Source organism: Nerophis lumbriciformis, linkage group LG09 (genome assembly GCF_033978685.3).
Source record: "Nerophis lumbriciformis linkage group LG09, RoL_Nlum_v2.1, whole genome shotgun sequence".
Taxonomy (NCBI): Eukaryota; Metazoa; Chordata; class Actinopteri; order Syngnathiformes; family Syngnathidae; genus Nerophis; species Nerophis lumbriciformis.
In genome coordinates, this window is record NC_084556.2 from 20,962,874 (window position 1) to 21,084,769 (window position 121,896).

Consider the following 121,896-nt stretch of genomic DNA (forward strand, 5'->3'; position numbering starts at 1 on the left):
TATTTTTGGTCCAATATGGCTCTTTCAACATTTTGGGTTGCCGACCCCTGTCCTAAGGGTAGTCTAATAATGTATGCACAGATGAGATGTGTCAATTTTAAAATATTTCTTTGAGTCCTTTTTTGGTAGGCAAGAATACATTGATTTAATGAATACATCCAAACACTTGATTAATATTTGTGTTTGAACAAAGAACAGTCAATATAGTATTTAGCTTTTAAACAAGAAAGGTTTTAAGCATATCAACATTAAATCAATAACAGTCTTTTACAATCTTATTAATACCATAAAAATGGCCAAATCTTTCAATTTTTTGGACATGATAAAGGCTTGAATAATTTCAAACACATATCGTTTCAATAATCACAATTATAAAGTGTTTGTCTTACATGCAGCTTCAGCATGTGGCGGGTTTTAATTTTGGCAGGTGCCCCCCTGAAAATATTGAATGCCCCCTCCGCCCCTCGCGGGTCTGAGGATAGCTTTCCCCCTTTAACTTCCGGTGCCACGCGTGGCCCCTGTAACTTGTAGATTGAAATACCAGGCAGAAGGTCTTGGGTTCAAACCCATGTCGTAGTTGAAATAAAATAATGTCTTTGTTTTAATGATGTTAAAATAATACGATGAACTTCAATCAATCAATCAATGTTTATTGATATAGCCCTAAATCACAAGTGTCTCAAAGGGCTGCACAAGCCACAACGACATCCTCGGTTCAGATCCCACATAAGGGCAAGGAAAAACTCACAACTCAGTGGGATGTCAATGTGAATGACTATGAGCATACTTGCCAACCTTGAGACCTCCGATTTCGGGAGGTGGGGGGTGGGGGCGTGGTCGGGGGTAGGGCGGGGCGTGGTTGGGGTCGTGGTTAAGAGGGGAGGAGTATATTGACAGCTAGAATTCACCAAGTCAAGTATTTCATACACATATATATATATATATATATATATCTACATCCTGAAAATATGCAAACAAACTGTGTTTAGATGATTGATACCTCAAACTTGCATAAATAAATATTAAGGAATATAACATAACTTGGCTTCTGAGAGTTTCAAAATGTAATGAATAAAATGCTAAAGTTGTTGATAAACAAGCAATTATTTTAATAATTAAATATGGTCATTTTCAATGAATTATTATGATCATTTAAAATCAATTATTTCAAATATGTTTATTTTAATGTATAATTCTATGGCTGGATGTAATAAGGAGTCACGAAAAAATACAATTAAAAATACAATTAATTTTGATGTTTTTAGCAAAATATAGTAAAAATGTATTTAGTTTTTTTTTGTTTTAATTAATAAATATATTTATTTTTAGGTAAAATAAACATAATAATACAATTTATCTCCAGTCTGGATGATTTAGTTCTTGTCACCCTGTTGTCCTCCCGTCATGAAAAAAGGCTGTCCTCACTCAGGTCGCATGGAGCTGGAGGGGGCGTGGCTTCCAGCTCCGGCTGAAAATCGGGAGATTTTCGGGAGAATATTTGTCCCGGGAGGTTTTCGGGAGAGGCGCTGAATTTCGGGAGTCTCCCGGAAAATTCGGGAGGATTGGCAAGTATGACTATGAGAAACCTTGGAGAGGACCGCAGATGTGGGTGACCCCCCCCCCCAGCATATTATTTAAACAAGTGGATTGTTAATTATGTTGCTCAAGGTAATATAATATATATATGGTGCTGGCATACCCATGATGTCAGCCTTTCAAAGCTCCTTTTGGACCACCAATTTTTGACCTCATTTGTCAAATCCTGGTTACAGCCATGTTACACACTATAGGTTTCAACGTATGCAATGCCTATGAAACGGAAATCAAGTGTAAATGAATATGCAATGTATGCTAACTGTTAACAGACATCTCATATCTGCTCAGGTACATTTGTGCTATTACTTTTGGAATTCATATAGTTTATACAATTTACAGGCAGGTATGTAGTAGTTATGCTCTTTATGACCCACAATCTGGCCTGATGAATCAGATATGTGCCTGGGTGGTCTGGTATGACATGGACTTCATTTTGCAGTATTTCCATCCCTATGCTAAATCACTCAAGTAAAATAATATTAGTCACAGATGATGTTCCATTATTCTCCAATTTAAATATTTACCGTATGTTCCTTCTCTGTGCAGGTGGCTGATGTTAATCATTAGTTTCATAAGGTCAGGGGTCGTCACAAGCTAAACATTTATCAGCTTAAGCTGCGCTGAGCGTGACCCCAGCTTGAGGACGGCCGCTGCACTCGGTCCACTCACTCGGCAGATGAGACTTGTTTGTTATTAAAGAGGAAAATAAGTTTGAAGGCTGTTGCTGTTAGAATAAATCAGCATTTTTGTTTACTATTTGTGTGCTTGAGTGAGATTATAAAATATGTTTGTACAGTGGTGTGTGAGCTCAAAACAACAGCTTTGGTCCAGAAGGCCCCAGTGACACTCATGGTGCCAACAACACACACACACACACACACACACACACACATGCACACAAACACATACACACACACACACACACTCACTCACTCAGCTGTGAGGAGTGGGCTGACATCGCTTCACCAATCACTGAGTGACTCATTCACGGACAATCCGAATTTCCCATCTCATTTTTCTACTCCAGCGAGCCTCAAGCTATGGGTTACATCTTACACGTGTTCTGCAACACCAGTTTTAAAGCCAACAGCGTAGAATACACTCAAGTGACACACAGTTAATCCATCTTGCCTTAACACTATTCTGCAAAAGCAAAAAAAAAAAAATGCACGTACCGTAATAAATAAAGGGCTAATAGACAATGCCGTGTTGCAGGCAACAACACCAAGCACATGTGAAAGACATTAGCTCACAAAAAAAAAAGTTCCACATGTAAAGATGCACTCGCACTAAATAGTGTCACATAAAATGTAAATCTGGCAATGAAGTTTAGTGGTAAGAGCAAAAAGCCACAAACAAACAAGTGTAAAATTGTGTAAGAAACAGACTCAACGGAAGTTTCACACGCTGCCCGTCTTCCACTTTACTCTCACTTCAACATATTTTGGGATGCAATTGGATCAACTCGTTTTCCCAAAATTTGGTAGGACTTGCTGCAAAAAGTGCATTTTGAGCGTTACCTGTAATAATAATGGATTAGATTTATATAGCGCTTTTCTAGACCCTCAAAGTGAGAGACACATTTATCAATCGATTAATCAAAGTTTATTTATACAGCCCTTAATCACAAGTATCTCAAAGGGCTGCACAAGACACAACGACATCCTCGGCTCAGATCCCACATCAGGGCAAGAAAAAAATCAACCCAATGGGATACAATGAGAAACCTTGGAGGGGACCGCAGATGTGGGGACCCCCCCTGGACGACCGGTGCAATGGACGTCGAGTGGATCTAGTTAATAGTGTGAGAGTCCTGTCCATAGTGGATCTAGTTAATAGTGTGAGACTCCAGACCATAGTGGGGCCAGCATGGGATCATCTTGAGTGGAGACAAGTCAGCAGCGCAGAGACGTCCCCAACTGATGCACAGATGAGTGGTCCACCCCGAGTCCCAACTTTGAACAGCTAGCGCGTCATCTGTGGTCACCTAATAACCTCTCCACGCAGGAGAGGTGGGCAGAGCAGAAAAGAGACGGCAGATCAACTGGAAAGGGGGGTCTATTTAAAGGCTAGCGTATACAAATGAGTTTTAAGATGGGACTTAAATGCTTCTACTGAGGTAGCATCTCTGTTACCGGGAGGGCATTTCAGAGTCCTGGAGCCCGAATAGAAAACGCTCTATGGTGGCGGTAAGCTACATTTGTAGCCACAGCCCCCCCAATCACCACCAAACATTCCTTCATAATAGCTTCAAATACACCTGTGTGAGTGGCACTGGGAGAAAGGTGGGTGAAGTCTCTTGCTCAAGGACCCAACTGCTGGCGACAACTAGGATGGTGGAAACTGAAATCAAACCTGGTACCCTCAAGTTTGTGTCACAGCATCTCTACCATCTGAGCGACGCTGTCCCAAAAAGCGTAATTGATTTATTATCAGTGAATAATAATATTAGTCTACGAGTCATTGCACCGAATCGGTGACATTTTTTGTCCCCGGGAAATAAAACTTAGAAATACATGATAAAATAATCAGTAAAATATTTTACTCGGCAAAGTGCAGCTGCCCATTCATCGTATTGCATATTTAATATATACAATTTAAAAGATTAAATAAAAATATCTTGAACACTGAAAATAATTAATTTGTTGCCTGTCTTTACTTCATAAAATACAATTGTACATATTCTAACTTATATGTCTTACTTCCTATCCCAACTATACTTAAAACAAACTATACTTAAAATGAATACAAATCATGTAAAATGTTTAACATTTCCCGATTTTTACCCAGTCCTGTTACACCAACACATTACATAACCTTTTGTGGTTGAATAACTGTATAATGATTAGTTTCAACACACTATTAGCACAATTGCTATGTAGCTATAGTTCATGTATTTGCTAATTGTATGCTGAAAACTCTTGTTACTTTTAGTCCTGATACTCAAAAGAGTCATTTTCAGCTAATGATCTTTGTACAGAAATGAAATAAAGTTGCCTGTGATGAGCCAACACATGCTTTGAGTAGTTCAGTATGTGTATTGTCATATTTAAAGTTGAAATATAAGAGTTACAACAAGCAAATGGTAGAAATTCAGTGGAATGGCACCTATGCAATTCTTGCAAAATATTATATATTGTGTGTATATATATATATATATATATATATATATAATTTTACATATATACACACACACAAACACACACACATATATATACACACACATATATACATATACAAACATACATACATATATATATATATATATATATATATACATACATACATACACAAACATACATATATATACATACATACATACATACATACATACATACATACATACATACATATAATATTACAGCATGTCAGCAGAGTTCCAGTCCAATAAAAAAAGTAAATATAGTGAAGATTTAGTGTAACTTATAGAGATAAAGCAACTAATATAATTGTATGTTATTATTAAATGACAGGAATAATGTGTTGTCATATGAACAGAATGAGAATAAAGTTTTAAAAAAATTTAATTGAGCGTGATTATCAATTACATTGATGAATCACCAAAGTGCTTGGTGTTTATGGAAAACAGAGCTTATAGTTAGCACGTGTAGATTCCTCTGCACATATAGTTGCAGGTGCAGCCACTTGTCCTTTTTTTTTTTTTACCCTTGCGCAAACCTTCAATTAACTCTAATAAAGATACAACTTTCGAAAGCTCAGATCTTCTCCCTACTCGTGATTCCACATGACGGCTTCAATTACAGTTATAGACTCTTAAGTGTTTGGGAAATTTCACCCCGCAACAGGTGTGAAGCCACACACTTGCCTCATGGCTGTAATTTAAAAAGTTATACCTGTGTACACACACACGCTCTGTAATGTCTTCCTACACCACTTCAACTGTACACACTTACCCAAACCTGGGCATTCAGCGGCCCGCGGGCCCTTTGTGTGTCCCTGTCTGGCCCGCGTGAGACCAATCATAAATTACAAAATACATTTTAAAAAGTATCTATGTCGAGTGTGCAATACAACGGTGCTGCTTTTGTTTTGAAAGGCGTTATTTGTATTACTTCCGTGTGGACGTATGCTCGTGCGCGATTGCGAGTGAATGTGAACAGCGGCAATCACAAATTACAAAATACATTTAAAAAAACATCTATGTCGTGCGTGCAATACAACTGTGCTGCTTTTATTTTGAAAAGTGTTATTTATGGGCGTATGTCCGTGTGTAACCTGTGAGTGAAGGTGCACAGCGACAAATGATGCCCGGTTATCCCCAAGACGCTAAAAAGAGAAAAGTTGATGGCGAATGCCGTGTTTCCAACAAGACATGGACTGACAAGTATTTCTTTACAGAGATGAAAGGTAAAGCCGTGTGCTTAATTTGTGGTACACAGGTTGCTGTGTTTAAAGAATATAATTAAAAATTAAATTAAAAATTAAATTAATTTAAAAAAAGTCGCTGACCAAGAGTTAATAAACAAAAGTAGTACAGAAAGAGTCAAGCGTTCACTAACCGTGCTGGTGACTCCTCACATCCATACACAATGATCCCACACCGACAAAGAACTATGACTGGCTTATAATGCCCAGATGATGATTAGCAGCAGGTAAAAAACTTGATTACTAATCACCGTCAGGCGATGAAGAATGCAAAAAGAACAGGAATTTGAAACAATATAAGAACACAAGAAAGGAAGTGAACCAAAAACACAGGAAAAAAAAAAACACCCAAAAACTAAACAAAGAATGGCCTTACAGATTGTAACATTGTCATTATGGTGTATTGTCTGTAGAATTTTGAGGACAAAAATTAATGTATTCTATCTTGGAATAAGGCTGTAACATGATACAATGCGCGCTGTGAATACTTTCCGATGCACTGTTTTTTATACAACGCTGCAAGAACAAGCGTTGTAAATGTAAGGCATATCCAATCCAATCCAATCCAATCCACTTTATTTATATAGCACATTTAAACAACAAAATGTTTCCAAAGTGCTGCACAACAATATTAAACACAATTAAAAACAATATAAAATAAATGTGATTAAAAACAATTTCAAAGGGTAAAACCAATTAAAACAGTAAATAGAAAGCAAAAGCAAAATTTTAAAAACACAGAGGACAACAGAGGACCACACAACTCACGTAGTGTTAAAAGCCAGAGAATAAAAGTGGGTCTTAAGACGAGACTTAAAACACTCCACTGTGGGAGCAGTTCGAACATGGAGGGGCAGAGTGTTCCAGAGCTTAGGGCCGACCACAGAGAAGGCCCTGTCTCCCCTGGTTTTAAGTCTCGTCTTGGACACCACGAGCTGGAGCTGGCTCTCGGACCTCAGAGCGCGCGCAGGATTGTAAGTTTGGATGAGGTCCGAGATATACTGAGGTGCCAGTCCATGTAAAGCTTTAAAAACAAACAGCAAGGTTTTAAAATCAATTCTAAAATGAACAGGGAGCCAGTGCAAACTCTCAAGGATTGGGGTTATATGCTGGCGTCTCCTGGCCCCTGTTAAAAGTCGTGCTGCCGCATTCTGGACTAACTGCAACCGGGAGAGAGCTTTTTGGCTAATGCCAGCATAAAGTGCATTGCAGTAGTCCAGGCGACTTGAAATAAAAGCATGCACGACTTGTTCAAAAAGGTTAAAAGATAAAAACGGTTTTACCTTTGCTAAAAGACGAAGATGATAAAAACACGATTTTAAAACGCCATTGACTTGTTTGTCAAGTTTAAAATCGCTGTCTATAGTGACGCCAAGGCTGGTGACTTTGGGACGCACATAATTTTGCAATGGTCCCAAGTCAGTGAGGGCCGGACCAAACACTAAAATTTCCGTTTTTCCCTCATTCATTATTAAAAAATTCTGGGCTAACCAAGCCTTGACGTCGCATAGACAGTTGAGAAGGAGTGTCAGGGGGCCGTGGCCTTTTGAAATAGGCATATAAATTTGGCAGTCGTCTGCATAAAAGTGATAAAACACTCCATGCCTCTTAAAAATCTCTCCAAGAGGAAGAAGGTACAGTGCAAACAGGATGGGGCCTAGAATAGATCCCTGGGGGACACCACAGTAAAGCGGAGCAGAAGAAGAAGTGGCGTCCCCCAGCCTGACAGAGAAAGACCTTTCTGACAGGTAGGATCTAAACCACTCTAATGCAGTCCCCCTGACACCCACACATATGGAACTCGCAAGACAAATGTTCTTATTTCTTGACACTGTCCATCAAGTACATGAAAAAACTAAAAAGTAATGTTGCCGTTTCTTTTAGCTCGGCTCTTTAAAAAGAGCCGAATCCCTCCTCAAATGTTTTTCTTGTTTATTTTGACTTAATACAGAAAAGTGTAGAATAAATTGCCAAAGCAAAATCATGATTGTATCAATATAGTTTCATTCATATGAAACAATGATACAAAAAACAAATATATATATATAAAAAAAAACAACTAAGATCCATTTCAATGAGACAAAAAAGTGCAATGAGATTTGTAGATTTCCAAGTACTTGGAGTGAAACGATACAACATCAACTCAAAGTAACACAACAAAATACAATTTAAAATCTGCAAAACTAAAAGAAAAAAACAACAATCAACAGTTTTTGCTCGTCTTTTGTTTCTCGTTGCTCATTTTCCTCACCTTTCCCCCCATAGTCTCTAGTTATGTAGCAACATTCTCTCATTCTCTTGTCCCCCTCCATCCTGCCTGTGTGCTCAGGGCAGTGCTGTGTGTAATCCTCCTTTTGCTCAGTGTCCACACATGTTGACCAATCACTTGGGGTAAGTAGAATAACAAGCAAGAAAAATAGCGGTGGGTGGCTCCTGAGTGGGAATCTTTTTGTCAACTATAGGGTTTCGGTATTATGGTTATGGTATTAGTTTATTTCGAACATGCATATTGTTACAATATGACACATCCCATTACAGCCTGTTCGCTAAAGGATTAAGAAGAACGAGAGCTTATTTAATCCTATCCCTTTGTTTCATAGCAATATTTAACACATTTGTTAGCACTCAATCTTCAACACAAACAGTGGATAAACAAATAAATACATGACTAAGTAAATAAATACATTAATTCCATCCATCCATTTTCTACCGCTTGTGCCTTTCAGGGTAGCGGGGGGTGCTGGAGCCTATCTCAGATGCATTAATTATTTAATTAAAAAAAAAAAGTAAAAAAAAAAACTTACAAAAAATTAAATAGGGTTTTTATAAGTTAATAGTTAAGTTGTGAGTTATGATATCATGAATAAGGTTTGAAAAAAAAAAGATAATGTTGCTCATAAATACACGTGTGTGACACAGCTGTGATTGACAGTCAGTTGGGAAAGCCAATCAAAGCCAACATTTCCTCTGTTTTATGGGAAATGTTTTACAAAGTTTTACATGTAATTATCGACTTATTTGAAAATAGATTTAATTTTGTTTCCATATCACCCAGCTCCACAGTCTGTTGAAAACAATAAATGACCTTATAAAGCTACCTTTTTGGGTTATGTATCAATAATTAATATTCTGCCACAATAATGTAATGAATTAAAAAATAAAAATACCTAAAGTTTTCTCAGCAGTTTAGCAAAGAATAAAGAAGATTAATTAGATTAATTAATTACAAATCACAATTAATCACTTTATAGCATTAGGTATTGCCGTATTTGACGGACCAAAGGGCGCATCGGATTATAAGACGCACCGCCAATGAGCCAGTTTATTTTCATAAAACCGCGCACCGGATTATAAGGCATATTCAAGGGGTCATATTATGATTTTTTTAAATATTTAAAACACTTCCTTGTGGTCTACATAACATGTAATGGTGCTTCTTTGGTCAAAATGTTGCACAGATTATGTTTTACCGACCAACTTCAAGCCGCTTAGTGACCATCTCTTCAGAAAGCGACATATTGCAGGCAATCTTATTTACGTGCCTCCACTTCGACTGCATTTTCCCCCGTCATCTTTGTTGTACCGATAGTTTTTAGTGCTTCCATAGCGAGTCTACTGACGAATATAAGTTCAAACAATAGGCTACTTTATATTAAAAATGGCAACAGTGGAGGATGAATGCTCCACAACAAGAGGATAGAGAAAAAGAAGGGCTACAGAGTGGACTACAATGGCGGACGTGCGCAAATATTCGGTACTTATGCAGATCCCAAATACACATCAGCAGGTACCAATAGGTAAGAAAAGTTGTTTTTACATAATGTGAAACAAAACGCCAGATAATATGTCTTCGAATAGGAGCCATTTTGGGGTCCTTATATACACACCATAATAATACCCATATGTTGAAGCACAGAACGTCTGACTACGATAGCCGTAATTCGCTGACAATCCATCAAGAGCTGCAGCTTCGTAGCTTCCCAAAGTCGTACTAAAACATTTTGACAGATTTTTGAGCACCGTGTGTAATGTTCTATATTCTCAAAGAAACATAAAAGTTTTGGGCTTGCTTGCTTACAGGTGTTGCTATCGTCATTAATTGAAAAGGCGTCAGTCAACCTGCAGTCCATACATATCTCTTATGTGTGACTGTCATCTACTGGTCACACTAATTACAGTATGTACTAGGGGTGTGGGAAAAAATCGATTCAAATTCGAATCGCGATTCTCACGTTGTGCGATTCAGAATCGATTCTCATTTTTTAAAAATCGATTTTTAAATTTTTTTATATTTAAATTTTGTATTTATTTATTTTTATTTTTTTTTAAATTAATCAATCCAACAAAACAATACACAGCAATACCATAACAATGCAATCCAATTCCAAAACCAAACCAGACGCAGCAACACTCAGAACTGCAATAAACAGAGCAATTGAGAGGAGACACAAACACGACACAGAACAAACCAAAAGTAGTGAAACAAAAATTAATATTATCAACAACAGTATCAATATTAGTTACAATTTCAACATAGCAGTGATTAAAAATCCCTCTTTGACATTATCATTAGACATTTATAAAAAAAAACAAAAAAACAATAGTGTCACAGTGGCTACAACACAGTCCAATATTTTCACAAAGATAAAATAAGTCATATTTTTGGTTCATTTAATAGCTAAAACAAATTTACATTATTGCAATCAGTTGATAAAACTTTGTCCTTTACAATTATAAAAGCTTTTTACAAAAATCTACTACTCTGCTTGCATGTCAGCAGACTGGGGTAGATCCTGCTGAAATCCTATGTATTGAATAAATAGAGAATCGTTTTGAATCAGGAAAATATCGTTTTTGAATCGAGAATCGTGTTGAATTGAAAAGAAAAATCGATTTTGAATCTAATCGTGACGCCAAGAATCGATATTGAATCGAATCGTGGGACACCGAAAGATTCACAGCCCTAGTATGTACCAAATAAAATTGATTCGAGGTCGCTAAGCACAACCAGAATTAAAACGCACATTAAGCGCACCGAGTTTTGAGAAAAAGTGTGCCTTATAGTCCGAAAAAAGCGGTAAATATGAAATAAATGCAATAATAATGATGGTTATAATGATGACTGGAACTGTAACAACTGTTTGAGATTGAATACAACAAATTATACGATTTTATGATGATAACCTTTGACCACTTGAAAAAAACGAAGTAGGGATGGGCTGTGATAGCGCCCCCTGTAGCTTTGGCATGCACTTGACAGTCTACAAATGCATGTTTTCATGAATGAACATCATTCAATTGAAGTGTGTTGCATTGTTTTTAGAAAGTAGACATGTATTTGTGGCTAAGAGCCTTGATGGGGAATTGCACTGTTTTGGGAAATTTTGCCTATCGTTCACAATAATTACGAGAGACGTTTGAAATTGTTTTAATTTTAATTCCAGCATATAAAAATCAACTCGTTCTTGGTGGCTAGCAATGCAGCTAATGAGAACAATCAATTCCACCTGTAAATCACTTTAAAAATGTATTCAAAAACCGCCAACAATACTTCATTTAAGTTCCGTAACCTCTATAATAACCGGTATAATAACACAGTAGCGACATTGTTATGATAAGAGCAAACACCGAGGAACTCTTTCTAACGTAGTGACACATTGGCGTGCTCCGCTATTAGCCGTAGAAGCTAACTATGGCAAAAGATAAGTGTGGAGAGGGCCGTGGTTCACGCGTTCCCTGCGGGCGGGGTGTGTGAGGAGGCCGGCCATGAAGCAGCAGACAGGTGAGTGGATGACTCAGCTGGAACGAGTTATCTAATCACCTGTTCCTTTATTAAGCAGCGTCGGAGACCATGAAAGGAGAGCGGACCTGGAAAGCTGAGTAAAAGCCAAGGAAGAGAGCTGAAAAGCCAAAGGAGAGACATTGTGATGAGGAGAAGAGCTGAAAAGCCAAAAGAGACTTGTGTGAGAATATAATTAAAAGAATTGTAAAACGCCGAAGCAGAGTGTTGTGCCCTTTCCTGTGGTCCCAGAAGAACCCGAGACAGAGACGTCTTCACAGTGGCACCCAACAAGACGGACCACAGAAATGTCGACAACATCCCCGCTGGAGGCGTTGGGCCAAGTGTTGGCCGAGGTGTCAACGGCAAGCCGGCAGCAGACACAGGTGCTTCAGGCACAAATGGACAGAGCAGAGGCGGCGGGAGGAATGTCCGCCATGAAACGCATGGTGGAGGGGGAGGACCCCCAGACATTCCTCGCTGTCTTCGAGGCCACGGCGACATCATGCAGGTGGCCAGAGGAGGAATGGGGCGCGAAGCTGCTGCCGCTCCTGGTGGGGGAGGCGCAGCGGGCGGCGTTGAGTCTCCCGGCGACCGCCCGCATGCAGTATGCAAACTTGCGCTGCGCCATACTGGACCGGGTCGGCAGCAGCCCCGAAGACCATCGCCGGAAGTTCCGGGCCATGATGTTGGGGCCAGGGGACCGGCCCTTCGTACTGGCGTTCCAGCTACGAGACGCAGCAACCCGTTGGCTCCAGCCCAACGGACTGGATCCAAAAATGCTGGAAGCCATCATTCTGGAGCGATTCGTGGAGGCCATCCCGGCCAGGACAGCCCCCCAGACGTCAAATCTGCGGTGAAACTGGCGGAGGAACACCTGGCGGTACAGCGGGAGACAGCAACCAAAACGGCCAAGGGACCCACCCCAGCACCCCGCCGGCGACTCGCCCCACTCTGGGGGGGGTGGAGGGAGAGCCTCTGCAGTGGCAACCACGCCAGCCTGAGCCACGCGGAGCCAGCGAACAGGTTCACCACACGGACATAAAAAAAGAACACGCACCCACACACACCCAGAGACAGACGACAAGGGGGGAACACGGGGTCATAATATGTCTTCGATTTGTGCATTTCAGGGTACCGACGCTGCGGGGAGAAGGCTTCCCTCGCAGATGGCACCTCAAACCCCAGGGCCGGTGTGCTGGAGGTGCGGACGGCCCGGGCACGTGCGCCGGGAGTGCTCCATGATGGAGGTGGGGCAGGTGTTGCGGGTTGTCGGGCCTCCAGCACCCGCCCCCGATCTGGGGGAGACATACTGTGTCCCGGTAATGGTACAAGGGGGTACATATCGGGCGATGGTGGATTCGGGCTGAAAACAGTCCATGATCCACCAAAACCTGGTTTGGCCCGGGGCGTTGAGGCAGGCGACACGGGTGAAAATTAGGTGTATTCATGGGGATGTGCACGAGTACCCTATGGTGCCAGTGGAAATTGTATATAAGGAACAAAAGCATAAGGTTAAGGTTGCCGTAAGCGCGCAACTTACGCACCCCGTAATTCTAGAGACGAATTGGCCGGGATTTAACCATTTGGTGACACAATGTGTGGGGGTGCGTTCACGGACAGTCGGCGAGGGGAGTATCCGCGTGGTTCTCAGCGGCGACGTGGCTTCATCCGGTGCTGCCGAGCGGGAACCGGTGGGGGCTTCGCGGGAGGCCCCCCGGGCCCCCCGGTGGCAACCTACTGAGGACTTTCCCCTCGAGCAGTCCCGTGATGAAACCTTGCGCGAGGCCTGGGACCAGGTGGATTATATTGACGGTCAGCTGGTGCGCCCAAGGAAAGCGCGGGTATTCCCCCATTTTTCAATTATTCGGGATAGATTATACAGAGTGGGCCGTGACACTCAAACCGGGGAGGAACACACCCAGTTGTTGGTGCCAAAACACCGCCGGGAAATGGTTTTCCAGGCGGCGCATTTTAATCCCATGTCTGGCCACTTAAGGTATGATAAAACACTTAATCGGGTAATGGTCCGATTCTATTGGCCAGGCCTCCGGGCAGACGTGCGCCGTTGGTGCGCTGCCTGCCCGGACTGCCAGCTGGTGAACCCAGCGGCCACCCCAAAGGCGCCCTTGCGCCCATTACCGCTCATGGAGGTCCCGTTCGAAAGAATTGGGATGGACCTCATCGGACCATTTCACCCGAGGACCCGGGGATACCGCTTTGTGTTAGTCCTGGTGGATTACGCAACGCGTTATCCCGAAGCAGTACCTTTGCGCTCCATCTCTGCCAAGAGTGTTGCGCAAGCGCTGTTTCAGGTCATCTCCCGAGTTGGAATCCCGAAAGAGATTTTGACTGACCAAGGCACGTCCTTTATGTCGCGCACGATAAAGGAACTCTACGGGTTACTGGGAATTAAAGCGATCCGCACCCGTGTATACCATCCGCAAACGGATGGGCTGGTGGAGATATTAAATAAAACGCTGAAAACCATGATCCGTAAGTTTATGCCCGAGGACAAACATAATTGGGATAAATGGTTGGACCCCCTAATGTTTGCGATGCGGGAGGTACCCCAGGCCTCCGTTGGTTTTGCACCTTTTGAGTTATTGTACGGCCGGAGGCCTCGCGGAGTGCTGGACGTCATTAAAGAAAGCTGGGAGGAGGGTCCAAGCTCCACTTGGGAGGGGGACAGGTGCGGCCGCAGGTAGACAAAACAGCGGCAATCGCGGCCTGTCCACCCCCCAAGACAAAAAAAGAGGTGAGGCAGTTTTTGGGACTGGCGGGCTATTACCGGCGGTTCATTCCCCGGTTCGCGGACTTGACCGGCCCACTGACTGACCTCACCCGAAAGGGTGCTCCAGAACTGGTCCAGTGGACGGAGCAGTGCCAGCGGGGGTTTGAGAAGGTAAAAACAGCACTCTGCGAGGAGCCGGTGCTGCACATGCCTAATTTTGACATCCCTTTCTGTCTGCAGGCGGACGCGTCGGGCCGGGGACTGGGGGCGGTGCTGTCTCAGCGGGTGGGGGACGTCGACCGCCCCGTGCTGTATATCAGCCGGAAACTCTCGGACCGGGAGGCAAGGTACAGCACGGTGGAGAGGGAGTGCCTTGCCATCCGGTGGGCGGTCGGGGCCCTCCGCTACCACCTGTTGGGGCGTGCCTTCAGTCTCTGCTCAGACCACAAACCGCTCCAGTGGCTCCACCGCATGAAGGACGCCAACGCACGGATCACCCGGTGGTATCTGGCATTACAGCCCTACAACTTCCGGGTGGTCCACAGGCCGGGCGCGCAGATGGCCGTGGCCGATTTTCTCTCTCGGCCCGCTATAGGGGGTGGGGAGGAGTGGGCGCGGCCGGACGGCTGCCCGGCCTGAATCTGGCGGTGGAGGCATGTGAAGAGGGGCGTGGTTCACGCGTTCCCTGCGGGCGGGGTGTGTGCGGAGGCCGGCCATGAAGCAGCAGACAGGTGAGTGGATGACTCAGCTGGAACGAGTTATCTAATCACATGTTCCTTTATTAAGCAGCGTCAGAGACCATGAAAGGAGAGCGGACCTGGAAAGCAGAGGAAAAGCCAAGGAAGAGAGCTGAAAAGCCAAAGGAGAGACATTGTGATGAGGAGAAGAGCTGAAAAGCCAAAAGAGACTTGTGTGAGAATATAATTAAAAGAATTGTAAAACACCGAAGCAGAGTGTTGTGCCCTTTCCTGTGGTCCCAGAAGAACCCGAGACAGAGACGTCTTCACAATAAGCTTGCTTTTACTTCAGCACAAAACGCGTTTGAGTTTGTAATGCACAACACTGTGATAGGACAACAATTTGTACTGACTGAAAAACATGAACAATCATATTACAGTATCTGTAAAGTATTTGCCCACATTTAATGTTGCGTTTGTACACAACTAGCCAGACAGCGTATGTTATGTAGTTTTAATGACACACATGACGTGCTGCGTGTATCAAGATCAATATCAAGTGTGACTCACTTGGTGGACAGTTGTCTGTTTGGTCCAGCTGGCCAGGGACGTTTTTTTCTGATTTGGGTAAGCACTCCATTTATGTCGAAATAGCATGGCCTAAAATTCTACATTTTGCAGCTTCGACTCACTTTCACCTCACTCTCTCGACTTCCGTCTGTTCCAACGTCTCACTCTTCCTTCGCGCTGGCTTTTATAAGCAACAGTTCATCCTCCGTATATTCAGATTCAAAAAGATAAGGTTGTGAATCCTCATTCGTCCAAAAATAGTCTTACTCGTTGTTACCGAATCTGCCTTGATTAGAACACACAGTTGTTGCCAGAAGTCGGAAGTGCGCTGCTATGGAAACGCAAATCCATGTGCTGAAAAAAATCATCAAAATACGGGAAATATTTGACATATTACATATTGTTATGAAGGGGTCTGTTACTACATTATATATACACTTGCAGTGTGTATATAAAACATTGATGGAGGGTTTTGAAGTTGTTTTAGAGGGCTTTAAAGGCTACAACGTTGACTCCCATTGACTGCATCTTCCAAGCGTTTTTTTATCATCTTTAAAAAAAATATATTTTTTTTCGAAGACATGTGTGTCCTTTTCTCTCATGATTGTGAACGATAGGCAAAATTCCAAAAAACATGCAGTTCCCCTTTAGGATTTATGTTGCTGTTGATCCCCTGAAGAATATTGTTTTGCCAAGTATATGTAGAGACAAACAGCTGCACGAGGAAGAATAATGAAACAAACCATATTTAGGAACACAGTCAAATATGTAGATCCAAGAAACAGTTTCAGATAAGATACAAATGAGGATATCGTCACTGTCATCATGTTCACAGGGTCTGGGTGGGGTGTAATTATCCTTTGTGGCTTTTTTTCCTCCAAACAAGATGAAAGATTGGGATTTCAAAAGCCATGTGTAAAAACAAACAGTTTTTTGGTGCCTTTTCTCCAGAACTGTGTGAAGGAATATTTTGGCATCATATTTGACAAGTACTCACACTCGAAATTGAGACATTAATTTTTGTCCCACTACATTTCTGCACGCTAACTTTTTTATAACAATTGTATTGTATTATAGGTTACAGTTGTAAATGTTCAGGCTGAAAAGTGTGAAAGCACAAGGTTGTAGGGAAGGAAAAGGTTGTCTCGGTCTAAATGTAAGACAGCATATTCAGAGGAATGCCAAGGAACAGAGCCACCTACATTTGGGTCTCTAAGCACATTTGGATACAAACTTTTTTCTTTGTGAAATTATTTTGATACTTTTTACATTCAACCTAGATGTAATTCCTGGAAAATTAATTGTTCTTTTTTTGGGGGGAGGGGTCCAAAATAGACATGTTAACATAGTTAAAACATAATTTTATGAACTTTCCTATTTTTTGTGATTAGGATTCAAATCCAGTACCACTTCCTTTAAAGACAACACTGTGTGGGGCCAATACGATTATTTGGGGCATCCGCCATAAGATTCTTATCTGTGACAGAGCAGGAAGCAGCTAGGAATATATTTGCAGTAATATTTCATATGAAGCACCTTGTCATTCATTAATTGTTTTTCATATGACATACGTATCACGTAATCTGCGTATAGAGAGGGTCGGCACATTTTGAGAGCAACCATGGAGCGACAAGATGTCTCCCTTTTCGAGGAGGCTGTTCAAGATTGTCAATTTTTCCTTCAATCACCTACATTGTGAAATACATCTAAGCAGTCAGGTGAGTTTTTATTTGACATTTGGTGATTCTGGCCTTCTAGGATCTTTATCTTCCTTTTCTTGAACTTGTCCCACAGACTTAATTACATAAGATGCCACTCAATGTGCAACTAGCTCATCACATGCAATTATAGTTTCTATATTTTGCCCCAAGACACTGCGAAAAAAACGTTCTGTAGGGCCGAGAAAGTAGACTTTTAATGACACAAGTATTGCATAACGTTAGAGACATAACCAAAGTCAAAGACATGAGCAGAATCAGACTTGTGTATGAATTCCTGTGTCAGAATCTCAAAAGAAACACGCTTTTCAGCCCTGACTCCACTTTAATTATCACCATTAAAACGAAGCAATGTAACTCCTCATGTGTTGTTTGCCGACTTAAGCAACTTTTGAGACACTTTTACCAGTGTTTTCTTTTAGTTTCAATAAAACTAAAAGAAAGCAAAACCAACACACACAAAAATATTGATGCTTACAATCAGAGCGATACTATTACTTTGTACGGTACTATGTGTTAGGTAGTATTAGAAATGAAGTATTGGTTACCAGGGCTGCCCATGGCTAACTTGGGGCCCTAAGCAGAATTAATTTTGAGGCCCCCTGTTAGTCTGGTTTATGGGTTGTTTTTCTGGACCACAGTATGCAGAGAAAGCAGGCAAAATTCAGTTTTTTATTTATTTATTTTTTTTAAATTAAAATAAATAGCGCAGCAGGGTAGTGCACAGGAAGCATAGGAAAAGCTATTCAGCATGAAATCCAAAAACAAAACAAATGATGCAGCCCAGTCCAGAAGACAGGCTAGGTATAACAAAGCACCCTGATTGCCAATCAGAGACAGATGAGGGAGCCAGCGCTCAGACAAGTGAAGTGGTGAAGGCAAACAGGAAGTGGAAAACAAAAATAAGAACGCTGGACAAAAAAATAAATACAGAAACTAATAATAAAGTGCAAACTGTGATGGCAGATCATGACATTACAAAAAATACTCACCATTTTTTTTTTTTTTTTTTTTTACAGGAATCAAGTTTTAGACTTTTTAATCGAACTTAAATACAATTTAATGCCTGTTTTGACATACCGGTAAAACAAATTCATGGTTGAAAAAAAAAAGTTTGATGATTTTTTTAAAACATAATTAAAACATGATAATGCGAAAGTACCTGGCACATCTCCTGCTGAGACTTCTGTGCAACAGCCTATCAATGACACCGTGTGTCACGTGGTACAATGAGGGTGGATCGGGAAATTGTCAATCATATTATTATCAATGACAGAGCAGGAAGAGGCTAAGATAACATTTTCTGTTAAACTTCATATGAAGTGCACTGTCATTCATTAACTGACATTGTGCTTACTAATGCCAAACGGGGGCCCCTGTGGCTAATGGGGTCCTGCAGTACGCACACCACCCTGTTGATTACAGTTTAAGCTCCAAGTTGTTAATATTTTGCCAATGAACTTTGCTTGAGCACCAACTGTACAACATTTGAGTGCGCTCTTAAAATTTTGGGTCTTTGTAGAAGCAGTAGGGCAGCACGGTGGCAGAGGGGTTAGGGCGTCTGCCTCACAAAACGAAGGACCTGAGTAGTGTTGGGTTCAATCCCAGGCTCGGGATCTTTCTGTGTGGAGTTTGCATGTCCTCCCCGTGACTGGGTGGGTTCCCTCCGGGTACTCCAGCTTCCTCCCACCTCCAAAGACATGCACCTGGGGATAAGTTGATTGGCAACACTAAATTGGCCCTAGTGTGTGAATGTGAGTGTGAATGTTGTCTGTCTATCTGTGTTGGCCTTGCGATGAGGTGGCGACTTGTCCAGGGTATACCCCGCCTTCCGCCCGATTGTAGCTGAGATAGGCTCCAGCGCCCCCCGCGACCCCAAAGGGAATAAGCGGTAGAAAATGGATGGATGTAGAAGCAGTCTTTTTGTCAAAATGCTGTGCAGTGAAACTGTTCCCACTTTACTATACGTTTCATCACATGTTGCGAGAATCAAGCAATTAGGATTGTGTGAACATCAGCAAAAAACAAACAAAACAAAAAAACATTTTCAACAAGGCCAAATTGACGAGGGAAATATTATTTTTTATTCCTCTGTGCTCAATGACCTTGACGTCTATTCACAATGTTTTGGCCAAATATACAAAGCTGAACTGTGCGTGCAGATAGACAGATATTCAACTTCTAAATAATTCCACTAAATCCCATAAACAACTTCCTTTGCAGGCAGATCTGCAGCAGCTGCAATCATTGTAGTTAAACTGGTTAGTTTACTTAAGACAAAGTGGGAGTAAATTCTGTCCGGGTTGCAGAATAGCAATGGTCCAAACAGGAAGTAGTACTTATAGCATATGTTGTCAATAACCACAATTGAATAAATGTGTCTAGCAGTGGTTCTCAAACTTCTTTTTTTACCAAGTATCATCTCATAAAAAACTTGGCTCTCCAAGTACCACCAGAGTGACCAATATTAAAATACGGTAACATAGTAGGTTTAAATATTCATTAAAAGCAGGGCAGAGGTTTTATTTAACAAGTATATTTAATATTTCAGGCCACTGTGATATTACACGCAGTTTGAACGCAAACCACAGTTTGAGAATCCCTGGTCTAACGAAACAGTTATCTATCTGATGGCTCTTTTATAATATATCTTGAATATGATCCCTTTATATTGAGCAGAGGTATACCTAATTTTATGGCTCTAAAGCTGCGCTTGCAACAATCTAGTGACTTTGTTTGTTGCTAATAAAGGAATATAAAGCACACAATATAGAAATATATTTAAAAGTGGCACACTGATCGTATTATTGTAGGTCACAACAAATTAATTAATTCCATTGCAACATCCTGACTATCAGGCTACGCAGTATATCAGATGTATGTTGGGAATTAGTACACTTCAATTTAGCCAGGCTTGAGCCGCATGATTTACATGCATCTGCTCCAAAGTCCGTTTGATGTAAAAGGATGGGGTGTCCATAAACCGTAGTTTGTGGCTATAATTGGAACCAAAAGTCTCCAGCGCAGCCTGCAATTTGTGCTTCAGCAGAACAAGATGATAAATCACAAAACTGCACATACATGTTATGTAAAGAAGTGAAACATGAGAAGCTGCTGTTTTTAAAAAAAAAAAATCAGTTTCACAATTTTCAGTATGAAAATTACATAAATGAACACATGTGTTTGCTCGGTATTGTCCAGTTTTGTCGCTTTACTGTATGTACATGCTACTAATATTACTTACAATGGAGAACTGCAATCTATTTGTGGTGGTGGGTTGGGGCTTCTACAGTATACAATAGAATTTATTTTAAAATCTTGCTGTTTGCTTTTAAAGCATTGCATGGACTGGCACCTCATTATATCTCGGACCTCATCCAAATTTACACTCCTGCGCGCGCTCTGAGGTCCGAGAGCCAGCTCCAGCTCGTGGTGCCCAAGACGAGACTTAAAACCAGGGGAGACAGGGTCTTCTCTGTGGTTGGCTCTAAGCTCTGGAACACTCTGCCCCTCCATGTTCGAACTGCTCCCACAGTTCAGTGTTTTAAGCCTCGTCTTAAGACCCACTTTTATTCTTTGGCTTTTAACACTACGTGAGTTGTGTGGTCCTCTGTGTTTTTAAATTTAGATTTGTATTTATTGTTTTAATTGGTTTTACCCTTTAAAATCGTTTTTAATCATATTTATTTCTATATTGTTTTTATATTGTTTTATATTTATTTATTTTTTGTTTTTATTCAGTCATTGGTGGAGCTAAGGATAATATTTGAATATTGTTTTTAATATTGTTGTGCAGCACTTTGGAAACATTTTTGTTGTTTAAATGTGCTATACAAATAAAGTGGATTAAAAGTGGATACAGTATGATGCCATTGTCTGATTTGCATAATTGGTCATGTTGCATGCATCATTTTAAAAAGGTTAAAGGGGAACTGCACTTCTTATTTTTTAAATTTAGCCTATGGTCCACAATCATTATGAGAGACAAATCTATTCTACCTCTAAATCACTTTAAAAATGCATTAAAAAACCGTCAACAATACTTAATTTACGTTCCGTAACCTGTATAATAACCAAACTGTAACGACATTGTTATCATAAGAGCGAACACTAAGAAACGTTTTTCATACTAATCAGAATCAGAATCAGAATCAGAATCAGCTTTATTGTCATTACGCAAGGTAACGAGATTGAGGCCATTCCATACAGTGCGATGTGTGCATGCTAGAAAAACAATGTGCAAATATATAAAAATATAAAAAATGTAGAAGTGCAATGAATATGGTGTGAAATGAATATATACATGAAAAAAAACAAAAACAGGGTGCTTCGGTATTAACCATAAAACCATAAAAGCCAACTACGGCAAGAGACAAGCTTGCTTATACGTCAGCAAAAAACGCTTTTGAGTTTGTAATGCACACCACTGCAATAGGACACCAATTTGTACTGACTGAAACACATGAACAATCATATTACAGTATCTGTAAAGTATGAGCCCACATTTCATGTTTTGTTTGTACACAGCTAGCCAGACAGCATATGTACTGTAATTGTACTAATTAACACACATGACGTACTGCGTGTATCATGATCGATGTTAAAGTGACTCACTCGATGGACAGTTGTCTGTTTGGTCCAGCTGGCCAGGGAAGGTTTTTCCGCTTAATTATGGTTAAGCACTCCATTTATGTCAAAATAGCTTGGCTTCAAGTTCCGCATTTTGCAGCTTCAATTCACTTTCACCTCACTCTCTCGGCTTCTGTCTGCGCCAACGTCTCACTCTTCCTTCGTGCTGGCTTCTACAAGCAGCAGTTCATTCTTCATAAATTCAGGTTTAACAAGATACGGTTGTGAATCCTCTTTGCCCATTGCCCAGACTGGAGAAGTGGTGGCAAAATGAAACAAACAGGAAGTGGAAAGGCAAATGAGAACGGTCGGCAGGAAACAATAGGAAGGAACAGAAACATAAATAAACGACAGAAGTAAAGGTTCCGTAATGAATGCTGAATATAATCCAAATACAGACACATGTAGCGTTAAAGCCTAAGTATCTACAGCAGGTTTTTTTTTTTGTTTTTTTATTGGCTCTCGATATGCATTTGTTTTGTTTCAAATAGCTTAGCATATTGACTTGGTTTTAGCGTCTTTGATTGATAAAATGTATCAAAGTGGACCCTCATATTTAAACATTTTTTTGTATGCTACCCCCGGTGGAAAAAAGTTTGGACACCTCTGTATAAATAAATAAATACTTGCTTATAGCCCCAAATACGATAAGTTGCCAACACTGATTCTTCCTGCTACGTCTTCTTACTCTCTGACAGACCAGGTGTGAAAGAGGTGTGTTAAACTTGCTTAATCGCATATTTATTCAACCAAAAAATACAACAAGAACAACTCCTGAGAGCTTATCTTACTTTTATCTGTTTAACAGAACACATAGTATAAATGTTTACATTTGTCCCAATCACTACTTGTATTGAGCAGTACTAGGAAAATGTCTGGCTTTATGCTTGTCACGCCGCGCTGTCTCGTACACACGTACACGCAGCAAACAAATGTTTGCAGCTAAACTTTGCTAAATCGCTATCAATATGACCACACACAAAGCTAATGAAGTAAAAGTTGCAAACAAGCCCATTAAGAAGCGACAATATGATGCATACACAGTTAGGCCACAACAAATAAATGAAAGTGAAAACTCTGGCCTGCCACATCTATACAATTTGCATATTAATTTAAGTGGACCCCGACTTAAACAAGTTGAAAAACTTATTCGGGTGTTACCATTTAGTGGTCAATTGTACGGAATATGTACTTCACAGTGCAATCTACTAATAAAAGTTTAAATTAATCAATCAATGACTAAACTTACATGTAAGCATGAGCCTGTTATACTTTAATGTATTTTTGACAGACTGACACACTTTTTGCATTTTAGTTTGTCTAATTTTACTGAACCCCAATCCCTCACGAAGACTGCTATGAGAAACATTAGAACTGCAAGCACATGTTGCCTAATTTCCCCCAAGGACATGTATTTAAAGGGGTGCCCTTGTTAGTTTTAGTGTTTGTGACAGGAAGCCCCTGGGGACACATCTTGTCCTGTGGATAACCTGAAGAGGCAGGTAGACTTCTGCTGGATTGTGTCAAGCTATTTTGACCAAATGGTGACTTTTGGTGGCGTTTTTGTCATCGTGTGAACGCATATTAATAAAAACACAGATCTGGGAAGTTCTCGTAGTGAACTTTACATGACACGTGACTTGATACTTTTGACCTAAAGGAGGTAATGAAATATATAATATACCTGACTCTCCTTTCTCTTCCCTGACTTTATTAGTTATTTTCATGTTAAAATAAAATTGTTTAAAAGGTAGTAACAGGCTGATGATATATATTTCACTCATTTATGACCTCACATAAGCTTCCTCAGTCCATCTTTCATTACTTCACCTGTTTCACTATTCTATGTACCATCATTCCACTGTTAGACATCAATGCACATCATGTCTAATACAATTGTATACATATTGATAAATCCTTGAGTATAATCCAGTGTTGTCCTCGTCTTGTAGTTTAATAGTTACTTACAGTGCATTCAAAGCTTCAATAAAAAATTTTAAAAAACGCCATACGACTGTAGCAAGGCAAAATATTGTATTTTTGTTGCAGATTTCGGTAACACTTTAGTATGGGGAACATATTCTAGGTAACCGAGACTTAATTTAGAGTTATTTGGACACTAGGGGAACGTATAAGGGTTAGGGTTAGGGTTACTAATAAGCAATAATTCAGAGGTTATTGAGGGAAGACTCTTAGTTAATGGCTTACTGGTTGTATAATAAGGCCATGCAGAATAAGGCATTAATAAGTACTTAATAATGACTAATTAAGAGCCAATATGTTACTAATTTGCATGGTAATAAGCAACTAATTAATGGTGAATATGTTCCCCATACTAAAGTATTACCCAGATTTCTTATTAGTGTCACTTTATGTTAATGTGCATGTAACATGCAACTAACCACATGTTAGCACAATGCCTTTGTCACTCAGAGTGTGTTACTGTCACATACTGTATTGGCCAGTCTGTTCCTGGTTTCCTTATCTCCCCAGTGCCTTTGTTTGCTTCGGTTTTTGGAAGTTTTACCCGAGTCTTCCCAAAGTGAGGGGAAGATTAGCTGCAAAAGCCAAAGCTGGATAAATCCAACACCAAAATGTGGAAACAATTTGAGCTCATTTGTTACTTGTCAATCCCTACGAAACGCCTCGCTTTCGTATCTTTTTGCTGACAATAAATCAGTCGATTGTCCAATTTGACAACAATATGCAGCTGCAGGAATCAGCCAACAAACGATGCCAGTTTTCCTTCCAAACACATCCCTGCTTTTGCCTGCCATTTCCTGCTGACTTCATGTAAAATGTGTTGCCAGTCTTTAGTCAGTCAGTTAGTCGTGAGGCTCCAGCGTGTGACATCAAGTTGATGTATTGGCAGATATTTGTTCGGATTCGGGTTGTTTGCAGATGATGTCGTCTGTTTGGCAACAAACCTGCTCAAAATGTGTTATGAAGAACAGGACAGAAGTAGTCATTTTCCAACAATTATCTATATTTTGCTGCGTTGCAGCCAAGGGGAGAATCCTTGTAGATGATCATGAAAATGTAAATCTTCTACAGCGCTTTTAATTTGGTGAATGCACTTACTGAGTGATGTTATATAACCTGGCACCAGCTAGACAGTACACTTGTAAAAGGAAAATGTTTGACTCAAAATAGATTTGTTTATTAGAAAGGTAAACCTCACATCTGCTGCCAGCCTTGTAAAGTCTCCACGTGCCCGGGAAGAGTTTATTTATTTCCATTTATTCACAGCTCAAAGTATAGAGCCTTGAAAGAATGACGTTGTCGGCAACAATTGTGAACTGGGATGATGTGCTCATTAAACGTGCAAGCCAGTTTCCATTAACTCAGAACCCTGCTGATAAAAAGTGCTTTATTTCGCTAGTTATGAAGAAATAAATGGCACAATAGTAATCTTTGGACTAAACACCATGTATGGACATGTTATCTTGTGGGGAAGCAGATTGAAAGCACCTGGTGGTGCGTGCACCAGACAGACCTTCTCCAGGCACATGGTGTTCTCATTGCACTTGTTTCTTACAGCAAGGTTTCCCAACTGGGTCACAATTTCGCCATTTTTTGTTGATCCTCAAGCAAAATGACATGTGTGTAAGAGTTGGTAATATACATATACACACAATGGGCCTAATCCACAAAAATCCGAATTGCAAGTGCTAAACAGTGTGTGCAAAATCTAACATGATGGTAAAATTAGTGGGCGTATTGCGCGTGTTCTACTAAGACTGTGTGTACAATTAATAACAAGTACAAAAGTGGTGCAAATCTCCCTATTTAAATTAGGTTTTTGCATGTAAACCGTTTGTCACTATGGATACACTCATTTCCCTCCACATATATGGCATCATATAGTCTAACTATATATATATATATATATATATATATATATATATATATATATATATATATATATATCTACCCTGGTATTGAGCATATATATATATATATATATATATATATATATATATATATATATATATATATATATATATATATATATATATATATGTATGTGTGGGGGAAAAAATCACAAGACTATTTCATCTCTACAGGCCTGTTTCATGAGGGGGGGTACCCTCAATCATCAGGAGATTTTAATGGGAGCATTCACATACCATGGTTTATATAGGGCACAGAGTGGGTGGGTACAGGCTGGCCTAGGGGCGTGGTGATTGGCTCATGTGTTACCTAGGAGGTGTTTCCGTCTATGGCGGCATGTTGTTACAATTTCGCTGCGCTTGTTGAGGGATGACAGGTCTGGACGGTAAATAATAAACGGTTTCTCTTTCAAGCATAGGTTGCATCTTTTATTACCACTATTGTAAGGTGTGCTGGATGCAAGAATTTGCCATGTTATTGAATATTCAACATTATTGTCTTTGAGGTCCCAAATGTGTTTGCTGAGTTCTGTGGTATTTCGCAGGTTTTTGTTCCTGAAAGAAGCCTTGTGATTGTTCCATCTGGTTTTGAATTCTCCCTCGGTTAATCCTACATATGTGTCGGATGTGTTAATGTCCTTGCGTATTACCTTAGATTGGTAGAGAACTGATGCTTGTAAGCACCCCCCGTTGAGAGGGCAATCAGGTTTCTATCGACAGTTACAGTCTTTGTTGGTTTTGGAGTCGCTCTGTCTGGGGGCCGACGGCTCATTTGCAATTGTTTTGTTGTGGTTTGAGATGATTTGTCGTATATTGTTCATGCAGCTGTAGCTCAATTTAATGTTGTTCTTGTTGAATACTTTTCTTAGGGTGTTGTCTTTGAGAAAGTGTTTGTCAATCAGATTGAGGAATTTGTGTCCAATGTTAGTTGAGACGTTTTTGCTGTATGGGGGGTTGTACCAGATGATGTCGTTTCGTTTTCTGTTCTTTTTTGGCTGGTTTCCTGGCGTGGGTTCATAGGTGAGGGTGAAATTGTATCCGCTTTCATCAAGGGCTTTTTGGTATGGGGGGGTTGCTTGGTCAAATTCAGCTTTGCTAGATGACAGCATCGATAGCCTTTTATTGATTCCGGTAGGTATTCTTTTCGTGGTGGTGGGTGGGTGGTTGCTGTCATGGTGCACGTATTGGAGTGTTGTGTTGGGTTTCGTGAATGGTTGGTAGCTGTTATTTCTCAGGTTGAAAGTGACGTCAAGGTAGTTGTGATGCTTGCTCAAGCTTTTCATTTAATCAACTAACTGTAGTCATTGGGAAAAGATGGAAACAAATAATTAATTATGGAACTACTAAATTATTAGTTTGTAAACCTCTAATAAGAAATTCGAGTTGGCAAAAAGGAACTAAAATAAATAGAAAAATATATAAGTTTTATTTAATAAAGAAATCTTTGAAGGCTGCCCCATACAACACATTTGGAAAATGGGAGGACTTTTTTGACTGCCCGTTGCCGTGGGATGCCATATTCAAACTAATCTATAAAACTACTATTGATGTGCAAAATCGTTATTTTCAAATTAAAATTATTTATAACTTCTTACCCACGGGGAAAATGTTAAAATTATGGAATATGACAGAGTCAGATGACTGCCGATTTTGTTGTCAGGTGTCTGAATCCACCCTGCATTTGTTTTGGTATTGTCATATTGTGTCTTCTTTTTGGGTGGAAGTTGAAAAAATGTGTTTAAGGATTGGTTTGTTTATGAAGCTTGATGTGGTTTCTGTTATTTTGGGAGAGTTCATTGACAATCATGATTTAATCAATTTAATTATAGTACTCGGTAAAAGGTTTATTTTTAAGGCCAAAAACAGATATTCACTTAGTATTACTTTCTTTAAAACATTTATTCAGTATTTTTTAACTTTAGAAAGTTACATGGTTGAAAACGATAATGATGCCAAAAAACATAAAAAAAGATGGGAAGTCCTCAAAGGCTTATGTTGAAAGTGTAATTATTTATAGATTATATGCTATCTGTTGTTGTATTCCCTAACTTTTAGTGACCTGAACATAAGCTGGACTGTAAATACTTTTTTTGTTTTTGTTTTTAAAATGTAATTTTGTTTATAGATTATATGCAATCTATTGTGTTCCAAAATTTTCTGTTTTTTTTTTGTTTGTTTGTTTGTTTGTTTGTTTTCTCAGTGTACATGAATGAAGGTGTGTGTTGCTGGACCCGACTTGGACATTGTCTGGACTGGACCTGGTTTAAAAAAAAAAAAAACAGCCTTTAAACAAAGCTAATTTCGTTTGCAGCCAGGTCTGGTGAAGATAAGGTCCTTTCTTTCTTTTTTTATTTATTTATTTTATTTTTATTTTTTTATAGATAGGATAAATAAATATTTTCTTGGATAAAGAGGAAAGTAAACAATATAAAAATAATTACATAAGGGAGAAAAGGGAAAGAAAAAATAGTAATTAAATGAAAATGTTAGTGGACAAGCAGCACAAACAATCAAGTGTGCTTCAGGGACTGTGTTGTGTCCCTTGCAGAAGTGTTGTCCATGTTGTGGAAACCAGAATATTGTTGGCAGAAAGAAACAACCCCTTTTGTGTGAGTGGGTGTGTGTGAGTGTGAATAGGGGAGGGAGGTTTTTTTTTCTGGGTTGATGCACTAGTTGAAAGTGTATCGTGTGTTTTTTTCTATGTTGATTTAATAAAAAAAAAAAAAAAAAAAAAAAAAAGTTGCTGCCACGGCCACTCTACCAGCCGAGCCACACCGCCCCAAAGTGGCGATGCACTTTACAAATTAACACAGTATGAGTAAAATAAAACAAATACTGCAATGTAAGTTATTGAACAAGTGCCATAAAATAAATGACTCAAAGAAAAACAATATGACAATTTAATACAATATGTAGAGTGGAATTTCCGAACTTAATTGCTTTTCAACAAGGTTCGAAAAACGAAAAGTTTGCATAGTGAAGAAGAATTCTCCATAAGAATCAATTTGGTTCTAGCCTCGACAAAAGTGCATATTTTAGAAAAAAACAGTTTACTTTGAAGACACTACATTGTGTATATACCTGTATATATATATAATATATATATATATATATATATATATATGTATATATATATATATATATATATATATATATATATACACACACATACATATATATAAGCTTAAATATCAACACACACACACACACACACACACACACACACACACACACACACACACTCACACGTCTCATTGGTGCACTCCAAGACCAAAACACAAAAAAAGGAAAATCCTTTTATCATGTGTCTGGGAATATCTGTAGCATCGTTGAACACTCTGGGAGTTCCGCAGTGATAAAAGAGCAGTGGCTTCACGTAGTCACCGCTAGCGTAAGCACAAACTAGCAGTGTGAGGCAATCTGTCACCGGCGTGTGTCTCAGTTAGGGTTGCCAACCGTCCCTTGAAAAACAGAATTTTCCTGTACTTAGAGACAAAAGTACACCTTCCGTATGGAGCTGTCAAGGGATGCCCTTTGTCCTGTATTTTATTACCGTGAGAATAAAAAAATGTCCTCAAATCAAAAGATTTCAAGGAGTGACAACAGCTTTACAACAGTCTTCCACAGACTAAGCTAATCGATGCCAGAGTGCCTGATCGCTCTCCTGTCAAACTCATTGCAAATCAACTTTTCTGCCATCTGGGAATTAGCTTTGCCTTGACTCTCTGTCACTTTGACTCACATCTACAGCAACTAGCTAACTACAGTTAACTGCCAAGTTTCTGGAAACCAGCACTCCAAATGTAACTTTCCAAATGTGAGAAATGAGGAAAGTTCAGTGATCGCTTTTGTCTGACGGGGAAGCTAAAAAACCCAAAACCAGTGAAGTTGGCATGTTGTGTAAATCGTAAATAAAAACAGAATACAATGATTTGCAAATCTTTTTCAACTTATATTCAATTGAATAGACTGCAAAGACAAGATATTTAATGTTCGAACTGAGAAACAATTTTTTTTTTTGCTAAAAATCGTTAACTTAGAATTTAATGGCAACAACACATTGCAAAAAAGTTGTCTCAAGGGTATTTTTTTACCACTGTGTTACATGGCCTTTCCTTTTAACAACACTCAGTAAACGTTTGAGAACTGAGGTGACACATTTTTTAAGCTTTTCAGGTGGAATTATTTCCTATTCTTGCTTGATGTACAGCTTAAGTTGTTCAACAGTCCGAGATCTCCGTTGTGGTATTTTAGGCTTCATAATGCGCCACACATTTTCAATGGGAAACAAGTCTGGACTACAGGCAGGCCAGTCTAGTACCCGCATTCTTTTACTACGAAGCCTGGCTGTTGTAACACGTGCAGAATGTGGCTTGGCATTGTCTTGCTGAAATAAGCAGGGGCGTCCATGAAAAAGACGTTGCTTGGATGGCAACATATGTTGCTCCAAAACCTGTATGTACCTTTCAGCATTAATGGCGCCTTCACAGATGCGTAAGTTACCCATGCCTTGGGCACTAATACACCCCCATACCATCACAGATGCTGGCTTTTGAACTTTGCGCCGAAAACAGTCCGGTTTCCTCTTTGGTCCGGAGGACACGATGTCCACAGTTTCCAAAAACAATTTGAAATGTGGACTCGTCAGACCACAAAACACTTTTCCACTTTGCATCAGTCTGGGTGTTGTTGATAAATGGCTTTTGCTTTGCATAGTAGAGTTTTAACTTGTACTTATAGATGTAGCGACGAACTGTAGTTACTGACAGTAGCTTTCTGAAGTGTTCCTGGTGATATCCTTTACACACTGATGTCGCTTTTTGATGCAGTACCGCCTGAGGGACCGAATGGCATTCAATGTTGTTTTTCAGCCTTGCCGATAACGTGCACTCGGAACCTTTTGATGATATTACGGACCGTAGATGGTGAAATCCCTAAATTCCTTGAAATAGCTCGTTGAGAAATGTTGTTCTTTAACTGTTCGACAATTTGCTCACGCATTTGTTCACAAAATGGTGACCCTCGCCCCATCCTTGTTTGTGAATGGCTGAACATTTCATGGAAGCTGCTTTTATACCCAATCATGGCACCAACCTGTTCCCAATTAGCCTGTTCACCTGTGGGATGTTCCAAATAAGTGTTTGATGAGCATTCTTCAACTTTCTCAGTCTTTTTTGCCACTTGTGCCAGCTTTTTTGAAACATGTTGCAGGCATCAAATTTCAAATGACCTAATATTTGCAAAAATTAACGAAGTTTACCATTTCGAACGTCAAGTATCTTGAATTTGCAGTGTATTCAATTGAATATAAGTTGAAAAGGATTTGCAAATCATTGTATTCTGTTTATATTTACGATTTACACAACCTGCCAACTTCACTGGTTTTGGGGTTTGTAAAATCGTCCAACTCAAGGGTTCGCAAGCCGGAATCTGACTAGCTAAAATGGTAACTGTATAGCTTGTCTAGCAACCCGGAGCTACAAAGCAAGACTGTGAGAGTTTGGACACATTTCAAGCATTTCTGATCACACAAAGTGATCTCTAAGACAAGCTGACACAGCTCTGACCGGTGCAACGCACGACAATTGTGGAAATAAACTTGTCAGAAGTGCCGCCAGCCTCGAATCTCTTCGAAATGGCCGCGCCCGTGTGTACAGGGTGTAAACAGGATGTGACGCAGGGGCCCCAACTCTTCGAAATGGCCATGCTCGCCTGTACAGAAAGTGATGTCATCAAAAAAGCAGCTCCTGATGGCCTTAAGCAGCATGCAAAATAGGTAGGTCGGTAACAAAACTTTGTTTTCAGCACAAACCCGTTCAAGATTAGACAAACAGTGTACAGCTGAGATAGGCTCCAGCGACCCCCTGCGACCCAAGCGGTAGAAAATGGATGGCAGGATGGGTGTACAAGGTTACAGAACAGGAACGCTGATGGGTCGCCACAAGGCGCCCCGTAAAAGATGGGAAAAAGGTAAAGGCTTGGGGAGGATGAGTAAAAAATACAATCTAGGCTGGGCTCCTAAGGGGGCCCAGTCTGGAGGGGGGGAACAACTCCATAGCAAAGCACATATACTGTACATATTACAACATACAACTTGAGACTTGCAACAGAGGGGAGGGAGTGGGGGCTACGGTGGCAAATGAATGAATGAATGAAGCATTCATTTGCAATGTCAACGTTCGTAAACCAAAAACAACGCAAGTAGAGAAGTTGGTGAATCGAGGGTCTACTGTACATGCTCTCCAAAGTCAACATTGAAGTAGGCATCTCTGTGCTACTTCGCTTTAAAAGAAACAGGCAGTGTTGTAAGTCAAGAGGATACAGAGTGTGTTTGTGTAAACGCGTATGTTTGCATGCGCACGTCTCTCACACATGTAAAAGGTGTCTCAGTGCAGCCCAGACAGGACGTCTGCTCTTTTAGTTGAAAGCACAGAGTCTCTCAGCATTAAGTGTTCTGTGCATGGACAGACAAGAGGACTCATAAAACAACATCCAGCAGAGCGTGTTACTCAAGTTCTCTTCATTAAGCAGCATTTTCCGGCTGTGCGCGCCTCTTAGTGGGCCACAATGACACTGGGAACATGGCACCAGGGCAAAATGTTCATTTATTTTATGGACATCAACTTTCAGCACTTGGGGATTTATCTCCTGTTGAAAGACAATTCAAAGACTGAGGGCGGTTTGTCATAAAACTCAGTAGCATGTAAACATATCACACACAGGTTAGATCAAAAGGACTTTTATGGAGCACAGAAGTCTGTCAGCAACCTCGCAGCATACAGTAGTAATAATAGCATGATGTACTGTACCACAGCAGGTAATGTATTATATAACCTTTTTCCGGTTTTCAGGGCACACTTGCTCTTGTTATTGACGCTATTGAGCCTCTGGCACTAAAAGAATACCTAAAACCTTCTTTTTAAGAATGTACATGGAGTAACCCCCATATTGCGTCACCACTGACTTAACAAAGCTCTCAAGATAAAAGTTATAAATCCTGATGTAGCCTCTAAAGGACATATAATTATACTGTGCTTTCCTTCCTTCAATCAACTATTACTGTATCTAAATCTTGTGGAATCGTTGAAGGCATTTACTATGATGAGCACATGGGAGCACATAAAAGATGATAGACGACAGCGAGCGAGCTGAACATTATTAAAAACAGATGCATTCAAATGAGTACAGTGTGACATCATCGTTTGGAAGTTTGACTGTAAAAAAGTCTCGATTTATTGTTGTTATTGTCTTAAATTCCTTTGCCCGCACCTTTGTCCAAATCCTCATCGAAATAGACTTCTTTCTCGGCTCATGCATCGTTTTTCTTCAGTTACAAGAAAATTGTTTTGTTTTTTGATATCCTTTTTGTGTAATCCTGCAAACTGTATCCGTCCTATCGTATATTTTACTATTTTAACCCTTTCATGCATGGCGGTTGGGTATTGGCTGCCGAATGTAAATATTCCATTACACTTTTCTAGCTGATATATTTTAAGTATTCAGCTAATTTCTTTCACATTTGGCTCATTTTCTTTTCTTCAGGTAGAAACTAAATGGTAAATTTAAATGTTAAATGTTGAATCTATATCTAAATGTTATAGCTAAATCTAAATGTTAAGTATAAATACAAGTGTTACATTTAAACATAAATATTAAACATTACATATAAATGTTAAATCTATATGTAAATGTAAAATTTTGAATATAAATCTTATATCTAAACTTTATGTTTAATATAAGATTTAAATGTTAAATCTAAATCTAAATATTAAAACCAAATGCTGAACATAAATGTAACATTTATATTCAACATTTATATTTAAAACGCTTAACATTTAGATTTCAAATTTAGATTTAGCATTTATATTTAACCTTTATTTTTAAGCTTTAGGTTTATATTTAACATTTAGATATAGATTTAATATTTAGATTTAACATGTAGAGTATATTCAGTATTTAATTTCTACCTCAAATGTGAGAGAAATTAGCTACATGTGAGAATATTAAAATAATATCAGCTTGAAAATTGTGAGTAGATTTTTACACACTGCACCCCATAATCAGATTGCTACAGTGGACAGCAATTCCAAATGTTTTTGCTCCAGTATACATGGATATATGCAATATTGGTCGCTAAAGTGGATGCTGTTGTGTCTTGCCGTACACTTCCACTAGTTGGTCAGCTGTTCTAAGGGTAAAAAAAAACTCTCCTCAAAAGCAAGAAAGCACAGATATGCAGTGCAGGGGACGTATTTCAGTCCATTCTTTCAATTGTTGGAGACCCTTGCTAGAGTAAAAGAATGTGGCCGTTAAACAATGTAATTGTGACTAATCATGTGGCCACTAAATTGGACAGAATGCATGACTGGCTGCATTTTGATTGACATGTATATCTACTATTGCTGTGACGCAGATTAATCTTCAGTGTTTTTTTAGGCTGCAAATCAATACATTCCTGTTAATACAATATAACAAAGTGTTTTAAAAAATGTTTTAATGAGTTTTAAAAGTCTGGAGATGTTTTATTTTGATTCGCGATATATTTGGCTGTATTAAAATACATGTATGTGAATACATTGTTAAAGATCATTAGAAATTATACAGATTACAATGAAACATTATTTTATAAAATTTTTCTTAAAAATGTGCGCTGTTGTGGACATTTCCCCAACTCCTTGAAAATGTATGTTTAAAAACCCTTTTTTTCATGCTTTTAGAGTAATAATAAAACATGTGGGGGCTAAAATCCCAAAATATGTATAAATCCATGGGTTAAAAACATTTTTGTGGAAAAGGTCATTAAAATAAAACAATTTCTACAGAAAATTGTATGCAGGAAATCTATTGCATATCTTTACCTACCAGTATTGTAGGGTTCAAATAAAACCCAAATACTGTAAGAAAAAGCCCCTCACACAGGAAGGTGTTTGCAGAGTGATACATATTTGACCACTTATTTTTTTTTTTTTTACATTTTAAGGAAAGCTGAGCTTTCCTTGCAGTCTTAGAGAAATAGCCACTGCACATATTGTATGGAGCAGCCTGACACATTTATAAGTACTTTATGGTTCTATGGTGTGACCTTGTGGCAGCATGGTACAGTAGCGATGGTTGTCGTGATGCCAATATGCAGAAGGCAGCATGGAGACAGTGCGCATGTAAAAATTATTTACAAACCCCGTTTCCATATGAGTTGGGAAATTGTGTTAGATGTAAACATAAACGGAATACAATGATTTGCAAATCATTTTCAACCCATAATCAGTTGAATATGCTACAAAGACAACATATTTAAAGTTCAAACTGATAAACATTTTTTTTGTTTGCAAATAATCATTAACTTTAGAATTTGATGCCAGCGACACGTGACAAAGAAGTTGGGAAAGGTGGCAATAAATACTGATAAAGTTGAGGAATGCTCATCAAACACTTATTTGGAACACCCCACAGGTGAACAGGCTAATTGGAAACAGGTGGGTGCCATGATTGGGTATAAAAACAGCTTCCCAAAAAATGCTCAGTCTTTCACAAGAAAGGATGGGGCGAGGTACACCCCTTTGTCCACAACTGCGTGAGCAAATAGTCAAACAGTTTAATAACAACGTTTCTCAAAGTGCAATTGCAAGAAATTTAGGAATTTCAACATCTACGGTCCATAATATCATCAAAAGGTTCAGAGAATCTGGAGAAATCAGTCCACCAAAGCGGCATGGCCGGAAACCAACATTGAATGACCGTGACCTTCGATCCCTCAGACGGCTCTGTATCAAAAACCGACATCAATCTCTAAAGGATATCACCACATGGGCTCAGTAACACTTCAGAAAACCACTGTCACTAAATACAGTTCATCGCTACATTTGTAAGTGCAAGTTAAAGCTCTACTATGCAAAGCGATAGCCATTTATCAACAACATCCAGAAACGTTGCAGGATTCTCTGGGCCCGAGATCATCTAAGATGGACTCATGCAAAGTGGAAAAGTGTTCTGTGGTCTGACGAGTCCACATTTCAAATTGTTTTTGGAAATATTTGACATCGTGTCATCCAGACCAAAGGGGAAGCAAACCATCCAGACTGTTATCGACGTAAAGTTCAAAAGCCAGCATCTGTGATGGTATGGGGGTGCATTAGTGCCCAAGGCATGGGTAACTTACACATCTGTGAAGGCACCATTAATGCTGAAAGGTACATAAAGGTTTTGGAACAACATATGCTGCCATCTAAGCGCCGTGTTTTTCATGGACGCCCCTGCTTATTTCAGCAAGACAATGCCAAGCTACATTCAACACGTATTACAACAGCGTGGCTTCGTAAAAAAAGAGTGCGGGTACTTTCCAGGCCCGCCTGTAGTCCAGACCTGTCTCCCATCGAAAATGTGTGGCGCATTATGAAGCGTAAAATACGACAGCGGAGACCCCGGACTGTTGAACGACTGAAGCTCTACATAAAACAAGAATGGGAAAGAATTCCACTTTCAAAGCTTCAACAATTAGTTTCCTCAGTTCCCAATCGTTTATTGAGTGTTGTTAAAAGAAAAGGTGATGTAACACAGTTGTGAACATGCCCTTTTCCAACTACTTTGGCACGTGTTGCAGCCATGAAATTCTAAGTTAATTATTATTTGCAGAAAATAAATAAAGTTTATGAGTTTGAACATCAAATATCTTGTCTTTGTAGTGCATTCAATTGAATATGGGTTGAAAAGGATTTGCAAATCATTGTATTCCGTTTATATTTACATCTAACACAATTTTCCAACTCATATGGAAACGGGGTTTGTAATATGCGAAAGAACAAAGGATGAGTGCAGGTAGGAAGTGCACCAGAAGCATTGGGGAAGCCATGCAATTACAAAAGCTAAACATGCTACAACGTAAACTAACAGAATGCTTGATGACAGCAACAGTTTACAAACGTGAAGCCCCAAGAGCTTTTCTTTGAGCTTGAAAGTATTGACCAGTGTACAGAAGAGCTGCCATATGGTGGCCATCATGTTCCAATATAGTTCACTTTACACCTCCAGTATACTTGAGTCTCTTCAACATTTCCACTGGTGTCTTTCAGGGGAATGCCAGTTCATCAGTTGACTCATGTTGTGTAGCTCGGCCATGTTTTTAGGGCCCCAAGTTTCAACCTCAGTGTTCTTGGAGGCTGACTCTGAGCCAAGCTGTAATGGAGTCACATCACAGCGGCACATTTCCACATCTTGGCAGTAAAAAGAACTATCAAAGCAGAAAACACACAGAGTTCCAGCATCTCTGATAAACCCCAAATGGCTCTTTGCCGTCCAGCTTGCACCCCTGGAAAGCAAAACCAAATGTTCTAAGGGGACAGAACATTTTGGACGCGAGGCATCTTTGCGGTATGATTCATCTGGTCCTCACATTTGTAATCTGCAACCTGAACAGTTTCACCATGTCAATAAGCAGCAGTGATCACTTTTATTGACAAGACTAGAGCAAGTTATTGAATCCAAATATTTAAAAAATGATTCGCTAAAATAATAAAGATGACTTTTGATTGACACCCAACATATGATTGTATTGTGTGGTTGCTGAAAAGTATTCAAAGACATCTTCAAGACACACGGGCTATCCATCAACATTTTCTGCAACATTTTCCCTATTAAAAATGAATGGACATTTTTCTCCCAAAAGGATAATAAAGGAGTATAGGAGCTGAATTTAGTGTTTTAAATCAGGCATTAGCAGGACAGCTCAACATAAACCCTAAGGAATTACCGTCAAGACGGCTGATGTACAGCAAGCAATCTGAGTACACAAGGGGCCTAGATCTTCCTACAAAAAGCAGATATGAGCAAAAAAAATCACTTTGCAATGGAATAGATTCCTATTATTTATCAGAAAATAAAGGATAAAGGATTATTTGTTGTTGGAGTTCCCAAACATATCAAACTATCGTGTGCTCCAGACATCACTCTACACCACAAAACAGATGAAAACTTGTGTGTGGCTGAGTAAAGGACTTTGGAATCAAGACTTTCCTGGATAAATATGCATAGTTTTTGCTCGGGTCAGGTTGCATTCCATGATTCAACTTTGCGTCCACTGCCATGTTTGTTGTTGCAAGCGCCGTTTACGAGTACGCGTGTTTCCCCCCGTCTTTATCAATATATAACTATAGACTATCAACATTGTGTATGTGCTGAAAGCTTCATTTATGATTGCCCCCTTTGGTAAAAGTTTAACTCTTTTAGGTTTTGCTCACACTTGCTTTCTTGTTTTTAGACATGCTGAGTTGGTGCTTTTTAAAACACTCATTGCAAAAATGTGTTATAGAAATAAAAATAGTATCATTATAATACTTAAATGGGAAACACTAAATGTTAAAAGTATGTAAAACAAACCTTCAATAGAGTGTTGTATTTTTGTCCTATTTTTTCATAAAATCTTGTACTCTTACGTCATTCTTGATTACTTCTCAAGTCATTTTTTTATTTTTTATTTTTTTCTCAAGTCATTTTGAATTCAAGCAACATAAGCTGCACACAATAAATCTTAGTAGAAAAAAATATGTTTCCATATATTAGCCGCAGATATAGAAGTTGTGAAATTAGTTGTTTGCGCAGAAAGATTGTGTAAATGTTTATTTTACTCTATTGTCATTATATAAACAAACACTAATGATATTTGACCAAAAACCAATGAAGCATCATCACTGCCATACTACCCAAAAATATAACATAATGAGTTTTGATAATCTTATACATTTCTAATTTTTAATAGCTATTTTTAAGTGTCTTAATTGATTAGCCTCTGGTGTAATGTGTAAATAAATACAAAGATACAATAGTGAAGGTGTGCTGCAGTCTGTGGGATCTGCAGAGTGAAGAGGTCTGAGACCCTGGGTCAGTCTGCGTTCTCAGTGAAGGCCTCACATCTGTGGGACTCTGTGCCACTGGAGTTAAAGTCACAGTCGAACATTAAACTTTTCTCCACAAAACTGAAACAGTAGCTTAAGGAGAAATCCGAATTGTGAGCACTACAACTGCATGTTGCTGAGAAGTTAAATGCTCAATTAGACAAAATAGCATCTTGGCTGGCATCATCCTGTTTAACCTTAAACACTAAAAAGACTAACTCTGTCTGCTTCTCCATAAAAAATCTACCTCAAACAAACCTGAATATAAAAATTAATGAGGAGCTCATTGAACAAGTACCTGAAGTCAAATATTTAGGCATAATCATAGACTATCAGCTGAATTTTAAAAGTCACATTAACAAAATGTGTAAAACCCTGAAGGCAAACCTAGGCTGTTTTAAGATTATAAAACACTGCTTAACTCTTAGCTGTGCTTTTACTTTTATGAATGCAATGATTCTTTCACACATATATTATGGCTTAACTACATGGTCCCAGGCACACCAGTCATCAATCAAGACCATTGAGTGTCTTTATAACCGCACCTTGAAAGTTCTAAACAAGAAGAGTATACGATATCATCATTGCCAAATTTGAACCAAATACAATATTTTAAGTTTTACCAATTTTATTTTGTTACACACAGTCAAACTGTTTTTTAAATGCTTGGATAACTCTGCTCCCCAATTGCTCTGCAAGGCAATTACAAGACTGCAAAGTGGTACCAGGTCTACCACCCGAGCAATGTCAAAAGGCAACTGTTGTGTTCCATTTCGTAGGACATCTTTTGCCCAAACTGCCTTTTCAATAAAAGGACCACAACTATGGAACTCTTTACCTGACACTTTGAAAAGTATACCTGCACTTGTCACTTTCAAAAAACAAACAAAATTATGGCTAGTTGAGCAACAATCGTGTTCCCATGTTTAGTTTTTACTCATTTTTACTAATTGGTTTTTATCTAGTCTGCACTTTGTCTGTGTTATTATTATTATTGGCTTTTAACTCTAGTTTGCACTTTGTCTATATTATTACTATTATCATTATTATCGACTCATTCTATTTTTTATTTTCCTATTTTAATGATGTTGGATCTGTGTTGTTGTTGTTGTTGGGGACAAGTGTTGTAAATTAGCTTTGGCTACAAACACTATGATGCATACATTGGATAACTGTTTCAGATGTCTATGTTTTTGTATCTGTCCCTATTTCAAATAAACCTCTATAATAATAATGGACAAATGGGGCCAATTATTTTTAATGTATTTTTATTTTGTACTTGCCTTAATACTTTTTGTGTTTTTCACTTTTCTCAACTTTTCTTTGAAAGCCTAACCAGGGACGAGGGTTGCAAATTAGCCTGTGGCTAGAAGTCCTTTGTACTTTGACATCGGTTACCTATGGGTAGCAATGTTTAATTGTACTGTCCCTGCCAAATAAATAAATCAATACCTTAATTGTTTACTAACGGTGCCTGTAACAAGGCAGTAAAAGGGATAATCAAACAAAACAGAAGTCATCGTCATGGAGCCAGTAGCTGTGGAACCTAGCTCTCCAATCAGCTAAACAGACTCAACAACTCCACAGTGACGTTTTGGTGAATTTACTGAGGAATTTGTGAAACTGAAACAATACAGAAAGAATGCAGTTGTATGTTAATAACACTAACACAGACATTTGTAAACGTGTTAGCATATTAGCTCATGCTCATGACGGTAGTTTGATTAATAGCGCCCCAGCTATACCGCTGCGGCGGTATAGCTCGGTTGGTAGAGGTTCGATCCCCGCATCCGCCATCCTAGTTACTGCCGTTGTGTCCTTGGGCAAGACACTTTACCCACCTGCTCCCAGTGCCACCCACACTGGTTTAAATGTAACTTAGATATTGGGTTTCACTATGTAAAGCGCTTTGAGTCACTAGAGAAAAGCGCTATATAAATATAATTCACTTCACTTCATTACATTACGAAAGCACGTACAAATATGCATGAAAACGCTCATACGGACATCACACACGGGACAATTTAGTAAGTATGAATAGGTTTAGTTATATTGTAAAACTTACAAACGCTGCTTTAATGAAGAATACAGTACATACAAGTGGAAACGCTATGGACGACTACAAGACGGAACAGGAGTTGTACTTCCGGTTCAACGCACTAAACAGGAAAAAATACTGTAGACGTTCAATCCCCAGCATCTGCAAAGAGCAAATTTGTCCAAAGGATGGCGCCAAACCACAAACAATAACACAACTTTTCAGTGTCTCTGCTTAAGTTTTATGAAAATTAATTGTTAAATACAAAATATTATGGCCGTTAGCGAGGAAAAATCCATACATTAGTCGCACCGTTTTATAAGCGGCAGGGTTTAACTGCTCAATGGCCTTGTGGTTAGAGTGTCCGCCCTAAGACTGGAAGGTCGTGAGTTCAAACCCAGGCCGAGTCATACCAAAGACTATAAAAATGGGACCCATAGCACTCAGGAATTGGGGGTTAAATCACCAAATGATTCCCGAGCGGGGCACAGCTGCTGCTCACTGCTCCCCTCACCTCCCAGGGGGTGAACAAGGGTGATGGGTCAAATGCAGAGAATAATTTCGCCACACCAAGTGGCGAAATTATGTGTGTGACAATCATTGGTATTTTAACTTTAACTTTTACTTTGCAATTAAGTAAACACAGTCTCAAAGGAATCTAACCTGTGCAGGCACTTTCTGAGGAAACATCCATATTTCGATGTCCGGCCTCTGAGCCCTATGGCTCTTGAAACTGCGGCCGTCTTCATTATGTAGTTGAATAACGCTGTCTTACCTGCTTCACGAGCAGTCACGTTCTGCTGACAAACACACGCTTCCGCCAGCGTGCGTAACTAACAACAGTCCTCCTTGTAACAACTGGATGAGACCAAAAAAATAGACTTACCGGTATGTATTTTTTTGCCAAAGCAAAACAAGCAGGCTTTGAGGAGGTTCACTCACAAACAAACAAAAATAAAATTTTGAAAAGCACACTTTTACTCAGCTACACTAGCTAGTAGCTAACATCAGTTGGTCGCTAGCATTACCGTATTTTTCTAACCATAGGGCGCACCAAATTATAAGGTGCACCGTCGAGGAGCGGGTCTATTCAGGTCTATTTTCATTTAAAAGGCGCATTAAAGGGGTCATATTATGATTTTCCCCCCCCAAAATTTAAAACACTTCCTTGTGTCATAAAGTTGTGGTTCTTTGGTCAAAATGTTGCATAGATGATGTTTTACAGACCATATTCAAGACGTCTTCTGACCATCGCTTCCGGATGTGCCGTTTTGTGGCCGGTCTTATTTACATGGCTCCACTTCACAGCGTCTTCTCCCCGTCATCTTTGTTGTAGCGGTGTAGCGTGCAAGGAGTTGAAGAATTGTCAAAAGATAGAGCTAACTGTTTAATGACATTCAGACTTTACTTAAATCAATAACGGAGCAGCATCTCCTCATCCGTGGCTCACTAGTGCAACAACACGGGACACATTTGCGAAATGTGTCCCGTGAAAAAATGTCTAACTGGAACTCTTTAATAACCCACTACACCGGTATGTTTTTAGTGCTTCCATAGCGAGATATAAGTTAGAACTTTACGCTACTTTATATTAGAAATTGCAACAGCGGAGGATAAATGCCTCATAACAAGAAGATAGAGAAAAAGAAGAACCTTATCGACTATGACGTTGGCACGGACTACAATGGCGAACGGGCGCACATTTTCAGGACTTATGCAGATCTCAAATACACATTAGCAGGTACCAGAAGGTAAGAAAAGTTGGTTTTGCATAATTTTGCGAAACAAAACGCCAGGTAATATGTGTGCAAATAGGTGCCATTTTGCGTTTCTTATACACACACCATAATAAAACCTGTATGTTGAATTACAATATGTCTCACTACGGTAGCCGTAATGCTCCGACAATCCAGCAAGCGGTGCGGCTTCTTAGTTTACCAAAGTCGTACTAAAACATTTTGACAGATTTTTGAGCGCTGTGTGTAATGTTCTATATTCTCAATGGAACATTTAAAGTTTTGGTGTTGTTTACTGGCGTCATCTTGCAGTCCACACGTATCTCTTATGTGTGACTGCCATCTCCTGGTCACACTTATCATTACACCATGTACCAAATAAAATAGCTTTAAGGTCGGTAAGCACAACCAGAATTATTCCGTACGTTAGGCGCACCGGGTTATAAGGCGCAGTGTTGATTTTTGAGAATACAAATAAAATGAAAGTATTTTAAGTGCGCCTTATAGCCCCGAAAATACGATAGTTAGTAACTATCCATAGACAGACAAAAAAGGGCTTTTCAAACCAAGGGTCAAAAGAGCGTGACAGACATGTGCTAAGAAGAAGAATAACTCTTAAATTCATTGAATTAAAGAAGGAAATCTTTGAAAAAACATGGCTGAGACTGCTACAATCTGCACCATACCAAAGCAAAATGCATTGATAACGCCAGCCAAGGATGTTAAAATGTTTTCTAACAAACATTTATCCATGAAAATATGAAGAAGCTGTTGATGGTGTGTTTGATGGAGAAGCAGCTTGCTTTCACACTGCACTGTCAATAAACTCATTGTTCTGCCCCCGTTACTCGATCCAGCATGTGCAGCTAGTTAAGAAAAAGAAGCTCTAGTTTTTGTTGGATTGATGCTCCTTCTTTTGAATTATTTTCCTTCATTTAGATTCTTAAGACTGAGAATTTAAACATAAAAGTATACCATCCATTGTTTATCTTGCATAAATAGTATCCACTGCGTATTTTACATAAATCAAATCGAAGGTTTAGTGTTAATATATGCACACATGAAACTACAAATGTTTACACAAAAATAAATTACACAACATTCACACACCAAACCTTGTATGTGACTTATCACTATTAGCGCTGTCGCCCTCTACTGGTCAAATTTAGCACTACATGTATTAAACGAGGTATGAACTTTACTCTCAGACAATAAACACGACCACGAGTACAAAAGACATCACAAAGTCAGCAATTTCAATAGAAAACAAACTAAATATATTCATGCACAAACTATATTTACTTACAAAGGTTTGGCCAAGTTTCGTGATGAAGCTTATATGCTGGGATTTCTACCATTGTTGCTGCTTGTCTGGATCAAAGCGTCCGTCGCTTAAAAGGTCCGCCAGGAAACAATGACCTAAGCACTTGGTAAGGGCAGAACATTCATACTTTGTTGTCCAGTCGTTGTTAAAAGTCCAATTTTTGCCATATATTTACTGCTTCACTGTGACACATATGCCTCGCTGTTACTCCCTGTAGGATGGCAGGAGTACTGCCATCCCTGCGGGAAACTAGGGTTTTAAACCAATAAAACCCTCGTTTTTTGGTTTCATCAAGCCTATTTGGGTGATCTTCATGAAAAAGCTCGATGCTTTAGCGTGCCGGATGTCGCCCGTATGAAAGTTATTTTGTTAAGTTTGGTTGGGGAAAAAAATTGCTATTATCCTACCTTTTGAAATTGATGTTCTCCGTCTTGTGTGGTTTGCTGCGGGGGCAAAGAGTGGAACTGCTGCTGCTGATGTGTGTGCGCGTATTGACCTTGCCACTTTCTCAACCATAGGAAGAATTAAATGTAAAGAACTTCAGAACTGGAGTGTCGAGAAGTTTTTCGTCAGGGAGACCATTGAAAGTCTGCTACATAAAACTGGTGCCGTGACCCGGATCATTTGGTCAGAGGCCGCCGATTGCCAAAGTCCCTCTCCAAAAAATTTTGTAAAGTGGGGCTTTTGTAAGATGAGGTACTGTACTATACTATCACCAAAAGCATTTTTGTGGGTACTGCTGGAATAAATAAATGCTGTGTTGCCATTAAACAAATACAAATGCCATCAAATTATTAAAACTGTCTTTAAATCTAAAAATTGGTCATAAAATAAATATTGATACGATAAATATGGTAAAGGGTAAATACTTGTATAGCGCTTTTCTACATTCAAGGTACTCAAAGCGCTTTGACACCATTTCCACATTCACCCATTCACACACACACATTCACACACAGTTGGCGGGAGCGGCCATGCAAGGCCCTAACCACGACCCATCAGGAGCAAGGGTGAAGTGTCTTTCTCAAGGACACAACGGATGTGACGAGGTTGGTAGAAGGTGGGGATTGAACCAGGAACCCTCAGGTTGCTGGCACGGCCACTCCGTCACGCCGTCCCCATATATATTTCAGATTATATTCCAGCCATTCATTCATTTTTTATATCCTCATTAGCGTAAGGAGTAAACTGGCGCCAGCCAATCGCAATGTACAAATAATCAACAATTTAAATATTTCATGGACTATTAGAGATATGGACACAAATGTACAGTAATTGCCTTTATATGTACGTGGAACTCCATGAAATCAGCATTTAAATTAACATCTGCATTGTGATATTATTGTGTGTTTTTCACAGACCCTCTCCTACTTTATGTCGCAATCAATTTCTGGTTCTAAGGTTCTCGTCACACTTATGATCTTTATTATAATAGTTATTAATGAGCAATATCTTCATAAAATGCTTAACATAATAAAGTATATAACAACTCTCATTACTCAACATCCATTCATCATTATTATTTTTTCTATTGCATGTCAGCACCAGAGATGGAGCTGCTTTTAATCTCATTGTACAAAACCCAAAACCAGTGAAGTTGGCACGTTGTGTAATTCGTAAATAAAAACAGAATGCAATGATTTGCAAATCATTTTCAACTTCTATTCAATTGAATAAACTGTAAATTCAAGATATTTAATGTTCGAACTGAGAAACCAATTTTTTTTTTTTTTGCAAATAATCATTAACTTAGAATTTAATGGCAGCAACACATTGCAAAAAGTTGGCACAGGGGCATTTTCCCCAGTGTGTTACATGGCCTTTCCTTTTAACAACACTTTTGGGAACTGAGGAGACCAACTTTTGAAGCTTTTCAGGTGGAATTCTTTCCCATTCTTGCTTGATGTACAGCTTAAGTTGTTCAACAGTCCGGGGTGTCTGCTGTCGTATTTTAGGCTTCATAATGCCTAACACATTTTCAATGGGAGACAGGTCTGGACTACAGGCAGGCCAGTCTAGTACCCGCACTCTTTTACTATGAAGCCACGCTGTTATAACACGTGACTTGGCATTGTCTTGCTGAAATAAGCAGGGGCGTCCATGATAACGTTGCTTGGAAGGCAACATATGTTGCTCCAAAACATGTATGTACCTTTCAGCATTAATTTTTGGGTTATACTTGTATAGCGCTTTTCTACCTTCAAGGTACTCAAAGCGCTTTGACAGTATTTCCACATTTACCCATTCACACACACATTCACACACTGATGGCGGGAGCTGCCATGCAAGGCGCTAACCAGCAGCCATCAGGAGCAAGGGGTGTAGTGTCTTGCCCAAGGACACAACGGACGTGACTAGGATGGTAGAAGGTGGGGATTGAACCCCAGTATCCAGTAACCCTCCGATTGCTGGCACGGCCACTCTACCAACTTGGTGCCTTCACAGATATGTAAGTTACCCATGCCTTGGCCACTAATACACTCCCATAACATCACAGATGCTGGCATTTGAACTTCGCGCCTATGACAATCCGGACGGGTCTTTTCCTCTTTGTTCCAAAGGACACAACGTCCAATGTTTCCAAAAACAATTTGAAATGTGGACTCGTCAGACCACAGAACACTTTTCCACTTTGCATCAGTCCATCTTAGATAAGCTCAGGCCCAGCAAAGCCGGCATCGTTTCTGGGTGTTGTTGATAAATGGCTTTCGCTTTGCATAGTAGAGTTTTAACTTGCACTTGCAGATGTTGCGACGAACTGTAGTTACTGACAGTGGTTTTCTGAAGTGTTCCTGAGCCCACGTGGTGATACCCTTTACACACTGTTGTTGCTTTTTGATGCAGTACCACGTGAGGGATTCAAGGTCACGGGCATTCAATGTTGGTTTTCAGCCTTGCCGCTTACGTGCAGTGATTTCTCCAGATTCTCTGAACCTTTTGATAATATTACAGACCTTAGATGGTGAAATTCCTAAATTCCTTGCAATAGCTCGTTGAGAAATGTTGTTCTTTAACTGTTCGACAATTTGCTCACACATTTGTTCACAAAATAATGACCCTCGCCCCATCCTTGTTTGTGAATGGCTAAACATTTCATGGAAGCTGTTTTTATACCCAATCATGGCACCAACCAGTTCCCAAATAGCCTGTTCACCTGTTGGATGTCCCAAATAAGTGTTTGATGAGCATTCCTCAACTTTCTCAGTCTTTATTGCCACTTGTGCCAGCTTTTTTGAAACATGTTGCAGGCATCAAATTCCAAATTAGCTAATATTTGCAAAAAATGACAAAGTTTTCCAGTTCAAACCTTAAGTATCTTGTCTTTGCAGTCTATTCAATTGAATATAGGTTGAAAAGGATTTGCAAATCATTGTATTCTGTTTTTATTTACAATTTACACAACGTGCCAACTTCACTGGCTTTGGGGTTTGTATATAAAGCCTTAATGGAGGTGTTTGGATGTTTTATAAGGGCTTAACAGGCAGAATAAAGCGGCTCCCTATAGGATCCATTGTGAGCTGACTTTTGATCGCATTTATTTACTATATAGAATGCATACAAAATAAATTCATATGTCTTCTTGTCTTTCATAAGGAATGTGTATGATATTGAAAAATAAAAGTGAAGTTCCCCTTTAAAACCCTCCTTTTCACTTTTGACATTTATGCATATTTGTATTGCTCACACAGACTTTGTAACCTTTGTAAGTAAGTCCCACCTTACAAAGTTACATCAGTCTTCATAAGAGGAGTTATGAGTTCTTTTCAAGGCTAAAATCCCCTTGAGCTCAGGTCATATTTTGTACGTCCTCATCTGCATCTTATCTGGCCATACCTTCAAGTTCAAAAGGTCACCTCTGACCTGGAGCTTCACCACCCTCTCATGCAGGTGAGGAAAATTCCTGTGTGTGTGTTTGTGTGATATGACAGCCAGGAGTCCTAACGTGTGAAAAAGGAGGAGCTTTGCTTCTCATACATGCAACAAACATTCTATCATCCAAGGATTACTGCTGAGTGGTCGAAGTCGGAGCTGGACCATCTGTCATTCCAAAGTCTTAACTTTTAGGCATGGGAAATAAAAGTCCAGGCTTAAGTAACCACCAGAGCGAACAACATGAAACGAGGGGATCTCTCGATGACAGCAAATAGATGATCTTTGTGCAATTGAACGCTGACGGACACAGGACAACATTGGAATTGGCGTAATGTTTTGTACCGCAGCCCGATTAAAGAAGCAATGTTCCCATGAAACTGAATGCTTCTTAAATGTCCTGTGACAATAAACTGCAGGATTTTGCAACTCTAGTGTAGTGGTAGTGTTGATAGTGCAACATTCCAAAATCACCGCACACTTCATTGGAGGGATGTACTGTACTCTATCAAACATGCTGCCATTGCAAAAACAAACAATACTTTGTTTTTATTGACACATTCTCCTTTACTTAACAGCAGAGAGTAGCAGGCGTCCCATCGCACATGGTGGTATCAGTCATAGAGAAGACACTTCGACGGGCACCACTTTTTTTCGAAGGGGAAAAACAGGAGCATCTGCTTGAGGTGCAGCGTTTATTTGTCCATCTGGATGACGCATCTGCAATTACAGTAAGTGAGGCATAGAGGCCACTATTTGAGGAAATGTGGTATTCATTCAATATGTTTGCCAGTGTGGTTGTAGTTTGCCGTGATGAGGAACTTCAGTGCGTCATAGTGGGTGGTGTCTCTAATACCTACAGTATACTTCTGCAACCACAATAATAAACACGTTGTGGCAAACAAAACTCAACATTATTGTCTTTTTAAGTGCAGAATGGTTTTAATCTTTTGCTCCAGATGATATTATATTGTGCAGGTGTACTTAATGAAATGTCCAGTAAATGTATGTACAGTGAAACCTCGATCTAAGAATTTAATTGGTTCCTGAACATGATTCGTTAACCAAAAAGTCTGTATAGTGAGACAGAGTTCCCCATAAGATGAATAATTGGCTCTATCCTTGACAAAAGTCCTATATTAGTAATAAAACTGCACACTTTGAAGACACATTATATATATATATATATATATATATATATATGTATATGTATGTGTATATATATGTATATATATATATGTATATTTATATATATATATATATATATATATATATATATATATGTATATATATATATATATATATATATATATATATATACACACACACCGTATTTTTCGGAGTATAAGTCGCTCCGGAGTATAAGTCGCACCGGCCGAAAATGCATAATAAAGTAGGGAAAAAACATATATAAGTCGCACTGGAGTATAAGTCGCATTTTTTGGGGAAATGTATTTGATAAAACCCAACACCAAAAATAGACATTTGAAAGGCAATTTAAAATAAATAAAGAATAGTGAACAACAGGCTGAATAAGTGTACGTTATATGACGCATAAATAACCAACTGAGAACGTGCCTGGTATGTTAACGTAACATATTATGGTAAGAGTCATTCAAATAACTACAACATATAGAACATGCTATACATTTACCAAACAATCTGCCACTCCTAATCGCTAAATCCCATGAAATCTTATACGTCTAGTCTCTTACGTGAATGAGCTAAATAATATTATTTGATATTTTACGGTAATGTGTTAATAATTTCACACATAAGTCGCTCCTCAGTACAAGCTTCAAGAGGTAGTTACCTGAAATGGTTTTTACTTCACAGGAGTGCTTGAAGCTCAACGAGAGAATGCCAAAAGTGTGCAAAGCAGTAATCAGAGCAAAGGGTGGCTATTTTGAAGAAACTAGAATATAAAACATGTTTTCAGTTATTTCACCTTTTTTTGTTAAGTACATAACTTCACATGTTTTCATTCATAGTTTTGATGCCTTCAGTGAAAATCTACAATGTAAAAAGTCATGAAAATAAAGAAAACGCATTGAATGAGGAGGTGTGTCTAAACTTTTGGCCTGTACTGTATATGTATATATATATATATATATATATACATACATACATACATACACACATACATAGGTAAAGGTCCATATAAAGTGATGTTCTATAAAACACGGTCATGCCATTAACAACACCTGTGGCCACATTTCCTCCAGCTAGCCTTTAAAATGAACATTATGTTGCATGATGTCATCTTCACAGGTAATAAAAAAAAGACCCCACAAAGGTCCCAGATCTCCCCAAGGCTTAGACACAGCTCAAATCAACATTTTAATAAAAACAAAAATGTTGTCCAAAAACAATGCTTTTTTATATTTACAGAAATCTGTGCCATGCATTGTGAACAGAATAAAAATGTAAATACTTCAGTAATATACATTAAATTATAACTGAGTAATACATTCAGAAATATGAAGTGAAAATAAATTGTGTGCAAAATGTGCAAAAAAAACTAACATTCCACACAACTCAAGCAGAAATTGATCATTGATACACAATTATGTTCGTTAAACTTACTGTTCATGCAAGATTTGTGTCTTTATTGGGCAAAATGTAGTTCTAGTTGCCTGTGTTGTAATGTTGATGTTCAAAAGTGCAGCGTTTACGAATTGTGATTGGTGGATAATAAAGAAGAGTTGTATTGCTGGTGTGGAGAGCACATCTAAATACAATGTTGGAACTGTGCGGTGCTCTTGGCGTGTCATGGTTGTCAATGACAAAGAAACAAATTGCCTTTTCATTTTTCTGTCACTTTTCTTTTCATGTTTGCCTCATTTGAAATGAGGCATTGAATGCTACTTAGTTTTTTGGTCTAGTTACTACTGTTTTATTTTTACTCCAAATGTGGCCTGGATATGAATAATTTGGGGCTTAACTGTACGCAATTGTGTCCACAGTGCAAACTAACTGTGGACATTTTTACAGCCAAAGGCTGAGCTTATCGCCCTCATCTGTTCAAGATGACGTGTCTTCACTCGACCCTGTGAAGATGTACGCTTGTGTGAGGTGGGTGTCGTCTTGTGACAGCTCCTCCAATGATCAAAGGCCTTGACGTTGCTCACTGAGAGATCAGAGTGCCTTGGAAAAAAAGGAAAACTTTGAGAAACACTTGACTTTCACAGCAGATGCCGTGGATTCCTTTCGGCACCCACTTGAGGGTTCAAACTTTCTGTATGCAAGCTTTGACTGCTACTTCTTCCTTTTGTTACACTGAATTACACATGGGAATACAGTATGTGGTTCCGTGTTGCATTCACTGACACTGGGAGAGGCCCAAATTGTGCGAATCTCCATTCAAAACATACTTGCCAACCTTGAGACCTCCAAATTCGGGAGATTTGAGGTGGGCGGGGTTGCCGTGGGCGGGGCCGGGGGGCGGGGTTAAGGGGGGAGGAGTATATTTATAGCTAGAATTCACTGAAATTCAAGTATTTCTTATATATATATATATATATATATATATATATATGGGTTATACTTGTATAGCGCCTTTCTACCTTCAAGGTACTCAAAGCGCTTTGACACTATTTCCACATTCACACACTGATGGCGTATATATATAATAAAATAAATACTTGGTGAATTCTAGCTATATATATATATACATGTATTTTATTATATATATATATATACATATAAATTAAATAAATACTTGAATTTCAGTGTTCATTTATTTACACATATACACACATAACACTCCTCTCTACTCATTGTTGTATTTGAAAGTGCAATGCTTTGTAGCCAGTAGCACAGCCTTTGAAGGAGCATAGGTATGGGCAGTGTCATATTCTGGGTTGGAGTCAATAACCAGGCGAGGTGACGAAGTTACGTCTCTTTACTTCATACTTCAGAACCGACTCCCACACTTGCCGTCAGGGTGCGCAATACAACGTAAACCGTTGGCCAGCCAAAAAGTAACCACAGAACACTATAGTGTTCTGTGGTTACTTTTTGGTTGGCCAAGCGGACGTGACGACAGGCTGTCCTCACTCCGGTCCGCACGGACCTGGAGGGGGCGTGCCTTAAGTCCGGCTGGAAATCGGGAGAAATTCGGGAGAATGGTTGTCCCGGGAGATTTTCGGGAGAGGCACTGAAATTCGGGAGTCTCCCGGAAAATTCGGGAGGGTTTGCAAGTATGATTCAAAACAACCCCACGGTGGTCGTAGCAACCTCCAAATTAAACATTGTTTTATATATAAAATAGTGTCATCTAAGGCAGTGATTCTCAAACTGTGGTACTCGGGCTCCATCTAGTGGTACGCCAAAAAATCACTGGATTAAAGTACAGTGTTTTATTTTCCTATAATCAAACAACGTGTTACTGTTCAAACTGTGTGTAATGTTACAGTGGCCAAAAATGTTAAATATGCTTGTTAAATAAAACCTCTGCCTTGTTTTTAATGAATACTTAGGCTTACTGTGCTACTGTATTTAATTGTTGGTCACATGGACAGCCAAGTTTTTTCTGAGGTGGTACTTGGTGGAAAACCTTTGAGAACCACTGCTCTAAAGACTTAACAAATTAATTCATTAACAGATGAAATTTCAAACATTTTACTTGTGTGTTTATTTGAATGTTCTGTAATTGTCAAAGCATTGTCACTGCAAATATATTTCTTCACTGTCTCACACTTTGTAGTCGTGTTTGGAAGCCAGGATAATTATTTTCATCAACTGGAAAGTTGCTTACATGTGTCCATAAAAGTTTCAAACATGATGTTACATGTGAAAAGTAAAAGTCATAAACTCATACTTTCCAAACTCTGAGAAGAAGTCAGTCTTGTTAGAAGATGGAAAATTGAATCAATAAAATCAAATCAGTACAGTACATGCAGTTCCAGTCACAGTTTATTAAAGCAGACGTCCTTATATGTTCATGTATTGCTATTTGTTGAAAGTGTAAGAAAGATTTTTTAAGATTTCCATCCAAGATGCTTGCTGCTACAGTATATACTGTATGGTGGCACCAGAAGTATCAACAACAGCGTCTGGATGACTGAATTTTCAGTAACGAAGTTATTTTTATGTATTGTTGCTGCTGAAAAAGGAATCTGGCTAACTGTAGATTACTTCGAATACCCCCTTAATTTCCATCGCCAGACTCTATCTCTCCTGGAGTGATGTCATCTACAGAACTGGAACCCATTACCCCGCACAGACAGTGTGGATAAATGCATGTAAAACTATTCTTGATCACTTAATTGCATGTTTTTGTCGCCCTCGTCTATAATTACTTCAAAACTGATATGGTTAATATTATTAGAAAAAAATAAATCTTAAATAATCGCCATTTGTGGACTTCCATAGACACCAAAGCCTGTGTTTCCTCGTGCTCTTTCAGCAACCCCTCACAAGCATCTTAAGGAAAACATCAGTAGAAGAGGACGCAAAAATAGAATACTGGCGGCTTACCTTTTTCTCTTGTTTCTGCTTATCTTTCTTCGTTTTCTTGCAGATTCTGACTCAGACTTCTCTCGAAGGTGCTCCTGAATTTTAGGATCGCCTTTGACTCAAGTCTTTTGAATTTTGTACATCCAAGACTGACCCCTTCTTTCGTTGTATTGATACAACCTGCAACATATTTGATCATTACTTTAAATTCTGCACAAAATTAACATGTAGCAAAACACAAACTACACAATATGAAATTGCCTCAAGTCAGCAGGCTAATGCAGGCCCGCCCACATTTTGGAGCTAAAAGTGGCCACTCCAAATTGTGTTGAAACTCGTTAGGAAAAAAAAGCATAAAATCACTGCGGTGTCTATTTTGGGGGGGATTTTACTTTTAGACATAATTTTTAGGTCCAGAACTATGAAATAAGTGCCAATGTTGTCAGCATTAGAGGGGCCCTTTAACAAAAATGATCAACGTTGCCAGACGTACAATAATTATTGTATTTGTTTGACTATTGCACCCTCTGTACAATTAATGCTAAAATTCCGAAAACCCCATCACCTTCAATACATGGACATTAACAAACAGAATACATCCTGCACTGCGCCTGATGTCGTGCAGGTGTGTCCCATGTCTTTTAACAACCAGGTGAAGGTGCTGTTCTACAAACGTACTAGTGGCAACATTGAAAGACTCGTTTTAATGTGGTATGTATCAAAAACTTCCTCAAAATTAGATAGATACAGTAGATAGATAGTTTCCGTCAGGGTTTTATGCGACTGATACCAATCACATGTATTAATTGTAAATTCTTCAGTTTATTTATGGTGAATACTATTGACAGTTAAACAATTTCAGCACAATATTTAAACTAGTTCCTTGTTCCATTTATTAAATATATTTTTTAGAGAAAACCAAAGACAATAGTACACAATAATTAAACAAATGTAAAAACTACTATTTACTACTCATTTAAATCATTTGTTTTTTGCCTTCAAAGTCCTCCTGTGTCCAGGGAATTGTCCCCTGATTTTGTAAAAATTTTTAACAAAAACAACAAAAACATTTTTTTTTAAATAAAAAAAATATCGACCTAATCACTCTAGTATCAACTACATACTGATACTCCCCTTGGTATCAACCAACTTATGGCTTCTTAGAGTTTACTAAGCACCTATTTATTGGTGTTGTTTTAAGCTAACTTAGCCATTAGCTAAGCTATTAGCATGCTTGCTCCTGGCCTGCTCTCAGAGTGCTCTTATCTTCCAGTGATTAATAGTACTTGATACTTAAAGGGGCTGTTTGCAACTTACTCACGGTTACATTTTTCAAAGCAAAAGTTATTACAAAAACACCATTGGCTAGCCTGTGTTACCATTAGTGTTTTAACAGAACACATTTGTGTTAAAACTGTCTATATTTTTCACAATTACAAAGTTTGTGTAATAAAAATTTTACTAGCCCTAATAAAATGATTGGTGTTTAAGTCGGTCACTCACCCAGTCTCGTCAGCCTGTACACGTGCACACATACAAAAGTAGTCCAAGAGAAGCAACGAACAATTTGCAGTCATGTTATGATAGAATATACATTTAATGGCAGCTAACGCTAGCTATCCAAATTGCTATTATTAGCTAACAACACCCAAAGGTAATGTGTTACATACGTACATACATACTTCATTACGTCCTAGAAGCTGTAAGAGGGCGGACTATAATGCAGGGCTGCAAAGTTTCAGAAAATTACAAAAGTAAGACTTTGTCTTGTCATGATGTGTTCGACCTTTTTTACCGTTGTTTTGGCATGTTGTAACTTCGATTTATACCTTAAAAGGAGAACTGCACTATTTTTGGAATTTTGCCTATTGTTCACAATGATGAGAGACAAGAACACACTTTTTTTTTTAGGATTTTGAAGATAAAAAAAAAATCGCTTAAAAGATGCAGCTAATGGGAGTCTCCATTGAAGCCTTCAAAGCACTCTAAGACAACTTCAAAAGCCTCAAGCATCCACCCATCCATTTTCCTATCGCTTGTCCCGTTCAGGGTCGCGGGGGTGCTGGAGCCTATCTCAGCAACGTTTTATCAATACACTGCAAGTCTATATATAATGTAGTAACAGACACGTTCATAGCAATATGAAATATGTTCAATATTTACCTTATTTTAATCATTTCTGAGACTGATTTATTTACTACGCAATTATTTTGTGGAGGATCTGGTGAGCGTTGCGCGCAGCGTGACCCCAAGGATGCAGAGGTAGCAGGTGGAATGCAAGTAAAACTAATTTAATAACCCAGGAAGCAGGAAACAAACAAAAGCAGCACACTAAGCATCAGTCTCGAAAGTACAATGATCCAGCACTATTAGAGGGACCCAGGTGGAACTAAATAGAACTAATTCATGAGAATCAGGTGTGCTGACAGGACATGGAATAGAAAGTAAAGGTGCTTCAAAACACAGAGACCAAACAGGAAATACTGACAAAACAAGAGCACCAGAACAGGAAGTGATTCTAAACACAGGAAGTAGAAACTAGAAATAACGCTGAACACCATAACACATATTTCTGTTTCCATAGCGGCACACGTCTGACTTCTGGCAACGTGTGCGTTCCTACCTCCGGAATCAAACACGCGTGTGTGTTCTAATCATGGCAGACTTGGTAACAGACAACAAAGACGACTATTTTTAGTCAAATGAGGACTCACAGCGTTATCTTTTTGAAGCTAAACATACTGAGGATGAACTATAGAAGCGAGCACGAAGGAAGCGTGACACGTTGGAGCAGACAGAAGCCATGGAGTGAGGTGAAAGCAATGACGCTATAAATGTGGAACTTGGAGACAAGCTATTTCAACAGAAATGGATTGCTTACCCAAAATCAACAGGAAACGTCCCACGGCCAGCTGGACCAAACAGACAACTGTCCATCAAGTGAGTCATTGTTTATATTGATCATGATATACGCAGCACGTCATGTGTGTTAGTACAACTACAGTACATTCACTGTCTGGCCAGCTGTGTACAAACAAAACATGAAATGTGGGCTTATACTTTACAGATTGTCCCGATCCGAGCGCGCGTCAGTGCACTGCACCGAGCGCAGCTCCGAGAGCGCGCTTGGCGCGCCCCAGACCGGCGGCAGCGAACAGCTGCAATCAATTGCCGGCAATCTGCACACCTGGAGCTGATGATCAGACCTGCCTTCAAAAGCCTGCACAACCTGCCATCCCTCGCCAGAACATAACCTTCTGTTGGCGTACAGTAAGCGATCATCGTGCTTTATGCAATCTTGCTCTCTCTCTCTCTCTCTGTTTTTCTTCCCCGTCATTTTTGATTGTCTCGTGTCCTCTCTGTCATCCTACTGCAGACCTCCATTCCCGCGTTGACGTTGCTGAGTGTCTCGTCATTCCTTCCCCCCCGTTTCTCGGACTGCCTCTTGGATCTCGACCCCTCGCTTTGGACACGGACCTGTTGACGCCCTGCTTAGTCCCCGACTTCCTGCCCGCCTCATGGACCTCCGAGCTCTACCTTTTCCTCCTGATCTTCCGCCTCTCGCTCATCACTTCTGGTAACACTCAGCAATGAATTCCTACACAAAGTCATACACCATACACACTCTTGGATTTTGTCACACACCATTCTCTAGTTAATTTATTAGTATTGTTTCGTTATTAAAAAAATTATATTTTGTGTATATATATATAAATAAAATACGATATATATATATACCTTATTTTTCGGAGTATAAGTCGCTCCGGAGTATAAGTCGCACCGGCCGAAAATGCATAATAAAGAAGGAAAAAAACATATATAAATCACACTGGAGTATAAGTTGCATATGTTGGGGGGATTTATTTGATAAAACCCAACACCAAGAATAGACATTTGAAAGGCAATTTAAAATAAATAAAGAATAGTGAACAACAGGCTGAATAAGTGTATGGTATATGACGCATAAATAACCAACTGAGAACGTGCCTGGTATGTTAACGTAACATATTATGGTAAGAGTCATTCAAATAACTATAACATATAGAACATGCTATACATTTACCAAACAATCTGTCACTCCTAATCGCTAAATCCCATGAAATCTTATACGTCTAGTCTCTTACGTGAATGAGCTAAATAATATTATTTGATATTTTACGGTAATGTGTTAATAATTTCACACATAAGTCGCTCCTGAGTATAAGTCGCACCCCCGGTGAACTATCAAAAAAACTGCGACTTATAGTCCGAAAAATACGGTATATATAATACATCATAGAGCAACATCGCCTCCTCTCCCTCCTACATACATAACACAGATACTGTAATATGATTGTTCATGTTTTTCAGTCAGTACAAATTGGTGTTCTATGCATTACAAACTCAAACGCGTTTTGTGTCGAAGTTGAAGCTAGCTTATCTCTTGCCATAGTTAGCTTTTACGGTTAATAATGTAGCATGGGATGTGTTAGTACGATAGAAAAAGAGTTCCTCAGTGTTCGCTCTTACAATAACAATGTTGCTACAGTTTGGTTATTATATTGGTTACAAAACGTAAACAAAGTACTGTTGACGGTTTTTAAATACATTTTTAAAGTCATTTAGAGGTAGCACTATTAGCTACATTGCTAGCTACCTAGAGTGAGACATTTGTTACATGTTTCAAAAACCTTTTGTCTTCTTGTCTCTCATAATGATTGTGATTGATAGGCAAAATTCCAAAAAAAGTGCAGTTCCCCTTTAAAACTGATTTTCTCACCTCAAGCGGCTCTCCCTGCACTGTGAACACTGTTTGATTGAATGGGCGAGGGCGGACCTACGTCACTTCCGCCCTCCAATCCCCTAGCAACGCGGTCGCCATATTGAATTCGTTGAAAACAAACCAGCTCACAACGAACACAGCATTGACAGAAAAGGCATTTAACGAGGTTTCACGGCATTTTAAACTGTTCTAAATGGCGTATGATTATGTAAATAGTTTTTCCAGTGAGGCTAGGTTAAAATACGAGTGAAAATGTTCTGTTATTGGATTAAACGACTGCCCTTACCGCCTTCCAGCAGATGCGTGGACTGATAATCACACATACACACAATGGCCGGACATGGAATTTGGAAATCTTTATGTCTACCTCACAAGCGCACCAGGTCGGTTGTTAGCTTCGGTTGTTATTTAACGAATAAATCACATAAAAATTGTTAAATCACCCAAGGTATGTTGATAAATGATAATAAGGATGACACGGTGGCTACAAGTATCTGTATATTTATTATATCTGTAGAGAGCTCATTCAAATTCAGTTCAGTATTATGATTTATTATTTGCTGAATTACTGGAAATAGCCTTTATACCGTATGTTATTGTTGTGCAACAACAACAACTTCAGCTGTCGAACGTTATTCAGTAAAAATTCAACGGGTTCAACATTAGCATGGACCAAGTTGTGGTTAAGAAGGTGGATTTTTGTTCCTTATATTTACCAGAAACGAAGTGATCCGAACACACGACCCGGGATTTTGGGGGACTCCAGTGAGAACCGTCCTCGTTTTCCCGGTGTAAAGCTGCGAGCCATTTGTCTCGTCTCTGTGGGCTTTTAGCACGCTTTGGCAGAACAAAATACGACCTTTGTTTTCCCTGTTTCCAGTTGTGGTTTGCACAACCAAAAACAACACAGTTTTTTGGCATTTTGGAGGCAGAATGACGGGTTTAATCAGCGCAGGTCGACAGGTTAAAGAGTCATGGCGACGGTTTGTTTTCAACGCCAGTCAGGTTGCTATGGCTCGAAGAACCCGTATGTAGCTCAGTTGCCCGGATGTCGGCCCTGCCCCATACTGTTTTAGGTTGTCAAGGTGGATTCCATTGACTCTGGGTTCCTTTAGGGTGGTCTAAATTGACCTTTGTAAGGTCTGTCTGAGAGTGTTTGGTCCATTTGGTTGCATGTATACACTGTGAGAGTTAAGGATATACCTTGAAATATAACGTTTTGAGAAACACTGCTGGGTCTAAATGTATATTTACAAGTCTGTAACTGACACACACACATATTGAGACTAACATTAGAGTCCCTTATTCAAGTGTGAACTGGCCAAGAGAAGGAGCAAATAAACGTTAAACAGCTTTGCAACACATACAGGTCAATGATAGACGTATAGCAGCCATAAAACAGAACATATCAACCAGGAAACCTAAGGAGAAACAGCGAATCAAAATTGGGTAGTTACCTTCTTTTAGCAAGCAGGAGAATGTTAAGTGGGTTTTAAATGTTGGCACTATCGTGTGTGAAAGATAGTTTGAAACGCCAATAGCTCCCGCCTTCTTCTTCTTCTTCTTCTTCTTCTTCTTCTTCTTCTTCTTCTTCTTCTTCTTCTTCTTCTTCTTCTTCTTCTTCTTCTTCTTCTTCTTCTTTTAATGGTGGTTGGCAAGCAACTTTATGGTGTGCATTATCGCCACCTTCTGAAATGGAGTGTGAACCGAGACGGTACCTTACTCTAAATTACTTTATTTAACCCTGTCCTTTTAAAAATGTATGTAAGCTGAGTACCCTACATGCTCCAAATGCAATTTTAAAATATCCTCCACTGCTATACTAACCTTCTCTTTCACTAACTTATTTTTCATTATTTTCCTATCTCTCTTATATTTTCTACACTGTATTACTACATGCTCTACATTTTCTATTTGATTACAATAATCACACATCCCTTTGTTATATTTCCTTATTAATGTTAGTGAAATATTTAGATATGTATGTCATAAAACGTCATTCTAGTAATAATGTCTTCTTTTTTTCTAGTTGTATTACCTCTTATTACTCTTACACTTCTCCAGACTTTGTAATACTGCCTGCCTTTTGTTTCTTTATACCAATTATCCTGCCATTTTTTATTGACGTTTCTCTTAACTACACTCTTCACTTCTGCTTTACTGTGATTAATTTATATGTTTGTTTCAGTTTTAGTTGTTACCTGTTTTGCATACTGATTTGCGAGTTCAGTGGTTCTACTCCATCTGGTGGTATGCCAAAGAATCACTTGATTAGAGTGCAGTGTTTTATTTTCCTAAATTCAAACAGTGTTACTGTTCAAACCGTGTGTAATGTTACAGTGACCAAAAATATCAAATATACATGTTAAAACCTCTGCCTTGTTTTTAATGAACACTCAGGCCTACTACGCTACTGTATTTTAATGTCGGTCGTTATAGTGGTACTTGGAGAGACACATTTTTTCTGAGGTGGTACTTGGTGAAGAAAGTTTAAGAACCAGTGAGCTAGTTTGTTCCCATCAACTCCGACATGAGCATGCAGGGACCCAGAGAAATGTTACCACACTTCCAGCTTTCTTTATTCCAAAGATTGTCTGAACTATCTCATATTTTGTAACGTGTCTGGTTTCTGAAGCTATATTTGTATGCTTAATATTGCACTGTTGCAGCCCAAACACACAACTTCACTTATGTTCCTCTGTTTAATTAACTGCCATGTTAATTGTTATTAATCCCCTAACAAAAAAACAATAATTTGTCACTAATTATTTTATTCAAACTTTCTTGTAAAATAATATTTGATTTTTTTAAAGCTTTATATGCATCTGTATATATTATGACACATTCTGAATAGTTTTATTTAATACATCTATCTATCAGATAATGATTTAAATGTATATTCTTTAATAATTGCACATGCACGTCTGCGATGTCGTACATTCCCTGCGGTATGGCAAGAATTGGTGTATTATCAATTTGATCTTTTTTTTTTACATATATCTCCTATTATCCATCCAAAACTCTTAATCTTTTTTTCTTTCTCTTGCCAATTTTGTAGTATTTAATGATATATATCTCGCCACAATCCCCTTATATCTCGATCCAGTCACAAATCAGATTATGCTTTATTGCGTGAGGCTTGGCAGCTCTGGTTTAACGCTTAAAATACGTCTTTGTAAATGTTGATACTAAGATTCTAAGAAATGCAGTTTACTTGCCGTAATGGAGGTGATTTTTATGAACTTAGGACACATGCAGGGGGGGACTAAAAAACAAATACAGTATCTGCGTTTCTATTACCCTCAGAAATCTGCACAAACATGCAGGACACCCAGGGCAGACGGGTTGTCTTGGTCTCGCTTGCGATCGGCCGGCCAGGGTCGAACGAGGCAGGACTGCCGCACCTGGCCCGCAGGCCTGAAGAGACCAGAGACCCACATGCCTGAACAATGTTAACGGGGCTTTAAGTCTCCGATCAGTCGGCCCGGGGGGCGGCGAGTTAGGCGGCATCGCTGCACCAAGCCCTCCTGCAAGTCCCTTCCCCGCAATATGGGCCGACCCACATGCCCAGACAAGTGTCAAGGGGACCGTAAGGAAGTTGCCTTTGAGCAATCACCCGCTGCCTTCGTCTTCTGTTGATATCACGGAACAGTGGCTGCAATATCTTCCTTAAAGCGAAGTCTCGCGAGATGACATTTTATGAGAATTACGGCTCATGACGCAAAACACCCTTTAATGGAAACACCAATATGTACTTTATCAACATTTTAGAAATATCGCTTTTATTTTGCGAAAAACTGCAATGGCAACGCAGCTACTGTCAGCCAGATAGGGTCTGCTTTTTTGATCAGCTTTCTAAAGGCATTAATCGGCAATGGCGATCACATACATTTTCACAAAATCGTCCGATACTGACCGGTGACTGATCCATCGGGCACATCCTTGCTCAAAATACTGGAATTTCAAGTTTCAGGCACCCTAATTTGTCATTTCCAATCCGGCAACGCTGATGTTAACGGCATTTAGTTTGGACTAGGGTTGTACAGTATACCGGTACTGGTAGTATAGTATCGCGGTACCAATGAATCAAAAACGGTACTATACTCTGTTTGAAAAGTACCGGTTCCCTGGCATGACGGCGCGTCGTCACGTCATGACATTGCTGGTTTTGCGAGCAGAGGAGCATGTTCGGCAGCACACAATCACAGAGTACTTACAAGCAGACACAGTGTGTAGACAGAAAAGGGAGAACGGATGCATTTTGGCCTAAAAACTGTTAAGTTTATAGTTATAACACTGAAACACCCTCAGGAAGAGGTGCTTTAAGACATGGCTAGCTAGCGAGCGGCGAACGTCCGTTCACAGTCGGCAATGTTTTAGCTACTTCTAAATCACTAATCCTGGCCTCCATGGCGACAAATAAAGTGAGTTTTTTACAAGTATCATCCATGCAGGACGAAAAATATCTAAACATGCTTCACTACACACCGTAGGAGGATACGATAGCTAACCGATAACAGCACCCTGAATGTAAACAAATGCCATGGGTAGATCTACACCTGACAACCACTGTAATGATACCAAGTAGTCGATAATACTATGATTACATCGATATTTTTTATCGTCACAAAATCTTTTTTCCTTTTTTTTTAAATTCATATTCTGTTCATAAACTCAGGCAATACGTCCCTGGACACATGAGGACTTTGAATATGACCAATGTATGATCCTGTAACTACTTGGTATCGGATCGATACCTATACCTGTGGTATCATCCAAAACTGATGTAAAGCATCCAAACAACAGAAGAATAAGTGATTATTACATTTTAACAGAAGTGTAGATAGAACATGTTGAAAGAGAAAGTAAGCAGATATTAACAGTAAATGAACAAGTGGATTAATGATCCATTTTTACAGCTTGTCCCTCATAATTTTGACAAAATAATAGAATGATAAATGACACAATATGTTACTGCTTACGTCATACTTACCAATTTCGGGGGGGGGGGGGGGGGGGAGAGGGGCGGCGTGTTCGGGGGGCGTGCTTGGGGGCGTGGTTAAGAGGGGAGGAGTATATTTACAGCTAGAATTCACCAAGTCAAGTATTTCATATATATATATATGAAATACTTGACTTTCAGTGAATTCTATTTATATATATGTATTTATTATATATATATTTATATATATATATATATATATATATATATATATATATATATATATATAAAAATAAGAGAAATACTTGAATTTCAGTGTTCATTTATTTACACATATACACACACACATAACACTCATCTACTCATTGTTGAGTTAAGGGTTGAATTGTCCATCCTTGTTCTATTCTCTGTCACTATTTTTCTAACCATGCTGAACAATCTCTCTGATGATGCATTCTGCTTCATCTCCTTGTTGTGTGCGCAGTTGTGCACTGCACTCTCTAAAAGCCCTAGATGTTATTGTCACATATGCATGTACAGTAGATGGCAGTATTGTCCTTTTTAAGAGTGTCACAACATTGCTGTTTACGGCAGACGAACTGCTTTACGGTAGACGAAAACGTGACTGCTGTTGTGTGTTGTTGCCGCGCTGGGAGGACGTTAATGAAACTGCCTAACAATAAACCCACATAAGAAACTAAGAACTCGCCCTCGATCATTCTACAGTTATAACGTCATTGGGCAGGCGCGCTGTTTATATTGTGGGAAAGCGGACGTGAAAACAGGTTGTCGACACGTCACTCAGGTCCGCCTGAATATCGGGAGATTTTCGGGAGAAAATTTGTCCTGGGAGGTTTTCGGGAGAAGCACTGAATTTCGGGAGTCTCCCGGAAAATCCGTGAGGGTTGGCAAGTATGGCTTACGTCAGCAGCTAAATTAGAAGCCTTTGTTTCTTTACTTACTACTAAAAGACAAGTTGCCTAGTATGTTCACTATTTTATTTAAGGACAAACTTGTAGTTTGATTGCAATAAAAAACATATGTTTAATGTACTGTAGGATTTTTTCTTAAAATAAAGCCAATAATGCCATTTTTTTGAGGTCCCCCTTATTTAGAAAAGTACCGAAAAGTATCGAAATACATTTTGGTACCGGTACCAGTACTAAAATATTGGTATCGGGACAACACTAGTTTGGACTGACATTGCCATCAATTAATCTTCTACTACGCTTGGCCTCATTAACGTCACGGGTGAGCTGGAGCCTATCCCAGCTGACTTCAGGTGAGAGGCGGGGTCCAACATGGACTGGTCACCATGCAGTCGACCAGGACACGTGTAAAAGACTAACAACCATTTACACAAACATGCACGGCAATGTTACGACCAAAGACGCAACTTCCTGGTTTGCGTGGTCAGTGGACCACACAGTCACATGTTGTTGTGTGCGCCCGCGGCCCTGCAAGTGGATGTTAGCGCACACGGCCTGAGAAGACTTCTGTTCTTGACGTAAAAGTGCACGAAAAGTGTGTCCCTGAGCAGGAGCCAGATGAAAGCAAAGTGTGTTTCCACCTGACCACATGTGCTTCTTGACCCGGCTCGTCAGCGTGCATACGTGCACGCCGCCGGCGCTCTTTTACGACAGAGACTCCATAACACCTGTACTATAAATCACCTGCCCTCTCCTTTAAGCGTTACATAACCCGACAGTGCTCTATTTGACACCCAACACACAAAAGTGGAGGCCCGATAGGAGGGTCGTCACGGGTCCACGCCTCATCGCCACGCGTAGGTGGCGCTGTGTTATTACAGGTGTGCCACAGAGGAGAAAAAGAAAAGCCGTCTAACTTTATTACAGTTCAGTTACAACAAGCTGTGCACTACTAGAATATATTTCTTTGGTATTTCTGAGTGGTTTTAATGTAACATAACTGTTTTGAGTATTTTCGTGAAGAGGAAACACTTACCCAATTACACTTTCATTCCAATCACTATACATTTAATTATATGATCATATTTATTTAAATATTGTTTACTTCTTGCAAAGACGTATTTATTTGGCTCATTGTTAGAAAGACTTCTTTCAGCAGCCGCGGTCACATGACTTTGTTGCACCAATCCAACGTAAGCACTAATGACGTTTGACTCCATCTCACCAATCAAACAGAGCCTGGCAGTCACATGACCGCACATAAAGAAGGGACATGACATCAGACGTATTTACCTTACAAATTAGGAAAAATAACATTTATATCATTCGCTGTCATCTGCGTCAGTAGAATCCACATTTCAGTCTACAAGAATACCGCTTCCAACTACAGTAAACATGTAAGTTGTAGATGTTTTTTTTAAATGTGCATCTTGTGTAGTACATGCTGTTGTAGGATCTCTATGTGTCACACACACACACCAAATTATGCTGTAGTTCAAGTACCATTAAAGAAATTGCTACTAAATAAATCAGAAGTTACTCACCAGTTACTCAGTACTTGAGTATTTTTTTCACTGAATACTCATTCTTACTCAAGTAATTATTTTAGTGGATACTTTTACACTTTTACTTGAGTTGTTACTCTAAAGCAGGTAGGTATGGTCTTTATTGTCATTGCACGAGTACAACGAAACTTTGTTTTCAGCACAAACCCGTTCAAGATTAGACAAACAAACAGTGTACAGGGTTATAGAACAGGAACGCTGATGGGTCGCCACAAGGCGCCCTGTAAAAGATGGGAAAAATGTCAATGCTGGGGAAGGATGAGTAAAAAAATACAATCTAGACTGGGCTCCTAAGGGGGCCCAGTCTGGAGTGGGAAAAAACCTCCATAGCAAAGCACATATACATATTACAACATACATCTTGCAACAGAGGGGAGGGAGTGGGGGCTATGGTGGGAGGCTGCAGCTCTTCAGGCGCTGCCCAGCCGTCCATCACTCTGAAGTGATTCGCGGCAAGGGCGTTGGATGGGGTGGGGTATGTGTGTGTGGCGTATATTTTTTGGCGTATATGTGTGTGTGTAAGCCTGCCGCATGTCTGTGTTCCGCGGCTTGGTGTCGTGCAGTCGCTAGTCAGTCCAAAGTCAATAACAACAGGACAAGAAGGGAGTTTGTTATGTCTTCGTCGCACTGTCCTTTTGCGTGCAAAGTGCGTACCAAAGCTAATTGTTTAACGGCCCGCGGCACATTCTACAACAGCTGTTAAAAAAATACAAATAAAAAACATAAAAAAAGTGAATTAAATGAGCAAACAGGTGAAATGTAATAAGACAAAGTTGCAATGTTGAACCTATGAACACAAAGCTGTCATGCAGGTTGTTTTTTTTCTTTAAAACTGTCATTGCTCCAGAAAATAATAATGAATCAAAATCAATGTTCTTATGAATTATTGACCTATCCAAGGCTCCAATTACTCCATATCCAATATTCCACTTTGAAATATTTTGGGAGGGGTGTAAAATTGCATGTTTTTTGTGTTGGCCATATTAAAAACAAAGTTTTCTTTAACAAAAAGGTCATAAACCGAACAAAAAAAAACAAAAAACATAAACAACTTAAATCTTATAATCGACGGATAAACACAAAGTTGTTCTCAAGACTTAAGTGTTAAAAGTAAAAGTAAGTGGGGTCCTTTTGCATTCCCCAACATTTTAGTGATAGCTCAAAAAGTAATATTTATTCAAATCCAAGTTATTAATTATTGACCTATTTAAGGCTCCAATTACTTTACATCAAATATTCCACTTTTTTGGGGGGTGGATAGTATTGTATATTTTGCGTTTTTGCCTCAATAAACAGGGTTTTGACACAAAAAAAGCACAAAACATTAAAAAAAACTTTTAAAAAAAACTATCGACAGACGTTGATTAAGAGATTTAAAAGTTGAATAAAAAATGAGAACAATTTAAAAATCCATATATTGTATTGGGTTTGAAAATGAAATATCAAAATCACCTATGTTAAGATTTTTCAATGTGCAGCCCTCAGTGGAATACGTTTGGGCCCCCTGCTCTAAAGTAACAGCACTCTTCCTTGAGTAAAATTTCTGGATACTCTACCCACCTCTGAATAAATGTTTCTGCAAGCTTTATTTTGGCAACACGCTGACAAACAAGGAGATGAGAGGAGATGTTTTGGTTCAGGTTTCTGACGTGTATTTGATTAAGCAATTTCTACTGAGGAAACTTAAGACAGATTGGAATCAAACAGAAAATAAGGGGGTTTATATAGCCCCATTCATCGCGGTTTACCTGACACATGAAACATGACGAATTGGGTGGTGCACTATCCACTTTAGGTGCTAGAGTGTTGAATATCTTAAAAATGTGTTTTGTGGCAATTCCAACTTCGACCAAATCGTCAGTTGCTATGTAGTGTGGCACTTTCCATCATTTTCAGCAGACTGCATTGCAAAATGATTAATCCCCCCCCCCCCCCCCTTCAATCCTCTCACGCAAGATCCACCCAGGATTGGGGCCATGTGAATCCCTTCCCTATGGTAACGGACAAATACTTACATTAATGTTATTTTATCAGTATTTGTGTTTGATTTCTTCCATCACTGCATCATAGCAGGTAGTACAAATTAAGAGTGGTGATGATGGCGCCACATGATCCATGGAAGTCAATGTGTGAGAACATAAACTGAGGTTTCTGTTGTTTTTGCTGAGATGTGCGCTGCAGAGAACAAGACGTGTTCCAGAAAACCCCTCCATGCAAAGCCAAGACTTGATGCAATGCTTTAGGAACCAGAGAGAGGACTTGGACGCATCTCTTCTTTCGTCATCTTTCTTTTTTGCTTAGAAGCTTGTAAGCAGGCTCTTTTTCAGGATACACTAAAAAATTCAGGACACGTGGCCATTACATACAGGAGGTGGAAATCCCCTCCTTTTTGCAGCTTCAACAGATTCCACCCTTCTGGGAAGACTTTGTGTAAATTGTTGGAGTGTGGCTGTGGGAGTTTTTGTCCATTCATGGAGAAGAGAACATTCGTGAGTTCACAGGTCACTGATGTTGGCTCATAATCTCTGTTCGAGTTGGGGGATGGGGTTTGAGGTCATGGCTCAGAGGTTCCCAACCTGATTGATGAATAGTAATTAATAAATAGCTGACAACTGGTAAAAGGGTCATGGATCGACCTTGGAAAAGATGGAAGGTTTTTTTAGGGCCATCTGGAATGATTTGGGACCGTGGAATACCAGCAGTAAAGCCTTTTTCACAGCAAGATTTGAACAATTGGCCATCTTTGCACTAGAAGGTCAATGTCAGCTTTGTGAAAAAATATGATTAAAAAAAAAATCTTACCCAAAAAATGTATTTTAGGAGTCTGTTATTCTGACACCCAAATCTGTTATTGAGAACTCAACGTTTACAATTCAGCCTCCTGCAAAATGACTAGTGTCACTTAAAAGGCATACATACCCACTTAGCTTGTGACACAATTAAGAGAATAAAGATGGCATTACCTGCAGTTACCTCTTCAACTTGATTCACACCAGCTGCAAGAGTACTATGACTGACTATACTGCCAACAGTACTGCCAACTATACTGGAATTGTGATGTATTGTATTGTAACTGTATGCATGTTCGAAATAAACTGTGTAATGACGCAGCAGCACAGTGCATATGTGCCTTGTAGCCAGGGATGGGTACGATACAGTACCAGTTACCCTGGTTGATACCGGTACTCAACGGTACCAATTTTCTGTACTTTTGTGTGTGTTTATGCGTTACAACAGCCTATGTTAATTTGTTTAATAATACAATTTAGTTGTTTATATAACATTTAAACATGAGCAAAAATAATGATAACTGTCTAGTTGTTTTCTTATTACACTTCTGAGTCTCATTTGCAAGTATTATATAATAATATTTGTATACAAATCCCAGATGTTAGATATCAGTAGTGTATAAGCTATCGAGTGCTACCTCGGTCAGGGAGTAGTCTTTTGCCATTAAGCTGAATTTGGTATTTTGTTGCGGCCTAAAAAGTGTTTTTACTGTAAGTGTTGCACTTATTACACATCAGCTGTTTAATTGTAACGTACATTTTAGATGTAGCTTTCATTATCAAATTTGGATGTGTTGGAATCGGCATGTAAAAACGCTAATGCTAATCAGTAGCGTGTCTCTGGCAAATCCAATTTAAATGAGCATCAAGCGTGCACATTTTCAAAGGTGGAGCCTTACTTTACTTCCGAGTGTCTTCCTCTTGCTTTGTGGCATGGAAAATTGCAACATTACCCAAGGGCACTCTGGCTGAGTCCACTATGAGTGCTGCTTGAGAGATTGTTTGCCCACCAAGTTGTTTAAGCCGGTCGAGTCTGCAACCAGTATTGATGTCACTTGCAACAAAGGTATCGAAATATGGCACAGTTTGATTTAATGTGAATTGGTTCACAGTAGTACCAACAGAATTTGGTCGGTGCCTATAAAAGTACAAAATTCAGTACCCATCCCTACTTGTATTATCAGCAAAGTGTTATGGTTGTCATTTATTCATTAGAGACATTTTTAACAAGGCCTATAGGGAATGGTTATATTTGCCCAATTCAACATATCCGAAAAGGAGTAGGAAGAAGCAAAGTGTGTTTTTAGTAACTTACCAGTTGGAATATATAGTATTGCGCTTAAAATGAAAATGCTTTACAAGCTAACGAATGATGTCACAGCTTGTAACACCACGCCGCGCCTTTTTATGAGTTTCTTGGCAATTTTCTGAGTGTAGTTTTAGTTCCTGTCTTGCGCTCTTATTTTGTGGTTTTTCACTTCTTGTTTTTCCCCTCTCCTGCAGCAGCTTTACGCCTGCCTTTTGAGCACTTTTCCCCCCACCTGTTTTCTGTTTTTAATTAGCACTAAATAAGTTAAAGCTTGCGACACCATTTGGTTGTTGAGACATTATTCACTGGTCATGGTTGACGATTCTTCCCATGCTGAGCCCAAGTACGCACGTACTTTGTGGACACCGTCCGCTCCACATTCCTTGTAAGTGTTTTTGCTGTGTTCCAGCATTTCCCTGTTGCTCTCGCTTTTTGTTTGTTTAATGAATAAATACCCTTTTTACAGCACGCTGCCTCCTCGTCTGTCTGCATTTTAAAATCACGGCAACATTCGCCGTCTCACACGACGCATCCCCTTTGACGAATGAGCCTGAGCTTTTCTACCTGACACTCACACAAACACCAGTGACCTGGAGAGATGCAACAGTTTTAATACAATGATGCTGTGTTCCTTTCTTTTTATTCAAAATGGGTCTTGACAAAGAGGAGTCGCCTTATATTCAGTTTAACACATTAAAAAATAAAAGTAATTATAAATATTACTTACAATAATGATACTTTTAGAGTTGATTTGATGAATTTAAAGTGAGTACTTAAATATGAATAGTCAACTACACTTGTAAAGACCATAATGTCATGGCTGTCTTGAGTTTCCAATAATTTCTACAACTCTTATTTTTTTGTGATAGAGTGATTGGAGCACATACTTGTTGGTCACAAAAAACATTCATGAAGTTTGGTTCTTATATGAATTTATTATGGGTCTACTGAAAATGTGACCTATTTTAGCTGGGTCAAAAGTATACTAACAGCATTATTAATATTTGGTAACATGTCCCTTGGCAAGTTTCACTGCAATAAGGCGCTTTTGGTAGCCATCCACAAGCTTCTGGCAAGCTTCTGTAGAGTTTTAGACCACTCCTCATGTCAAAGGGTTGGTTTTCCGACATGGACTTGTTTCTTCAGCATTATCCACACATTTAAGTCAGGACTTTGGGAAGGCCATTCTGAAACCTTAATACTAGCCAGATTTGGCCATTCCTTTACCACTTTTGACATGTGTTTGGGGTCATTGTCCTGTTGGAACACCCAACTGCGCTCAAGACCCAGCCTCTGGGCTGATAATTTTAGGTTGAACTTTCCTCCAGAAGGTCTTATCTTTGTCCATATGATGTCAGATGAATCAAAAATTGAGCTGTTTGGCCACAATACCCAGCTATATTTTTGGAGGAGAAAAGGTGAGGCCTTTAATCCCAGGAACACCATTCCTACCGTCAAGCATGGTGGTGGTAGTATTATGCTCTGGGCCTATTTTGCTGCCAATGGAACTGGTGCTTTACAGAGAGTAAATGGGACAATAAAAAAAGGAGGATTACCTCCAAATTCTTCAGGACAACCTAAAATCATCAGCCCGGAGGTTGGGTCTTGGGCGCAGTTGGGTGTTCCAACAGGACAATGACCCCAAACACACGTCAAAAGTGGTAAAGGAATGGCTTAGTCAGGCTAGAATTAAGGTTTTACAATGGCCTTCCAAATTTCCTGACTTAAACCTGTGGACAATGCTGAAGAAACAAGCCCATGTCAGAAAACCAACACATTTAGCTGAACTACACCATTTTTTTTCCAAGAGGAGTGGTCAAAAATTCAACCAGAAGCTTGTGGATGGCTACCAAAAGCGCCTTATTACAGTGAAACTTGCCAAGGGACATGTAACCAAATATTAACATTGCTGTATGTATACTTTGACCCAGCAGATTTGGTCACATTTTCAGTAGACCCATAATAAACTCATAAAAGAACCAAACTTCATGAATGTTTTTTGTGACCAACAAGTATGTGCTCCAATCACTCTATCACAAAAAAATAAGAGTTCTAGAAATTATTGGAAACTCAAGACAGCCATGACATTATGTTCTTTACAAGTGTATGTAAACTTTTGACCACGACTGTATGTTTCTGTTGTCTGTCCATGATTGCAGACCCGCATTATTGATTTAGTGTCAGAAAGAACTTGTTTCCCTTTCTTTTTACTTTCTTCATATTTTGTGGTAAGGAGAAATCTCCCAAAAGTGATTTATGTTGCCATATGCAAACACTTCATATATGCTGGTTGTTCTGTTCCTCGTTTCGTTTGAAATAACCATTCAAGTCAGATATAAAAGGCACATTTGTATACAGTTTCAGGCTTCAGTAGATAATTAAATACTGTGGGTGCCAAAGTAAAGTTTTAATATTTCACACTATTAGAGCTGCATCAAAGAGATCATCTGGCAAGAAAAGATCAAACGCTAATAGGAAGATGACCACACTGTTGGCTTTATTGACAAATGTGAACGCTGGGCTCCCACATCATAACATTATTACATTATTCACTATTCACTTGTTTCTCTATTTGTTTGTAAATGCAAATGTTAGTGAAAACATGTCCAGAAATTGGACTCTTTGAGAAAATGTCAATCAGACATTGACACAAAGCTGTTCACCAACATTTAAAACAAACTGAAAATAACCAATAAGCAACACAAATGATCAAACATGATGGTCCAGTACTGTCACTTATACATATGTATGATATATACAACACGCAATACCTATGTAGGTAACTTCACTCTTTCTCAGAACTATCTAATATTTTATCATCTTCATGTGTCTTTTGTTGATACATGCCTAAGTGTTTCTTATCCCAGGTTATGTTATTATTGAAGAAATATTTCATGACAAATACTGAGCCTTATTATCTTTGCAAGGCAGCATTTTGAATGAGGACATCATTAGATAGTGGATCTGGGCGATACAATTGAGCAAGAAACTTCGCGGCTGTTGCGCCATTGTTTTCAAACCGACAGCCCAGGTTATGAGCCCATCATGTTGGCCGTCAACGTCCAGCTGTGAGACAGCTGCGGTGTAGTGTGGCCCTCACGTGGGATTATCTTTGGACAGACTCTGCATAAGAGACCTCTGGAAGGAATCATCGCTCCACTCGGGTATCAGAAAGTCAAGAAGCAGCTCACAGAGGCAGTAAAGGAGATGCCTGCATGCAGCCATACAAACATGCATCATAATGCGTACATTTGAAGTTATGATGTACTCTAGATCGGTGATATGAGAGCTCTGTAGTTCCTAGCAGAGGTGGGGGTAAGACAGGGTTTTGCAAGTCTCAGGGCTTTAATCCTGAGTCTGGATTCAAGTCTCAAGTAAGGATGTACACGTCTCAAGTCATCGGCGTGATATTTTCGAGTCCTTTCAAGACTTAGGCAGTGTCAAGGATTAATATGCATTGAAATATCTGCCATCTAAAAAGGTAACAATGTGTTATATTTGTGTGTCTATTGTGTTTTGAATTGTATTGCAATCTTATTTACAATAAAACCCAGTGTGATATTAGTTTGTATGACTCTTATTGTCATTGTTCATGCTTTAACCTGAACATTACTACAAAGACACGGAAGTGACAGTCACTACGCACAAAACTACCCATACTGACGATTTAACATAAATGAAAAAACAGCTAAGTAAGAATACTTTGGGATATTTTTAATGTAATGTTTTTTGGTTTAAATCGGTTGAAAAATGTGCAGTTCATTAATTTATTTTAATTTTACATGCATCGCATTTAGGGGACGTTGCCCTAACCAAGATGGCCGCCACATAGACACGCCTACGCTGACTTATATATGGGGAGTTCCAGTTTCCCGTCAATCTTTGAAGACCTAGTTTTACAACATATAGTTTTGTTGTATGATGTGTTTATTTCTAGTTATTGTTCATTATTCCCCCCACAGGATTGCAGTAACTAGTGTTTTTGTTTTTACTTACCTTTGTTTTGTGGGTAATGTTCTAATTTTGGGCTGTAGGTTTTTTCGCCTGTTTTCATTTGAGTGCACACTGGTAATGTCAAAATTGTCAGTAAAAGTTTATCTTGATAAAGAGAATAAATGCAAATAGTACAGTGAGCAATGTCTTCACTCCAGTGTCACTATTGTCGGCGGTTGTTGCTGTGACATGATCTTACGTTTCTGATAACATGCTAATTATTATGTGCCCAAAAATTAGGTTCTTCGACTTGATTTCTCGTCAGACCACATTTCTTAATTATTTTAAAGTCATTGGACTAAAGTCAGAGTCAAGTCCAGAGTCATTGATGTCAAAGTCCAAGCCAGATCGCAAGTCTTAGATTATATTGTCAAATTGAGTCCAAAGTCATCAAAATTGCAACTCAAGTCCAAATCGTAGTTGAAGCTCCACTATTCTTTTGACCTAACTGGGTGGCGTTAAAGAGAAGGGAAACAATTGCTTGATGACTCACTTGTTAATGTGGTGGTCCTGTAAAGACTCCAGCGTGGTCTCTAAGCTCAGTCTGTACTTCTCACTGCCTAATAAGTCAGTGATGAGCTCTGTGCAGCCACAAACATCAACACAAACCAGACAGAACCAGTCAAACCCAAAACGACTTTGACTATTCAGTGAGCTGCGATGTGAAAGCTGTAGCAAACCTGGAAGTAGCTGCGTTAGACATTCCAGGCATCGCTCCTTGGTTTCTCCTCGTTCTGCGGCGCTGCGCTCAGGCTGCGGTTGAGCGGGCAGTGTGCCTCCGGGCCACACGGCCTCCTGCAGCACCTGGAGGTAAATGACCCAGCAGGGGGCGCTGGTGAGGTGGGCCACCCCTACGTCCAACCATCTGGGACAACAATCATGACACTTAGGTCACATTTGCAGAGATATGTGACATCTTGGAGCCATGCATGTGACGTTAAAACATAACAGCAGCTTGGATCACTTAGTGACATGCTCCCTTAAAGCTCCACAAACACATAAGCCCAAAGCGGCAGTGAGGTTAACGATAGCGCAACACTGGAGCCTGAACACGCAAACTTACCGCAGACTTTGTGCTAGAACAATCCCAGTGTTAATCATAAACAAGCCCCTGTTTGAAATTTCAAGTTGGAAAACAATCCCTGAGAGGGGATTTTGAGGTTAAGCCATGCAGAATTCACAAGTAAAGTACCTCCTTTAACTCGTCCTTGAAGTAGACACGTCCAGAATAAGGGATCTGCTGTTGGGAACCAATGATTGATTATGTACTCCGAAAAGCAAATACACATTTAGGCAAACAAATAATACACTACTCACAAAAGTTAGGAATATTGGGCTCGGAGGCAAGATTTTGGGATGAATCGAAAATAAACTACAGTGGGTATTCACAAATTATTATTCACACCATTTAATTTTTGGTCTAAAAAGTATTATTATTACTTTTTAAATGTCTCTGAAAATAGGCAGTCAGGGTTCGTACACCTTGTCAGCAATGATTTTCTATGAATTTCCCCCCAAAATAATGTATTTTATCTCAACGGGACCACCGAAAACTACCGTATTTTCCGCACTATAAGGCGCACCGGATTATAAGGCGCACCTTCAATGAATGGCCTATTTTAAAACTTTGTTCATATATAAGGCACACACAATTATAAGGCGCATAGAATAGACGCTACAGTAGAGGCTGGGGTTATGTTATGCATCCGTTGGATGGAGCTGCACTAAAGGGAATGTCAACAAAACAAATACTGATTGTACTGACACTTCTACTTGCTGCTCTCTGTTCAACAACCCACTGTTCGAGTTTGTCCTCCAACTGTAGCCATCTCGCTTTGTTCCCTCGGAAACTCTGTTTAGTCTTCTTTACTTGGCGCAGGTCATCATGTTGCTTCCTCCACTTCCGCACCATTGATAGGTTAATGTTAAATTCTCTCGCTGCTGCTCTATTCCCGTGTTCAACTGCGTGACTGATAGCCTTGAGTTTAAACTCTGCGTCGTAAGCGTGTCTCTTAATAGGAGCCATTTTTGGGTCTTTACATAAAGTTTAGGTCTCGCAACTAGGGTAAGCAGCCGTCAACTTCATTTTCCCCCGTAGAAGAAGAAGCACGGAGGATAATGAAGTCGACGGCTGCTTACCGTAGTTGCGAGACCTGTTGTGGCTCAATATTGGTCCATATATAAGGCGCACCAGATTATAAGGCGCACTGTCAGCTTTTGAGGAAATTGGAGGTTTTTAGGTGCGCCTTGTAGTGCGGAAAATACGGTAATTATCCTAACACTAATACTGCATTATTACATGCATATTGTACAATTGTTCTTGTGGTATTCATTGGGCTAAACTGCTAAATGTCATGTTGTGTGCCTATGACAATAAAGTTGTTTGAAGCCAACAGTCAGTAAAAAAAATCTGAAATCTGAAATGTATGGTGCCTCTCTGAAACAAAAAAAACCCACCAGACAGCCACACTTGGATACATTTTGTCATATTTCAGTTCCAACATATTTAGTCCTTAGTTCCACATGACCATTGCTGGAGAAATACTATACAGAAACACATTTACGCACTACTGGGAATTGGATCACATCAACAGTTTAATTATTGTCCGCTCATTTAGTATGCACAAAACTGAAATATTTGCTGCCCAAGAACCTCCGAAGTGGCAGGCGGCCACGAGGTAGCTATTTTGTTTACCACTTTATTTGCCTGTGACTGAACTATGTCTAAAGCATTGTACAGTATTTCATGTCTTGTCCTGTAGTTTTCACGGCATAAAGCCAAGTAAAGAGCCCGTCTTTAAGAAGCCGTGCCTGTGTTGTCATTTCGGAGCCACAATATCTTATGTAGTACTGTCAAAATTAAAATTGCAAAAAACATTTTAAACTAATAAAGAAATAAAATATCTGAACTCACAATCTGTAGAACCCATTCGAGCTTCCATGGTCTCACAAGATGTAGTTTCTCTCGAAATATTCTTCCTGAAAATGGCCTTGCAAATATATGTGCTGTCTTGTCTAATCATAAAAGATGCAGACGAGGCGTAAAGGCTGAGTTCTTAAAGTTTACTCCACAGCGTGCTCATCAAAAACATGGCTACATTTAGCAACTTAAACGGGGCTATTGCGCATGCTCTTCACAACTGTGGCATGCTGGGCAATGGAGTCCTTGTGTTACCTAGCTCATAACATCACAATATATATCTGCCTTAGGCCAGCTAGAAGGCCTTACTGACAACAACTCGTGAGCTGATTGGCTATCGCAACTGTCTGTCAAAGCTAGCGAACTTCTGATTGGATAAAAACTCTATAACCTAAAAACAACAGCGCTAGAATGAGCATATGACATGAAGAAAGAAAAAAAAAAAAAAAAAAAATATGACATGAAGAGAATATGAATACTTTTACATATTTAGGGAAAGTAAATTTAAAAAATACTTTTATCTTTAATTATGATCATGATTTCTGGTTATGTTAGGCCAGTAGAGAAGGCCTTGCTGGCAGCTGACGGCACGCCACTGCTTAATTTCTTTTTGGTCATTTGCATGTGAAATAGTTCGAATCCCATATCTCTTTTTTTTGTGAGTAGTGTAAAAAGTGTGATGACTCTGCTACTGGTTAATACATAACAAGTTTCAATATTCATAGTATGTGCTTTGATCTTCTAAGAAGGGCATTACATCATTATCCCATCTTCTATTGAGATAGACGATAGAACAAACAGCTTTAAAAAGGGCAAACATGTTATTTGTGATATAATAAAATGTGTGGCACACATTTCAATCCACACAATTACCCGTGCGATATATCATTTTTCCAGGAAAGACACTGGTGAAAAGTCTGAAAAGAATCTATGAAGGCTGCTATTAATTATGGAAAAAATGCATCTCATGTTATTAAACAAGGAACAAAACAGTTACGAAAGGCGAGACACAAAAAGCAGAAAAAAACTCCAACCTCTCAATAAAAGTGCCAAAGAGGAGTCTGATGGTCTTCTGGATGTTTTCAGTGCACAGCCAACTCCACTGGTCCTTCATCAACAAACACAAGATGTTCAGAGCAACATCCGCCACAGCTGTGTCTGAAAATTAAAATAGAAAACAATATAGCGGTGCAATAACAGAGGAACTCCTCAACGCCGTTTAAGAGAGCTAGATAAAAATGCGTGGTGTTGCTGCCACCAAGTGGCACAATACTGTCACTACATGATGGCTGTGGAGAAAAATGCTCACTTCAAGCAGCAAGCCATTATTTGTTCATTAAAATAAACATTTCAAAACAACATTTGTGGTTTAAAAACTGTTAGAAAGTGTAGTGTGAAGGTGAGGACTACAAACCTGTAGTTTTCCCGGGTGTCTTCTTGTCCGCAGTGGAGGCGTCACTCTGCTTGGCTGTCCCTCGGCCTTGTGGCTCGTTCAGAAGTCTTTCCTGCTCCTGCACAAAGCTCTCCAATCTGGACAAGGACATGCCATTGAGCACCTGGAAAGGAGTGGACAAATGCAGAAAAAAATGGTGTTCTTTACTTATCAATAAATGGGATATGAAATGATATTTGACAACTTACAGGGCTGCCGTCACTAAAGCTGTAAGTCACTTTAGGATGTAAGTCGGGTGTATTGAGAGACGGGGACACTTTACTTGGGAACATGAGCCTCCTGATGCAGGGAAATACTAAATCAAGCAGCTGCGTATTTCAACATTTATTGTGAGCCTGATCTACTAAGATCCAAAGAACAAGTGCTAAATAGCGTGTGCAAAGTAAAACATCAAATCTACAATTAGTGGGTGTGTTGTGTGTGATCTACTAAGACTGTGTGTACAATTCATAAAGTGCAAACCGCTCTATTTAAATGAGAGTTTTGCATGTCTACCAGCTTTTGCCGTGGATACACTCATTCCCTTCCACATTTATGGCATCATATGGTCCAACCTGTGGTGTTTCGCATGTTGTTGACATGCAGCAAACAAATATAATATTTAACACCTTTTCTGGGCTGTACTGAGACGCGATCTAGACAACAGACCCTAGTTTTAGCATGCTGAAGGTGCGGTCTATAGAAGGCGCTGCGCTGTTGTGATGGTGCGTTTGGAATGATACAGACCATAAAAATGCATATTGCAAAAATGTTTTTTTAATATAGGATATATATTAAAATAATATATCCTTTATATGAAAGAACGAATGCCATAACAAATATCAAAACGAATCAATTGAGTTTGTTTTAATCAGCCCCTTAAGCAATCCAACAACTATAAAATTATAAAATTATATTTCTGAATACGTCTAATATTTTTATTTCTGACATATGGTGACACATACAGAATATTCTCTCTCTCATTTGTCTTTGATTGCCTCCTTTCTTACAGCCATTGTTGTGGTAGTTTGCGAGAAATTTTCAAACATGCTACAAATATATGCGCAAAACAGCGGCCGCAGAGTAGTTTTAGTCTTGATAAATCACATTGAGAGCGCAAAATGATTATATTTGCATTCCCTCCTCTCAGTGTTGTGAGCATTCAGATAATCAGCATATATTCTGCATATACATAAACACAGACACGCTAAATGGATTGCGATCACTATAGTTTCCTCATTTAAGGGACGCAACTCTCTACGCACAAGCTTTAGTAGATCAGTTTTGCGTCCGCTATGAAAATTGCATGTGTTTAAATACACGCAAAATGTTAGTAGATCAGGCCCTTGCTGTATAAGCCCATTAAAAATGTGAACGGTAACAAAGAGTTTCAGAAGTCTTACATGTACTTTCTGCTGTCCATTGTTCTGCCATCAGAGTCTCCTTCAGGGTCCTCTGTAGGACTTAAGACCTCTGGGTGAGGAAAGGCAGTCTTCAGTGTGTCTAAAGCATTTTCCATCATCTAAAATGGACAAATAAGATTACTTTTTAGGCAGCTGCGTTTTCAAAATTAACAAAGAATAAGATCCATACTGTTCTTCTCACCTTATCGATTCTTGACTTGCCAAATGGCTTTCTTTCAAAATATGTGCAAACCTCCGAGTTTAGAGCCAGGAACTCCTGCATGTCCTCACTCATGGCCGTCTCAGGAATGCTGCTGAGTTGCTGTGAAACAAAGAACTGATACGATTTCAAGGCCAAAATATACTTAATGATGGTGTTTCCCGAGCATATTGTATAGCGTCTCAGGTGAATTGCTATTGGGGGAACAATTTTATTGATTATCAAAATAGGCCACAGTTTCTTGGTTTAGCCTTAGATTTGTTGTAATACATTCATATATGCTGTGTTCTGTTTCGTTAGTTTAATATAAATATATTATGGCGATACATTTTACAATGGAAACTTCAGTTTTAGTAGAACATTCAAAAAAAAATATGGCTCGGTTTTCATACCCCGCTCAGTTTTGGTACTATTAAACATTTGTTAGCGACTTTGACTGTCTCTGGGCTTTTACAGTATATTGAGAAAGGCTGCAAAATAACCCAACCTAGAGTAAAATCAAGTTGTAGCATACAGTAACAGTCTACTCAAAGTCAGCAAGAGCCAGAAGCAGTGTCCTGAGTGTCATTGAATGCACCACACTGTTACCTTAAATCTAGCCAAACATCCATCCATCCATTTTCTACCGCTTATTCCCTTCGGGGTCGCGGGGGGCGCTGGAGCCTATCTCAGCTAGAATCGGGCGGAAGGCGGTGTACACCCTGGACAAGTCGCCACCTCATCGCAGGGCCAACACAGATAGACAGACAACATTCACACTCACATTCACACACTAGGGCCAATTTAGTGTTGCCAATCAACCTATCCCCAGGTGCATGTCTTTAATCAATTGTACTATATCGCTAGGTGACCTACAAGCGGCACTTTGAATGTACCCAGCTGCGGAGTCATGACAGCGTCATGTGTTGTGCCGCAAATCTGTCTTTTTTTTTTTTACTTTTTTTTTTTCTTTTTTCCTGCAGGTAGAACTATAATAATTCTCGATTAAAAGTGGTTTGTGTTTACATATCAGGCTGCCTGAAACTGATAATTAAATTCACATAATTTGTTGTGGCAACACGGTGCCACAGGGGTTAGTGCATGTGCCTCACAATACAAATGTCCTGAGTAGTCCTGGGTTCAATCCCGGGCTCGGGATCTTTCTGTGTGGAGTTTGTATGTCCTCCCAGTGACTGCCTGGGTTCCCTCCGGGTACTCCGGCTTCCTCCCACCTCCAAAGACATGCACCTGGGGATAGGTTGATTGGCAACACTAAATTGGCCCTAGTGTGTGAATGTGAGTGTGAATGTTGTCTGACTATCTGTGTTGGCCCTGTGATGACGTGGCGACTTGTCCAGGGTGTACCCCGCCTTCCGCCCGAATGCAGCTGAGATAGGCTCCAGCGCCCCCCGCGACCCCAAAAGGGACAAGCGGTAGAAAATGGATGGATGGATGGATAATTTGCTGTTTCAGTTTTCATACAATTCGGTGTTAAACGGTCCCTTTGGAATGGATGATTGGTAAAACACGACTACCACGGTACCACCAGGGCCACCTCAGGACAAATTGAGTCCCTAAGCCAAATTGTATTTTACAAAAATACAATTACAATTACCATCACAAAAATTGTTCACACTTTTATTTTTGTGAAACGACTTTTAATATGTTTTTTAACCAAACTTGAATTTAATTTGATGCATGTTTCGTAATAAAACAAAATCAAGGGAAATAAATTGTTCAACTCTTTTTTGTGTGCAAAAATAACAATTTTACCATCACTAAAACATAACTTTATAAAACATGCTGTACATCTTCAACTCCAACCGGGATTTGAGCCCAGTACTTCCTGCTATGCAAGAGAAGTACTAATGTTGCGCACCACAGCAGTGCAGCATGTGAATGGGCGCTTGCTTTGCAGCAAGAAATGTAATATGTTTGTGGTAACATTTCATATGAATCGTCCAGTCATTCATCAATAGACATTTTACATGCGCTGATCAAGGGCCCCTAAGCACAGCGTGTGTTCTGCGTTTAGGGAGCGGTGGCCCTGGGTACCACTAAACCTGTGTATTTAGTAAGGGTCTTGAGCTGAAAATGTTTGATAAATCCTAGTGTAGAGTTGTCATGATTACCCTAAGGAACGTATCCAATTGACCTTTACGGGCTTCCACCTTCTCACCATCTGTGTTCCCAAACGGAAGGTCAGGGAACATTTTCTTTGGGCCTTTTACATCTGCAAAACAAAACAATTCTTGGAAGTAGTTCTTTGGTTTACTCAGGCAGATTTAAATTGTTTCCTCACTCTTGATGAACTTCTTCACTTCAGGGTTCTCCTCTAAACGAGTCTGCAAGTTGAGGAACTCGCTGTATCTCCGGTTGACCGAGTGACAGGCCAAAGACTGCAGGAGGTCGGCGCGTTCAAGGCATGGCGCTGTCTCAAACTACAGGAAAGAACGTTTTTTGAATGAAAAAGATAAGAGTCAGAGATAACGGGATGTTTAATGTTACCGTGATTGTGTAGAGAGGATGTGCTCCAATTCCACGCTGATCCTTTGCACTGACTATTCCAGCGATGTGCACATTCTGGATGTTCACTGACGAGGCTGGTTTGTTTGGAACATCAGAGTTCAAGGGGCCCAGGGAAAGTCTTCTTGAAGAACCGACTGGGGATTTTTCTTGAGCAATCCCTGCAGGCCAGTGGGCGTCCACAGGCCCAGTCATCTTAGGCCCGAGATTTTTCAGTGGAGCAAAGCAGCCAAAATCGTCCACGTCATCCTTTACATTCACAGAGTTGCAGAAGTTGGGTGAGGGGCCGCATTCACACAAACGTCTAGTCATGTCGTCTTCTGAGTCGGACTGCATCAGAGAGTCCACTGAGAGTACTTGGAGGTGAGAGTACTGTCCCGATGTGAGGGAGCAGCAGTTGACCTTACACGGTGTGAGCAGACCCGCGTGGCAAGTATCAGCCTTCCCAGAACAAATCAGACTGCTGCATTCTGATGAGTCCTCCTCACTGATCGGGCTGGACAGCTCACGGAAATCAGAGCTGCTCTCACTTGCCAGGCTTGCTTGGTCGGAAAATGACTGGCAGGTGGTCCAGGAATCTTGGTGGAACTGACATTGGTACAGGGCGCCCTCTTGTGGTTTTCTTGACCTGTTGAAGATGTCTACAATGGTTTGGTTGAGCCAGTCGGGGTCAGACACCCTGCTTATGAGCGGAATAAGTACATTGCAGGTGATGAGTTCAGTAACCATGTAACCTCCCGTCCTGGTTTCCATCTGAGGGTACGGAACAAGCACATGCAAGACCAGGTTCACCAGAGCTCTTGCATAGCTGAGCTCAGCAGCTGCATCGCTCACAGCTGGATGGGGTCTCTCTATTTCCTGGTAGATCTGCCAAAGGCTAACATTCTTTCCACGTGTCTGCTGCACGTGTCTGGCTGTCATGTAGCTCTGCAGGTGGCAGCCATACAACTCTAGAAGACGTTGGACCAGAGCCTTTCTGTCCACTTGCCTCGCACGTTCCTTCAGCTCCATCACGGACTCCAGCATGGAGTTACGCACCGCACGCTCAAACTCGCCCTCCACCTCTGGCAGCAGAGTGCGATACCAGGAGGAGACAAAGTCACGCACTGCTTTGTGGACGGCGTTGTGGATCTCATGGTTGAGCCTCCACTCGTGTTCGGCAGAGCACAGAGGAGGCGTCCCCCCACCGAGAGGGAGGAAGTGCTCCAAGTGCAAAAGCCTATTGGCATCCAGAATGGCTCGGGATCCGAGCCAACCCCCAAGAACCACAAGGAGACTGGTGAAGATGCAGAGAAGCCAGACGTTCACAAGGAGGTGGAAGAGGACCAACCAGGCCAGCAGCGCTCCAAGGCCCAGGAGCCGCCTCCGTTGGCCCAGAAACTCGGACAGAGTCCATTGATTAGAGCTCTTGGATGACAACATTACAGCCAGACGTTGAAATGTATCCTGCTAAGCAAATATGAAATATATTAGTCATCATAAAACTTTAACTGCTAACATCAATATTCATCACTGACTTTCAGCATGGACCTACAAGTTTAAGAGTAGTGTTTTAAAAATGTGATGTTTGGTTTGGGTATGGTTATGGTTAGATTTTGAGTTTGCAATATTTTGTGCTAATAGATATACCACCAGTGTGCTTTTATACGTTAATTATTAGTTATTACACCTACTCAGTGGCCTAGTGGTTAGAGTGTCCGCCCTGAGATCGGTAGGTTGTGAGTTCAAACCCCGGCCGAGTCATACCAAAGACTATAAAAATGGGACCCATTACCTCCCTGCTTGGCACTCAACATCAACGGTTGGAATTGGGGGTTAAATCACCAAAAAATGATTCCCGGGCGCGGCACCGCTGCTGCCCACTGCTCCCCTCACCTCCCAGGGGGTGATCAAGGGGATGGGTCAAATGCAGAGGACAAATTTCACCACACCTAGTGTGTGTGTGACAATCATTGGGACTTTAACTTTAACTTTTATTCCGACCCTTTGGGGGATCATGTCTTGCCTGTAGTTACCAGTTATTTCTATACTGTATAGAGCAGGGCTATTCAAAAATATGACACCATACCAGCTGCCAAGTTCAGTTCAAAACTGAGGGAGACAACCATTTTTGCAGCAAATTCTTAAAAGCACTGACTGGTGTGCTCCTGTTGTAAAGAGGAACATGGACCACTGTGAACACATTGGCTTATCCTTTCAGGGGCATTTTAACCTTGCTAGCAGTCTTAAAACACCGGGGTTCAGAAATCTTGTGATTTACATAACTAAGTTGTTCCAAAGTTGTTCCTAAAGGCACCTTTGATCTTCTCATTTTTGGTATTTTTTTTTTGTTCTTAACATGATTTATGTAAAGGTAACTAAGGTATTGTTGTAGCTTTTTTGCTTCAGATGCATTCAGTAGTCATTTGTTCAACTTATTCAGTTATAGTGTTCTTCAAGGTTCCATGTTAGGTCCTCTCTTATTCATTATTTTGGGCTATGCTCAACTGGTGGCCCAAGAGTTCAGTTCAAAAAGCCTGTGAGAGACTCACATTTTTGCAGCAGATTCTAAAAAGCACTAGAGTGTTGTCATATTGATGATCTTTGACTATCTCCTGTAACTCTGACAAAATAAATAGACCAAAATCAAATGTTTACTGTAAAGGATGCTGGTCCGGAATATACTAATTGGGAATAATAGTGACGTTAAAATACCCCTTGTAGCATACATTAACATTTTTGGACTCCAAAGAGGACATGTATTTGCATTAATTTGTTATTAATTTCATATTCTGTATATATTTTAGTTATTACACTATGCGCATTATCACCGATAAAAAAAAACAAGCTAAAACGTGGATGTTTTGTTTGCATCGCATCATAGCACAAAATGTATCAAAGTGGTCCCTGCATCCTTAAAGTTTGGACACAGCCTTTTTTCTTGCATCAAAGAATCAGCATGCACTAAATTAGTCTGATTTCTCAAATAATCTGGTTACGACTTTGATCGGATAGACATCTTACACTGCAATCTAAATATCCGAGGGACTATGAATGCACCATTATCATATCGCGAGATAGCCTATTCCAACGAGACCTGCTGTTTCCATGACAGTCTGACTCATTACCATACACGTTAACGATTGCTATAGTGTGACTAAAATAAAGAAGAGGCCAATGTTTACATTTACACTAGCACACAATGACAAGTAACGCGTCACTTAAACACGGTGTAGTTGCATCACGGTCATGTGACCTGCTGTAATTTAATGTTCAGTCCAGGAAACGGTCAAGCTTACGTATGAATGTTATATGTGTCTGTTTAACGGCACTTCCTGATAAGAAAATTACAACTCCAGACTTTTGGTAAAAAACTACCAACATTTCAAAATACGTCACCAGAATAATTGAAGGTTCATGTCTGGAACTCAGGCCGTCTTCCTTCCTAGGAACAGGGTTTTAATCCTCCAAAGATTAACTGGATCAGTCTCTTTGTACACTTAGCTCTTTTAGGTGTCCACTTTACCTGCCAGATCAAAAATCGTATTTATTAGTCTTTGTTCTTGACAAAATAATATGTGTCATTGAAGGAGCGTTTTCTCTGAATAATGACCCTACATATAACTGCAACATAACATTTACTGTAATCCTACGTCATAATAAGTCAGCTAGGCCACACTGTATACCAACAACTAATAGCGGCACATGCCTGTAAATAAACACAGCCTTACAAACACCCCCGCCAAAACATGACAACAAATAGGAATGTGATAAGAAACGTTATTTTTTTTAAATTTGTGCTTCTTTTTTATTGTATATATTTCTACACTGTAGATTTAAATAAACATATCTTTCCCCCCGAAAAATAAGTTGAATTTTCTTTAGTCACAAAAAAGATTAAAGAGATTATGTTGTATTGTTTTCAAAAAATGTTTTGTATGCAGTCTTACAATTTTTTCCATTTGCTTACACACAATTTTACTAACTGTGTGTCTTTTTTCAAAAGGATTTACACACTTTTCCAAACACAACATTACATTTTCTTAATTCCTAGATTATTTGCAAAATGACACACTTTGGTCAAAAGATATGCCCATAAAGCAAGCATTTGTAAAACTGCAGTTTTTTTTCATCTCACTCACACAGAATTCAAATGATAAGAAATTATTGGAGTGAGTTACCCAGAACAGTGATAAATACAAAACACATTTGTAAAAAAACCTATTTTACGATAACAAATCACATGTTTGGGGCATTTTGCACGACCTTTTTAGCATATGTGATGAATGATTACTGTAACTTGACAAAATACATTGGCAAATCAATAGCAATCGTCATTGTTTACTTTGAAGTGGGCCTATATGTAGGGACCTAAAGAGAAAGTAAACATATCCTGTAATCTTTTCAAAAAGTGCTCAACAATAATGCTGCAAACTGAAAATATTTATTTTTACCACAGTCAGGTAAAGTAACATATCACAGTAGTCAACAACGACATACAGTACAAATTAAAATCTGAGACAAATAAAAAGGTTTGAAAAAAAATCTGGAGATAAAGATGTGTGTATCACAATCCTAGTGTGTGTAAAGTGTGAAAATGGGTGTATCACAATCCTTATATGTGTGCAAGATGGGAAGGTGTGTGTAAAGCATTGTGTGTAATATTTCGCAAAAACTGTGAAGCAGAGTCTATGCCTAATATTAGGCTAATCTGCGCAGTGGTTTTGCTTACTGTGTGTAGACTTTGTTAACTGTGTGAACATTTAAACTTTAGTGTGTGAGCAATTGGAAAACACTGTAATGTACAGGCGCTGAGTAGCTTTATTCAAAACAACAGTGACCTCTATTGGGGAAAAACGTGAACTGCATGTCTAGCGCTCGAACGTCAAGTTCATTTGATAAAAAAATAATATTTTTAATGTAAACCAATTCAAAACCCGTATACACCTGAATAACCTCCAGACAAAAAAGAAAAATGGGGCAAGGAAAGTAGTTAAAAGTGTTGGAAAAATAAGAATCCCAAGGAGACACGTTGTGGGAGCACGTGCAGTATGTACAATATGGCACAGACACAGCCACATCATTAGGTACACTTACACAGTCTAATGGCAGGTAGAAGGACAATTATACTCTTACGAACGTTTGATTTTCATTAGAAGAAGAATACAGGCGTCGAGTGCTGCTGCAGGTGCAGTTTGTATTCATGCCAGTTACTGTGCCATGGCCGAGAAGGATTACGTAATGGGGATGTTACGCAACAGCGACGCAGGGAGCTCGTCGGCAGAAGTTGGCTCCCTCTGACTGCATGGTGCGCATCACTTCAACAGGACTATACGGATTAGATTCGATCCATCTATCTATCATGTCTCCGGTCAATAATGGAGGTAAGACGCTTCCAACGCTCTCCAGGTGACATTTATGTCTTGCAAATATTCTCACTTGAAGAAGTGTGACGTTGTACTTGGTGTACTTTGTCATCACTGCCAGCTAAAATCATCATCATCATCGTCTTTATTTCAGTAGCTACATTTTTAAGATGCATATTGGTTAAATGTCTATATACTACTTAAACTCATACTTTTAGAAGTAATACTTATGTATATATGTTTAGTGTAAATAATACCTCTCCTGCATAGTACAGTATCATATCCAAATGTTTACATTTGCATGTTACATGTTTACTTGATGTGCATAGCTATAATATTTTATCACGGCCCTGGTTCTTGTTTGCATATTGTGTATACCTACAGTGTAGTACAGTAGTATCCCAGTCCCAGGAGGCACAAGACATTAAAACAATGTTGAGGACTTGTTGAATTAGGTCCTCAAACATCAAACCCAAACCTAACTTTGGATCAACACGCTTTTTGACAACGTTTTTTAATCAATGTTAGGTTCTGACGTTGATTCGACCATTGAATTTTGGTCATTTTCCAACCAATATTTTACAACACAAATGCAACGTTGAAACAACATGCTTTTTGACTACGTTTATTCAATATCAGGTTGTGACGTTGGTTTAATTTACCATTGAAATTTGTTCAATTCCCATCAACGTTGTTTAAATTTAAAAATACAACTATTTTGCAACGTTGTTTTTTATAAGTCAGTTTTAAAGGACATGTTTGTATAATCAATGTTGTATCAATGTATTGTGCCTGCTGGGATATGTAGAAAGTATAAGTGCTACTAATACTTCAGTACTACAATCCCATGTTAAGATGTACAAATAAGTAATACTATGTGTATAACTAATTCATGCAACTTCAAGTTATTCTAGAACTTTTTACAATATTCTTGTTCCTGTGTTTACTGATGCAGTGTTAAGTTGTACAGCAGGTGCAATGCCACCTCCTGCGTATATTTAATAGATAGTAGCCTACTTACAATACTATGAATAATGCTCAGAGTAAACAGCTTATGTTTAAAGTTAAAGTTAAAGTACCACTGATAGTGGCGAAATTATTCTCTGCATTTGACCCATCACCCTTGATCACCCCCTGGGAGGTGAAAAGGAGCAGTGAGCAACAGCGGTGGCTGCGCCCGGGAATCATTTTTGGCAATTTAACCCCCAATTCCAACCCTTGATGCTGAGTGTCAAGCAGGGAGGTAATGGGTCCCATTTTTTGTATAGTCTTTCGTATGACTCCGCCGGGGTTTGAACTCACGACCTATGTTTGTTAATATTGTCACATTTATAGAACAATTATAGTATTTCTGACAGTATTGCATTACTAAAATTATACTATTACCACCTCATCGTTTAGGTGTGTAATGCTGTAAGGACATTATTGGATGCAGGGGCAGGTTTCAAAGGTTTTACTGCAGTTCAAGCAAAGGTACAAGAGAGTATAGGCAAAAACTTAGTCAAAGGCAAAAATAGTTCAGCAACAAATTGAGGAAGGTATATTTATAGATGTTTGGTAATGAGTCACAGGTAAGTTGTGGAGTGTGGAATGGCAGAGTCTGATTGGCTGTGAGGCAATCAGCAAATGAGTGTAGTTAATAGACTGGAGATGAGGTTATCTGGAGTGAGGGTGTGGTCCTGACAAATACCATGTGTATAGGTTTAAATAGTTGGAATATACATGTATAATTGCCCCACTTGTCCAGAAAGAATTGGGTAATATTGCTCCACTGTATATACTGTATGTAATAATACAGTATTACTGTCTCATTTTTCGGATGGACAGGTAAAAGTACTACTGTATAACTACAAATGTAGTTTCTCTATGTAATTGTGCCATGTTCAGAGGTATAACTAAGTACTTCACGAAAGCTGACACTTTTAAAATAAAACGTATGTATAACTCCCAAATGTTCAGTCTAAGTAATACTTGTCTTTTACAGTACAGTGTTACTGTACTTTCCAAATGTTTACATGTACTTGATTTGCATAGCTATAATACTTAATTATTGTCCTCACTGTTTTAAATGTATATTGTATACTTACTACGGTATTGTCATCCCAATGTTTAGAATAGTGAAAGTGCAACTGGTGTGTTACTAATACTTCAGTATTACAAAACCAGTGGTAGTATGTACAGGTAAAAGTACTAAAGCTACAATGCAAATCTAATTAATGCAGTAATTTACAATATTAGTATTGTATGCTATTTTTTCTCACACCGTTGAGTACAGTCCAAAAATAGAATTTTTGACAGTATTGCATTTCTTATATTAGAAAATTATCAACCCCAGTGTATTAAAAGAGTTAGTAATACCTGTGTATATAACATTAAGATAAACTGTATTTTTGTCCCACTTATCAAGAATTGAATACAGTGTTATTGCCCCACTGTACTACTTATACATAAGCAACACCACAGTATTACTGTCCCAATTTTAGATGTACAAATAAAAGTACTATAAATACAACTAAATATAATTGTTCCATGTTAATATGTATAACCAAGTACTTATATATATCTACTGTACTATTTTCCACTGTAGTTTATTAGTGTTCCAATATAATTTGCTACTTGTACTTTTCGTTCTCTGCCTGGATATTATACATAAAACATACACATTCTATAATGTTATTGTACTATTTAATCAAGTTCAATAATTTGTATAATAATATTTTACCAATGTTAGATGTGGTGATTAATATGTATCTATCGATGTATATATACAGTCCCATACGTTGTAAATGCTAATAATGTAATGTTGTGTAAGTGTACTATTATCCAAATATTTACTCTGACTATGAATATGATAAATGTTTATGTGTTCACATGCCTGGGAAGCTCATATCCTTCTGAGAACTAGCATCTCTGGAGAATATTTAAGATCTAGAAACAGATACATTTTCATTTCTTGCACGCAAGCGAACAAAAACAACAGCCTGGACTGGACTTAAGATAAATTCAAGTCAGATGTCTTCTTTAACACAATCAGTCTGCTTTGGGAGTTGTTTCCATCTCCAGCCAGGCATCACAACACAACACAACACAAGTGTCTCCAATGTGACCGCGCAGGATTTCATATGTCGACTAATATTTGCTATTCAAAAATCCTTTATTGCACTGGGGTGACACATGACACATGCCAACACAAACATGATGGATCAGAAGATAAGCTTCTCTCGCCCTGCATGAGTGTGTGTGTGTGTGTGTGTGTGTGTGTGTGTGTGTGTGTGTGTGTGTGTGTGTGTGTGTGTGTGTGTGTGTGTGTGTGTGTGTGTGTGCGTGCGTGCGTGCGTGCGTGCGTGCGTGCGTGCGTGCGTGCGTGCGTGCGTGTGTGTGTGTCTGCGTACATGTGTGATGTCATCATTGCATCTTATTAGACACGGATGTTTCACTTTTACATTGTATATTATGGAGTATAATATTGTAGCAAAACAATTTGCAAATGTGTATCTCAATCTTTGTGTGTTATGGCACTATAGGGCTGGGCGATATATCGACATACTCGATATATTGCGGGTTTGTCTCTGTGCGATCTAGAAAATGACTATATCGTGATATTCGAGTATATGTTCGCACGCAGTTGCTTTTAGCTGCGGGCATTACACTGTATGCGTTTCTCCCTCTATCTTGTCTCTCCTTCTCACAGAGACTTAAAACAAGCGCACCTTCTTACATACGTCACGTGTGCAACGTCACACGCTCCAGCGGAGCAGACAGGTAGCGACATGATAACATTAGCTGTGATGCAAACGAAGTGGTGCGGATGGTAATACGAAAGAGGGAAGGTGCGAATCTGGTAACAAATGGAGGAAGAATTAATTCCCAAGAAAAACAGCACGGGGTCCATCGTCTGGCGGTGGTTTGGCTTCAAGCGGGAATATGTTGAACAATTATGCGGCAAAAGCATTGCTACTAAAAGTAGCAGCACTGCTAATTTGTAGCATCATTTGAAAAGTCACCCGCTAGAGAATGAGGAGTGCTTCAAACTCCGCATGTCAACATCTCTGTTCGGTGCCACACCAACAAAATGCCGAAGCAACCATTTCCACATCAACACCGTATGACATATACTATTTGATATGCAGCTCATTTTTATGTGACACTTATTGAAATATCTTGTGTGACATCACGCACAAAAGTGCACTTTATTTGTTTTTAACTATTGTAGTGGCGTTCTGTACAAAAAGGGAACTTTAATTTAGTGTTGTTTTGATATGTCATTTTAGTGACATCATGCACAAAAGTGCACTAATAGCTTGTTTTAAAATGTCTTGGACAATCTTGCACTTTCTGTTTTGAAATGACATGAATGTTTGTGCCACTGCTTAATAACTGTTTAATAAATACTTTTTTGCTAAATTGACTTAGTTGTGATTTCCCTGTCTGCATGAAAGTTTAAAATGAGCATATATTAATGAAGTATGAACAAGAATGTTTTAATGTAGACACAGAATCATCATACTGCTGTGATTATATGCATCATGTGTTCATTCAAGGCTAAGGCAAAATATCGCGATATATATCGTGTATCGTAACATGGCCTAAAAATATCGAGATATTAATAAAAGGCCATATCACCCAGCCCTATATTCAACCCTTAACTCAACAATGAGTAGATGAGTGTTATGTGTGTGTATATGTGTAAATAAATGAACACTGAAATTCAAGTATTTCTCTTATTTATATATATTTATCTATATATATATATATATATATATATATATATATATATATATATATATATATATATATATATATATATATACACGTGTATATATATATATATACCTGTATATATATATATATATATATATATATATATATATATATATATATATATATATATATACTGTATATGTATAGCTAGAATTCACTGAAAGTCAAGTATTTCTTATGTATATATATATATATATGAAATGCTTGACTTGGTGAATTCTAGCTGTAAATATACTCCCCCCTCTTAACCACGCCCCCAACCACGGCTTTACTTTGAGCTCCCCGCGGATGACAGAGCTTCTCACCCTATCTCTAAGGGAGAGCCCTGCCACCCGGCGGAGGAAACTCATTTCGGCCGCTTGTATCCGTGATCTTGTCCTTTCGGTCATAACCCAAAGCTCATGGCCATAGGTGAGGATGGGAACGTAGATCGACCGGTAAATTGAGAGCTTTGCCTTCCGGCTCAGCTCCTTCTTCACCACAACGGATCGATACAGCGTCCACATTACTGAAGACGCCGCACCGATCCGCCTGTCGATCTCACGATCCACTCTTCCCTCACTCGTGAACAAGACTCCGAGGTACTTGAACTCCTCCACTTGGGGCAGGGTCTCCTCCCCATCCCGGAGATGGCACTCCACCCTTTTCCGGGCGAGAACCATGAACTCGGACTTGGAGGTGCTGATTCTCATCCCAGTCGCTTCACACTCGGCTGCGAACCGATCCAGCGAGAGCTGAAGATCCTGGCCAGATGAAGCCATCAGGACCACATCATCTGCAAAAAGCAGAGACCTAATCCTGCAGCCACCAAACCGGATCCCCTCAACGCCTTGACTGCGCCTAGAAATTCTGTCCATAAAAGTTATGAACAGAATCGGTGACAAAGGGCAGCCTTGGCGGAGTCCATCCCTCACTGGAAACGTGTCCGACTTACTGCCGGCAATGCGGACCAAGCTCTGACACTGATCATACAGGGAGCGGACCGCCAAAATCAGACAGTCCGATACCCCATACTCTCTGAGCACTCCCCACAGGACTTCCCGAGGGACACGGTCGAATGCCTTCTCCAAGTCCACAAAACACATGTAGACTGGTTGGGCAAACTCCCATGCACCCTCAAGGACCCTGCCGAGAGTATAGAGCAAGGACCCTGCCGAGAGTATAGAGCTGGTCCACAGTTCCACGACCAGGACGAAAACCACACTGTTCCTCCTGAATCCAAGGTTCGACTATCCAGCGTAGCCTCCTCTCCAGTACACCTGAATAGACCTTACCGGGAAGGCTGAGGAGTGTGATCCCACGATAGTTAGAACACACCCTCCGGTTCCCCTTCTTAAAGAGAGGAACCACCACCCCGGTCTGCCAATCCAGAGGTACCGCCCCCGATGTCCACGCGATGCTGCAGAGTCTTGTCAACCAAGACAGCCCCACAGCATCCAGAGCCTTAAGGAACTCCGGGCGGATCTCATCCACCCCCGGGGCCTTGCCTCCGAGGAGCTTTTTAACTACCTCAGCAACCTCAGCCCCAGAAATAGAAGAGCCCACCACAGACTCCCCAGGAACTGCTTCCTCATAGGAAGACGTTTTGGTGGGATTGAGGAGGTCTTCGAAGTATTCCCTCCACCGATCCACAACATCCGCAGTCGAGGTCAGCAGAACACCATCCTCACCATACACGGTGTTGATAGTGCACTACTTTCCCTTCCTGAGGCGGCGGATGGTGGTCCAGAATCGCTTCGAAGCCGTCCGGAAGACGTTTTACATGGCTTCCCCGAACTCCTCCCATGTCCGAGTTTTTGCCTCCGCAACCGCTGAAGCCGCACACCGCTTGGCCTGTCGGTACCTGTCCGCTGCCTCAGGAGTCCTATGAGCCAAAAGAACCCGATAAGACTCCTTCTTCAGCTTGACGGCATCCTTCACCGCCGGTGTCCACCAACGGGTTCTAGGATTACCGCCACGACAGGCACCAACTACCTTGCGGCCACAGCTCCAATCAGCTGCCTCGACAATAGAGGCGCGGAACATGGTCCACTCGGACTCAATGTCCAGCACCTCCCTCGTGACATGTTCAAAGTTCTTCCGGAGGTGGGAATTGAAACTCTCTCTGACAGGAGACTCTGCCAGACGTTCCCAGCAAACCCTCACAATGCGTTTGGGCCTGCCAGGTCTGTCTGGCATCCTCCCCCACCATCGCAGCCAACTCACCACCAGGTGGTGATCGGTTGAACATTCCGCCACTCTCTTCACCCGAGTGTCCAAAACATGAGGCCGCAAATCCGATGACACAACTACAAAGTCGATCATGGAACTGCGGCCTAGGGTGTCCTGGTGCCAAGTGCACATATGGACACCCTTATGTTTGAATTTGGTGTTCATTATGGACAATCTGTGACGGGCACAAAAGTCCAATAACAAAACACCACTCGGGTTCAGATCCGGGCGGCCATTCTTCCCAATCACGCCTCTCCAGGTTTCACTGTCGCTGCCAACATGAGCATTGAAGTCCCCCAGTAGAACGAGGGAATCACCCGGGGGAGCACTCTCAAGTACTCCCTCGAGTGAATCCAAAAAGGGTGGGTACTCTGAGCTGCCGTTTGGCGCGTAAGCGCAAACCACAGTCAGGACCCGTCCCCCCACCCGAAGGCGGAGGGAGGCTACCCTCTCGTCCACCATCAAACACTTGTATTTAATAAAAAACTGTTAACATTTGTTAACATTTACTGTTAATACATGTGATCTATTGGTATCGGCTGATCCCACTCACAGATGATCAGTATCGGAATCGGCAGCTACAAAACGTTGATTGGTTGATTATCATCAGTCATCAACAATTGAGAACAGAGAAATGGATATTGAAACAGTGTAGGTCTGACTTGGTAGGATATGTACAGCAAGTAGTGGACATAGAGACAGAGAGCCAGAGAGAGAGAGAGAGAGAGAGAGAGAGAGAGAGAGAGAGAGAGAGAGAGAGAGAGAGTCAGAAGGCATAATAAAAAGTATCTGCATTTGATTGTTTACATTTGATTATTAACAATCCGGGGAGGGTGTTAGTTTAGGGTTGTAGCAAATGTGCACGTTCTCACGCTGTACCCTGCAGGCACAACACATTTAAATAACATTGAATTAAGTTCTGCCATTGAGCAACTCATACTTAAAGTTGGAACAACATGCTTTTTAAGGACGTTTAATCAATGTTGGGTTGATTCGACCATAGAATGTTGGTCATTTCCCAACTAATATTCTACAACATAAATACAATGTTGAAACAACATGCTTTTTGATGAGGTGTATTCAATGTCAGGTTGTGACATTGATTTGACTATTGCAATGTGGTCATTTCCCAACCAACAGCAAGGATCCAATGTTAGACATCAACATTGTCTCAATTTACGAATGCAACTATTTTGCAACGTTGTTTCAAAGTCATTTTTAAAGGGCATGTATGTATGATCAACATTGTATCAATGGGTAATGTCTACATGCTTGCTGGTCAGAAGATACAATGAAAGAAACATTTTTTTAAATCACTACTTACTTGTACACGAGGCATACGAGGCAGCTGGTTCGATGAGTAATTTGTCCGACACACATTTCTGAAAAATGTGCTGTTGTGCGCATGCGCGTGCGCATTGGGTAGCAGACATTGATGGGTAGCAGCTATCGACAGAACACTGTCTTCCGCAAGATGATTGAATGATCAGTCTTAGGCTGAATCCCTTTTTGATTGACAGCAAAATGAGCAAATCAGCGATCTTGAAATATAAAACACTACCATTGCATTTTTCAATTTTCGCTCTATTGTTCCAGTTGATATGGAGAATTTTACTACCTTTTTAGTGGCATGTTCTTTGTAAAATCTAGCATCTTTTATCTGCAATTGAAGACTGTACTCGTGTTTACAGAGCAGCTGAAGGTCCTGAGTTCAATCCCGGGCTCGGGATCTTTCTGTGTGGAGTTTGCATGTTCTCCCCGTGACTGCATGGGTTCCCTCCGGGTACTCCGGCTTCCTCCCACCTCCAAAGACATGCACCTGGGAATAGGTTGATTGGCAACAAATTGGCCCTAGTGTGGGAATGTGAGTGTGAATGTTGTCTGTCTATCTGTGTTGGCCCTGCGATGAGGTGGCGACTTGTCCAGGGCGTACCACGCCTTCCGCCTGAATGCAGCTGAGATAGGCTCCAGCGACCCAGAAAGGGACAAGCGGTAGAAAATGGATGAATACTAGCTTCCCCTACTTGAAAGACCAGCAGCCGCCACTGGTATACGGCCTGTGTTACAATGTACAATAATAACTATTATAAAGATAGAGCAAGACGATATAATAAAAAAATAATTAATGCTCAGTGATACTCATTACCAATAACACAGATTTGTTTTTAAATTTATATACATTTGTTTAGCCTTTTTAAAGAAAATATATGCATCATCGCCTGTTAAGCAAATTATATAATGATGTCATATTGAACACGCCCCTAGCCACACCCCCCACACCCCATATCATCATTAAAAACAACCCTGCAGTTGTTTTCAATCTGGACCTGAACTAATGTGGTCTACATGGTGAAATAAAGGTTAAATGTAACTTTATTTCATTTTTGCAAATAGATGAAATATTTCCCACACCATAAACTTAGTTATAATAAGTTTTTATGCAACATTTAGATTCATATTATCGTTACATTGCTGGTTTTTGTCGTTGATTTGCAGGACAGTAGGGACAACATTATTCAACGACTAGGACATTTGAAGTGAAAAGTATCAGTTTGGTATCGACAATCAGTATCGCCCACCATTTGAATCTAACTTCACCCTTGTTACACACACACACACACACACACACACACACACACACACACACACACACACACACACACACACACACACACACACACACACAAACACAGACACAGACACATAAATTAAAACACGGCCATTTGGATCTGATTACACACACAGAATGAGATACGCATTTACAAATACTGTAGTTTTGCCACAATAATATTTCAATAAAATACTGTACATGATGTCATTCTAATGGTGTTGATGCCCCAGTAGTGTGTGCGGACAAGACCAACGGTAAGGTGACGGGAGACACCAGTGCAGCGCTAAAAGGTTTGGAGACCATCGCTCCTTTGGTCCGCACTGCAGAAGAGACACCTGATCCCATCCCTGCCGAGGTACAAGGTACGATTCCCCACTGGATCGACGGCAGCCTGCTCCGAAATGGCCCTGGGAAGTTTGAGTTTGGAGAAACTCAGTGAGTGGATTGAAACACGTGTTAGTGTATTTCACTGAAAAGGACACATGTTATAATGCTTTTCCTTGGCCCCAGCTACAACCACTGGTTTGATGGCATGGCTCTGCTACACCAGTTCAAAGTGAAGGAAGGTCAGGTGACATATAGGAGTCGGTTTCTGCACAGCGACGCCTACACGAAGAACAGCGAGCAAGACCGCATCGTGATTTCAGAGTTTGGTACCATAACCATGCCCGACCCTTGTAAGAACATCTTTCAGCGATTCTTCTCTCGCTTTGAGATCCTGAGTGAGTATTAACATGGATACTATTTCTAGCACTGAGGAACATTTTCAGCTTTTTAAGAGCAAAGCTTGTTGTGTCAAACATCTTTGGAGAACATAGATGGTGTTCCTCTCTTAAGCCCAACATTAGTGACCTTACACATCTGGATTATTACTATTATGTACAAAGTTTGCTGGGAAGAGTTGAAATTGGTGGCATTTGCTTGTTAAAAATCTCTTAAAAAATAAACTCAAGTTTTTCACATTCAAATCTGATAATCCTACAAGGTAAGTCATCCTGTTTTGTATTGGCCAGGGTTTGTCTGTTTGTTAGTTAACAACATTACTTAAAAAATCATGGGCAGTTTTTAATTAAACTTTCAGGAAATGTCTGAAATAGGATAAGGAACAATTGATTTGATTTTGGGGGAAATCTTGATCTTTTCTACAACATTAAGAGGCTTAACTTCTCTGTATGTGTATGCTAGCGGCCCTGCCTCCACCCACAGGGACAAAGAGAGTGAAGTGCTTTCAAGAGATGACTGAATAAAACGAAACACTTATAGACACTACACTAGGTTTTTATGGCATAGATCATAGGTTCTTAACTTTTTTGACCTCATGGCCCAACTTTTCTATTACAGAGGTGCCTGGGGCCAACTCACATATTACGACTGAATTAGTCATCTATCTTACTCTTGATTGTAATCGTATTCAATTATTTAGTCTAACCTACTTACAGTTTATCACAGATATTGTCAAGCATTGATAAGCCATGCGTCATGGAGGACGCCAGAGGTTGTTGTGATTTTGAGGATGCAGACGAACGAGGTAGCAGCGTGAGGTCAAAAGGGGGATTTATTAATAAACAATGGGAAAGTGCTTTGCCCGGACAGACTATTAAAGAAAACAAATCAAAACAAACTATAACCCAGCAAAACACTCTCCGGAAATGTGGAGCAGACGGCGTCCACAAAGTAGTGCGTATTTGGGCTGAGCCTGCAAAGGATCCTCTGTTGTCCAGTGAACAGATAACAACAACAACAATGTCCCGACAACAAAGGTAGAAAAAGTATCAGCTTAAATAGTCTTGATTGCAAACAGAAAACAGGTGAGGGGAAATGCTCCGGGACAGAAGTGAAGCAGCCACGGGAAAACACTAACAAAACTGGAAGAGCCGCCAAAATAAAAGCACAGGTGAGGAACTAAAACACTAAACACCGAAGAACACTAACAAAACGCAACATAAGGCACGGCCTGGTGTAACCAGCCGTGACAAGATATACTGCATAAGAAGGGACTCATAAATGACTGACGGAAAATAAATGCGCATACAACTTTGCTATGTTAAAATAAATAAACTACGTTAATAATTAATATTATTTTTAACTAAACTATCAATAAAATTCAAGCACAAATGAAAACACTGTTTCGCCACTTTGTTCATTAATTTTGCACTTGAGAAACTTCTCTATGACTTTAGCTCCAGACTTCTTCTGTATGATATTCTCATTACTGCCACACGTGGTGGAAAAGTGTATTACAACTGAGTACCGCTACGGCGCATACGGACCACATGTGAGAAACAAGTATCAAATGGGCCATCGCAGCCAAACAATGGCCCCCGGCCCTATAGTTAAGAAACACTGGCATAGATGGGACGGCGTGGCGCAGTGGAAGAATGGCCGTGCGCGACCCGAGGGTCCCTGGTTCAATCCCCACCTAGTACCAACCTCGTCATGTCCGTTGTGTTCTGAGCAAGACACTTCACCCTTGCTCCTGATGGGTGCTGGTTAGCGCCTTGCATGGCAGCTCCCTCCATCAGTGTGTGAATGTGTGTGTGAATGGGTAAATGTGGAAGTAGTGTCAAAGCGCTTTGAGTACCTTGAAGGTAGAAAAGCGCTATACAAGTACAACCCATTTATTTATTTATTATGAATTATTTGAGTAACAGGACTGAACGTAACATGAGTGAGTTTTTAGGATTGAATTAGCAAATACATGAAATATAGCCACATGTCATTTATGCTAACAGCATGTTGATAGTAAATACATTACAGTGCTTCAGCATAAAAAAGTATTCTAAAAAATAATGTTGGCACCAGGACTGTCTTGAGAACACACTGTAGTGAAAATATACATCAAAATAAATGAGTAAACTTACTTTTGGCCTTCCTGTGGTCTGCAAAAGCCGTGCAAGATCCAATTTACAGTGGACTATAATAAGACTTTTGGAATATTCCACATTTTTCAGAGGGAGTACCGTGATGTGTTAGGATTACAGAACTAAATGAAAACCCAGGGACACGACTCAACTCACAACTTTTTTTTTTAATGAAAAATTATAATATTTCTGAATGATTCAATGAACTGTTTTTCAGGGTAAATCATTAAAGGTAGTTTAAGTTAATCTTGGAAAATGTAAATATTGAATATGCAAAGCAGATTATTGTGCAGGATGCTTGGCTTACTTTATTGTATATTTCATTTTATCGTACATTTTTCAATGATATTTCCTGGGCATGCACATCGCTTTGATTCTGTGGAGTGGCCCATTTGACTTGTCCTAGTACTTTTTGTCCAAACAGCAATACTTTATCCTACCACTTCTGTGGTAATAATAATACAATATTACTGCAACAATGTCCTGTAGCACTTGACAATGATTAGCTATTTTGTGTCTTAAACCTTTTACCCACTAAGTGTTTGTGTAAAGTTTATTTTCTAACACTGTCTGTGTTGGAGGTCACCACAAACATTATTATGCAAGAGACTGTACTGCAGTAACCGGAGAGGAGAGCAGACATTTTGTTTATAAGCGAGTCCTGCAGAATGAACACTGGAGACTTCCACTTCCAAACACTGCAGCCGTCATGTGTCTTTGTCCATTCTAGAGCCCACAGACAATGCCAACGTCAGCTTTGTGAAATACAAGGGAGACTACTATGTCAGCACAGAGACCCACCTGATGCACAGGGTGGACCCAGAGAACCTAGAAACACTACAACAGGTACACAACAAAACACACAATACTAAAGGCAATTCAATGAAATGTCACCAAATATTATATTGTTTTATTTCGTATTTCTTAATCAAATGTTTTTGTTTGAAAATGTCATGTTGTCACGTTTACACCTCATATTTAAAGGTTATGATGATGCTTTTCAAACCTGTTTCCCAATGGACTGCAATATATCAGTGAGTGTGACATTGAGGTGTGGTAGCCAGAGGGGTCTGAATACTTGCTAAATATAAGAAACAAAATCACTAAGTCACTGCTCCCTCCTGCTATGTTATGGGCGGATTGTGATGAAACTCTCAGGAAATGTCCAAAACGGGATAAAGAAAAACGGATTTGATTTTGGGGGCGATTTCTACTACGTTAAAAGGCTTAACTTCTTTGCAGCTTAATTCACATGATGGTCAACCAGCACCTGTGTGAAGTTAGCTTTCCACCTTGTCCAAATCACTCCAACCTTGTCCCATTCTTTTGTGCTCCATTTGTGCTGGTTTGTGCAGAAAACATGTTCGTTTGTGTTGTTATTCATAACGAGCCCTCCAACCTTGTCAACATCTCACCAAAACTGTCCCAATCGTTTGTGCTGGTTTGTGCGGCAATTTTTGTTTGGGTCAAATTATTGTAGATTTTAAGTTTATAACAAATTAAATTATAACACTACCTTCTTAAAATCTCCCCAAACTTGTCCCAATCGTTTGTGCTGCAAAAAGCTTTGGTATAAGTGTTATAGTTTTTAAGTTTTTAACATTTTATGTTTTTTAATGTTATTACCATGTTATTATTATGTTGTATATTATAAAGAACATATTTAACAAATACCGTATTTTTCGGACTATAAGTCACAGTTTTTTTTCATAGTTTGGCCGGGCTCCAGTGCGACTTATATATGTTTTTTTCCTTCTTTATTATGCATTTTCGGCAGGTGCGACTTATACTCCGGTGCGACTTATACTCCGAAAAATACGGTACATGTCCGTATTTAGCAGCACGGTAACATTCATGCCTCACAGTGAGATCATGGGTTTGACCGCTCTTTGTTTTGCTCAACAGTGTTACTGACATAGTACATTAATTTGCTCGCCTATGGAACACATATTAATCCTATGTAAAAAACAGACTCAAAATCCAAAAGTAACAAAAACAAGCAGTGACATTCAACTTTTTGCTCGAATATGCAGAAACTATATAATCAACATTACTCAACCTTAACAACAAGGTTAAACTAACTGTTTTGTGAAAAAAACAAAGTGAGATATAACTTGTTGAAACCCCCTTTGAGAGGTCATCGTAACCCTCCCACACCGAGGACAACCTCCTGCAGTCCAAACATTTCTTCTTTAAATCCTTGTATGTGTCGAAGGAAGTGAGGTCGAGGCGAACAGAATGTCTTGGGGCTGATGAATGGTTTCAATATTTTTTCCTAATACTGTATAAATCTACTCCATCCTATTTTAAATATTTTTCCATGATCGCTTACTGTATATATTTGCCTCTTGATCATTCGAAACACGGCCAAATATGCACGTGTGCAGGTAAATAAACAGTAGCTTAACCCCTGATTTCCACAGGATGCGGAACGCCAGCGAAACGTAACCTCTATGTCATCCGGCAATCCCCCACCGCCGTTCTGTTGCGGCTCCGGCGTGGTGCGAAATAGCACGGTTTTTGACGAGATCTTGCAAATCCGTGCATAACCATGTGATAAAGTAAACACTTAAGTAAACACCGCGGAACATCTCGGGAAAAAGACAACTGTTTTGCCTTATTGCAGAACGACCACTTTATTTTCTTTGTAGCGAGCGACAACACAACAGTGACGACATCCCTGGCGAGCGTTGTAGAAACACAGAACTCCCATGAACCACGGCCCTCCGTATCAGCTGGTATTTGAAACAGGAGCCCATATGCCCACATAGCAGCCAGGAATGTGCCTGTATATGACTCTTTATTTTGGAGCTTCAGAATCAGCATTTAGGTCAACAAGGTGAAATTACGTCTGAAAACCTTGGACAAGTTGACTTCATGTCCTTCCCCGCCCATTTGGACGTTTCAAAGTGTAAATTACAATCCGCCTTGAAGACGGACTATTTTATTCTGAAAATCAACCGTCTAATTTGTTTTGTGTTTGTGCATGACTTCCTGTCCAACACAAGCAGATTTTAAAAATAGAAGCTCTGCGTTTATTTAGAGCAGTGTTTTTCAACCTTTTTTGAGCCAAGGCACATTTTTTTCTATTGAAAAAATGCGGAGGCACACCACCAGCAGAAAATATAAAAAAATGAAACTCAGTAGTTTTATTACTTATTGACAATAATAAGTTGTTCTCGCAATTGTTGGATATGAATTTAAACCATAACCAAGCATGCATCACTATAGCTCTTTTCTCAAAATAGGTGTAGTGTCACCACCTGTCACATCACACTCTGACTTATTTTGAGTTTTTTGGTGTCTTCCTGTGTGTAGTGTTTTAGTCCTTGTCTTGCTCTTCTATTTTGTCTTTTCCTGTTTTGTTGGTGTTTTCCTGTAGCAGTTTCATGTCTTCTTTAAGCGCTATTCCAGGCACCTGCTTTGTTTTAGCTATCAAGGCTATTTAAGTTGTCGCTGTCCTTCTTTGCGGAGACATTGTTGATTGTCATGTCTTGTTCGGATGTACTTTGCGGACGCCGTCTCTGCTCCACACGCTGTAAGTTTTTGCTGTCGTCCAGCATTCTGTTTTTGTTTACTTTGCAACCAGTTCAGTTTTAGTTTTGTTTTGCATAGCCTTCCCTAAGTTTCAATGCCTTTTCTTAGCGGCACTCACCTTTTGTTTATTTTTAGTTTAAGCATTAGACAGCTTTTTACCTGCACACAGTCGTCTGCATATTGTGATCACGACAAACCATGTTCCCGACATCTACAAAGCATTTAGCTACTTGCTGCCACCTGCTGATATGGAAGAGTATTACACGGTTACTCTACTCTACTGGACAGCACCGACACTCAAATGGTTAATGGGTTATACTTGTATAGCGCTTTTCTACCTTCAAGGTACTCAAAGCGCTTTGACAATATTTCCACATTCACCCATTCACACACTGATGTCGGGAGCTGCCATGCAAGGCGCTAACCACGACCCATCAGGAGCAAGGGTGAAGTGTCTTGCTCAAGGACACAACGGACGTGACGAAGTTGGTAGAAAGTGGGGATTGAACCAGGAACCCTCAGGTTGCTGGCACGGCCACTCTGCCAACGGCGCCACGCCGTCTCCATCAACGGCACATTTGCAGATTATTATTACTGGTTTGCAAAAAATATTTTGAACCCAAATAGGGGAAATTACATATTCTCCCACGGCACACTATTGTGCCGCCGCACAGTGGTTGAAAAACACTGATTTAGAGCATGGGTGCGGAACGGGAGTGCCATGGTGGTACCGTACCACAAGCGGTGGAAATGGACACATTTACCGTACTTGAATAAAAACGGAAAGTGTCCGCCGCCATGGCGATTACGCACCGCAGCTGTGACTCATCCCGTGGAAATCAGGGGGAATGAGACTCTAGACCGCCACCTGAAACCTGGAAGTGCCTCTCGGTCACGTGATTGCAACCCAGAAGTCGGAGGAGCGGCACACCTAGAGCATTTTCACCAATGTTATTCTGCTGTTGCTATTAATTTTTCTTTGGGATTGGATTATTTGACCGATTGGCTAATAACAGTCCAACCAACAACAATTAACAAAAAACAAACGTAAAATTTTGGCAATTGTATCATTTATTGATTGAAGAAGGCCTTGTTAGCATGTTTACAGACAACCATACTTAGCCTCCTCATACTAGACACCCAACCTGCTCACACACTGCTGTGGGGTGGCGCTCTGACCTCATGGTTACAAGTTACAAGCATAAGAAATTCAAAAAGGAAAGTCATTCTTCTCATTCACCGCTCTGCACCTTAGGTAGACTGGAGCAAGTTCATTGCTGTTAACGGAGCCACCGCCCACCCTCACTATGCCCCTGATGGTACCACCTTCAATATGGGCAACTCCTATGGTGGTAAAGGTCCGTAATTATCACTGCTACGCCTGAAAAGCACATTTTGCATTGTTTTGTGTGATTTTCTCTCGATTCCAGGAACCACGTACAACATCATTAGTATTCCTCCTGAGAAATCCGACCAAGAGGACACCCTGAAAGGCGCCAAAATCCTCTGTTCCATCCTGCCTGCTAACAAGTCTCAACCCTCCTACTACCACAGCTTTGGTAAGCAAGCATCTAACGGCCGCTGGGCAGTTTTTAATGTCCTAAAAAAATGTGCTTATTTTTTAAATTAATGCATCTACCCTCTAGCTATGTCGGAGAACTTTGTGGTGTTTATTGAGCAGCCAATTAAAATGGACCTGTTGAGGATAGTCACTTGTAAAATGAGGGGAAAAACCTTATCTGACGCCATCTACTGGGACCCCAACCTAGAAACCATCTTGCACGTCATAGACAAGCGTACTGGTGAGGTGAGAGGTCCCTGTTAGGTTGAAGGAATTACTCAGACTTGTCTAAAAAATGAGCCTTTTGCTCCCTTTAGGCCAGCCCGGTGAAGTATTACGCCAAAGCGTTCGCCACCTTCCATCAGATCAACGCCTTCGAAGAGGATGGTTTCTTGATGTTGGACCTGTGCTGCTCAGATGACGGCCAAGCCATCAACATCTACCTCCTTCAGAATTTACGCAAGTCGGGAGAAGCGCTTGACGAGGTCAGCACAATTACGTTTTTGACACTTTTCCTAATCTTTTTGCTTTGCACATTACATCATTTATCATATCTAAGGTTTAAAACACTGTGTTCCAACTATGGGAAGGAAGAAAGTGAGTGTGAAGGACATTGCTGAGAAGAAGAAGTGGATGATACTAGATAAATTAAAGAAATTAATCATTAAACATACAACTGCACGTTTAGCCAATTTGTAGAAACGTATCAGTGCCGGTCTGTTGAAGCAGGAGGAGTCTAACGCCAGCCAAGAATGTTCAAATAATACAGTGCATCTGGAAAGTGTTCACAGCGCTTCACTTTTTCCACATTTTGTTATGTTCCAGCCTCACTCCAAAGTGGAATCAATTCATTTTTGTCCTCAACATTCTACAGACACTACCCCATAATGAAGATGTAAAAAAGTTTTTTTTAAAAGTGTAGCAAATGTATTAAAACTACAAAACTAAAAAACCTGTGTTTATTAGTATTCCTTATTTTCTTAATACTTTGTTGATGCACCTTAGGCAGCAATTACAGCCTCAAGTATTATTGAATACGATGCCACAAACTTGGCACACCTATCTTTGGGCAGTATCGCCCATTCCTCTTTACAGCACCTCTCAAAATCCATCAGGTTGGATGAGAAGTGTTGATTTTCATCCAGGATGTACATTGCTGCATTCACCTTGGCTCAATTCCTCTGTGAAGATAGGAGAATCTTCCAGAAGGTCAACCATCTCTGCAGCAATCCACCAATCAGGCCTGTATGGTTTAGCGGCCATACGGAAGTAATTTTTTAGTAAAACATTTGAATGCCTGAAAGACTCCCAGAACATGGGAAACAAAATTCTCTGGTCTGATGAGACAAAGATTAAGCTCTTTGGCATGAATGCCAGGCATCATGTTTTTAGGAAACCAGGCACGGCTCATCACCAGGCCAATACCATCTCCACATTGAAGCATGGTGGTGGCAGCATCATGCTGTGGGGATGTTTTTCAGCGGCACAAACTGGGGGACCAGTTAAGATAGAGGGAAAGATGAATGCAGAAATGTACAGAGACATTCTGGATGAAAACCAATGCTTCCCATCCAATTTGACGGAGCTTGAGAGGTGCTGGAGAGAAAAATGGGCAAAATTGCCCAAAGATAGGTGTTCCAAGCTTGTGGCATCATAAAAAAAAAAAATAGAGGCTGTAATTGCTGCCAAAGGTGCATCAACAAAGTATTGAGCAAAGGCTGTGAATGTTTTTGTTTTTGTTTTTTATTTTTAATAAATGTGCAAAAAAATTTTACAAAGCATTTTCACATGGTCAATATTTTGTTGTTGTGTGTAGAATTTTGAGGACAAAAATGAATGTATTCCATTTTGGAATAAGGCTGTAACATAACCAAATTATGGAAAAAGGTAAACGCTATGAATACCTTCTGGATGCACTGTATCTAAATGGCAGACGTTTGCCAATGAAAATATCACAAAGCTACTGATGGTGTATTTGACGAGCAGCAGCTCAAAGGGTCTAAAGTGTGGCCTGAGGGCCATTGGTAACCAGCAGTTTTTTTGTATTTGCTTGCAAAATATATTAAAACATTAAAAACAAAAAAACTATTTCAGCTGTAAAATAGCAAACATTATGTAAATAATTGAGAAAAAGTTTACATGTACTATACTAATAATAGTACTAATTATATACTTTGTCATCTACTGTATTTTACATAGCTCAGATGCTATGGAGAAAATTCAATAAAGAAAATATTTAAATACTTACTTAAATGTGTCATTAAGTAATCCATCCATCCATGTTTTACCACCTGTCCCTCTCTGATTATTATTATTATTATTTGATGATTTAGTTATTTGAAAAATCATTTTAATGTTTACTGTAATTAAGTATTGATTTTATTATCAAATGATTAATTACATTGTGAAATAATTATTTAAATCATGAAATCATTCATTAAATCATGAAATATTTAAAAATATATATTTAAATAAAAAAATTAAAAAAAAATGGTTAATTTAATAACACAATTATGTATTTAATGTTGAATATAAATAATTAATAACACATTTAAGTAATTATTTAAAAAACATTTTTGTCCCATTTTACCCTTCATAAGAGGCAGGGTTTTTTTTCCCCTTAAAATATATCAAACATAAGCTGCAAAAAGTTTGGACACCCCAGATTTAAGTGTATTAAATGACTTAAAAACCTTGACTTTTAGAACACTGGTGAGCTCACACAGGCACCGGGGGTAAAGTAGTATCTTGGTAAACTACAGTATGTTGTGAATGAAAATTAAAAACAATCTAAAAATAAGTTTTAAATAAAAAAAATTGTGTAAAAAAAAAAAAATGCAAAGAAAGATTTTCAAGTCATGTATCGCTGCAGTTGTGTATTTAGTTTTACAACTTAAATCAGTCTTTTTGTAATTATGACCCATTTTTCCTTGCAGGTGTACAACAGCATGAGCAGAGCCTTTCCTCGCCGCTTTGTCTTACCTCTAAACGTGACTCAAGAAACGCCAACGGACCAGAACCTGAACACCCGTTCTTCCAGTACAGCAACATGCATCAAAACCAGTGACACTCAGGTGCGTTGACAAACTATACTGTAATACTCTAGTTATGTCAGCAAGAAATATTTAACCAGTAAGCAAATACAGTATTTTCCAAAATACAACCAAGCTGCTAAACTCACAGGCTGACTCTTTGCTGACCATGCATGATCATTTAACCACTTGATCCTCGCTTGGTCATCAGGTGTTCTGTCAACACGAGGATCTCCACGGTGAAGACCTCCACCAATATGGCGGCCTGGAATTCCCTCGCATCAACTACGAGCGATACAACACAAAGCCGTATCGTTATTTCTACGGCTGTGGCTTTCGGCACTTGTTTGGAGACTCCCTACTTAAGATGGACCTGAAGGACAAGATGCTGAAGGTGTGTGCGTGCTATACTCCGTTTCACCTTTGGAACTGCTTTACAAACATGTTTAAACTAAAAGAAAAACCTCATAGCTGCAGTTCGAGATGCAAACTTGAGCAATGTTGTACTATTACCAGCCATGTATTAACATTAAGAGTAATAAACTCAGTTGATTTGAGAGTGAATTAACTAAGCAGAAGTTTCTGCGATCAGCAGTGTACGATCTGACAAAAACAGCGCAGCCAGGTAACTGTTAATGCAACAGACGTTCACCACTAATAACCGTAGCACAAATGATCTAAAATTTTAGTACTTTTGACTGAGGAGTGTTAATCGAGTGGCAAAAATCAAACCCTCCGCCCAAATGTTGGTTAGCAAGGTACTTCCTGGTTCATTGTAAGATAACTTAAGACAGGGGTAGGGAACCTATGGCTCTAGAGCCAGATGTGGCTCTTTTGATGACTGCATCTGGCTCTCAGATCAATCTTAGCTGACACTGCTTAACACGATAAGTAATGAATAATTCCGCTGGTAATCACAGTGTTAAAAATAACCACGTATCAATCAGACTACAAAGCCATCAGCAAAACCATGCAGCACCAGAAGTCGCATTAATGGTAAGAAGTATTTCATTTATTATTGGTTAGCTTCAGAACAACATTGTTATTAAAAATAATAAGAGACTCATTATACTCTAAAAATGTTGTTCTTACTTAAAATTGCACACATTTAGTTATATTCATTGTTAAAAAATATTATGCGGCTCTCACGGAAATACATTTTCAAATATTTGGCTTTCATGGCTCTCTCAGCCAAAAAGGTTCCCGACCCCAGACTTAAGGTGATAGCAACCCTGTCAACTCCCTTCATTTTCCAAAAATGTGCCTTATTTTCAAATGGTGTGGGCGTGACCATTTGCATTACAAGTACTATTCATGCCCATGTGACTTTAGGTCTGGTACCAGAAGGGTCTGTTCCCATCAGAGCCCGTCTTTGTGCCCTCACCGGACGCCGTGGAGGAGGATGATGGCGTCATCCTGTCCGTGGTTCTCTCGCCTTCACAGGTCAGATGTTTAGCAATATCGTTTAGTTTTTTCTTCCACTTGTGCAAACGTTCTGAATGTCCACAAGACAATCCCATTTGCAATGGTGACTTGGAGTAGAATCGTGTCCCAGCCAATCAGTGAGGACAGGTACTGATAAAAATGAAATGACCATATTGAGCTGACCATGGCTACGTTCACACTGCAAGGTAGGATGCCCAATTCGGATTTTTTATTTATTTTGGGGCAATTCCGATCTTTTAGTGTTGTCGTTCACATTACAAAAAAAAATGTGATATCTAACGTGAATGCAGTCCGACCCGCATGCAGACGTGACGTCATGGCGTCACACGTGCTGCAGTGTTTACGGAAGTAAACATGGCTCCAAGTCTAGTGGGTCTCAGTCCTGGCGCATTTGTGGCAATTCCAAGGATTTTGTGCAATCAAAGTCAACATTTTCTGAACCAAATTATTGCGCGTAGAAGATTAAGAAGGAAGAGGCCGAGCAATTCGGCTCTCGCAGTTTGTGAGACATTTGCTTCGACGTCTGCTGGGAAGAGCGTGTGGGCGAGCAGTCGGGGACAGGAGTGGTGGAACGTTTGCGTGAGTTCCCAAAATATAATTTTTGTCTGTTTTCTGCTCATTTGTCAACTACTTATTTTGCAACCGTCTATTTTGGCGAAGGATTACGAGGCTTATCACTTTTTTATGGCGTATTGGTCGGATCAACGTGACCCGATTGTTCAGACTGCAGAGGCAGCAGATACATTTCGGACTTGTATCCAGGTACAAAAGAGGCCTGGGCCGGTATTTTAAAATGAAAAAAGCCGATACAGGTCACATATGGGCAAAAAAAAATGGAATTGACCAGCAGTGTGAACACGGCCTATTAGAACATTATCACAATTTCAAAAGGGTTAAAACCATTAAAAATCCGTTCCCAGTGGCTTATTTTATTTTTCAAAGTTTTTTTCAAAATTTTACCCATCACGCAATATCCCTAAAAAAGCTTCAAAGTGCCTGATTTTAACCATCGTTATATACACCCGTCCATTTTCCTGTGACGTCACACAGTGATGCCAACTCAAACAAACATGGCGCATAGAACAGCAAGCTATAGCGACATTAGCTCGGATTCAGACTCGGATTTCAGCGGTTTAAGCGATTCAACAGATTACGAATGTATTGAAACGGATGGTTGTAGTGTGGAGGCAGGTAGCGAAAACGAAATTGAAGAAGAAACTGAAGCTATTGAGCCATATCGGTTTGAACCGTATGCAAGCGAAACCGACGAAAACGACACGACAGCCAGCGACACGGGAGAAAGCGAGGACGACTTCGGCGATCGCCTTCTAACCAACGATTGGTATGTGTTTGTTTGGCATTAAAGGAAACTAACAACTATGAACTAGGTTTACAGCATATGAAATACATTTGGCAACAACATGCACTTTGAGAGTGCAGACAGCCCAATTTTCATCAATTAATATATTCTGTAGACATACCCTCATCCGCGCTCTTTTCCTGAAAGCTGATCTGTCCAGTTTTGGAGTTGATGTCAGCAGGCCAGGGAAGCTAGGGTCGATATTCTTCTCTTGATCATCTTCGGTGGAATAAGGGACGGTGTGAGCCAAGACATCCAGGGGGTTTAGCTCGCTCGTCTGCGGGAACAAACTGCCGCCATTTCTTGCCGTGCTACCGAGGTCCTTTGTCCCTGAATTGCTCACACACTGCGGCAAATTCAATGGGGGTCTGGCGGCAGATTTCTTTGACTTTATCGTTGTAAATGCATCTGCTTTGAGTGTCGCAGGATATCCACACATTCTTGCCATCTCTGTCGTAGCATAGCTTTCGTCGGTAAAGTGTGCGGAAGAAACGTCCAATTTCTTGCCACTTTCGCATCTTTGGGCCACTGGTGCAACTTGAATCCGTCCCTGTTCGTGTTGTTACACCCTCTGACAACACACCGACGAGGCATGATGTCTCCAAGGTCCGGAAAACAGTCGAAAAAACGGAAAATAACAGAGCTGATTTGACTCGGTGTTTGAGAAAATGGCGGATTGCTTCCCGATGTGACGTCACGTTGTAACGTCATCGCTCCGAGAGCGAATATTAGAAAGGCGTTTGATTCGCCAAAATTCACCCATTTAGAGTTCGGAAATCGGTTAAAAAAAAAAAGGTCTTTTTTCTGCAACATCAAGGTATATATTGACGCTTACATAGGTCTGGTGATAATGTTCCCCTTTAAAGTGTCAGTGCAATAACAACTGGTGATGACATCATCCTAAAATTAGCATCATTTTTAAACATTTTATTTTATTTATTATATTTTTTTATTTTATTTTTTTAACTCCTGTGTTTGCTCGAATTGGCTTGGGGACAAGGCACTTGGCGCCACCTGCTGGTTTGCATGCACACATCTCTAGACGCCACGGCTTTATCAGATCATGGAAAAATACCCTCTTATATTTAGAATTTAAAATATTAAGTAGAGGTGTCCTGCTTCGATATTGGTATCGGACATCAGTCCGATAGTGGCAAAAAAGCAAGTATTGTCTTGCATGTAAAAATGTTTGATATCGTCTGCAGCCAGTTAACATCTAAATGTCCTCCAACAAGCACACAAGTTTGATCTTTTACTGTATTTTGCTCAAGTCATTTACAAAAAGTAAACATAGGAGCCAACAGCTACACGTCAGCTCAGTACACGATAACACACAAGCTAGACATACAGTATAGGCCAAAAGTTTGGACACACCTCCTCATTCAATGCGTTTATTTTCATGACTATTTACACTGTAGATTGTCACTGAAGGCATCGAAACTATGAATACATGTGGAGTTATGTACTTAACAAAAAAAGGTGAAATAACTGAAAACATGTTTTATATTCTAGATTCTTCAAAATAGCCACTCTTTGCTCTGATTACTGCTTTGCACACTCTTGGCGTTCTCTCGATGAGCTTCAAGCACACCTGTGAAGTGAAAACCATTTCAGGTGACTACCTCTTGAAGCTCATCGAGAGAATGCCACGAGTGTGCAAAGTAAAGGGTGGCTATTTTGAAGAAACTCTAATATAAAACATGTTTTCAGTTATTTCACCTTTTTTTGTTAAGTACATAACTCCACATGTGTTCATTCATAGTTTTGATGCCTTCAGTGACAATCTACAATGTAAATAGTCATGAAAATAAAGAAAACGGTTAGAATGAGGAGATGGTGTGTCCAAACTTTTGGCCTGTACTGTGTGTGTAATAAGTGACCTTAATTGAGCAATGTTGAAGTTTAAAACCCCACATTTGTCACTATAAACAAGTATAAACAATTATTACCGCTAGTATTAAGTATTGTACTTACACATAAAACTCTAAAGCCACAGATCCCGAGCTCATCATGTGTAATAAAGAAGTGTCATTCAAATAATGCAATCGCTCTTCTGGCAAGTAATTAATGACAGGTGCCAGCTCACGGACTGGAAATAACCGACTAAGTCAGGGAAGTTTTTGTCATCATCCGGTGCTTTGAACCTCCTCGCTGAGCTTAAGTTTTTTATTTCCTCCTATCCTTAGGATAAAGGAACATTCCTCCTGGTTTTGAATGCCAAGACGTTCGAGGAGTTGGGAAGAGCTAACGTCGCCGTCAACATGCCTTACGGCTTCCATGGGACCTTCAATGCCTCGGCTTAAAAGGCGTCTGTTACGACATGTTACTCTGTGCTCAATAATAATTATATCAATAATAATAATATCAGCCAAATAATACAATGAAACAACCACTATGTTGATGGTACTCAACTCATTAGCTGCTTTAAGCCTTACAAAGTTCCACGCAGACATTTCTTTATACTGTTTATACCGGTACTTCTTATAGTAGTAGGATTATGTTACATGTGTACTGTAGAACTGCCAAAGTGCTACCAAACTTGTTTTTTACTCTTTTGTGTGCTTTTTACAAAAATGTTAATCCAATTAAAACTTTCTAAATACAGCTAACAATGCCTTAAATCATCTTTTTTTTTGTATGGTGCTGGATCATTGTGTGTTTTTTTTTTTTTTGCTTCATACTTCCATGCTGCACAGCTTTACCTAAATGCTTCCTGTGCTTTTCCCTGATGCACTATTTTTTGTTGTTGTCAATAAGTACATATTCATCTGCACTTTGCCTGCCCTCTTTGCATCCTGGGGTCACGCCCAACATACCACCCACATCCAAACGCAACATATATTTAATTTTAAAGTCTTAACATTAGGAAGCAGGCACAAGCAATACATGCTTGATTTAAAGGTACTGTAGTTTGAATGAATCGTTTACATCAGATTAATGTGCAGGACACTTTGCTTTGTAAAAAAAATATTTTACAGTTATTTCTATCATGCATTCATACATCATATATTTATTCCCAAATACATTTCACTCACAAGAGTTGACTAACTCTTTACTTCCTATTTAAGCCTTTCCTCGAGAGAAAAAAAAAAGAAAAGTTGAATCTTAATTTAGTTTCATCTTCAACCTTTTGCTTGACAGAACTCAGCCGGCAAGCGGGGCAGGAATGTTGTCGGGCCGCAGTTCAGTTGTATTTAAAGCTGAGTTATGTCAAAACGTTACATAAGTCCCGACTAAACAAGCAGAAGGTCTCACATGCAGAACCAGCAGCACAGTCACACAGTCAAGTTTACAAAATACATGACTCGAAATGTCTTTAAGAAAAACAGCACAAAAGGCCTAACACGAAACATCAGTAATCATAAAAGAATGGAAGCTAAATACAAACTTCAAATATCAGCAACTCACAAGTTAACAGAAGTGGAAATAGTACTGAAATTGTGTACTCGAGTACATGTACTGTGACATTGCTTAAGTTGTACTCAATTACAAGTAAAAATACTTGTTTAAAAAAAATAATTAAGTAAAAGTTACTTTTCTTAAAAACTAATAGTTTTTAGTATTAATTACTAGTATTAATTACTTTTTAACTGTTGAATTTTTGATTGCGTCATCAACAGCAGGCTAGGGTTGTACAGTATACCGGTACTAGTGTAGTATCACGGTACTAATGAATCACAAACGGTACTATACTATGTTTGAAAAGTACCGGTTTCCAATGTATTTATTTATTTATTTATTTATTTGTTTAACGGGCATCGTCACGTCATGACGGGATTACAAGCAGAGGAGCATGTTCGGCAGCGCACAATCACAGAGCACAGTGTGTAGACCGTAAAGGGAGAATAGATGCATTTTGGCCTAAAACTAACGATAAAGGTGAAGTTATAACACTGAAACGCCCTCAGGAAGAGTTGCTTTAAGACATGGCTAGCTAGCGGCTAATATCCATCTGCAGTCGGCTGTGTTTTAGCTACTTCTAAATCACTAATCCTTGCCTCCATGGTGACAAATGAAGTAAGTTTCTTACAAGTATCATCCCTGCAGGACAAGAAATAGCTAAACATGCTTCACTACACACCGTAGGGAGGATACAACAGCTGACCGGCGTCACCGCTAACAAAAGCTAGCGTGCCTAAATGTAAACAAATGCCATGGGTGGATCTACACCTGACATCCACTGTAATGATACCAAGTACGATAGCGTATCTAGTCGATACTACTATGATTACATCAATATTTTTTATCGTCACAAAATCTTTTTTCCTTTTTTAAAAATTCATATTATGTTTATAAACTCAGGAAATACATCCCTGGACACATGAGGACTTTGAATATGACCAATGTATGATCCTGTAACTACTTGGTTTCGGATTGATACCCAAATTTGTGGTATCATCCAAAACTAATGTAAAGTATCAAACAACAGGAGAATAAGTGATTATTACATTTTAACAGAAGTGTAGATAGAACATTTTGAAACAGGAAGTAAGCAGATATTAACAGTAAATGAACAAGTATATTAATAATTAATGTTTACAGCTTGTTCTTTATAATTTTGACAAAATAATAGAATGAGAAATGACACAATATGTTACTGCATATGTCAGCAGACTAAATTAGGAGCCTTTGTTTCCTTACTGACTACTAAAAGACAAGTTGTCTGTATGTTCACTATTTTATTTAGGGCCAAAATTGTTGTTCGATTGCAAAAAGAAACATATGTGTTATGGTCCGTGGCCCGGATCATGTTTTGTTATTTTCTGTTAGTTTTGGACTCCCTCAGTTCCTGTTTTTGTGCACCCTTGAGTTTGTTTTTAGTTACCATGGTTACTTATTATTTCCACCTGTCTCTGATTGGTGTTCGGGACACTCACCTGTTTCCCGAGCACTAATCAGAGGCATTATTTAAGCCTGCCTTTGCCGGTCAGTCGGCCTGGCTTCTTTGTTTGCTACATGCACCTGTTACGTGAGTATTGCTTGTCTCTATTATATGCTAAGTGGTATCATGTTCCTACCTGCACGTCCTGTCCGGAGTGGTCCGTCTGCATCCCGGGGGAGCGAATCCTGCAGTAAGCTGCGACCCCCCCAATCGTAACAGAAAGAAGCCAGCCCGACTGACCGGCAAAGGCAGGCTTAAATAAAGCCTCTGATTAGTGCTCGGGAAACAGGTGAGTTCCTTTTTTTATTTTGTAAAACAAAATGTTGAAAACAAAACATCCATCCATCCATTTTCTACCACTTGTCCCTTTCGGGGTCACTAGGGGTGCTGGAGCAACATATTTTTATTTTTATTTTTTTTTTACTATGACTAATATTATTATTATTTCATTATGTTTAAAGACATAACTATTTGTTATAAATGACAGAGCATATTATAATTACTTATTGTTCTTAAAATGTCAGCTAATGTTTTTTTTTTTTTTACATTTTTTTACTGTTATTTTATGGGTTGATTATTTGCACAATATGCTTTGTGACAACACAACTGCATACGGCTGCTGGGACACCTTTTGTATACACCTACTTTAAAACACAGCAAATATATATTTACATTTTCAACCAATAAAAAAAGTCACAATAATGTACTATACTGTGTTTCAAATATGTATTATAATAATTAAACATATATGAATATAATATAGTATAAATAATAGGGATATGAATCTTACAACAACTCATGATTCGATTGTGATTCTTGGGGTAATGATTCGATTCAGGATTAATTCTCGATTCGAACCGATTTTTGCCATGTATTATTTGATGTATAAATGATAATAAAACCTTTCAAAACAGATTACAGGTTACAAAAACCCCTCTTGTCTGCTGACATGTGATGTAGGCGCAAAGATAATTGCAATGGAGTGTATACCCAAACGTATACATCCAAAATATATTAACCTAATTAATAATTATGAACCGATTTATGGATGCGAATAGATTTTTTCAGCACCCCTAATAAATGATAATATATGTATATATGTATATATATATATATATATATATATATATATATATATATATATATATATATATATATATATATATATATATATATATATATATATATATATATTAATATTTATTAGGGGTGCTGAAAAAATTTAAAAATACAATCTAAAAATAAACAGTAATGTAAAAAGAAACTCCAACAGAAGAAAAATGTGATATTTGGTATTAATTTAATTTCAAATATGTCAAAATGTAATGACTATACACACACACATTTATGTGTGTGTGTGCGTGTGTGTGTGTGTGTGTGTCTGTTTATTTTTAGATTGTGTTTTGTTTTTGTTTTTTATTTTCATCCACCAAGTCTGCTAATGAAGTAGGTCCACAAATGACCACTAGGAGTCAGCAGTTGCCTTCCTCTAACCCAGGGGTGCCCAACCTTTTTTGCACCACAGACCGGTTTAATATAGGCATTATTTTCAGGGAACGGCTTTCCACTTGTGCCAGATAAATACAGCAAAAATGTGCATGAAAAATACAACTCACTATAACGCTGAATTAGTGGGAGCCCTGGGCTTGTTTCTTTGCAATGAGATCCCCAGCAGGTTACCATCAACCTGCTGGGGACTGCAGATGGGAATCAACCTTTGGCTATAATCTGTCACATTTATATTTTATATGTTCATTAATGTGCATTGTATCATGTCACAAAGGTATAACAAATGTAACAAATGTCAACTTCCTATGGGGAGTTTTATTGTCCATCTATAAACAAGCTTATTGGTGTGTCTAGTGGGACAGGGGAAAGCTAAGTCGGAGAAAATGCAGTCGTTTATAAATTATTTAATGTTTCTCTGCGGCCCGGTGGTTGGGGACAAATGCTCTAACCAACATGTTTATTATACACTGCAAATTATCTGCCACTTACCAACATTTTATTTCTAGAAATGTCCACAGTTTTAAGAGCTATTTACTTATTTTTAGTCATTAACTTTATACATCATAACCAAAACAAATCCTGTTTAATGATTCTGCAACATCCCAAGGATGCTTACTTTAAAAATTGCAAGTTGAAAAATGCTCGTTTTCAAAATAAAATACTTTTTTCTCGCGTAAAAGTCCTGCTAATTTGTAGATATACAAATATTAATTAAGGATGTCTTGTCAAGTAAAATTAACTAGCTGCATGGGCAGATCATTTCACTAGTTAAAACCTAGTCTTTTTATCTTGTATTTTGTCAACAATGTGAAGTACAGGTGGAAGAAATAAGTATTTTTGTGCATATTGTGGTAACTTTGCTATACAAAGTAGTAATATTCAGCTGTAAGAGTCACTTTCATTGAACTGTTATAATACTACATAAACAGAGCAGGTGTGTAACTTAAATAAAGAGGAATCGAACCTGTGACTCTTAATAATAGGACAATCTATTGCACCCCCACTGTATCACTACAAAAACAGTAAAGAAAGCCTGGAGCTGCTTAATTACATCTTAACAACCAAACGCCGCTGGAGGAATGTTTTAGTTCTAGCGGTGCCACGTTGAATTAATTTCAACAAACATATCCCAGCAGGGGTGCAATGAGACTTTGTAGGCCCCATGAAAACATCATATAACACGCTCCATTAAACTATTACTAGCATGTCTGTTGGAAGGGATCCGCTCACCCCAGGACAAATATTTTCATCCTGGAGGGAAGTTATGTCGGCCTTGCAGAGAGTGAGCACAACATGCTGCAAAGTCCACACAATGGCCTCAAGGACCACAAGAGCAACACTTGCAATTAGCTTGGGGTAGAACTTTACACACCATTACTGTGGAACTTTCAACAGTTTCAGGAACAAAATATGCCGCAAAACTTAAACCATCATTTTACAGGAAAGGCAATGTAGATAAATATGATATGATGATAACCATAGAAGCAGAAATGGAGCTTCGGAAAGGGCTTTGTTTAGTTTTTTCAATGACGTGTGTGTGTGTGTGTGTGTGTGTGTGTCTGTTCTTGTATGTCTACCCTTCTTGGGACATCAACCAGGAAAAGTACCTTCCATATGAGGACTGGTGAACAAGTTAGGACCAAAATCATGGTCCCAGTACTGAAAACCATTGCATCTAATAGAGAATTTCTCATTTGCACCCCTGGTGGTGAAATCTATCAAAATTAGGGTGGTCCCAAAAAGGAGGGATTTTTCAAATTGACTGTGTGTCGGTTTTAAAAGTGCTCCCCCTCTGGTCAACATATGAAATAACAAGTGTGCGTAAGCATTTGAAGTGCTCCCCCTCAGGCCAACATATGTAATAACAAGTGTGTGTAAGAAATTGAAATGCGCCAAAATTAATTAAAACAATTATATGGATATGTATATAGAGACATATTGTAATAACTTGAAGTAAATAAAAAAACAATTACAAAAAAAAGAAAAGAACTAAAAGCAGTCTTTTTCTCACAATGTGTCGACTTGTTTCTCAAAAAATTAGGAACGATTTCTCATATTCTTTCTGTTTGTGTAATATTGCAATTTTTTCTCATAAAATTATTACTTTTCTATGTAAAATTATTACTTTTTAATGCAGAATGGTGACATTTGTCATATAAAATTCTGACTTTTACACAATATTGCCAATTTTTTTTTGTTGTTCTTGTAAAATACTGACATTTTTTGAGTAAAATTATGACTTTTGTCATAATTTCGCCAAGTAAAATTCCGATTATTATTATAATATTGCCAAAATGTTTAAGTTTTCTTATAAAATTGTGACTTTTGTCGAGTAAAATTATGACTCTTTTCATAAAATTGCCAACATTTTAAGCTTTTCTTGTAAAATTGCGACTGTTATTGAGTAAAATTCCAACTTATATTATAATATTGCACAAATGTTCAGTTTTTCTTGTAAAATTTTGACTTCTGTTGAGTAAAATTATGAATTTTATTATGAAACTGCTAAAATTCGAAGTTTTTCTTGTGGAATTGTGACCTTATTTTTGTGAAATTCGAACTCATTTTTCACAACAAGCTTTTTTGTATTTGCACAGTATGTATATATTATTAATTTTGTAAATACAAATATTTATATATCTAGAAAGGGTGGTCCTACAGAGGCAGGCATTTTTCGGAGATCTCAAGAAGGAAACAAATACAACAATGTGTGTGTGTGTGTGTGTGTGTGTGTGTGTGTGTGTGTGTGTGTGTGTGTGTGTGTGTGTGTGTGTGTGTGTGTGTGTGCGTGCGTGCGTGTGTGTGTGTGTGTGTGTGTGTGTGTGTGTGTGTGTGTGTGTGTGTGTGTGTGTGTGTGTGCGTGCGTGTGTGTGTGTGTGTGTGTGTGTTACCACCAGATGTGCACTATGACTATATGAGGAGAAACCAAAAGGAAAAAAGGGAGCAAATAATGAGAGCAACAGGAGCCCAACTCCTAAAAGTTGCAAATTGAACAGTTATTTATGTTTTAGGAAGGATGCTGCTCTAGAAAAAAAACATGATCTACAATAATGGGAATTTAAAAATAAAAAATAAACACTAAGATCATATTATAAATTGACCTGACAGACTATAAAACTAAAATAAATGGACACATTAAGGCATTCAACGTCACTGCTTACCGTACACTGACTGTATTTTAAAGGTACTGTAAACCTTTTCAACTGCAATGTCATCTTGTGGCCACCAGAGGACGCAACACTAGGCTTGAATGCAATACAATATGCTGAGGAAAATAACATCCTGCATTTTTACTCCAATATGATGTACAATTATGCACATTACAAAAGTTAAAAAAAAAACTATTTTTTTTCTGAACAATTTTCTGGACATAGTCAAAATCCTTAAATAATTGTCTTTGGCAGTACACATCATCAATAATATTATTTACATATACAGTACAGGCCAAAAGTTTGGACACGCCTTCTCATTTCAATGTGGTTTCTTTATTTTCATGACTATTTACATTGTAGATAGTCAATGAAGGCATCAAAACTATGACACCTGTGAAGTGAAAACCATTTCACCTCTTGAATCTCATTGAGAGAATGCCAAGAGTGTGCAAAGCAGTAATCAGAGCAAAGGGTGGCTATTTTGAAGAAACTAGAATATAAAACATGTTTTCAGGTACTTCACCTTTTTTTGTCAGTTAAATAACTCCACATGTGTTCATTCATAGTTTTTATGCCTTCAGTGACAATCTACAATGCAAAAAGGCATGTAAATAAAGAAAACACATTAAATGAGAAGGTGTGTCCAAACCTTTGGCCTGCACTGTATATTTTTTTAAACTGGCTCATATAATGTAAAAATATTATTTAAGACTTCCAAGCTTACTATTTTATTGTACATAAAATAGTAGGTTTGGAAGTCTTAAATAATATTTTTTGTCTTAAAACAGTGCTGCATATGTACCTCCACCAAAGTCAAACATGTCTACAAATTGGACATTTATAACAACTTGTTGTCATTATGAGTCATGCATTAGCCACGAAAAATATTGTTTTGCGTTTATTCATGATTAATGTGATATTTTTTTTTTAAATGTGTTATTTTTCCCAGCCCTAAAAAATAATCACTTTTTAAGTACAAAACAAAAATGATAGGCTTCATGCTGTACAGAGTGATTTAATCAATCAGAAATAGTTTTTATTCATAGGCACCTTCCGTGACTCTGATGTTAACAAATAATACAACAACTTTATGATGATTTAAAACTTATATCAAATTTTTTAGACAGGACAATATCAGGAGGATCCAAGAAGAGTGGGATTGGGATTGAGTGTTTTCTGCCTAGCAACAAGTGGCCGGGCAAATACAGTCGACTTGTGGAGTGATTCAACGTTGCTCGTTCAACGCAGAAATATGACGTTTCTCTAACCTGGTCTTGATTTAAACATAATGCATTAAAGGCTTTATGCTCAGTATTGTGTCCATTTGAAATATAAATATGCAGAAATGTGTTTCTCATTGTTGCTTCTCTGCTGGGGAACCTCATTTCCTATCAGACTGCATGACGGGAGGCAGTGCATGTGTGATGTAGGTTCACCCCCAAGTATAAACGGTGAGAGAGGTCGTCTGCACGCCGCAGCCTTTTTTCCACCGCACCCCGTCGGATTCCCGTTAACCCATAAAACACGTCTGACATATTAATAAGGTCTGCATGTAGGGGGTATCT

At 39.4% G+C, this 121,896-nt stretch overlaps 2 protein-coding genes across 11 annotated transcripts; one reads left to right on the forward strand and one right to left on the reverse strand.

Annotated features, from left to right (window-relative positions):
• Positions 1-50,161: 50,161 nt before the first annotated feature.
• snx19a (sorting nexin 19a) lies at positions 50,162-85,630 on the reverse strand. 9 transcript variants are annotated; one of them, XR_009815426.1, is made up of 13 exons: positions 85,442-85,630; positions 82,046-83,509; positions 81,840-81,978; positions 81,670-81,770; positions 79,541-79,660; positions 79,339-79,457; positions 78,145-78,235; positions 77,918-78,059; positions 77,538-77,661; positions 74,264-74,448; positions 74,077-74,164; positions 53,316-53,474; positions 50,162-50,981 (listed from the first exon to the last, which is right to left on the reverse strand). XR_009815426.1 is itself a non-coding variant. In XM_061962283.1 (12 exons), exons 2-12 carry the CDS (start codon positions 83,483-83,485, stop codon positions 72,687-72,689), a joined length of 2,664 nt encoding a protein of 887 aa, XP_061818267.1. In that variant the 5' UTR covers positions 83,486-83,512; positions 85,442-85,630; the 3' UTR covers positions 71,922-72,686. The 9 variants fall into 9 exon arrangements, 8 of the variants coding, with proteins under 8 accessions (XP_061818267.1, XP_061818268.1, XP_061818266.1 ...); XM_061962283.1 differs by lacking the exons at positions 50,162-50,981; positions 53,316-53,474 and adding an exon at positions 71,922-72,801 and having other exon boundaries at positions 82,046-83,512; XM_061962284.1 differs by lacking the exons at positions 50,162-50,981; positions 53,316-53,474; positions 85,442-85,630 and adding exons at positions 71,922-72,801; positions 85,067-85,145.
• A 1,624-nt stretch (positions 85,631-87,254) lies between these two features.
• bco2a (beta-carotene oxygenase 2a) lies at positions 87,255-113,441 on the forward strand. Of its 2 annotated transcripts, none has more exons than XM_061962291.2 (12): positions 87,255-87,426; positions 97,222-97,426; positions 97,502-97,713; positions 100,583-100,698; positions 104,645-104,747; positions 104,820-104,948; positions 105,036-105,196; positions 105,268-105,435; positions 107,887-108,024; positions 108,194-108,376; positions 109,315-109,425; positions 112,975-113,441. In XM_061962291.2, exons 1-12 carry the CDS (start codon positions 87,348-87,350, stop codon positions 113,089-113,091), a joined length of 1,722 nt encoding a protein of 573 aa, XP_061818275.1. In that variant the 5' UTR covers positions 87,255-87,347; the 3' UTR covers positions 113,092-113,441. The 2 variants fall into 2 exon arrangements, with proteins under 2 accessions (XP_061818275.1, XP_061818276.1); XM_061962292.2 differs by having other exon boundaries at positions 97,225-97,426.
• The last annotated feature ends 8,455 nt before the right edge of the window (positions 113,442-121,896 follow it).

Coding starts and splice junctions, on each gene's coding strand:
- snx19a (XM_061962283.1), bottom strand. CDS start 83,485: ATGTTGTCATCCAAGAGCTCTAATCAATGGACTCTGTCCGAGTTTCTG. Junction 74,449..77,537: donor TTTGGCACTTTTATTGAGAG/GTTGGAGTTTTT, acceptor TTGTTGTCCCAG/ATGGTTGGACGTAGGGGTGG. Junction 74,165..74,263: donor TCTAACGCAGCTACTTCCAG/GTTTGCTACAGC, acceptor GTGGCTGCACAG/AGCTCATCACTGACTTATTA.
- bco2a (XM_061962291.2), top strand. CDS start 87,348: ATGGTGCGCATCACTTCAACAGGACTATACGGATTAGATTCGATCCAT. Junction 97,714..100,582: donor CTCTCGCTTTGAGATCCTGA/GTGAGTATTAAC, acceptor TGTCCATTCTAG/AGCCCACAGACAATGCCAAC. Junction 108,025..108,193: donor TCAAAACCAGTGACACTCAG/GTGCGTTGACAA, acceptor CTTGGTCATCAG/GTGTTCTGTCAACACGAGGA.